Source organism: Syzygium oleosum, unplaced genomic scaffold (assembly GCF_021117445.2).
Source record: "Syzygium oleosum isolate NSW1041296 unplaced genomic scaffold, Sole_v2.1 Sole_v2.02, whole genome shotgun sequence".
NCBI lineage: Eukaryota > Viridiplantae > Streptophyta > Magnoliopsida > Myrtales > Myrtaceae > Syzygium > Syzygium oleosum.
The window spans coordinates 3,552,710-3,696,888 of record NW_026607486.1 but is presented as its reverse complement, the minus strand read 5'-3'; the positions used below and the strand labels follow the sequence as shown (position 1 = coordinate 3,696,888).

At 40.7% G+C, this 144,179-nt stretch overlaps 7 protein-coding genes and 2 pseudogenes across 7 annotated transcripts; 3 read left to right on the top strand and 6 right to left on the bottom strand.

Annotated features, from left to right (window-relative positions):
- The first annotated feature begins 980 nt into the window (after window positions 1-980).
- On the top strand, window positions 981-8,192 carry LOC115668144 (SWI/SNF complex subunit SWI3C). The gene is made up of 9 exons (XM_030589646.2): window positions 981-1,232; window positions 1,350-1,925; window positions 3,217-3,755; window positions 3,933-4,296; window positions 4,376-4,449; window positions 4,847-4,986; window positions 5,824-5,870; window positions 5,986-6,143; window positions 7,582-8,192. The coding sequence occupies exons 1-9, from the start codon at window positions 1,205-1,207 to the stop codon at window positions 8,050-8,052; spliced, it is 2,397 nt and encodes a 798-aa protein (XP_030445506.1). The 5' UTR covers window positions 981-1,204; the 3' UTR covers window positions 8,053-8,192.
- Window positions 8,193-9,001: 809 nt separating this feature from the next.
- On the bottom strand, window positions 9,002-11,921 carry LOC115667564 (metal transporter Nramp6.1-like). Its single transcript, XM_030589131.2, has 7 exons — window positions 10,945-11,921; window positions 10,756-10,825; window positions 10,429-10,602; window positions 10,233-10,337; window positions 10,007-10,138; window positions 9,811-9,906; window positions 9,002-9,640 (listed from the first exon to the last, which is right to left on the bottom strand). The coding sequence occupies exons 1-7, from the start codon at window positions 11,109-11,111 to the stop codon at window positions 9,302-9,304; spliced, it is 1,083 nt and encodes a 360-aa protein (XP_030444991.2). The 5' UTR covers window positions 11,112-11,921; the 3' UTR covers window positions 9,002-9,301.
- Window positions 11,922-59,667: 47,746 nt separating this feature from the next.
- On the bottom strand, window positions 59,668-64,217 carry LOC115667256 (metal transporter Nramp7.2-like). Its single transcript, XM_030588864.2, has 13 exons — window positions 64,011-64,217; window positions 63,793-63,880; window positions 62,945-62,985; window positions 62,737-62,815; window positions 62,535-62,639; window positions 62,323-62,432; window positions 61,308-61,489; window positions 61,119-61,188; window positions 60,792-60,965; window positions 60,597-60,701; window positions 60,371-60,502; window positions 60,175-60,270; window positions 59,668-60,006 (listed from the first exon to the last, which is right to left on the bottom strand). The coding sequence occupies exons 1-13, from the start codon at window positions 64,215-64,217 to the stop codon at window positions 59,668-59,670; spliced, it is 1,728 nt and encodes a 575-aa protein (XP_030444724.1).
- A 7,920-nt stretch (window positions 64,218-72,137) lies between these two features.
- On the bottom strand, window positions 72,138-77,769 carry LOC115667246 (metal transporter Nramp7.2-like; annotated as a pseudogene).
- A 9,901-nt stretch (window positions 77,770-87,670) lies between these two features.
- On the top strand, window positions 87,671-92,417 carry LOC115666814 (cyclin-A1-1). Its single transcript, XM_056305100.1, has 11 exons — window positions 87,671-88,100; window positions 89,016-89,379; window positions 89,491-89,630; window positions 90,402-90,494; window positions 90,583-90,716; window positions 90,821-90,896; window positions 90,997-91,073; window positions 91,163-91,196; window positions 91,464-91,613; window positions 91,758-91,892; window positions 92,013-92,417. The coding sequence occupies exons 1-11, from the start codon at window positions 87,876-87,878 to the stop codon at window positions 92,082-92,084; spliced, it is 1,500 nt and encodes a 499-aa protein (XP_056161075.1). The 5' UTR covers window positions 87,671-87,875; the 3' UTR covers window positions 92,085-92,417.
- A 3,966-nt stretch (window positions 92,418-96,383) lies between these two features.
- Window positions 96,384-99,635, bottom strand: LOC115667057 (chalcone--flavanone isomerase-like). The gene is made up of 4 exons (XM_030588694.2): window positions 99,390-99,635; window positions 99,109-99,267; window positions 97,046-97,269; window positions 96,384-96,881 (listed from the first exon to the last, which is right to left on the bottom strand). The coding sequence occupies exons 1-4, from the start codon at window positions 99,502-99,504 to the stop codon at window positions 96,651-96,653; spliced, it is 729 nt and encodes a 242-aa protein (XP_030444554.1). The 5' UTR covers window positions 99,505-99,635; the 3' UTR covers window positions 96,384-96,650.
- A 3,188-nt stretch (window positions 99,636-102,823) lies between these two features.
- On the bottom strand, window positions 102,824-106,119 carry LOC115667073 (chalcone--flavanone isomerase-like; annotated as a pseudogene).
- Window positions 106,120-118,016: 11,897 nt separating this feature from the next.
- On the bottom strand, window positions 118,017-120,787 carry LOC115664483 (chalcone--flavanone isomerase-like). The gene is made up of 4 exons (XM_030586414.2): window positions 120,676-120,787; window positions 120,383-120,541; window positions 118,443-118,669; window positions 118,017-118,246 (listed from the first exon to the last, which is right to left on the bottom strand). The coding sequence occupies exons 1-4, from the start codon at window positions 120,785-120,787 to the stop codon at window positions 118,055-118,057; spliced, it is 690 nt and encodes a 229-aa protein (XP_030442274.1). The 3' UTR covers window positions 118,017-118,054.
- Window positions 120,788-138,327: 17,540 nt separating this feature from the next.
- On the top strand, window positions 138,328-138,753 carry LOC115668587 (E3 ubiquitin-protein ligase SGR9, amyloplastic-like). Its single transcript, XM_030590023.1, has one exon. It carries the CDS (start codon window positions 138,328-138,330, stop codon window positions 138,751-138,753), a length of 426 nt encoding a protein of 141 aa, XP_030445883.1.
- The last annotated feature ends 5,426 nt before the right edge of the window (window positions 138,754-144,179 follow it).

Genomic DNA, 144,179 nt, shown 5'->3' with positions numbered 1-144,179 from the left:
AGTCGAGGGCCGCCCACGCCGGCGTCGGGCAAGGGTGAGGGTTGCCTTCGCTGGATCCGGCGCTGCCCTTGCCCGACGCCGGCGAGGGTGGCCCTCGACTGGGCTGGGTGACCCTCGCCCTCAATTGACGCTGGCGAGGGTCGCCCTCGCCCGCCCAGCCCAGTTGAGGGTGACCCTCGCCCACCCAGCTCAAGCGAGGGTGGCCTCCGCTTGAGGCCGGTGACCTCTGCCGGCCCCGGCTATGGCTGGCGAAGGGAAGAGAAGAAAAAAAAAACAGGAAAAGGAAAAAAGAAGAAGAAAAAGACGAAACTGCCCTTGTTTCGGTCGCCGGAACAGTAACGTGCTCGTCGGCCGGTGAGCATTTGACCGGCCGGCGAATCCAGGCGCTTACTTGAGACTAATTGAGCACTTTGAGTCCTTATTTGAGACTAATTGAGTATTTTGAGTCCTTATTTGAGACTAATTAAAATTTTTGAAATTTTAAGGCTCTGTTCGTTTGGCGGAAAATATTCTTCTTTTGGAAAATATTTTTCCGGAAGTCATTTTCCTGGAAAATATTTTCCCGGAACATAATTTTTCGGTGTTCGGCGACCAATATGAAAAAGTTTCAGAAAATATTTTTCGCCGGCGGCCGGCGACCAGCGGCCAACGTCCGGCCACCGGCGGCGGCGGCGTCCGGCGGCGGCGGCCGGCAGCGGCGGGCGGGCGGCGGGCGGGCGGCGACCTTAGTGAAGAAGAAGAAGAAGAAGAAGAAGGCTCCGGAAAGGCTATTTTGTGAGGGGGGAAGGAAAATATTTTTCCACGGAAAACGTTTTCCGCCCCCTGAACACCGGAAAACCCGGAAAATATTTTCCGAGAGAATATTTTTCTCCAAACGAACGGAGCATTATTTGAACACTTCAAGCTCTTATTCGATACTACGTCCCTTTAAGATCCTTTTTTTTAAGAAAAAGATCTTAGTTAAGGTACTTAATTGGAATTTTTCCCAATAACTATCGTGCTCCCGAGAGCGACGAAAATTCCCCCCCACACGGCAAGCCGTGCGCGCACTGCACTTCCCTCACCAGCTCGTCGGAGCCCAATTTGTCCGGAAGAAGCAGCAGCAGCAGCAGCAGAAGAAGAAGAAGAGGAAGAAGAAGAAGAAGGAGGAGGAAGCTCGAATCCTGCCGAGAAGCAGAGATCCCCCAAAAATCTCTATCCAGCAATGCCTGCTTCTCCCTCTTTACCTTCAGGTGCGAAACTCTCTCTCCCCATTCGAACTGCCCTGGATTCATCGACTTCCGGTTCTCCTTTCGCCCGATTTCCGCGGCCGCTCTCACGAAAAGCCCTCTCCCCTCCCATCTCCGCAGGAACGCGCGGCAACCGGTGGAAGCGGCGGAAGCGGGAGGCGACGCAGCTCTCCCGCCGGCACAAGGACGCCGCCGAGGACGACGACGACGACGAGGACCCCAACGACCTCGACGACGACCTCGACCGCCCCGACGACGCCGACGCCGACGACGCCAACCCTAGCGCGAGCAACCACGGACACGCCCAGGCGGCGGGGGCGGCGGCCGATCCCAGCCCTAGGGAGACCGAGGTGCTGTCGGACGGCGGGGTTCGCATCTGCGACTTCCCTCCCGTGGTCAAGCGCGCCGTGAACCGCCCCCACTCCTCGGTGCTCGGCCTCGTGGCCCTTGAGAGGGCGAATTCGGCCGGGGAGAGCAGGGATCAGGTGCAGGGCGGGGCGGTTTGCTTGGAGAATGTCTCGTACGGGCAGCTCCAGGCGCTCTCCGCCGTGCCGGCGGATAGTCCCGGTCTGGCGGATTCGGAGAAGGGTGACGGGGATGCTCCGTCCTTCGTCGCCACACCACCCTCGATTATGGAAGGGATGGGCGTGGTGAAGCGGTTTGGGAGTAGGGTTCATGTGGTGCCTATGCATTCAGGTTCTCTCTCTCTCTAATTACCGATGTGTGTATGAGTTTGCCATCCATAGCAACCTGTATCGTGTAGTTTGATTTTATTCTTTTGCTTTCCCTGCTTTGCCGGCTGCTGAAGTGGTAGCGAAACACGTTCTCTAAATATGAAAGTGTTGCCTTGATTGATAGCTGATATTCCATTAAGGACATTAAGTCGAAGAACTGACGATGAGGTATCCCTAGCATAGAAAGCTTTTGCCAATTGTTGCCCCTAGTTAAAGTGGTTTTGTGTGTTGATGCGAAATGCTTCAGCTTTGCCATTAAAAATGACTGTTGCGATTATTATAGAGGTGCATTTTATCTAAGCCTACGTAGCTTTGAGAACGCACGCTTGATTTTTGAGAAGTGAATTTTTCGGAAACCATAGAGCAAAGTTTGGAGAAATATGAGACAACTTCAGCTCAATAGAATACTCATTAATTTAGTCGGGCGGAGAAAGTTATGCCAGTATCAATAATTTACAATTTAAGACCAAGCTCTACAGGATAGGAAGATGTGGTTGATGTACTTTCATTCAAGTTTCACAGTTTAAGATCGTGCTCTATAGGATAGGATCATATGAAGATGTGGAAGATGTACTTCGGTTCGTACTTGAAGTACTTTCTGGCTCCCGCAAGTCTCGATTCTGTATAAATTTGTCACATGTTTACATTTGAATAACTTCTCATTTCGTACTAGAAACTGTGGTAACCTGCAGATACAAGCAGTTTCTTTTTACTGTTTTTGAGAAGCTTGACTTGATTCTTTGTCAATAAGTTTGTGATGCTTTGTGCTAGATGATCATTCTCATCTTACAATCTATTGGAACTGTTCTAAAAAGTAAACATGCTAAAAGAGTCTTGTTTATACTTCTAGAACATAGACATGTTTCCCACTAGAAGGTTCTTTTGGTATTGGCACGCTTGTGTTATGTCCTAGATTCACTGGCACTTCCACTCAATTCTGCTACAAGTCTGGTATTGTGTAGACAAGTCATAACCACATCACCAATCACCATGTATGTATCTATGATGTTCTGTTAATGGAAATTTTTCCTTTTTTGCAATATACTCGCCCTTGATCGATAAGGAAGTTTAGTGACTGGTTAATGGTTTTTGGTAGACAATAATGTAAGTGAACTTTTATGGTCATCTTGAGCCCCCAGCACCTGTCTATTCCCTGTTATGAGAAGGGGCTGGTAACTGTCCTCACTTTCGTCTTTCTTGAATATGTGTCATGACATAGTATAATAGTTTGGCTTTGGTTTCCCTATGTTCAGACTGGTTTTCACCTTCTACTGTGCATCGATTGGAGAGACAAGTGGTGCCGCATTTTTTTTCTGGAAAATCAGCAGACCATACACCGGAGAAGTACATGGAGTGTAGGAACTATATAGTTGCCAAATATATGGACAATCCATACAAGAGACTCAGAGTTTCTGATTGCCAGGGATTGTTAGCCAGTATCCAAGATGATGATTTAAACCGGATTGTCCGCTTTCTGGATCACTGGGGTATCATTAATTATTGTGCTGCTTCAGCACCTCCTCGTGAATCTTGGAATGATGGTTCTTATTTAAAGGAGGATCAAAATGGGGAGGTTCATGTGCCATCAACTGCATTGAAGTCCATTGATAGTTTAATCAAGTTTGAGAAGCCCAAATGTAGGCGAAAAGCAGCTGATCTATATTCATCCTCATCGCATAAGGACGACAGGGTTTCTGACTTGGATAATAGAATCCGAGAGCTCCTATCTGGAAATTATTGTGGTCATTGTTCTCGGCCTCTTTTAGTTGTGTATTATCAGTCGCATAAGGAGGTAACTTCAGATTTTCTTTGTCATATCAGGTTCTTAACATGTATTCTTCTCCCTATGATTCATGGTTATATTGTTGTCCACATATTGGGAAAATAGAGACTCATTCTATCTTTTGAATTGTGGATGTACATCTCCTGATCCCAGTGTTCTGGTTGACCAACACTTCTATTTTATTAGGTGGATGTATATCTTTGCTCTGATTGCTACCATGAAGGAAGATTTGTTATTGGTCATTCAAGTATAGATTTTACAAGGGCAGATTCCACAAAAATCTATGATGATCTAGATGGAGAAAATTGGACAAATCAAGAAACATTGCTGCTGCTAGAGGGGGTGGAACAATACAATGAGAACTGGAATGAAATTGCGGAGTATGTAGGCACCAAGTCTAAAGCGCAATGTATCCTTCATTTTCTTCGGTTGCCCATGGAAAATGGTATACTGGAGAATATTGAAGTTCCAGGTGCATCAATGTCATCCAGTTTATCAAATGGAGATGATCAGTCTCGTCAAAATTCAAATGTCAATGGGGATATAAGAGGTACTGGCTGATATTTGAAGTTCCGTCTAGTTGTTCGCTTGCAGTATTGTTTGGCTGCAACCCTTCTTTTTTTCTTCAGGTTCCTGTCATCAAGATACAAACTCTGAAGACAGGCTTCCTTTTGCCAATTCCGGTAATCCAGTGATGGCTCTGGTGAGTCTCAGCATTGATTTTGTGCCAAATTTGTTTCCCATTAGATGATATGGCTAAACAGTGGAAAACCATTGGAGGGTGATTATGATAGAACTTCTCCTAGTGTGAGGTTAAAATACATCTTAACACTTCTATCGATGCTTCACTGCCCATGTCTTAGTACAAAGAATGCTCGCTGTTGAGTCAAAGTTTTAGATTTTTCTTTCTTAGGTGGCATATGATCCATCTTCATTGCTTGACTGGGGTGCAGTCATTTGTATATTATCTTTCTATCACAAACATGGTGCTGCATGAGTATTGGCCTTTAGGTGTCTTCTTTTTTTGGGTGGAGAGGTACCTTTTCTGCCTACTCCCCACTACTTGGTTTTCCATGGATCTAATACTAATTAAACTCTAGGTCTCCTTTCTGGCATCTGCTGTAGCACCAAGAGTTGCCGCAGCTTGTGCCCATGCATCCTTGGCAGTGTTGTCTGCTGAAAATGGTGTGGCAGAATCAGGTAACATCATACAGGTGGAGGGATCGGCGCAGGGACATAGGTGAGCAGCTTTCTTTGTTCCGACTCTCATTGTGACCTCAATGTCATTGTTTCCTCAATTGAATTGATTTTCTGAGCTGTTGCAGAGTATTATGATGATTTTAATTAGTTCCTTTTCAGGTTTTGCTTCCTGTTCTTAGTAGGATTTATGTTTCTCATATGTATTTCCTATTTGAATGCGGTGTAGGGTCTTTATTTATCATGCACTCCTTCTGGTTTATTATGACTGATTGAGTTAGTGAAAGTTCAGTCTTGGCAATTATTTCTACCGATTTGTGTGATGCAATTATCAGTGTGATGCTTAAGAAGTTTTTGGATTGATGCCTAAAGATATTTAGCATTTTCTTCAGAAATCCATTTATTCATTCCCAATGTTTTCAGTAGACCTTTTCCCTCGGATCCTCGTCAATTTTTACCCTAACTGTTGTCAAAATTCAGCCTAAGCCTTTAAGTTACCGCTTGCAGTACTGTTACAGCCACTAAATGTACCCCCAGACCTGAATAGCTTCTCACCTGGTCATCCTACATTGATTCCTACAACTTGCATCCCTCGGATAACATCTCCATCACGTTCTCACTTTTTTTGTAAAATGGATCCAAGTAATTGGAATTGCTCATTGTGGATCTAAGTAGGTAGGATGCTCGTTGTTTGGTTATGTTGTGGCCAGGAAAGATCTTGCTTATGTTGGTAGAACTTTCAAAACACAATATCAACTGATCTCCATTAGAAGAATTCCAAAGCTTTCTATTCAGTAATTTGACTTGTTGACCTTGAGCCCATAGTATTTGTCAAGTTTTTCCTGGAATGTAAAGTTAATTATATTTTGCTTACGTGAAGGATGAATTTGGAGACATCACGAGCTGGAGATTCAGTCCAACAAGAAGGTTGGTTGGAAATTTTCCAAATTCTGTACATTTTTTATTCTATGCTGATCTCTAACATTTCATTATGGTTCTAATGTTTGCACTTTATAAGAGGCTTGGCTGTAAATTGATATAGGTAATCAAGATGAGGCAGATGGTTCTTTGCTGTCCCCAGAAAAAGTCCAAGCTGCTGCAAAAGCTGGTCTTGCTGCTGCTGCAACCAAGGCGAAGTTATTTGCAGATCATGAAGAACGGGAAATTCAAAGGTTGTCAGCTAATATCATAAATCATCAGGTGAGGCTATCATTAGTATTATTGTTTGATTTCTTAAATTCAACTTCCTTTAGTGAAACTATTGTGCCATTTCTAACTGTAAAAGTAATAGACAATCTTTTGTTAGAGATTTATCTTTTCAAAATTTTCTTATTGCTAAAATCTTATCAAGTTTTTGACAATTTAGTTTTCGGAATGAATATCTTTTTTTTTTCTCATATCAGTAAGAATTTACTTTCATGGCGAGTCCAATTTAGTTTTATATGGCATGTGAGGAGAACCCCTTCGAAGGATTTTATTTAAAGGAGAGGGGAAAAGTTGAATGCTGCAGAACCTTTATGAAGTTTGAAGTTGGAAGGACAGGTCCCACGATGCAATTAAGGTTTCCTCTGTGTTTGGCAGAGGTCACAATTATTTCTGTTGGAGTTTTTAACTTGTACATAGTGATGCTTATGGATGATTCTTCCACATGCCTTCGACCGTAACTTGCACCAATTGAGATAACTCTACAAAATTTTTGTGTTTTACTCTGGCATCACTTGTTCTACTTCATAGAAGTTTAACTAGAGGTTATGACCCTGTATAAAGCTTTATGCTTGTCTGTGTTTGACTAATCAATATTTGCTTTGTTATCTGGGATACTTACAAGCTTTCTTAATTATTTTGGACCAGATGATTTGTCAATAGAGTGATGCTAGGTATACGAAGACTGATTTACAAATTTATATACTAGTGGAGTTAGACTGTAAATGATCATTTAACCAAGTTAATAATTGATAAGAATCTATGACATTACTCAGTATACTAATTTTGTAAACCAATCTTCGTGTTCACAGCATTATTCTTATCAAAATTTGCTTTGATTAAACAAGTTTTTAAGTTTACTCTGATGTATATTGGACTGCAAGTGCAACAGCTTTCTGTTAATTGTGACATTGATATCTTCAATTATTCTTTGTTTGGGTGAAGACTTGTTTAACTAATTTGTGAGAACTCAGCCTCTGGTGAACTGAAATATTTGGTATCTTGATTTTTACTTGCCCAGTCATCATTGTGGTTACAGTTATTGCCCTTGAGTGCTGTGAATCTTTTGGATGGCAAAACTTTAGCTAGCAAATTTGTTGAAGGGTACCTTTTTGTTAGTGCTGTAGCATTGGTTTGTTTCGATGTTATCATGACGCAGTGTTTATGTCCGCAATAGACCTGTCTCGGCACTTTTGCTCATAAGAGCCTGAGATAAGTACAAATTTCAAGCAAGTTTTACTAGTAGGTTATGTAAAGGAGGATCAATTACTTTTTGGCTGGATGATTGGACAATGGATATTTTTGTCTGCATTGCCGAGAGTATCTCATTTAGATAAAACTTAATAAGCTAATCATCCACCTTTTAAAAGAGGATAAAAATAATTTTGGTTTATCTTGGACCTTGGTTTCTCATAAGCTCTATCTACATGTGCAGTTAAAGAGATTGGAGCTGAAACTGAAGCAGTTTGCAGAAGTTGAGACCTTGTTGATGAAAGAATGCGAGCAGGTTGAGAAGACAAGGCAGAGATTGGCTGCTGACCGAATGCGAATTATATCAACCCGCTTCGGAGCCACAGGAGTCACTTCACATGCAGGCATAACAGGAGTTGCTTCTCCAATGGCTAACAGCAGCTCTGGCAACCCTAGACAAGCAGGCATCTCAGCATCACCTTCGCAACTGAGTGCACCGGGATATGCCACCAATCAACAGATTCCTTCTCACATGCCATTCATTCAACAACGGCAGGCGGTGTTCCCACTTGGGCCAAGGCTTCCACTTTCAGCAATAAACTCATCATCAGCACCTTCTTCAAGCACAGCTTTTAATGCTCCCGGCAATTCCCAACCTAGTCTCAATCATCAAATGCTGAGGTCAGTACCAGGGACTAACTCTAGTTTAGGTTGAAAAGGATAGCGAATGTATCTTAGAGTAGGTGTTCCATTAATTTAACAAATTGGACGTGATTATTATGCTGGGAATTTCCAAGAACCAACGGAAGTTGTCACTAAGGTATAATGAGAATTGTTCACACATCCTTCTTTGTATGTTGGTGTATTACTTTTTTTTCTTTTTTTCCTTTTTGGCTTGGCAATTTTGTCCCTTTCCCCAAACCCCCAAGAGATGAGAGTTGAACCTCCAACGTGTTGAGATAGATGTGTGGCTTCGTATTTCATGTGCCACATTACTGATAGGGGCCTTGCCAGGAGTTTCAGTGTATTTCTGAACATAGAGAGAGATGACTATGTGCAGCAGGACTTTGAAGATTACAATTCTCGTTAGGCTAAGCACACAAAAGATTGGCCATCTCTGATCCCAAAGGCAGATTGCAAATATGGGAAAAAAACTTTGCACCGAATCGTTTTTCTGTAGCCAACCTTTAATTGGACTTGACCGGTTACCTGATCTTGACCAACTCTTGCCATGTTTAGCCAAACTGTAATGCCTGCCCCGCGGTGCTTTGTTGGCACCGCATAGCATCTTCATGGGTGCCAGTGAGCACTTATTATGGCCATTTGGAAAGATATTGGAACAGGGACGATATGTTGGCCGTGATCTTGTTGCTGGCGAATCCTTCGAAGAATTGATTGTTTGTGTGGCTTATGGCTCTGTCACGATCCATAGAGGGCTCGGCCATCAATCAGAGGCCCAGACTCTACTGTCAAACCTGGGGTTGGACCACGATCTCGATCCCGTGGTGTGGATAAGTCCACATCCATCCAATTTTTCTCGGGGAGACTGTGAAATGGGGAGAGATGGCTAGAGCGAGTAGAAAGATGGATGAGGACACTATATAAGACGTGCACAGCAATAGGGGGAAAGAAGTCGATGGTGTTGGAACTACATGGTTCAAGGGAATCGCATGATTCTAGGTCAAACTTTCCGCCGCTGGGCCGAGCGGGGTAGTGAGATGGAAGACATGGCTCGTCGAGCTCACTTAAGGGATGCTGCCTAGGAACGTGGATAGAATATTTGTACGACTTTAATCAAGCAAAAACTACTACATTCCAATATTGCCTAATCACTTCACTACCATTAACAAGCGACAGGGAAAGCATAAAGACCCACTTAGATTACAGCAACTTATGACCTCATAGGTCATGACACGAGTCACTAACCAACATGGTCAATGCTGATGCTCCTCAATCACAACTTCCTATTCGGGCAGAGCGATATCGGCCAAATCTTCTCTGTATGGGATTTCATCTTCCTCCTCTCCTCCATCGGCACCCTTCAACCCGCTCTCTATGTGGCTCGATTCTGTTGGGTCGTGCTTGGTTGGCTCTATGAAAGTTACGACAGTGTCCCTCCGGCAGGTCAGATAGATTACCGCAAAGATATAGACTGCCATTAAGGGAAAAACAATGATCCCGACAAACATGTTCGCCACTCTTGGTACACTGTTGTGAATCAGCCAATTTACAAAACCAGTGCTCAGGTAATATATGTTGATGCCAATTATACCGAAGCCAAGCATCCACGAGATGACAATTATCTGCATGAAAATTTCTCATCAGTATCAGCGTTGTTTATGCTTTAAAGGTCGGCATTTCGGTCTTACAGTTCTTATTCATGAGGATGTGTTCACTAGGTGCACTTGCACACAATGCTACTGGACGTGCAAAACGAGTGGCAATCGCATTAAACTGGAAAATATCAACTTACAATGACGGAGTTCTTGTGTGGTCCCATCTTGGTCTTACTGCTACTAAACTTGAGGAGAGGGATGAGAGCGAATGGAAGTTCAAAAGAAAGAATCATCTGCTCAGTTCCAAATAAAAAGTTTCTGCGATCAGTGAAAATTGGAAGAAAAACATGGAGAGAGGCAGATTTCAGGGGTTAAGGTCGACTAGTTACGAACCGATGCAATGATAATGAGTTGCCCTGCACCAGAAGATCCGCCTATAATTGAGACAATAAGACTAGGCGTGATGGCGATGCACCTTGTCAACAAGTTCCTTGTCCACTTCTTCATCTTTAGGTCCAGAAATCCCTGAATGTGATGCATACCCCGTTGAATTAGCAAGCTTAGTTTGAAGTAAATAAAGATGAATGCAATATCGAGCATTTTTTTCCCCTGAAGAGACCTGCATTATGAATTGCCCTGCATAGGTGCCTGTGACGGCAGAACTCTGGCCGGACGCCAGCAGCGCGATGGCGTATATGGTCGAGCTTGATCTTCCCAACACATTCTGCATAGAATGACTTAAAGAATTTAAAGGGGAGAGTTTTGGCGATAGCAGCGAATCCTGTATTACAATAAATCACCAAATGATCATGCACCTTTAAGAGAAACGATGCAGAGTTAAGTGTGAGATCATTGCACATGTCGTTATTGCTATTGGACAGATTCTTGGCCGAGCAAACGGCGCCCGACACCGAGACAACTGCAACATTTATCAGAAAGGCTACTAGCAATGCGAAACCGCTTTCTATAAGGAAATATCTGCAGGCATCCTGCAAAGTCAACAGAGCATCGGTCATTGATTTTCATTTCCCGAAAATAACAACAAAAGACAAAAAGGAGCTCACATACATTGGCACTGTGGTACTTATATAAACAAGCATATGCAGATTCATGCAAATTGTTCCAGTGGATATCATGCTTACATTGATGCCACAGACAGATTTGGGTACTTTCCTGGACAACACCAATGCAGAATGGAGAAATAGGTTGTGCCTGGCAGGGACAAAGAAGAGGACCGGTCAGAAGAACTGATCCAAAGACACTACGAGAGCATGTCAAAGGTCTCTTAACGGTGAGAGTAGATATTTCTTATGAACAGGAAGAGAGCTCACGGCATGATGAGGGCACCCAGCAGAGCGATCGCATCGCCAGTGGCTCCTTGACCACTAAGCTTAGGGACAAACATGCCCATCAGGACATCAGATGCGGGAGGCTTCACATAACTCATTTCCCCCAAAAAACATGCTGCCATTATGAACACCAGCGCTGTTATCAGCATTTCCAGCTTCCTTACCTGCAACAATTTCACAAGAAACCAGAAAATTTTGAGCAACACTAGTCGTGCATTTCAGAGTTGAAGGCCAACTTAATCTTAAATAAGGCCCCCGACTCACCGTCAACCAAATCTTCGTGACCGATGTGGCAGTGCATCACACGAAAGATGCACTTGAGATGCATGGGCTCACTGGCCGGCAAAGATTTGGCCGACTAGTTAACTCAGAGCCTTATTTGAGACTAAGTTGGCAACTTCAGGGCTTTAATTGAGACAAAATCCCTTATGAGTCCTTTTTTGAGAAAACAGCCTCACTTTAGATCATCTAAAATTTCTATGGTACAGAACCATACCATAAAGAACCGAGGATATCAGTTTCTCACTCTTTACTTTGCTTGCACCAGAAAAAAAGACACTTCTCTGGACTTTGCCATGTAGTTTTATGACTCCCAGTCCCCACCAGATCAATATCAAGCAAAATTACGTATCAAGTGCTGGTTTCAGACAAGGAATTTCATCTTATACATAGCTTGTGTAAGAATTAGTTTAGACAATGTTAGTTAGATGCATGACTCGTCTCCTTTGAAAGTTTAGCCCTAGAATCAAGAATCAACTTTTTCAAATTCAAGAGGGTATCGTCACACATGGAATACGGCCCATGCAAACTAACAGTCACACAGATTTGAAGAACCAAATATACAAGAACGAATGACAGAATCAGGCAAGGAAGTGGCTCGGCAAACAAAAGGCAAGCAACAGCAATCTATAAAATAAAGAACATTCAGATGAACACAAACAAAAAAAATTACAAGCCTACCCCATATCTTTGTAGCCCAAGAAGCAGGAGGGTACTACTACCAGTGAGAAGAACCCCGACCCACAGAGGTATGTGGAACAGAATATTCAATGCAAAGGCTGTCCCAATAACTGCATATTGATGAAACTCACAAGATATCACTTGCTCTATCATTAGAGGAAATAAACAAGATTATAAATGATTAAAAAAACTGATGTCCTGATAAAGCATGCCTTCAGGTATATCTGCAGCAATCACAGCAACTTCAGCTAGCAGCCAGAGGCAATACTTCACCACGTCCGGATACTCAGCCTTACATAGTTCTGATAAGTGTTTCCCTGAAAAGATACAATTTAAATAACAAAACTGAAAAAAGCCATGTAACCTATGTCATCTTTATCTATGTGAAACTTGTGTTGTGTTTTTCTCTTTTACCAGTGCTCACACCCAGATTTGCAGCGAGTGACTGAATGATTAGAGCAAACACCAACCCAATTAGTATCACCCACAGAAGCTGCAATCAGAAAACGCAAGGATCAGTGCGAGACTTAATTCTCTCTCCCTCTGCTCCTCTTGCAATTTATATCAATTCTTCATTATAAATTGAGGAGTATAGTAGACCTACTAGAACTATTTTATCTACCTCATATCTATGGTTAGCCCCAGCTTGAAGATCTGTTTCCACTGTAGCACAAAAAACCATAGTTACATCTTTGTGAATTAAGAGGAAAAAAAGAACCAGTACTACATTATATTCAAACTTGATATTGACTCAAATAGTCGAAGCTCAATATGCGACTGGTGCTTGGTTAATAGGCTTCATTTTACAAGCTCGACTTAACTCGATGAAATATTCCACAATCTTGAGCTTGGTTCGAGCTGAAGTTCTGAAAGTATGATGAAATCCAAAAAGTATGTGCTTATATGGACACAAACGAAGATGTTCGACAACCCAATTAGTATCTCGAGCAGTCCGGTCAAGTATTTCGAATTCTCAACCTCGACCAATTCAACTTTTATCTCGTCGAACTAGAAAGGAATCGAGCCAAACCTGAGTAATTTGCAAGTCGAGCTCAAGTAATTTACGAGATACTTGACGGGAATTGCACCCTGAGCACTAACTTACTAACTTAATGGCTAATGTTGCCGAGCACATGCCAAGTCCTTACTAGCTAGACCAGTCAAAATGGGTATTAAAGTCATATATGGGTTACTTGAATTTTGAAAAGCCTACCTTAAATGGGTTTTAAAATATAAAGTTTAAAATAAATGGTCTAAATGGGTTGAGTTTAGAATCCATTTCCAACCCCTAGGCTCACAAACTCTCTCCCTCTTCAGCTTTATAAAAATATTTTAAAAAAATTGAAATAATAATTATCTTTTATTTTTATTTTTTTTTATTTTTTCCTTCTTCCTTGATCGATGGCCGGCCACGACGAGGGACAATTTCGCCGATCTGGCGAGGCTCGACTCATCGAAATCGGGAGAGCTTGAGCCTCGCCTGTGGCCGGTCGTCAGGCATGGCCGTGGTCGGCCATTGGCCGAAAATGAAGGAAAAGGAAAAAGAAAAAGAAAAAGAAAAAGAAAATAAAAATAATTAAGAAATCGATTTTTAAAAAAATAAAAAATATAAAAATGAGTGTACAAGGGAAAATAAAATCAGCTTTTTTATACCAAACGGAAGAAAATATTTTCTAGTTCATTTTCAGGTTTCCGCTAAACACCGGAAAATATTGTCATTTTCTTGGAAAATAACTTCATGGAAAATATTTTCTAGAAATGTCACATTTTCCACAAAACAAACGGAGCCTCAATTTTATTTTTTTTTTTATGAAAATTGTCCACTAGATTTGTATTGCACGGAAATAATTTAGCAATATAATTTTTTTAAAAAAAGCATAAGAAACAAGTTTTCCAAGATTGGATTAAATTTGTAAATGTTTTAGCAATATAGATCGGGTCGGCTATGGTTTGGATATGAGTAGGGTCAGGTATAGGTCGAGAAATTTACATTACGAATAAATGGGTGAATTTGGATCAAACCATTTATGATCCGACCTGACCCGATCCACCCGTTTAATAAGTCTGTTACTAGCTTTAATCAGCCTGTGTCCACAGCAAGCAAATGGAAAAATGGTTTTGTCTCCGTCCAATCAACAGCCAGTTTCACCGTTCAAAATTTGACACTTGATCTTAAGAAGCAGAGCTGGTGTTTTGAAATATATACTTTTTGCGGTTACATGCAAGTAGGGATAGAGATTTACAGTTTCCGGGGTCAAGGTAAGCAAGTGAGACGAGGAAGCCGGGGCCCACAAATGACATGAATTTTCTCCACCCGGGTTTCTGGTATTCACGACAAACAATAGAAACTCGCAGTCACTTTCTCAAAATTTTTCTTTCGACGTTTGTTAATGAGCACCTAAGTAGGACACTACAGCTCTTTGTATGGACAGCAAGAGAGCTATTAGAGAACGGCACCTGATGATGATGGTCAAGCTCCTCGTCATGATGATAATCCACGCTTTTGCTGTCGTCGGTTGCACGAGGCGGTGGCAGCGGCAAGGTGCTGCTCCCCTCCAAGTTGATAGCCACTATGCGGTTGCTGCCACCGCCGCTGCCGCCGCCGCCACAGCCGCCGCCGCTGCCGCTGCCGCCATGACCCCGCGACGACGGAACCGCATCACTGATCACTTGCTGGTCCCTCATCACTTGCATGCTCCTCTCTCTCTCTCTCTCTCTCTCTCTCTCTCTCTCTCTCTCTCTCTCTCTCTCTCTCTCTCTCTCTGGGTACGTCGTGCATATAAGAAAATTTACAATTAGGTGGAGTCTTCAATGAAGTTTATGGTGGCCGGAAGTGGTATTTATAGTGCATGGGAGCGTGAGAGTTCAAGCATTTAATACAAATTTGTCTGGACTCCCCAATTAGGACAGCTTAGGAGTCTCTCTGTTTTACGCACAAATGGTTTTAGTTCCCTTCTCTAACCTCTTCACACATACACCATGCCATGGAAAGTGAGAGGTCACGTCTTCCTGCTACAAAATGATTTTACAAAACACAAAACCCCTTTTCTTTCTTTATTCCCAAAATTCTATTGTGTTCACCCTTAAATTTTCATCACGAGTAAGCTTTTTCATTGTTTATTTTAAATTACAACGACAGCAAACCCGCAAAAAGAAAACCTAACGCTCCTCTTGTTTGCTCGTGTGTATCCGCCCAGTAGAATTCCATATCATATATATATATCGAAAATAGGAAACTCTTTCTCTAACTAGGAAATCACTTAAATTAAAAGATCTACTTAAACAAAGAAATTATTTGGATCAGATATTTTTTTTATTGACTTAAATTTGAAACATATTTTCAACTGTAATTAGTACCCTTCAGAAATGATTTTTAACCTAATGATGAGCCTGAACTCCCCCTATGAGAGCCATCATTTCAACCAGGGTGCCGAATGTAAATTAAACCCAAAAAAAGTTGGAAAGAAAGAGAACTCCTTTCCACTTTCACTATACAACGTCGAAAAGTAGAACAATTGGCATTCACAATGACAACTCATGAACAAACAGATTATAGTGAGCCACGTGCTTGACATTTACATGTTGGTCCGCTTGGAGAAAAGAACATTTATTCACATATTGTGCAAAACCTTTCGCTCCATGTAACCCTATACCCCTCTACCAGCTTTTTAAGTTGAGTTTCATCTTTCACTTAATTTTTATTTTAATTCTCTCTGCTCGGTTCCACAATCAATCCCATGAAACAACCACAATATGCACCACTTCCAATTGCTCCTTTTATTTATCACAAGGAGCAATTGTGATGTAGCGAAACCATGGCAATTAAAATTGGAAATGGCACAATATCCTAAAGTAGCCGTCTTTACTCAAGAGAGAATTGGGTATTTTTTTAATAGGATATCTCTTGCTGTGACCTTTTGAATTCTCAAAACTTCTGTCGCTCTATCCACACATGGGCAGAGAACCCATCCTCGTCTCGATTGTGCTAACGGAGGCTTCGAGAAAGTCAAAATAGGAGAGCACTAGTAAATTTTGATTTTATAATTGATGCATTCGAAAATTCGGTCAACTTTGCGTTGAATGTTATTCTCCGAGATACATGAACAGAGTTTTGCTCACGCGACACTTGGTTATCACGTTAGTGCATAAAGTACCAAAAAATTGAATTTTTGATGCGTGAGTTGACTGAAATTGAACTTCAAAGAAAAATTCAATAGAGATTATGGATCACTCAGACATCCTTGATAAGTTTTGCAGGAATTATAGGATCCTATTCAGTCAAATGCCTAGTGACAAACTCGGATGCTTCTCAACATCCTTTGCTTTTGTTTTTGTATATGATTGGAAAATAGTATACCCAACTTAGATGTTTAAATTCATTGTTTATGTAGAACATTACTTGAAGAATAGATCACTAATACCCAATTTTTGTTTTTGACTATTGGTAATTCATATCCTGATACGTAGATCAACACCGCGACGAGTATAAAATTAATTACATAAAAATTTGTTCATAAATTTAGCAACTGCATTTTTGGACTATTTTTGTAGGATTTTCAGCATTTATCGGTGAGATGAGATTCAATTTGACCTTTAGCCGCAGATTGCAATTTGGAGAATGTTACCTTGTTCTTATGCAGAGTCTTTCATTTTTATTTTGACCAAATTTTCCATGGCGTTGCCACGTCACTTGTCGCACATAGGGGAGGCGACACGTGTGACCCTAACCTTAAACTGGTGAAATCGCACAAGATGTCTCAAAATCTCAGAGGATGCGTCCAAAATTATGCAATGCGAGTTTCAAGATTTTTTGTATGGATGTATTGTTACTGTTTAAGCTTTGCCTTTGTGAGATTTTATGGGACAACTGTCAACTGTTCTAAAAGTTTAAGCTGTTAGATGAAGGCGTGATTTAATATTTAATTACTCTAATACTCCCCCTCACGCTTAGTCTGGTCTTTTTGCCTAGTACTAAGCGTGGACATATTTAATTAGGGAGGCAAATGGGGCTTGGAAAGACAAAAATCCTTAGAACTTCGTGAAGAGGTGGACCTAGAAATTGCGGAAGTTGAACGACTTCTCAGAGAATACAAAAGATAAAAAGACAGAGACAGTTTGGACAATTCCGATGATGACAACACAAAAGAATCAATCCACAAGTGTGACACGTGAAACGCATATGAAGAAATTGATCATTGTCGGAAAATACTGTAGCAAAAAGACTATAGCAATACACTATTTACTACTGTTCACTGCACTATAGCAGTCACTGTTCACTATTATTCACCACTGTTCATCATTGTTCATTACTGTAGAAAAAATGGAAGAATGTTCGGCCAGAAGCATTTTATGAATATGTAAGTCGTCTGTTAGTTAGAAAGGTCCATAAAGTAAATATTAGTGGCCATAAAAGTCCATGTATAATTACGGGAGTCGTAAAATTATTGGTGACCTCTGCTTCACCAATAATTAGCGTCGCTTGTTTTCCTTTAGGCCTATATAAGGCCATACTTGTAATGCTGAAAGGCAAGAGCCGCTCCCCAGAAAAGCCTTGAGAAATAAAACTTGTGTACATTATAAATCCGTAAATCTCCACTTCTGCCTTTCTGCCTTGTATGCTTCTTTGAACAAACGTATGAGTACTGATTAGTCATGGTAGTATGCTCTGCACTTGCCATGATATGAATCTTGTGCATCAGAATTCTGCTACTATAAAGCAATTTTAAGGTGCGAATCAAAATTCGAAGGGGGCTTAGTAGCTAAAAGGCAGTCCCTTTAATATAGGCCTGGAGAGCCATTTGCGTGTGGATAGCATGTTTGCCACGAGCCTTATCTTCGTTTTCCCTGATTTGCATTTTAGTACCCCTTTACTTGGTAATGAAACCTCATAAAGAAATTCAATTTTAGAAACATTTGAAGTACGAAGATCTAAAAGGGCAGTAATCGCAACTGGTGGACTGGAATTAGTAGAATCACTAATGATGGAACAAGTCTACCTTTTCTACCTGGTAATTCATCTAAAAACAAACAGGTATGTTGAATAGAGCGCTGGCTCTGATACCAAGTAAAGGGGTACTAAAATGCAAATCAGAGAAAACGAAGATAAGGCTCGTGGCAGGTATGCTATCCTACACACAAATAGCTCTCCAAGCCTCTATAAAAGAGACTGCCTTTTAACCACCAAGCCCCCCCTCGGATTTTGATTCACACCTTAGAAATGCTTTATAGTAGCATAATTCTGATCCACAAGTTCCATATCATTGCAATAGTAGACCATACTACCAGGACTAGTCAACACTCATACGTTTGTTTAAAGGATCATACCAGGCAGAAAGGCAGAAGTGGAGATTTAGAGATTCATAATGCACACAAGTTTTATTTCTGCTCTGATACTAGGTAAAGGGGTACTAAGATGCAAATCAGGGAAAACGAAGACAATGCTCGTGGTAAATATACTATCCCACACACAAACAGCTCTTCAGGCCTCTATAAAAGGGACTGCCTTTTAGCCACCAAGCCCCCTTTTGAATTTTGATGCACACTTTAGAACCGCTTTATAGCATAGGTTCCATATCATGGCAAGTGCAGAGCATACTACCAGGACTAATCAGCACTCATACGTTTATTTAAAGAATTATACCAGGCAGAAAGGCAGAAGTGGAGATTTAGGGATTCATAATGCACATAAGTTTTATTTCTCAAGACTTTTCTAGGGAGCGGCTCTTGCCTTTTAGCATTACAAGCATGGTCTTATATAGGCCTAAAGGAAAACAAGCGATAAACGGCTAATTATTGGTGAAGTAGAGGTCACCAATAATTTTACAACGACTCCCATAATTATACATGGATTTTTATGGCCACTAATCTTTACTTTGTGAACCTTTCTAACTGACAAACGACTTACATATTCATAAGTGCTTTTAGCCGAACATTCTTCCATTTTTCTATGGTAATGAACAAGGTGAATAGTAGTGAATAGTGACTTTTACAGTGCAGTGAAGTGCAGTGAATAGTAGTGAACAATGTATTGCTACAGTGTTTTCCGATAATGATCAATTTCTTCAGACGCGTTTCACGTGTCATACTTACGGATTGGTTCTTCTGTGTTGTCATTATTGGAACCGTCCGAACTATCTCTGTCTTGTTATCTTCTGTATTCTCTAAAGAGTTGTTAAACTTCCGTAATTTCTAGTGCCACCTCTTCACGAAGTTCTAAGGATTTTTTTTCTTTTCTGTGGAGACTCATAGGAAGTAGATGGAATGTCCGCAAAACTCGAGGCAACATCAGCGGACCATGATGGAACTTCTGGCTGGGATAGGTTCCCTAATTGCAGTGACGAACTGTTTTTGTCAAGACCTAGACTGAGGGCAAGTTGTAGCTCGCTGTAATCATATAGGTCTTGAGATAATGGTCCTCCCTATGGATCCTGTGGTTAAGGGGCTTCGGATGAGGATGAGGATGTAGCAGCGTCCATATCAGCTTGTATATCTATGTCATAATATTGCCCAAGCACTACATCAATCAATGTTTGATACTTATGATTAGCGGGATGATCCTAAGATGCGCTGCTAGAACCTGTTGGCCATACCTCTAGTGGTATCACTTGGTTGTATTGGCATAGAAGTCTCTGGAGCTCTCTATATTCTTGAGGGACGTTGACACCTATTTTAATTTGCCCAAAAATTAATTGCACAAAATTTAGGAGTTAATTTTCTTTAATTCCTAAAACAACAAATATTTCTATTTAAATGCATTGCATATAGAAATTAGGCATTTGTATTAATAAGGTCTATTATAATATTTTTTTAAAAAAAAATTCAAAATTTAAAAAAAAAACCGAGTTGGGCCAGGTCGGGGCCGGATCGACCCGGCCCTTTTCCTTTTTTCTTTTTTCCCCCGCGCGGGCCCAGCCCGCCTTTCTTTTTTCTTTTTCCCTCGCGCGGGCTCAGCTTTGCCTTTCTTTTTTTCTTTTTCCCCGCGGGGGCTGGGCCTGGCCCGGCCCAGCTCCCTTCTCTTCCTCTCTGCCCCCACGCCGACCTGTCTCTTTCTCTCCCCTGTTCGCCCCTGTTTCTGACCGTCCAGAGCGATGAACGGCCGAGCGCCCCCACGCCATCTCCATCAGGTCAGAAGTTCGCCAAGGAAGCATGCCAATGGGACTGGCCATTAAGGCCAGTCCTGTCCTCCCCATTTCCCGGCCATCTCTCTCTCCTTCTCCCCCCTGTTTTTCGAATGTCAGAGCAGCCCCTGCACCGGCCTAAATGGCCACAAAAGTCTTGGATAAGCATAGGCCGGTGCAGGCCATTAATGAAGGAGATGAGATCAGAGATAGTGAGCTGGTCGTCGCCTATAAAAATCGGCGAGAGAGACAGAGAGAGGGTCGGCCATTAGAGAGAGAAACACAGAGAGAGAAAAAACAGAGAAACAAAGAGAGTTCGAGAGAAAAGAGAGAGAAAAAAGTCAGTTGGGAGTGTTTATAGGTAACCAAGGACCGCTAGAAGCTTCGCCGTCGCCTGCAGAGCAGCCGGAAAGCCACCCCGAAGCAGCCTCGATCAGTGAGCCTTCCCCCCGGTCCCGAAGCCCTTTTTTTGCCCTGTTTTTGGCGTCCGGTTTGGCCGGGACTCGCGCCGGCCGTTTCGCGCGAATCCCGGCCCATACCATCGTTCCTCACATCCCGTGTGTCGTCACCAAAGGTAAGCTAGGCCGCCGGAGCCCACCAGGTCGTCGGAACAGGTCGAAATCTCCCGTTTTTGTCTCTGCACGCTAGGTGTTCGACGAAATGTCTCAATGAGGCCAGTTTTGATTCGGTCGCCGGCCGGCGAGTAGGCGATTGGACGGCGACCTAGGCGGGTGGCGAAGCCAGGTGGTGATCGCATGGGGCCGGATTTAGGACGGCGCCAGTCTGGGTCGACTGGCGGAATGCCAATTTTGGCTCCGCCGGCGCCCCCACGTGTTTGTACACGCGGAATTGACCCAACTCGGATCAGCAAATCCGACCCGGGTCAATGCCTCGGGTCGGATCCATTGACCTAGGTCGGATTCGACCGACCTGGATCAACTAACCCTACCCGGGTAAACGCCCTGGGTCGGATCCGTCGACCCGACCCAACCCGATTTTTATATTATATTATTTTTTATATTATATTATTTTTTATATATTTTTAAAAAAAAAATATATTTTTTTCCTTATTTACTTCTTATTATTTTTTTAAATTTTTTTTAAAAAAAATTTTTAAATTTTTTTTCTTCTCTAAATTATGTGATATATCTGAATGTTTTAATTTATTGTTGTATTATTATGCATGTTGTTATAATTGCATAAATTGCCATATTTAAATTAGATAAACCTATAGGGTTATACGGTAGTACTTTGCTTGTTTTCTTACTACCGTTTTAGTATTATCATTATGCATATTTTTAATTAGACTGTAATTGCATGATTTGTTTTGTTTTGGTTGTTGTCCGTATTAGTTAGGGCTAGAACCTTAGGCTGCATATCTATTTTGACTTCTAATCGTTTATGATTATGCACTCGCTTGATCACCTCACATGTTAGGAGAAAGGTCCTAAAATCAATTCAAATTGCCTGACAAATGTTTTCAAAAAAAATGAATAGGGTAAAAAGGTACCGAAAGGGCATTAGTTATCAAACTAGTGTAACCAAGTCCCCGAACTCATTTAATCTATGGTTCATAGGAATAGGGTGATTCTCCCATCACCTTATTTGGGTTTCTAATCGACCCACCCCAAATCGATTAGTGGCGACTCCTTGATATAAACCACTTGCAGGTTAAAAACCTAAACCCTAAGTCGCGATATGGTATGGGCTTGGGAGAGCCCGAGTTAAGTCCCGAACCTAGACTTAGCATGTACCAGGCGAGACCCCCTTTTTTGCATGTTGATAAAAAACGGAGGTCAGTCGCGACAGACTGGCGACTCCGCTGGGGACATCATTTTTTTTAAAGTGGACTTAAGCCAAAATTTTTTTTATCCTGTTCAAAATAATTTTTGTTTGGCAGCGAGGACTCCAGGTATGATCCTGACATTAAGGTGTTATTTGTTCTTGCAGGTTCAAATTGATTGTTTATGAATTGTTGTGCATGCTTTAATGATTTAGCACTACACTGTTGCACACACAACCACGCTGTCGGACCTAGGCTGCGATAGGGCATTTTAGGATGGTGTTAAGAAAGATACGACCTCGAACGCGAGCCCGCGATGTAGAGGTTGCCTTTCTTTTCCCCGAAATTTATTTCAAAAAAATCGTAAAGAAATATCTTTAGCCGCTATTCGCGTGACTATAAGATATTCCTTTCGATTTGGCCGAGGTTAAAAAGACTTGACACCAACGAGAGACTGCGACGGTCAGGCACCCTTTTAACTTCATTTTACTGAGCCAGTCTAGATAGAAATTGAACCTCACTCCTCATGTACATGTTGTTGTGATTGCCATGATTCAAGGAAAGGTATATATTCTATCCGTTCTCATTTTATTATGCAGTCTACTTATTCATTTGATTTGTTACTGATCGGCCACCCGTTGATTGCATTCTATATACGATGGGAAGAGCTGATGTCCAATTCGTCCCCACTCCTAAGAAAGAGCTTCTGGCATGATGGGACCGACTCGATCAGAATGGCCAACAGTTTGTCAAAGCAAGAATTGATCGCCTACTTCCACCGCTCAAAATCAATATCCATTCTGGCATGATGCAGGCATTAGCATATTTCTGGTGCTCACAGACGTCCACTTTCATATTTGGTAAGTTTGAAATGACCCCGGCTCTGGAAGAATATAGTGTTGTCATTGAAAAGCCTTTGGGATCTGAGCTCATCAAACCACTTTTGGGTGTGTCCCCTCTACCCGAATTATCCCAGTTTTTGCAAACCGAGAGCAATACCGTGAAAAGAGTCGTTAAAGCTCATTGTAATGCATGCCCCTGGTTTTTCTTAAATGAATGCTTTGAAAGTCAACCCATGAGCCAAAAATCTAAGATTTTTATCCTTGCTTTTATCGGGTGTGTCATTTTTCCTCATCGCAAAAATTCGATAAACCCTTCGATTGCGTATGTGGCCAAACAAATTTGCATCGGCTTGAGTTATGTTAATTCAGTTCTGGCAGAAACATTTTTGTCTCTTAACCGTTTTAAACAAAATGATGAGAAAATCATGCGGGCCGCCCCAGAAATTTTGCAAATCTGGTTTTTATCCCATTTGAGAGGATTTGGACACCTCATGCAGCTTTTTGAAATCGATAACCTTATACATCCAATACAAAGATTTGAGGTCTTAAAAAGTAATTTCCCTGATAAGGATTACTCTACCTGGATAAACTTTTTGAAAGACCCCGATCCCAAAGCATTCTTATGGCACGCTAAATGGTTCCATGAGGGTCAGGCTTGGTATGCTCACAGGTTTCACAACCCTGTTCCACTGCTTTGTTTATCTGGCACCACTTCGTACTACCTTTACCTGGTAGCCCGCCAGTACAGGGCCCTTCAGGAGATCCCGCCGCCTCTCAAGACAGACTTGTTTCGAGTTTGATTCACTCGTTGGAACTACAATTATGTTGGCGAAATTCGTGCCATCCAGGGGGTGTGGACTGAATGTCAGCTTGAGAACATTCTTGTGCCTAGACTATTGAAAGGGCAAGAAAAGGTCCACCATGCCTCTCTATTCTACATTTTACATCACCAAATCCCGGCAGCTCTACAGCTAAAGGTCCAAGATGTAACCAACAAGCCTAGTCGCCAAACACGGATTGACCATCTCGAAAGGACTGTGGGGACGAGGGATACGCTTATTGCGGAGCTTGTCTGTGAAAATAAGCGACTCCGAGAGACTGTGGCTTCCCCATCATTTATAGAATGAGTATCCAGGAAGGGCACCATTTTGTTAAAAGCCTCAGTCTTTTATATTTCCTAGTATTTATGTTTAGGGGTTTTGGTTTTCTTCTTTAAAAGTGTTTATGGGTTGTACTAATGTTAATAAAACTCAGACCACTTTTTGTTATATAAATATTATGTTTTGCGCTTTAATGACACCACCGTGGCCTTCGGCCCAGTGGTATCCGAGGATGAGCGGAAAATGGTCTAAGGCGACCGGGGTTCGAACCTCGGGGACGCCGTTTGTAATGTTAATATTAATAAAAACCTTTTTTTCTTTTTTTCTTTGCAAATAAAGAAAATATGTAATAATATTATGACCTGGTCATGAAATGATTCTTTATTAGGCATTATACTCATTCATTTCAACGTTTTCACAGGTAGTTACAAAAATGGTCGAAGAAAACGTCCGCCTCAATAACATAGAAAACGAAATGAAGATGGTTTTCAATGCACTTGAAAACCTCACTAAGCAAATAGAATCCATCAATGGCAAGCTCACGCCCATGCCTGCAGCAATCGAGGTGGTGTTACCACCACCGTCTACTGAAAAAGACAAAGCCTCCGCCAGCGACAATAGAATGCCCCTACTAGAGGACGATCCGCTTCCACTTGCCGTCAGGAAGACTGAACTTGAAGCTACACCGATGACAGAACATGACAAACGCCTTGCAAAGGTCGAGGAAATGCTGAAACAGCTACAAGGCCTGCAACATGCTGTTCCACTTGACCTGTCTATATACAAACGGGTCAAAGTACCAGAAAAGTTCAAGATGCCAGAATTCGAGAAATATGATGGCACCTCATGTCCCAGACACCATTTGCACATGTATCATGTGCGGATGACCCAGTACGTTGATAATAAACCCCTCATGATTCAGACCTTTTAAGCAAGTTTGACGGGGCCAGCTTTGACATAGTATATGTCAAAAGATATGGATGCTTTTAAATTTTGGGATGATGTTGCTGATGCATTCCTCAAGCAGTATCAATTCAACCTCGACGTCACCTTTTCTCATGACGACCTTGAACGCACTGAGAAGAAGAAGAGTGAGTCCTTCAAAGAGTATGCCACTAGATGGAGGAATTTGGCCTCCCAGGTTACTCCAGAACTTACTGATCATGAACAAATGAAGTTGTTCATTAAGTCTCTTTCGTATGAATATAGACACTGCCTGGTTGGTGCCATTGCTGAATCCCTTAATCGCCTTGTTCCTGTGGGCGAACGAATTGAAATGGGATTGCGTGACGGGTGGTTCACAGACTCCACTTCCACAAGCAAGAGACTCAACACGAGAAAGGAGAAGGAGTCCCTGACGGATGGGAACATTGCATACACCATCCTCCCCGGACAGTCCAGGTGAGCAGTGAGCAACAACCGACCTTAAGTCGCCAGCCTCTGAAGCGATATAAGAAAAGGCAATTCACTCCGCTGCCTGGATCCCTTTCTCAAGTCCTAGCCATACTCCGAAAGAAAAACCTGCTTTCTACCGAGCCGAAACGGCCCAACTCAGAAAACTTTTCGAATTACGATCCATCAAAGAAATGTGACTATCACATGGGCGAGGTAGGATATTCGACGGACGACTGCTATACCCTCAAATACCGAGTCCAAAACTTGCTCAATACCAAAGCTTTTTCGTTTCAGACATCCAAGCCAAATGTCCAAAACAACCCGCTACCCGAACATGAAAGCAGAATTAATTCCATATTCACTTTCGACGCTGGTCGAATCAAGAGTGAGAGGGTATACACTGTTGACATTTATAACGCTCTAGTGAAAGCAGGGTACTATCCAACTGGTGAAGTACTGCGTTTGTCCCTAATGAAAGAAAGGGTTGCCAGCATGGCGAAAGCAGGTTTGATTGTGTATGCCGACCACACCGGCATAGTGGCCACCCTTTCTGAGGTTATCATCGACTGGGACGAAAAACTCTCAGCATTGAATGCCGAAACAAGTGAATCCATCCCCACACTTATGAACGAACCTTTGTCTGATAACCCAGACGAGGAGGAGGAACTGACAATTGAGGTACCCCTAACCGAGGAGCACATAGTGATCGAGATACCTCAGCCTTACTAGTACAAGAATGACAAAGCAGTCCCATGATCCTACAAACTGGATGTTGACCTAATCACCAGATCAGGACGAACGTATGCCCAAGCTGACGCGCAGCCTCCAAAGCCTGTTACTGACGAAGAAGCCAAAGAATTCATGGCCATCGTCAAAGCCAGTGAATACAATATGGTGGATCAGCTACGCAAGTTGCCCGCCCAGATTTCTTTGTTAGAGCTACTTCAAACGTCCGTGAAGCATCAGAAATCTCTGATGAAAGTACTCAGTGAAGTAAACGTCCCGGAGACAATTGAGCATGACAAGTTAGAAGCATTTGTGGGGTCCATTCTTTTGAAGGACTAGATAACATTCTCGGAAGATGATTTTCCCACCGAAGGTAGGGGGCATACCAAGGGTCTCTACATCTCCGTTAAATGTAGAAACTCCCACGTGGCTCGAGTTCTGATAGACAATGGGTCTGCATTGAATATCTGCCCGTTGGCAACATTGCGCTGTCTCAATGTAGACACGTCTAAGCTCCGTGACTCCAAAACATCCGTTCGAGCATTTGACGGGATGAAGAAAGACACTGTGGGTGAGATCGACCTTGATGTCCAGATTGGCCCAACCGTGTTCAGCATTCTGTTTCAAGTAATGGACATCCTCACTGCGTTTAGCTTTCTGCTGGGCCGTCCCTGGATTCACTCTGCTAGAGCAGTACCTTCAAGCCTTCACCAAAGCGTGAAGTTTGTAGCCCAAGGGAAACTGATCACAGTCCTTGGAGAAGAAGACCATCGAATCTATCAAGAAACTGCCATCCCGTATGTCGAACCAAGTGGCAAGGTGGAATCTAGTTATCAATCCATCGAGCTCGTGTCAACCGTGCACGGATATCGAGGAACTTCTCCCTTCGTCCTTGATATGTCAAAAGCCTCAATCATGGTATGGAAGGTTATGGTTGGGAATGGCTTCACCCCAGGTCAAGGACTCGACAGAGGAGGCCGGGGCATCCGAGAGCCTATCCAGGACGCCAGGAATCACCGTACCGCTAGTCTAGGGTATCGCGGAGGAAACCCACAGGCCAACAAGGGGCACGAGAGGGGTCGAGCTGGCTTGCTACTCCCCCATATCCGGGAGACTTTCTCGTCACCTGCTAAATTGTTGCAGGAAAAAAATTTATCTTAACCTCTCAAGACAATCTGATGATGGGTTCAAGCATCTTGCCGAATGTTCAAGTCACCCGAGCTCCTCAATGCTTCCTGTAAATGTTGCTGACGATCGACAGGAAAACTTAGACAAGCTACCGATTGAGAAAGATTGTGGACGAGAAGAAACGTTGGATAGTGTGGTCACCCTATTTGACGACATCTTCATAGGAGCCATACACGAAGACTCGACCTCAGAAATGAGTGCAAACCCGCCTGATTTGTTTACACGTTTGCAGTATCAGTTAGGTGAGCTACGAGATTTGCTTACATCCTTAATGGATACCATTGGCCAAATCTCGGACGTGTCACTGCCATTTCCCGATCAAGAGCAGGTGACCCAAGTAAATCGTCCCGAAGAAAACCTGCCGTCGGGAGTCCTTCTCGACATGACTTGGCGAGATGTCCAACTCTTACAGTGGCATGGCAATGTACGACGATACTCGCCGGTTCCTAAACCCATGGATGTGATATTCCCTATCCTTTTGCAGAAGGGGCTGATCACAAGGAGGCCAAAACACCCTACTCTTGAGTACTTCATTAACTATGTTCCCTCCAGATCTTGTGACTATCATTCGGGAGAGGTCGGGCACTCGCTGGATGATTGCGATGCTCTGAAGAATAGAATTCAAGACCTACTGGACGCCAGGGCATTCACTTTTCGTGTCCCATGGCTGTGTCATGGTAAAGATGACCTCTTGGTGGTACCTAGCATTCGTGCCGCTGCCCCTAAGCTTTCTGATAAAGCACGTAAGGGGAAAGCAATTATGGATACCCTGGGCGAGCCTAGTGGTAAGTTCGACTATTACGTCGATTACCAGATGCCATCAAGTTTTTATGAAGACCAGCAGAATAGCATTCCTAGTGGATGGGACGACATGGAAAAGCTGACACCAGTAAAGAGAGGAGCCGATGAGCTGGATTCCTGGAACGATAATTTTGAAGGTTTCTTCGTCGGTACAATAGACGAAGGATCGGTGGAGGGAATGGGCGCAAGCCCGCTTGAGTGGAATTCCTCTCCTCTCTTCTGCATGAATCCTTGGAAAATGGGCTATCCTTGTATTTTGCTTTTTATCGTCATTTCTATTGGAAAAAATGTCTTTTTGAACTCTCCCTCTTTTGAGGTTGTAAATCCATGTATTGTAAATAAATAATGTTTTGAGGGCATGAGGTAGTATACCAAACCGGCCCATTGATGATATCCAGCCACGAAAAGGAAAGTATTATGAAGCCCGGGCTATCTCATGCTTCCTCGTTTCTAAAAATTTTCGAAAATCAAAGACATTTTACTATTTCTTCAAAAAAAATGTTTTAAGAGGAAAAGAACAATGAAAAAAGTCCATATCCCCATTTATTTTTCTGATCAATTTACCCTGTGTTCCAGGCATAATCTTGCGACTTGCGAGGGAGTTAGTACGGTCCAGCCTGATGATGTAGATACTGACAGCAGCGATTTTGACGATTCAAGTGATGACCCCGCTGAAATCCTAAGAAATTAGGAGCAATATGAACAAATCAAGCCCCTTACAACCGAAGATACTGTTACCATCAATTTGGGTGGTACTCAAGATCCAAAAGAAGTAAGATTGGGGCTAACCTTCCCGAAGAGAAAGCCATACGTTTGATCGCTCTCCTAAAAGATTATCAAGACATCTTCGCATGGTCTTATTCTGATATGCCAGGACTAGACCCTCGGATTGTCGAGCACAGTTTGCCTACCAATCCCGACATGCCTCCCAAAAAGCAAAGGTTATGAAGGACCAAACCTGAGCTGTTGAAAAAAATCGAAGAAGAGGTGATGAAGCATTTGAAAGTAGGGTTCATCGAGGTTCCGCAATACCCTGATTGGGTAGCAAACATCGTGCCAGTGAAGAAGACGGATGGTCGAATTCGAGTTTGTGTTGATTACCGCGACTTGAACAAGGCCAGTCTAAAGGACGACTTTCCGCTCCCCCACATAGATGTCCTTGTGGATAGCACTGCTGGATTCGAATTATTTTCTTTCATGGATGGATTCTCCGGGTACAATCAGATAAGGATGAACGATGAAGACAAGGAGAAGACGGCATTCATCACTCCATGGGGGACCTTTCACTACAAGGTTATGCCTTTCAGTTTGAAGAATGCCGGGGCAACATACCAACGTGATTTGGTCACTCTCTTTCATGACCTGATGCACAAAGAAATTGAAGTTTATGTCGATGACATGATTGCCAAGACCAGATACAGAGAGGATCACATTGAAGCCTTGAAGAAGCTATTCAGCAGGTTGCGCAAGTTCAAATTACGCTTGAACCCTGCGAAGTGCGTGTTCGGGGCGACCTCTGGTAAGTTACTCGGATTCATCGTGAGTAGCAAGGGGATTGAGGTCGACCCCTCGAAAGTCAAAGCAATATGTGAATTGCAACCCCCGTCCACAGTGAGGGAGGTCAGAAGCCTTTTGGGAAGGTTGAACTACATTGCTCGGTTCATCTCCCAACTCTCTGAGACTGCACGGCCTTTCTTCAAACTTCTCAGGAAAGACGCTCAGATCAACTGGGATGAAGATTGTCGAGAAGCATTTGAAAAGCTGAAGCAATATTTGATGAGTCCCCCGGTACTAGTTCCACCAGTCCCAGGGCACCCTCTAACTCTCTATTTAACGATTCACAGTGAATCGTTAGGAGCCCTATTGGCCTAGAGCCACCCCGACGATGGAAAAGAACGAGCCATCTATTATCTGAGTAAGAAATTCACCATCTCGGAACATAATTATTCCGAATCAGAAAAAACATATGTCGCATTGGTGTGGGTGTTGCATAGGCTCCGATAATATACTTTGCACCACCAAATGTTCCTCGTAACTAAAAACCCTATCCGGTATTTGCTTAACCGACCGGCATTAGTGAGAAAATTAGCTAAATGGCAAATTCTAATTTCAGAATTTGACATCCAAACATCATCACAGAAATCAGTGAAAAGTCGAGTGATCGCTGATATGCTAGCTGAATACCCTGGGGAAACACATGAGGATGATCTTCCAGATGATTGCATTTTATCAACGGAGGAACACACATGGGCTATGTTCTTCGATGGAGCAGTAAACCTGTCTGGCTCTGGCACCGGGGCAGTCTTGATATCCTTAGATGGGCAGCATTATCCTGTGGCCGCGAAATTGGTGTTTCCTTGCACCAATAATATAGCCGAGTATGAAGCATGTATTCTCGGTCTACAAGCAGCAATTGATATGAAAATAGCCAAACCGAAAGTGTTCGGTGATTCTGCCTTAATCATACTCTAGACTGTGGGTGAATGGAAGACTAGGGATACTAAACTAGTACCTTATCATGACTATCTGAAAGAATTGGTAACAGAATTCAACGAGATCTCGTTTGACTACCTATCTAGATCTCATAACCAATTTGCCGATGCATTGGCTACACTATCATCCATGTTGCAGGTTACCAATGGTTTGGAAATAGAGCCTCTGAAGATTGAAGTTCTGACCAGACCGGCCCATTACATGACTGTGACTGCGGAACTCGATGATAAACCATGGTATTACGATATCATGAACTACATCAAGGAGCAGCAGTTCCCTGAAGGGATTAGCTCTGCAGACAGAAGGTACATAATGAAGATGGCAACGAAGTTCTTCGTCAATGGTGAGAACTTGTACAAGAGGTCCTATGACTCTATTTTGCTAAGATGCGTGGATGCAACCGAAGTAACGCGAATTATGCAGGAATTGCATGAAGGAGCATGTGGTCCACACATGAATGGACACATATTGGCTAGGAAAATAACAAGATTAGGTTATTACTGGTTTTCCTTAGAAAGTGATTGCATCCGACACGTTCGAAATTGTTACCGTTGTCAGATCCATGGAAACAAGATAAATGCCCCACCGACTGAATTACACCAGTTGTCAGAGTTATGGCCATTTTCAATGTGGGGCATGGATGTGATCGGCCCAATTAATCCGAAAGCATCAAATGGACATCACTTCATCTTAGTTGCAATTGATTATTTTTCCAAGTGGATCGAGGTCATGTCATATACCAATGTCACTGCTCGGAATGTGATGAAATTCATCAGGCGAGATATAATCGCCCGTTATGGCGTCCCTGAAGCCATCATTACAGATAACAAGACAAATCTGAATAACAAGTTTGTTGATGATTTATTCAGTGAATTCAAAATCCGTCATTTGAATTCGTCTCCTTACCGTCCCCAAATGAACGGAGTTGTTGAGGTTGCCAAAAAAAACATCAAGAAGATCTTAGCCAAAACTGCTGAGAACTACCGAAATTGGCATGAAAGATTACCTTTTGCATTAATGGCATACCGAACATCAATTCGGACATCTACCGGGGCAATCCCTTTTTCCTTGGTGTATGGCATGGAAGCAGTCCTGCCTGTTGAGGTAGAAATCCCCTCGCTGCGGGTATTGTCCCAAGTGAAATTGTCTGATGCAGAGTGGAAGCAGCAAAGACTAGAGCAGCTTAATATGATTGATGAAAAGCGGCTAAAGGCTCTTTGTCATGGGCAATGCTATCAACAGAGGGTAGCTAGATCATTCAACCGAAAGGTGCGCCCAAGACACTTCGATGCAGGCGATCTTGTCCTGAGAAAGGTGCTACCACTACCCCTGAGCTTGGAGGTAAGTTCACTCCAAACTATAAGGGTCCCTATGTCGTGAAAAAGACATTCCCTGGAGTGGCTTTGATTCTGGCCGAGATGGATGGACGTCAATTCTCCAACCCAGTCAACTCTGATGCTGTGGAGAAATACTATCCTTGAAATGACTTCTATGTTCCAATTGATAACAAAGGAATTGGCAGAAAAGTTATTGATAAGGACACTCCCGGTGGCAAGTCTAACCGGAAAGGATTTCGCACATGACAAAATGGCGTCAAGGCCGATCCTGACAACCACGGAAGTCTCAATGGTAGTCATGCCCATATCCGTCAAAGACCTTTAAAGCAGAAATTAGCTTTGTTGTGAAGATCCCCATGCAAGCAATTGCACATGCCTGTGCATGTCAGGAATCATATGATTCCCGAGAAACTCCCCGACGTACCGGAGCCGTATTGACATAACATGTGTCAAGAATAGGACTTTCTAATTGGGAGTACCCTTAGCTATAGAGGATTTCATTTGAGCTTCAAGACCAATCATGAAAGGAGTTTTGAAAGAAAAAACTATGCTAACTTCGAAGGCAAAATGGAAGAAGGGTAAATTGTATCGTTCTCAATTTACCCTCAATCATCTCATTTCTAACATAAGCTCATGTTATTGTCAGAAGGGAATTATCAACATCCGAGAAAACTCAAGGAGTTGTCAATTTAATCTCGAATGAAGGGAATCACGAAGGGTAATGTTGTATCGTTCCCAATTCCTGTCCCTCAAAGAGCCGTTCATTAACACGGTCTTTCTTATTACCTTGCAGGTTTGCCTTACTATTACAGCATAGGTAAGTATCTCTTTCCCTAAAAACTTTTCTCATAAGAGTACAAAGAAACAAAGAAAAAGGAAACATTTAAAGCAAATGGATACTCTTTTCTTCCTCAAGTGCATCACGTGGAAAGGAATTTTGCATGGTAATTTTACCTGTTTAATTCACCAATTCCCTGTGAAAATTTTGACAATTCGACGAATGGTGTCGAACTGCTCCGATGTATTGAACGAGATGTGTCAGGATGATGAGAGGCAATCCTTAGTCTATACACATTCTCACGTACCAAACCCTAGCAAGATGAGCGAAAAGGTTCCATTTCTGCAAGGTAAAGGGATTTCTCACATAAGGTACGGTAGCCAAAATGATGAGAGGCAGTTCATTTCTCTGCCCCATACACTACCATTAATCCTTTGCTTGACCATTTTTGAGCCCATATACTCGGAGGTTCCTTTTAAATTACCCTTGTCAAGAACCACCCCACACTGGGGTAACTTGAGGTAAATCGGCATTACAGGGAGAATTCAAATTCAGAGGGAGCAAGAAGAGCGTCCTTCCCTTTCGATCACCGCCCCCGTGGCTTCGGCCTCGTCGTCTTCACAAATCCGGAGGTCCTCGACAGGGTCCTCCAAGACAAGCACACCATCGACGGCCGGACGGTTGAGGCTAAGAGAGCTTTGTCAAGAAAAGAGCAGCAAACTAACTAGAGCCTGTCCAAAATACCAACATATCATTGATAACAGTGATGTTCTTATCTAGGAGCTGAACAAGATAAGAAGGATGATGAGTTTGTAATATCTAAAATTTTCTATGATCATCAGCCGCAACAGCTCGCACAAGGTGAAAAAGATGAATAGAAATTTTCTTGCTCTCACTTGCATTAATCTTTGAGTGTTATTATTACAGATGAACTCTCACGATAATTTAAGTGTCCTAGGATGACGAAGAGCAGTTTTTCTTTTATCCCATACACTTATATCCCTTGCTAGCCCAATTGAGCAGGCGACTTCATTTCGTACGAACCCAGTTGGTGATCATCCCCCACGCCAGGGCAAGGCAAAAGTCACCACAGTTTGAGCATCATGGTCCAAAATACTGAATGAAGATGAAGACTCCAAGAGCCTAATAATATTGTTCTGTTCAAACTTGTTTAGGCTAGTCCTGACAACACCAAAAGAACAGCAAAAAAAAAAAAGCTAGGGGCATAAAAAATAGTGTGCCTGGTAAAAACAAGGCCGATGCCCATGAAGGAGAAGAAGAAAAATGATGAAAAAGAGAAAGAGAAAGGAGTCCCTAATTTCTGGGTAACTGCTATGAAAAATAATGAAGTTTTAGCTGAGGAGATCTCTGAGCGTGATGAAGGCGCTCTCAAATACCTCAAAGATATTAAGCGGTGTAGAATAGACGACCCCAAAGGGTTTAAACTTGAGTTCTTCTTCGATACAAATTCCTACTTTAAGAACTCTGTCTTGACAAAGATCTATCACATGTTAGATGAAGACGAACCTATTCTGGAAAAAGCAATGGGGACAGAGATCGAATGGTATTCAAGAAAATGCCTGACGCGGAAGCTCCTCAAGAAAAAGCCGTCCGAGAAGCCAAAGCACGAGATTACCCAGGGAGTTTTCCAAAAGGATCCTGACGGTGGAGAAGAAGACTGGTGACAATGCCAAGATGATCACCAATTCTCACCCTTACACACATTTTTGAGCCCAACGATCATTTCGTTCATCAACCTGTGAACCAAGCCTACGTTACATCCCTCATGAAGTCTCTTCTGACTAGGGCACTTGAATTAACGTGGAATTTCAAATGTTTATAAACAACGCTCGAGGAAGTGCAAGCAAGACTACTTCTATCTCGTTTTGCAGGGTTCTTGACTTGTAAACCTGGAGATGATTGCAGAATATTTTCTTTCATGGCCTTGACTCGGACAGTCTCCTTTGTTAAGCCATTGACCAAGCCTACATTACGACCCTGAAGAAGACCTCTTAGATTGGCAGCGTCGTACCGTTTGCAAGAAAACTCAGACCCTTGTTGATGTGACGATGGTTAGGATGAGTATTTTCAATATTCCCGCATTAATGGTCGGGACAAAACAATCCTTTTCAATGAGAGTGAGTGGAAAGTCCTTTCTGACTGAAGGTCCCTCGTTCAGCATCTCAAGAAGTCCACCTTGCGAGCGAAAATTGTCTTGATTGATAATTACCCTTGATGGATGTTTGGTGATGCAAACATGGCAAAATCATCTTGCATAAACTTTCTAATACACATTCTGGAATAGCCTAGCTTGTCTATCCTTGATGAATGCACGCATGTTTGCGCTAATCGTTTTTTACAGCTCAGAGTTTTAACCCCCAGTAATAAGACATGAAAATTCGGGCGCTGGAGAAGCCCTCATTATCATCCCAAGAGAGATGCCCCGAAAAAGGTCGGATATTCAGCAGATGATGCATCAAACCTCCGGGTAAGAAACCCTAGGTATTTCATCAGAATTCTTTTTAAACCACCCAGAAGATAAACCAGGTGTTTTTTTGAAAAAGAAAAGTATCTTGACTTGCAGTCAAGATATTTCATATGATATTCTAGAATAGCCTTAGTTGTCTATTTCTCCGATGAATGTATATGTCTTTGCACAAAAAAAACTTGTCTGACAGGAGACATGCCCTTAAGAGGTAGGAACGTGCCCAGGTAAGTATATTCTACCCATGCCCGGTTCCAAAATTATAATTTCTTTTCAAACTACCAAGAAGATAAACCAAGTGTTTCTTTGAAAAAGAAAAGCATCTTGACTTGCAGTCAAGATATTTCATACGATATTCTAGAATAGCCTTAGTTGTCTATTTCTCCGATGAATGCGTATGTCTTTGCACAAAAAAAACTTGTTTGACAGGATACATGCCTTTAAGAGGCATGAACGTGCCCAGGTAAGTATATTCTACCCATGCCTGGTTTCAAAAATCCATGTACCTACGATTGTTATGGTACCCTTCGAACATTGGACTGACCCCTCGTTCACCAACTGAATATTGGACTGACCCCTCTGTTCACCATGTACCTAAGATTGTTATGGTACCCCTCCTGAGCATAGGATTAACCCCCTCTGTTCAGATCAAGTCTTTTCAGGTACCCCTTATAAGATGCAGGTACTTTGGCAAAGCAAAATCCAGTCAAGGCGATCGAAAAAAGGTTTGGGCCCTAGACAAACGAAATCCAGTCAAGGCGACCGAAGATAAGTTCGGGTCCTAGGCAAGCGATTTCCCCAGTTAAGGTGACCGAAGAAAGGTTCGGGTCCTGGACAAACGAAATCCAGTTGAGGCGACCGAAGAGAGGTTCGGGTCCTAGACAAACAATTTCTCTCGTCAAGGCGATCGAAGATAGGTTCGAGTCCTAGAAGAATGAAATTCAGTCGAGGCGATCGAAGATAGGTTCGAGTTCTCGACACATGATACCAACTATCTGGAATTACTCTACCCTTCGGCAAGGTAAGTAGCCCCAGGTATGTTTTTATTTGCTTTAGCACGCATCATCTTATCGCATCATAAAAAATGGGACTCACAGTCTCGCCAAAAATAGCATTCATTGAGCATGCACGGGCCAAATTTAGGTGTCATTTTATCTTTGAATGTAATCTCTGCGAGCTCAACCTTTGCGAGCTCACCTTCAAAGATGGGCATTTATTGACACCTATTTTAATTTGCCCAAAAATTAATTGCACAAAATTTAGGAGTTAATTTTCTTTAATTCCTAAAACAAAAAATATTTCTATTTAAATACATTGCATATAGAAATTAGGCATTTGTATTAATAAGGTCTATTAGAATAATTTTTTTAAAAAAAAAACCGAGTTGCCCTTTTCCTTTTTTCTTTTTTCCCCCGCGCGGGCCCAGCCCCCCTTTCTTTTTTCTTTTTTCCCCCGCGCGGGCCCAGCTCGCCTTTCTTTTTTTCTTTTTCCCCGCGCGGGCTGGGCTTGGCTCGGCCCAACTCCCTTCTCTTCCTTTCTCCCCCCACGCCGACCTGTCTCTTTCTCTCCCCTGTTCGCCCCTGTTTCTGACCGTCCAGAGCGACAAACGGCCGAGCGCCCCCGCGCCGTCTCTATTAGGTCAGAAGTTCGCCAAGGAAGCACGCCAATGGGATTGGCCATTAAAGCCAGTCCCGTCCTCCCCATTTCCCGGCCATCTCTCTCTCCTTCTCCCCCCTGTTTTCCGGATGTCAGAGCAGCCCCTGCACTGGCCTAAATGGCCACAAAAGTCTTGGATAAGCATAGGCCGGTGCAGGCCATTAATGAAGGAGATGAGATCAGAGATAGTGAGTTGGTCGTCACCTATAAAAACCGGCGAGAGAGACAGAGAGAGGGTCGCCATTAGAGAGAGAAACACAAAGAGAGAAAAAACAGAGAAACAGAGAGAGTTCGAGAGAAAAGAGAGAGAAAAAAGTCAGTCGGGAGTGTTTACAGGTAACCAAGGACCGCTAGAAGCTTCGCCGTCGCCCGCAGAGTAGCCGGAAAGCTACCCCGAAGCAGCCTTGATCGGTGAGCCTTCCCCCTGATCCCGAAGCCTATGTTTTGCCCTGTTTTTGGTGTCCGGTTTGGCCGGGACTCGCGCCGGCCGTTTCGCGCGAATCCCGGCCCATACTGTCGTTCTTCACATCCCGTGTGTCGTCACCAAAGGTAAGCTAGGCCACCGGAGCCCACCAGGTCGCCGGAACAGGTCGAAATCTCCCGTTTTTGTCTCTGCACGCCAGGTGTTCGATGAAATGCCTCAATGAGGCCGGTTTTGATTCGGTCGCCGGCCGGCGAGCAGGCGGTCGGACAGCGACCTAGGCGGGTGGCGAAGCTTGGTGGTGATCCCATGGGGCCGAATTTAGGATGGCGCCGGTCTGGGTCGGCCGGCGGAAGGCCAATTTTGGCTCCGCCGGCACCCCCGCGTGTTTGTACACGCGGGATTGACCCGACCCGGATCAGCTGATCCGATCCGGGTCAACGATCTGGGTCGGATCCGTTGACCCGGGTCGGATCCGACCGACCCGGATCCGCCGACCCGACCCGATTTTTATATTATATTATATTATATTTTTTATTATTTTTTTTTCCGTATTTACTTCTTATTACTTTTAAAAAAAAATTTTCTTCTCTAAATTATGTGATATATCTGAATGTTTTAATTTATTGTTGCATTATTATGCATGTTGTTATAATTGCATAAATTGCCATATTTAAATTAGATAAACCTATAGGGTTATACGGTAGTACTTTGCTTGTTTTCTTACTACTGTTTTATTATTATCATTATGCATGTTTTTAATTAGACTGTAATTGCATGATTTGTTTTGTTTTGGTTGTTGTCCATCTTAGTTAGGGCTATAACCTTAGGCTGCATATCTATTTTAACTGCTAATTGTTTATGATTATGTACTCGCTTGATCACCTCACATGTTAGGAGAAATGTCCTAAAATCAATCCAAATTGCCTGACAAATGTTTTAAAAAAAAATGAACAGGATAAAAAGGTACCGAAAGGGCATTAGTTATCCAACTAGTGTAACCAAGTCGCCGAACTCATTTAATCTCTGGTTTGTAGGAATAGGGTGATTCTCCCATCACCTTATTTGGGTTTCTAATCGACCCATCCCAAATCGATTAGTGGCGACTCCTTGATATAAACCACTTGCAGGTTAAAAACCCAAACTCTAAGTCGCGATATGGTATGGGCTTGGGAGAGTCCGAGTTAAGTCCCGAACCTAGACTTAGCACGTACCAGGCGAGATCCCCTTTTTTGTATGTTGATAAAAAACGGAGGTCGGTCGCGACAAGGGAGTGTCGAAATTTTGCAGGGGAGAGTTTTGAAGAACTTTTCCGGAATTGATTAAGACTTGTGTTGTTACCCCTACCTCAGCTGGAGTTTTGCTCACATCTCCATTTGGACGAAAAACAATCATGGCCTGTGAAACGGGATTGTTGTATGCAACTCTGGGTTGGGTCGACAGGCTCTAAGTTGTTCCTTGAACATATATTTCTACGCTCCTAATGGTTTGAATCAATTAAGCATGTTATGTAAATGCTTAAAATTTTTCTCACCCTGGAGAATTCTGCTAATAATGGAAATGATTTTGGTTGTTCGAAATTCAATGGCTATGGTATAAAGATTGAACAAATATCAATAAAACCACTTGAATTCTTATGGGAACTTGTCTTCAGGATTGAGGGAGATGGGATGGATGAAAAGATATTCTGGATATGATCTATTGGGTCTGATACTTAATCCTCCATACCCGTTGAAGATCGGCAGTTGATATTTCCATATCTGTGATGGCAGATTTTCAAAAAGGGTGTTGTTTTGGATATATATATAGGAACTTCTGGCGGGTATTGCCCGCTGGGTCAATGAGGTTTCATCTTGATGGGTTTGAATCCATCAAATGGATTTCGCGACACATACATGTTTATGGACATAATTGGTGCAACAAATTCTTTTGGCTGTGATAAGAAATCAACAAGCACATTCTTCTTTCCTGCTATATGTCTGGTTTCAAATGAATACTTTGAAAACCATTCCGCTCATCTGAGGAGTTGAAGATGAGGAATTTGCTTTTGTCTGAACTTCAGCATCTGGGAGAAGGAGGACTTATCCAGTTCTACTAGAAAATGATGTCCAAGAAGATAAAATTCAAACTTTTTGATGCCATACTTTACCGCCAAGATTTCCTTGAAAGTAGAATGATAATGCATCTCACTTTGCGTAAATCTTTCACTTTTGTGTCAACAGATTTGACGCTTACAATTAATTTCTTTGAAAAGAGCAACAACCCAATATTTATCGCTAGCATCTGTCTATAGAACTCTCTTCCCAGTAGAAGGAATTTGTAAGGGAGGAACATGTTGCAAAATTTCTTTAAGGCATCTGACTGATTTAGTCTGTTGGGGTCCCCAGGGGGAATCATCTTTTTTGAGCATCTGCTTTGGTGGACTTACCAATTAGGTGATTTTAGGCACAAAGTCTCTGAGATAATTGACTATCCTAAGAAACGGCAAAAGTACACTATAAGTGCCATAACTTGTGTACGGCGATCACTTTGGTGCTATAACTTTTTTTCGGATCACTTTGGTGTCAAGTCGGAGGAAAATAGATCACTTTAGTGGCTCTGGCCAAAAAGCTGACCTGGCATTTATATTAAAAAAAAATAGTCTGACTTGTACACGTGGAAATTATGTGGCTTTTTTTCAAATTTTTTAATTTTTAGAAAAATAATAATAATTAAAAAAAAAGTTGCAGCAGCGGCGAGGGAGCTCTCGCCGCTGCTGCCGCCAACCCACCACCGCAGGGAAGGGCCGGCGGTGGTGGGCGCAGCGCCCAGTGAGGGCCCAATCCGGCGAGGCGAGACCTCGTTGTCACCTGGGTCGCGACGGCGAGGTCTCGCCTCGCCCAGCAAAGGCGAGGTCAGACCTTGCTGTTGCCTGGGTAGCGACGGCGAGGTCGGCCTCGCCCTATCCAGGCGACGGCGAGGTCTCGCCTCGCCGACCACTGCGCGCACCATCGCCGGCCCTTCCCGGCGGTGGTGGGTTGGCGGCAGCAGCGGCGAGGGCTCCCTCGCCGCTGCTGCAGCCTTTTTTTTTTAAAAATTATTTTTTAATATAATATAATTTTTTTAAAAAAGTACACGTCAGCGGGCTAAACGGCGTCGTTTTTGATTTTTAATGCTGACTGGACCTCTCCGACGAGCCGTGGACCTCTCCGGCAAGCCGTGTCAGCGCCACATCGGATTTCCGGCGAGCCACGTCAGCATTGGCACTAAAATGATCGTTTTTCAAAAAAGTTGGCACCAAAGTGATCTGAAAAAAAGTTATGGCACCAAAGTGATCGCCGTACACAAGTTATGGCACTTATAGTGTACTTTTGCCCCTAAGAAACTGTTGGACTTGTCTGAGAGAGAGATTCTCATTAGGAAATTTCTACAATTCTTCGGCAATATAGGGGCCAGGATAATATGACCCATCTTTAAGATGCATTTCGAGAAATTCAATTTCTCACTGGGCAATAATCATCTTTTCCCGGGACAGCATATTGCCATATTTCTGGATCAATTCAACAAATTGGCCTAATAGTTTACAATGAAAATCCTCATCAGGGCTGTAGAGAAGGATATCATCAATGTAAATTTGGGCATTAGTCAAAATAGGATGGAAAATTCTGTACATAGCTTTCTGGAATAATGAAGGAGCTATTTTAAGACCAAATGTGAGCACCGTCCACTGAAAATGTTGATTGGGGATGCAAAATCCAGTTTTGTGCCTGTCATCAGGATAAATTCCCAATTGCCAAAATCCGACTTTAAGATCAAACTTGGAATAGACCTTAGCTTGAGTCACACTGGAGAATAACGAATTCCAATGAGGCAATGGAAACTTATCATCTTGGAGGAACTGATTGAAAGATTGGTAATTGATGACTAGCCTCATTTTTCCTCTATTTTGTCCAGAACGCTTATTCACGTAGAATGCTTCACTAGACCACTGAGAATCAGATGACTTAATTAGTCCTTAATAAAGTAAGTCTGAGCATTCTTTTTGTGCTAGGATCAAATGATCTGGATTCATCCCTGAATGGCTTGCTTTGGTGAGATTGATATCCTCATTTTCCTTAAAAGGCAAATGGATGAAAAATTTTGGATTTTTCCGCGAAGGGTTTGGACATTTAAGGATAAATTCTGAATGAGAATCCGCACATGTATCTAGAAGGGTTTGCATGATAGGATCAAGTATGTTCATTTGGATGGCAAAGAACCTTTGAATATCCACAAATTCCTTGAATTGTCCCTTCAACTGAATTCCATTAGACAGAATTCTGAGTTAGGGAATTTGGATAAGAATGTCCCATCCAATGATGATATCTTTGTCGGGAGAACTAGAGCCAAGGATTTTAGTGGTAACGGAGCACTGTGGAAAAAAACTGAAGGATAATGGATTTGCTTTGGACTTTTGTGGCAAAAGTATCCCCGGAAGCAGAATTTAAAACCGGGTATATGAAGTCCAGTATTCTTCTGGAAGAATTTTGGTATGAAGGATCGAAGCATTGGCTCTAGTATCGATGAGAGCTATGATAGAAATAGGTTTAGCATATTTTGAAAGATAGATACTAATAGGAGAATACGGAATGGTAACATGATTATATGCACAAAGGTCTTGGATTGTGGGAGGTTTTGGATTTTCGGAGGAGAATGAGTAAACAACTATTTCGAATTCGTCATATGAATCTTTAGTATTGTTGGATTAAGACCATGTTTGGATAGCACATATGGTATGCTTGGATGGTTCTAAGGAGAAGACTGATTGAACATCATCATTTTAGAGAGAAATTTCAGTCTCCTTTTCAATCTTCTGGACTAAGTGGGAATTTCTTCTCTGGGCCTTTGGACAATTTTTTACAAAATGGCCTCTTTTATTGCAAATGTAACATCTGTTAGATTTTTTGCGCCTCCCAGACTAATCGTGTCTGGAGCGTCTCCTTCTGAAGAAACGCCATTTGCGTTTTCTTCTTAGACCTAGGGAGAAACGTCTGAAGTGTTTTTTCTTTTTACAACTATCTTCGCAGGAAGGATCATCACAAGAATCTTTCTTCGAGCACTTGATTCTTAGCTCAAGCTTTTGACAAGCTCTATCAAGCTCTTTATTGCTCTTAAGATAACTTCTGAATGCCTTTCGGCGGATGCAGAGGTCATCAAGAGCCAAATCTTTCTCCTGTTGTTGCTCACCGATTGGGACATCGGCAATCCTTCACTGCTTATTCTGAAGAAATCTTTTCACAACTTGTCCAATCTCTTTTGGAAGAGAGGATAGAGATACCCGCTTCAAGTTTGGATCAGCTCCAAAGGCGTAAAACAATTTAAGCACCTCATGGAAGTGCTTATTCAGATGTTTTTGGCGCAAAGAGCAGCATTTTTTGTCAAAAAACTTTCTCCTTTTCAGCTCAAGGAGATCTTCTGGTTTTCCAATAAAAAACTGATGAATAACCCGGATCACATAATGGAAATCCGTCTAGAGTAAAACTGTCATTTGATCTTGATCAGAGACAGTTTTCCACCAATCTTTAAGGCTACCAGTAAATTTGCTTATGAACTCAGTCAGTATTTCATACTGACTTTCAACAGTGAGCATTTTGGTGCTAAGCCAAGCATGAAATTCTTGTAATCTTTCTGGCCATTTGGTGTATGGAATATCATCAAGTGTGAAATAGTATTTGGAAGTTGAAGATCCAGAACGAGAGTTCTGATCATGAAGATTCACTATTTCTAGCTCAGATGAGTTTGATTCCATATTATCTTCAGGAGGATCGGCCATAAGAATAACAGGTAAAGTTTCTGGTTTAGAAAGTAAAGTTTCTTTTGAAGAAAAAGTGGCTGACTCTGAAGCTATCTCAGAGCTAAAACAATCATTTTGCTTGGTAGAGTTAATGGCAGCAATAACTAGTAACTTTTGTTGACTTTGGTCTCATAGAGAAGCTTCTAATGGATTCGAGACCATATGACAAGAAGGATGTTCTTGGGAAGGCTCTAGGATGTCTGGTTTCTTTTCTGGCTTTAATTTCTTTTGGTTTTTCCATCTCATGGATACGATTTCGAAGTGTAACAATAGCACTTCGATCTGTTTTTGGTGCTTCTGCAATGATTGAGGCAGTTGAAGTAGCCTTTGGAGTAGAAATCTCTATCCGAGATGGGTGCCAGGATTGAGAAAATGGATTGGGCATAGCAACAAATTTTCCTTCTTCGAGGAGCTTAATTTGCAGATGTAATTTTTCCATTTCAGCAGTCTGGTCTTCCAAATAATGATGGGAAATATATTTGCCCGATTCCATCTGCTGTAACTTCTTCTGGAACGTCTCAAGCAATTTGTTTGTTACTAGAACCATTTGATCAACCTTTTGGTCAACATGATCAAGACGAGCTTGGACAGTTGAGAATTTTGCATCAATTATCTTGAGAATATTATTTTGTGCTAGAGTATTTTCTGACTGCCAATTCAAAACAGCTTCGGCAGCAGTAACTTCCTTTTGTCTCCCATGATCATCAATGTCCATAGGATTTGGGATTTTCGGCATATGACGGAATTGATGGTGAGCATCGGTAAACTCTTCTAATGCTGAAAAATGAGTACTATAATTGGATCTTTCTAAAGGTGGAAAGTATGAAGGATGAAACATACAGATAATTGGGAGTACTGGTGGTGGTTTTGGTTTAGGAATACATGGAAGCTGAGGTGTTTTGGGTAATTCCAAAGGACATGAATTTTTCATAACCCATTTTTAGATGGGTTTATAAAAGGGTGAAATAACTGACTTTGTGGTGGAGTTTTTCTGGGTGGTAATTGTGGTGGTGAAGGAGGTTCGCAAGGTTCACGAACTAGAGGAGAAGTTTGTGGCCAAGGTGGTCCATATGAAACCATGAATTGGTATCTTCCTCCATCCTCTCCAAGTGGTCCTATGGTAGGATCTCCACCAAGATATTTCTGGTAGGACTATCTTTGGACCGCTTCTTTTTCCTTTTGGATGGTTTGTCATCTTCAACATCATCTGAAAACTTTGTACAAAGGGACCATTGACAATCAAGATCCCAAAAGCAGTGTCCTGTTCGAGGATCCCTGTAAAAATGAATTGGTCATCCTTCTTGATCAAAATACTCGATAATAGATTTTGGATTTGAGTCGCTTTCTTCAATAGGAATATCAGCATGACAGGGTTGCATCATAAAAATAGTAAGGAAAATAGAAGAAGAGATTTCTTCCATTTCCTTTCTAAATTTAATAACAACCGTATCATCTTTCTTTTTTGTGAACTGGGATTCCATGGACTGGAAATGCCTGGAATTTTGATGGAGCTTTTCATAGTTAGTTACCCAAGTATTAGGGACTAATTTAACTAATTGATTCCGAGAAATTTATCTAGGTACATGGACAAAGGAAGTTTGGTAATTATCCACTGAGATAAAAAGAGCATCCTCAATGCTAGGAAAATTAAGATCAATAACATGATTTTGGATTCGGTATACCATTTGGTAGTGTAAAGCGGCAATTATAGAATCAGGAGTTTGAGGAGCTCCGATAAGTTGTAGTTAAACTTTAAGAGTAGAAAGGAGTCTTGGGTCCATAATGGCCATGTTAAAATTTGGAAATAGCGTAACAAACACTGTTCCAGCATTAAGAGTGGTTTGGATTGTACCAATACAAGCATATTGGTAATCCAAAAAACGAGTATCTAGAAGAGCCATGCGAGCAACGACAGATAATCCTTTTCTACCATGGAAGGATAAAGCAAGATGGATAGTACCAAAGTGAAGATGCGTATACCTTTGCTTTGCCCATTGACGAGGAAAATCAGAAGGTATTTGTAGGGTAACAAAATGTTCTTGCTAAGTAACAAGAATAGGATGCTGATCGAATCGGGATGACTAGACATACTCCTTAACTTTTCGGGGTGTATGTTTAATGTGCTGTTTGACAGAACGCAGAGAAGAGAAAGAGGGGGGTTTGGCGAAAGTAAAATATGGATTGATAAGGGGAAGACGAGTTTCCGAAATTTTGTTATCTTCATTAAGGTATGAAACCTCATAAAGAAAGTTAATTTTAGAAACATTTGAAGCACGAAAATCTAAAGGGGCAGTAACTGCAACTGGGGGACTGGAATCAGTAGAATTACTCATGATGGAACAAGTCTACCTTTTTGACCTGATAATTCATCTAAAAACAAACAGTTTTGTTGAATAGACCGCTGGCTCTTATGCTAGGTAATGGCTTACTAAGATGCAAATAAGGGAAAACGAAGAGAAGGCTCGTGGCAGATATACTATCCTACACACAAACAGCTCTCCACGCCTCTATAAAAGGGACTGTCTTTTAACAACCAAGCTCCCCTTCGAATTTTGATTTGTACCTTAGAACTCCTTTATAGTAACATAATTTTGATGCACAAGTTCCATATCATGGCAAGTGCAGACCATACTACCATAACTAATCAGCACTCATACATTTGTTTAAAGGATTATACCAGGCAAAAGGCAAAAGTGGAGATTTAGGGATTCATAATGCACACAAGTTTTATTTTTGCTCTGATACCAGGTAAAGGGGTACTAAGATGCAAATCAGGGAAAACGAAGATAAGGCTCCTGGCAGATATACTATCCCATACACAAACGGCTCTTAAGGCCTCTATAAAAGGAATTGCCTTTTAGCCACCAAGCCCCACTTCGGATTTTGATTCGCACCTTAGAACTGCTTTATAGTAGTAGAATTCTGATGCACAGGTTCCATATCATGGCAAGTGCAGAGCATACTACCAGGACTAATCAATATTCATATGTTTGTTTAAAGAATCATACCAGGCACAAATGCTTAATTAGGACCGCTTAGAAGTCTCTCAATCACCCAATTGGCTCTTCTTCGCTCCTTTTCCCTCTTCACACACACCATGTCATTTTGAAGTGAGGTCACATCTTCCTGCTACAAAAGCATTTTACTCAATATCACATCCCTTTTTCATTTTTTATTCCCAATTTCTATTGTTTTCACCCTTATCAAAGAAACAATTTTCATTATGAGTCCACTTTTTAATAGTTTATTCTCAAAGGATTTCTTTTATCGGGATATTTTAAAAGGATCGAGATGCTCTACATTTACCGCTAAAATAACCATTGAATCATCTCCTAGAATCTAATGGAAGTTTGAATCAATTCTCAAACCGTAAACTAACTTGTCAATTTATTCTTAAATTGAGAGGATAATATGTATCTATATACTTTTGCGAGAAACAACCGATCGAAAAATAAAATAAGCTAAAAAAGGATATAAGTCGGATACTTAATTTACGTGGTTCTGTCGGTGGAACCGACTTTACGAGAACAGAAACATGAGATTACACTATAAGTCAAGCGATAAAATGGAAACTACAATCACACTCGAGCCAATTGGGTGATAGAGTTAATGGCAGCAATAACTGGTAACTTTTGTTGACTTTGATCTCGTAGAAAAGCTTCTAATGGATTCAAGACCATATGAGAAGAAGGAGGTTCTTGGGAAGGCTCTGGGATGTTTGGTTTCTTTCTGGCTTTAATTTCTTTTGTTTTTTCCATCTCACGGATACGATTTCGAAGTGTAACATTATCACTTCGATTTGTTTTTTGTGCTTATGCAATGATTGAGGCAATCGAAGTAGCCCTTGGGGGAGAAATCTCTATCCGAGATGGATGCCAGGATTGAGAAAATGGATTGGGCGTAGAAACAAATTTTCCTTTTTGGAGGAGCTTAATTTGCCGACGTAATTTTTCTATTTCAGCAGTCTGGTCTTCCAAATAATGATGGGAAATATATTTGCCCGATTCCATCTGCCATAACTTCTTTTGGAACATCTTAAGCAATTTGTTTGTGACAAGAGCCATTTGATCAACCATCTGGTCAACATGATCAAGACAAGCTTGGACAGTTGAGAGTTTGTATCAATTGTGTTGAGAACATTATTTTGTGCCCGAGCATTTTCTGACTGCCAATTCAAAACAACTTCGGGAGCAATAACATTCTTTTGTCTCCCATGATCATCAACATCCGTAGGATTTGGGATTTTTGGCATACAACGGAATCGATGGTGAGCATCGGTAAACTCTTCTAATGCTAGAAAAGGAGCACTAGAATTGGATCTTTCCAAAGTTGGAAAGTCCGAAGGATGAAACATATAGACAACTGGGAGTCCTAGTGGTGGTTCTGGTTTTGGAATTCATGGAAGCTGAGGTGCTTTGGATAATTCCAAAGGACATGAATTTTTCTTAACCCATTTTATGGATGGGTTTATAAAAGGGTGAGATAACTTACTTATATGGTGTAGTTTTTCTGGATTGTAATGGAGGTTCACAAGGTTCAGGAACTAGAGGAGGAGCTTGTGGTCGAGGTGGTCCATATGAAACCATGAATTTGTATCTTCCTCCATCCTCTCCAAGTGGTCCTATGGTAGGATCTCAACCAAGATATTTCTGGTAGAGACTATCTTTGGACCGCTTCTTTTTCCTTTTGGATGGTTTTTCATCTTCAATATCATCTGGAAGGTTTGTACAAAGGGAACGTTGACAATCAAGATCCCAAAAGCAGTGTCCTATTCGAGCATCCATTTAAAAATGAATAGGTCGTCCTTCTTGATCAAAAGACTCGATCATAGTCTTCGGATCTGAGTCGCCTTCTTCAATAGGAACATCATCATGACAGGGTTGCATCATAAAAATAGTAGGAAAAATAGAAGAAGAGATTTCTTCTTTTTCCTTACTAAATTTAATAACAACCGTACCATCTTTCTTTCTTGTGAACTAGGATTCCATGGACTAGATAGGCCTGAAATTTTGATGGAGCTTTTCATAGTTAGTTACTCAAGTATCAAGGAGCAACTTAACTAATTGATCCCGAGGAATTTGTCTAAGTACATGGACACATGAAGTTTAACCATTATTCATTGAGATGAAAAGAGCATCTTCAGTGCCAAGAAAATTAAGATCAATAGCATGATTTTGGATCCGGTATACCATTTAGTAGTGTAAAGTGGCAGCTATAGATTTAGGAGTCTGAGGAGCTACGGTGAGCTATAGCTGAACTTTAAGAGCAGAAAGGAGTCTTGGGTCCGTAATGGCCATGTTAAAATTTGAAAATAGTGTAACAAAAACTGTTCTAGCATTAAGAGTGGTTTAGATTGTATTAATACAAGCATGTTGGTAATCCAAAAAATGAGTATCCATAAGGGTCATGTGGGCAACAACAGGTAATCATTTTCTACCATGGAAGGATAGAGCAAGATGGATAGCACTAAAGTGAAGACGCGTATACCTTTGCTGTACCCATTGACGAGGAAAATCAGAAGATATATGGAGAGTAACAAAATGTTCTTGCTGAGTAGCAGAAATATGATGCTGATCGAATCGGGATGACTTGACATACTCCTTAATTTCTTGGGGTGTATGTTTAATGAGCTGTTTGATAGAACAAATATGAGAGAAAGAGGGGCATTTGGCGAAAGCAGAATATGGATTGATAAGGGGAAGATGAGTTTCCGAAATTTTGCTATCTTCATTAAGGTATGAAATCTCATAAAGATAGTCAATTTTAGAAACATTTGAAGTACGAAGATCTAAAGGGGCAGTAACTATAACTGGTGGATTGGAATCAATAGAATTACTCATGATGGAACAAGTCTACCTTTTCTACTTAGTATCAGAGCCAATGCTCTATTCAGCATACCTGTTTGTTTTTAGACTTTGATATCATGTGTGATTTTGTGGGATTACTGCCAATTGTTCTAAAAGTTTAAGCTATTAGATAAAGGTGTGTTTTAATATTTAATTACTCTAATAGTCTCTGCAAAGATAAATCCAAATACTTCGATAAATATACCCGAATAATAATTAATACTCTTTCATTGGACATGCCCTCCTCTTCCTTCCGCAATGTGCGTCCAAAGAGATGTCAATCTTTGACCGAATGATTAATCAAACCAGATTGATTCAAATCAAGCTGAACTAGCTGCCCTTAAACAAGAGTTATAATATGATGTTCCAACCAGTAAAATTCGACCGCTATCCCATCCACTTAGCAGAAAATTGCTTCTAATGCTTTTAAAGACCCTCCACTGTGGCTCCTTTGACCTTTGGAAAGCCCTTTTTCAGTTGAATCTGACAATTTGGAATTTAATGGAGTTATGACAGTGTGAAGCATTGATAGAGTAGGACAGGAAAAGAGTTAATATGTTAAATTAATGAACCCATCAACATCATAGCTTCTCTTTTTCATAAAAAAAAAACGTCATAGCTTCTCTAATATAATATTGTCTGACGTCTTTAAAAGGTGGCAAAATTGATTCTCTTATAAGGTAAGGTCCATGCCTCTCTTCAATCAATTTGTGCTTTCCATATAGTAGGAATGGTCCATGCCTTTCTCTCTGTTGTCCACTTTTATTACACATTATGCTCTATAGAAAAATAATGGGGATTGTACTTTGAGATACATTGGTGAACACTTTCTTTCTTCTTTTTTTTTTTTTTAAATTTGAGAGAATTTTGGATATGCTTTGATGAATTTGACTGACCTATATCGACTCATTTTTTGTCGAGAGTAGACACCTTATCAAAAGGGGTCGATTCCCTGTTTTGAGGGTTCCAACTCTTGTTAAAAGATCGAAACTTCTATGTTTAGCCACAATTTGCTCATCAAAATATAAAGGGTTCAATAGCCGCTTGGGCATGGAGGGTCAGGCAGGCCCTAGTCGTGTTTTACTAAACATATCACCAATATTTACTAAACTATAGAAAATCTTTTAGTCGTTTTTTCGACTTTGAGTATAGAAGATGTCATTGGTTTATTTTTTTTTAAACTATTAGATATAATTATCAATAGAGGGTGTTTACCACAAAACATGTACATGGTCTTCCAAAGTAAAGAAGGAAGGGACGACGCCTTTCTCTTGCACAAATGGTGAAGTAACAATACAAAAACTAAGGATCAGTGTTTTGATAAATCATATTGGACATAATTTTTTTTGGTGAGAAAGCATTCCTCGTGAATCCCTAGTAGGAACTCATGCTCTGCCAACATCCGAGCCTCCCATTTACCTCCAAGTTCCAAAATGAATCTCCATGCTCTGCTATTTGAGTTATAAAAAATTAATTAATGGTGGCTATACCTATTGTATCACAACTGTCACTCAATTTAAGCATCTTATCCTATATATTTGATATTCCAATGAGCTAAACTCGATGACATTTATGGCATGAATAATCGCATTCCCACTATTAAATTCTGGCAGAACAAGTGTTAATTCTTATACATATAAAACATTACTACTCTTCTTGCTATGTCTTTGTCAATGCAGTGAGTAGTGGGGCGGGCTGATAAAGTCAAATATTACTACTTTGTGCAGACATTTCCGCATCGAGCGATATATTTTTTTAGCTGATTTTTGACATATGGTCTATATGGAGGGTAACCTGTACACATCAAATTAATGTGCGAACAAACTTTGTTGATACTGGCACGCTCATGGTGTGTTTATTTAAAAATTATATATCTTACTATTGTATTAAAAGCCCCACGGAAATAGGAATGATTGCCACGATGCTTGCATTAGTCATTTTTTAGATAACAAAAACAGAAGTTGCATACCATTTAAGTGTTGTCATTACATCTGTCTATCCAATGTTAGTTTAATCCTAACAAAGGGCTTGGTGGTTCACTTGAAGATTTTAATCATTGTTCTATATTTAATTTGAATATTCTAATTTACTATGGAATCGAGTTTTTTTTTTTGCCATTGTCACTGTTAATATATTTATGCAATGTTTTTGGCGCGGTAAGCTTTTATTATTAAAAAAGGAAAAACAATGAATTCTAACAACCAGAAGACTTGATTGCACAAAAAATGTCAAGAGGATAAAATTCAGAAAACTAGTTAAGTTGTAGGGGTTGAAAGTGAATTAAATCCTAAATCCTCAAATGACATACATTCACGAATGATGTAGTAAAGACCGTTCATTCTACAGAATGAAAAGAAGAGGATCTTCACAAGTACAGGAAGAGAAGCGATATATGTCATCGTCCAAGTGAAAGGATGTGCTGTGCAATAATTGTACTAACAAAGTTACAGATATATATATATATATATAAGACTCGAAAAAGGTGGTATCTCGAAAAATTGTATATTTTAGTGCTCTAATAAACCTCCCCATGAGGATATATTGTGTATTAGTTATATTGTGTTCACATCATCTATAGAGCAAGAAGCTAAAAATGTGAGACTTTCCAACATCCAAATCCAAAGTTGATTGGTTTAGACATTCGGTCAACTCGTTATATCAAGTTAGCCATATGATCAATTAATAGTTTTTCTTCTCCTAATGATAACATTAGCATACATAAATTTTCTCCCTTGTTATTTTACTTCAATCGAAGCAAACACTAGAATCACTAAATGTACACTCACCTGCTTGTAAGTGGATTACCCATGACATAAGTTTGACATAGCAAACTCTGAACTACCTCGTGTAAAAATTTAATATTGAGATCGGGGCAATTTGCTTGTCATATTAAAAACGAATATTTGGACGAAACTCGTATCATCAAATATGAAAAGTTTTAAGTATATACTGCCAATGTAAAGCGATCTTTATCGACCCTTGATTCTATAAGGGTTTTAATTATACACCGCTTTCAAATAACTCAAACTTGGGAAAAGTGCCAAAAAAGTCCTAAACCTTTTGCATTGGTGCCAATTTAGTCCTAAACCTTTTTTTGGTGCCAATTGAGTCCTAAACCTTTTGCATTGATGCCAATTTAGTCCTAAACCTTTTTTTTGGTGCCAAATGAGTCCGAAACCTTTTGCATTTGTGCCAATTCAGTCCTAAACCTTTTGTCTCTGTGCCAATTCAGTCCTACCGGTCAATTTTGGCCGGATTTTGCTGACGTGGACGCCAACCAGTCGGCGGCCGGTCACCGGCGCTGATGTGGACAACTTTAATAAAATATTTTAATATTTTTTTGAATTTTTTTTCTTTTTCTCTCCCCTCCCTCCAGCCGGTCGTCGAACCGGCGATCGGCCGGTGGCCAAAGGCCGGCGTCGGCGAGGCTCGCCCTCGCCGGCCACTGGCGAGGGCGGCCTCGCGCTAGGCGAGGCTCGACCTCGCCGGATCCGGCGAGGTTGGGCCTCGCCCGGCCGCCGGCGAGGCTCGCCCTCGCCGCGACGGCGAAGGCGAGCCTCGCCATGGCCGGGCGAGGCCCGACCTCGCCAAATTCGGGCGAGGTCGTGCCTCGCCTAGCCGCGGCGAGGCTCGACCTCGCCGGATCCGGTGAGGTCGGGCCTCGCCCAACCATGGCGAGGCTCGAGCCCTCGCCGCCGGCCTCCGGCGAGGGCTCGAGCCTCGCCATGGCCGGGCAAGGCCCGACCTCGTCGGATCTGGCGAGGTCGAGCCTTGCCGACGCCGGCCTCTGGCCTCTGGCCACCGGCCGGTCGCCGGTCTGGTGACCGACTGGAGGGAGGGGAGAGAAAAAAAAAGAAAAGAAAAAAATTCAAAAAAATATTAAAATATTATTAAAATTGTCTACGTCAGCGCCGATGACCGGCCACCGCCCGGTCGGCGTCCACGTCAGCAAAATCCTGCCAATATTGATCGAAAGGACTGAATTGGCATAAAGACAAAAGGTTTAGGACTGAATTGGCACCAATACAAAAGTTTTAGGACTCAATTGGCATCAAAAAAAGGTTTAGGACTTTACCCAAAAAAAAAATGTTTAGGACTAAATTGGCACAAATGCAAAAGGTTTAGGACTCAATTGGCACCAAAAAAAGGTTTATGATTAAATTGGCACCAATGCAAAAGGTTTAGGACTTTTTTGGCACTTTTCCCCTCAAACTTCTATTATACTTTTCTACTAGCGATGTTTCCTGCAATTACTCATCAAATGATAGTGAAATTCAAACCGCGGTGACCATCTTTACCTCTAACTCAACATCCAAAGTTTCTGAAAGGAAAAAGAAATTCCAGATCTGAGATATTTAAAGTGAGACTAGAGTCAAACCATGCCTTCTTGCATCCCCACTATTCTTATACATATACATTGCCAGGGCCATGCTCGAGGACGACATTCGATATAATTCCAGAGCTGCGAAAGCAAAATCACATAAAATCTAATTAATTTCTAGGATTTGCAAAAAAAAAAATTAAAAAAAGTAATTTTCAAGATTCTTATCTTGTGTTCCGATTTTGATGATGTATAATAACCAAAAAATTGAGGCCGGGTCACTTGAACTCGGAAGACAATGGTTGACTTTACCAATTTCTTCCAGCCTTTATTATATCTTCTGTCTTTCCTTTTTCCCTCGTGAAAAATTGCCCTCTTGCTTTTCATTCTCTCTTTTCCTCTCTCGTGAATCATATTTATTTTTTTATATTTTTTAATTTTCCATTTCAAGCGACTTCTGAAATGGAATGGGAAATTCCATAAAATTAAATGTTTACGTAAATTTTTATCATAGACATTTGGATTGCATCTTTTGATATCAGCCCCTTCTGTCATTTTCTATTAGGTACAAAGCACAGACATTAACTTGTTATTTGCTCTTGTCATACACCAAGGTCGGAATGGATTCGAGTATTATGATATATATATATATATATATATATATATATATATTGTTGGGAAAACATATTCACTGATCGACATATTCAAAACACATTCGAAGAACGTGGAAAACGTGCCCAATAATCAACAAATTGTATCACCGATCGTACAGGCATATCGAACATACCCGGTATTTCCACAAATTAAATGCCACTTTGCACACTTGAGAGCGATCCTCGATTGTCTTTAGTGCCCACTTGTGTATCGAATGAAAACCAGAGAACACTTACTCACAAAGAGGTGTCTTATTGCGTATATGAAAAATCACGTTCGTTTTTTTTTTTTGGAGACAACTATTTATAGTAAAAGGCAAATAACCACCTTGTGGGCCTTGTGATTCATGTGCCGGGTTTGGCCCATCTTGGGCGGCCCACCCATTATGCCTTTCATCTCCCACTCACTCACGATGGGCTAAATACAACTCTCTTCTTTGCAAAGTTCATATTGGCAAATAATCTATGCAATAAAATACTTCGAGAGCTCATTGTCATATATCTATTAGGAATATATAACAGCTCAAATTGGGCATATTTATCCAGAGTAGAATCAGTATACAGTTCCCTAGATCAATCAGTCACGTTTATATCTCTCTTGATCTCTTTTAGTATCTCGTATATTGTATTTACAATTATGATTTACTCAAAATCATAATTGGTCGACCTGTGAATACAAAAATAGAATGTGACATCATAAACAAATTGATCTTCCTCTTTCCTTAAACCTCTCCATTTCAGTCCAACTCGCTTTTCTAGAAATGCCCCGTTAGATCGAATTATCATGATCATTGGCAACACCCTAAGATAGCAAATACTGAATAGAAATTTTGAGAATAAGTAAGAGTTGTGAGGGCACTTAGTTGAGGAACTGTTTTCCTCAAGAGTCTCGCATGGCTTAAAAGTTGAGATTATAACTTTTGCCAACTCTTATCGGTCATTTCATGCATACGTAATATGAAATACGTATTACGGTATTCTCTCATTTCCCGTAGAGCGTATGTCTTTACCCTCAATACCGTACAGATGATAGTTCAGATATACCCAATGTCTAACTTGAGTTCACAAATCTACTCTATTTATAAGCATATATCAGAACTCACATCTGGCATTAAAGACAGGTAAAGTGAAATATATGGGTTTATTTCACTTTTGAACATAATAAACAATATGTCCTCATCTTAACATTCTGTTAAGGCGACATCCATGCTTCAAGCTTGAGCTCTCAATTATCACCTAGATAATAAGCTTAAAACTGTCTCATATCTATTCATCACACAGTGAGTAGAGGCGATTACCCTTGTGAGTGGGTTAATCTCTTATCTGTCCGACATACCTTTTCAATATAATGCACTTACCATCGACATTCATAAATGTCATGTAAACTCATAGGCATTAATAATGACAAACTTCATTAATAGTGAACATCCAAGAAAAATTATAATATTTAGTACATCATATTCTACACAGTCCTAGAGATCTCACATGACCATGGAAAACTTCTCTAGAAATCGGCTTCGTCATAGGATCTGCTATCATCCTTTGTATAGATATGTACTTCACGTTCACTTTTTTTCGTACAACCATGTCCTTAACATAATTATACTTGATATCTATATGTTTAGTCTTTTCATGATGCTTGAGATTCGTAGTGTATACTATTGCTGCTTGGCTATTACAATAGACCAATACTGGGTTTGCAGTATTCTTAGTAACATCTAAGTGATCAAAAAATCTTCCAAGCCAAACAGCTTCTTGTGCCGCTGTTGATAGAGCCACGAACTTGGCTTCCATTGTGGATAAAGCTACACACTGTTGCTTCTTATTGCTCCAAAATATGACGCCATTATTCCGTAAGAACACATATCCAAAGGTAGATTTCCTTTCCTTTAAATCTCCTTCCGAGTCAGCATCAATATAGCCTTTAAGGTGCAGATCACTTCCTTGATAAGTCAACACATAGTCAACACATAGTCTCCTTCCTTGAGCGACATAAGTCAACACATAGTCGGCACTTCCTTTTAGATATCTCAAGATTCTTTTGATGGCGATCCAATGTGTTTGACCTGGATTGGATTGGTATCTACTTACCATTCTAATCGCATAACAAATATCAAGTCTTGTACACATCATAGGGTACATCAAGCTTCCAACAGCACTAGCATATGGAACATGTTCTATTTGCTCCTTTTTTTTGGAGTCTCAGGACACATTATGTCGCTCAATGCTTCGCCTTTTGCAATAGGAGTATCTATTGGTTTACAGTCTTGCATACGAAATCACTTAAGGATTTTATTCACATACGTCTCTTGTGAAAGGGATAAAGATTTCTTTGAACGATCTCTTAAAATCCTAACTCCAAGAATGTATGCAGCTTCACCCATATCTTTCATCTCAAAATTGAAAGATAACCAATTCTTGACTGTATTAACAAACTCTATACTGCTTCTGGCAATTAGTATATCATCAACATATAATGACAAGATCACAAATTGATCTTTGGATCTTTTGATATATACACAGTTATCTTCACTAATCATTACAAAATCATATGCCATTATAGCATTGTGAAAGCGTATATACCGTTGTCTCGAATACTGCTTAAGGCCATATATCGACCTCAATAGTTAGCACACATTTTGCTCTTGGCCCTTTTTAATGAAATCAACAAGTTGTTCCATATAAATTTCTTCCTCTAATTCTCTATTGAGGAATGCAGTCTTTACATCCATTTGATGTAATTCAAGATCCATACTAGCTACTATTACCAGAATAAGGCGAATAGAGATAAATCTAACCATAGGAGAAAAAGCTTCTTCAATTCAACTCCTTCCTATTGATTATATCCTTTCACCACAAGGCGAGCCTTATACCTCTCAACTGAGCCATCAGCCTTACGCTTTATTTTGAGAACCCACTTGTTCCCAATAACTTTGCGTCCTTTTGGAAAATCAACCAATTTCCAAACTTGGTTTGATCTTAACGACTCCATTTCCTCTTCCATTGCATTCATCCATTTTTCCTTATCAGGACATATTAGAGCCTCATTGACATTATTTGGGTCATCTTCATCCTGTGGGGCGATCATAAAAGTTAGAGCCTCATTTACATTCGTGGACTCATCTTTATCATGTTGATTGATCATAAAAACTTATCCTTCGATGTCAAACGTCGACAAGGAATGCAATTACAACTTGATTGTCGTATGGGAGGCTGAACTCCAGATGATTCACCACGCTCCATTGCACCCCCACTCGGATTAGATAATGGCGATGTCGTCTCATCAAGTGGTTGCAATTAAGATTGGTTTGCACTCAACTCCCCACTTGTCACAATACTCCCACTAACTTCACTATCACGATCCATAAATTCGTATAGTGAGTAATCTCCACCTTTTTCGCGCTTTTTAGGAAATTCATTCACTAAGAATGTGACATCCCGTGATTCGAATTTAGTTATACTTCCGCTTTCTTGCCACCTATGAATATATACCCTTTTGAGTGCTCTGAGTATCTTATGAAAATACTCTTTTTGTCTCTTGGGTCCAATTTTCCATACTTGTGAGAGGATTCACGAGTATAGGTAGCACAACCCCAGTGTTTTAGAAAGCTTAAATCAGGCTTTCTGCTTGTCCATAACTCATATGGAATTAAAGTAACTGATTTAGAAGGCACACGGTTAAGTACATAGACAACAATTAACAAAGCATCACCCCAAAATGTGATATGTAAATTAGCTTGTGCCATCATTGACCTAACAATTTCTATTAAGGTTCTGTTTCTCCTCTTCGCAACACCATTTTATTGAGGAGTTTGTGGAATAAACAGTTGCCTTTCTATTTCCTTTTCATCACATAAATTTTTGAACTAATCAGACAGATATTCTCGACCCCGATCGGATCTTAATGTTTTTATTTTTCTGTCTAATTGATTTTTCACTAATCTCATAAATCTTTTAAAGCAACTTAATGCCTCGAACTTATGAAAAATCAAATCAATATGTCCGAATCGAGTATAATCATCAATAAATGTGATGAAATAAACAACCCCGTGCCTTGTTCTTACGTTCATTGGACCACAAATGTCTGTATGGATTAATTGCAAAGAAAACTCAGCTCTTGTTCCTTTTCCAAATGGTTTTCATGTTGTTTTTCCTTCTAGGCAATGCTCACATATAGGCAAATCAACCTTTTCAATATTCCCCAATAAGCCCTCTTTGGCCAATCTATCCATTCTTTGTTGGCCAATATGGCCAAGTCTAACATGCCACACATTCACATCATTCTCATAAGAATCAAAGGATATAAATAAGGAATAACTAACGTTTACTTCACAGTAGTTAATATCCAATATAATGAAACCATCCAGAAAATATCCGGAACCATAATAACTTATTTCTAAAGACAAGTCTACATCATTGTTATGGAAGTTAACATTGAAATCAAGTCTTACTAAAACCAACACCGAAACTAAGTTCCGACGAATTTTTGGAGCAAATAACACATCATGTAAGAATAATGTGCGTCCACCGTACATATGCAATTGATAGGTGCCAATGCCTTTGACTTCCACTCTGGAATTGTTCTCCACATATATCTACTTCGTTCTTTGTGGAACTCGTCGGAACTCCTCAAAGGCTTCTCTGTCCTTCGCTATATGGTCTGTGGCTCTCGAGTCTACAGTCCACAAAGTGACCCTTCTTGCTACAATTGTAACATTTCACCCTTGAAATGTTCTTCTTGAAAGGATGTTTTCCTTTCTCCCGTTGGTTGAACCTCGGTTTCTTGATTGAGGGATTTGCTCCTTTGCCTTTCCACTTCTTTAACCCACTTGGATGCTTCCACTTGGAGCCCGAAACTCCATGTGAGCTAGAACCAACAAAGTAAATGTCGGTTTCTAGCTCAGCCACAAAGAGGCGGTCCTCTTCTAGCTCAAGATGCCGCATAGCATTCTCAAAGGTTTTGATACCCTCATTGTGGATCAAGTGGATTTTCATGTTCTCCTAGCTTTGAGGTAAAGAACGGATTACTGCATGCACTTGTTCATCAGTGAGTATGTGGTCAGCATCCTTCAGCTCACTTATCATATTTGATATCCACCTCAAATGCTGTTTCATGGACTTTCTATGAGGCATTTTGTACGTGTCAAAATGAATAGTGAGTTGTCTCAATTTGGTCACAGAAGTTCGACTAAATCTTGCTGCCAGTGCGGCCCACATGTCTTTTGCCTTTTCGAAACATCCGAACTCTCGCATGATATCATTGTCCATGTTGCCTAGCAACGTAATATGAGGGAGAGAGTTCTTCCTTTTCCACGTAGCAAAGGCATCTTTATCCCTTTTGTGCTGGCTAGTAGTCCCATTCTTAGGTTCTTTCATTACTTGGTTAAGAGCTTCGAGTGCCTCTTGCTCTTCCAACACATACTGAATTTTGAGATTCCAAATCTCATAATTGTCGCCATTCAATTTCTCTCCCTTATTAAGTTCAACCACTATGTTATTAGTTGTTGAAGCCATTGTATCTGAACATTTCAGATATATACGTAGGAATTATTAATGCCTATCTTAATGCTTCAACAGCATCACAATTACATAAATCAATCATATTAATGAATAGTTTCACAAAAGATCTTAGAGTCGACAGGTCACTATGTTCCCAATTATCATCTAAGAATCTTAATTTGAAATTATCATTAACATAATCATTTATGTAAAAAGAATTTAGTTCTTCAAAAGTTATACAAAACTTTTAAGAACTTCCCACACATATAAAATGGCAATATCAACTAAGAAAGCCACTAATTTCCATAACCATACATTTCATAACACATTTACAAAAATTCGATAATATGAAATATCAACTTGAAATATGTACACAAGTGACTCCATATCATAAAGAAATAACATCAAGTGTACCTATGAAACATATAGATAGGAAAAGACTCATAGAATTCCCGATCATCGTTAGTAATGATGCTCTTCAATCACAACTTCCTATTCGGGCAGAGGGATATCGGCCAAATCTTCTCTGTATGGGATTTCATCTTCCCCCTCTTCTCCATCGGCATCCTTCAACCCGCTCTCTATGTGGCCCGATTTCGTCGGGTCGCGCTTGGTTGGCTCTATGAAAGTTATGACCGCGTCCTTCCGGATGGTCAGATAGATTACCGCCAAGATATAGACTGCCATTATGGGAAAAACAATGATCCCGAGAAATACGTTCGCCACTCTTGGTAGGCTGTTGTGAATTAGCCAACCCACAAAACCCGTGCTCAGGTAATATATGTTGATGCCGATTATTCCGAAGCCAAGAATCCACGAGATGACGATTATCTGCATGAAATTTTCATCAATATCAGGGTTGTTTATGCTTTAAAGATCGGCATTTTGGTCTAACGGTTCTTATTCATAAGGATGATTTCACTAGGTGCACTTGCGCACAGTGCCAGTGGACGAGCGAAGCAAGTAGCGATTGCTTTAAACTGGAAAATATCAACTTACAATGACGGAGTTCTTGTGTGGTCCCATCTTGGTCGTAGCGCTACTAAACTTGAGGAGAGGGATGAGAGAGAATGGAAGTTCAAAAGAAAGAATCATCTGCTCAGTTCCAAATAAAAAGTTTCTGCGATCAGTCAAAATTGGAAGAAAAACATGGAGAGAGGCAGATTTCAGAGGTTAGGGTCGACTAGTTACGAACCGATGCAATGATAATGAGTTGCCCTGCACCAGAAGATCCGCCTATAATTGAGACAATAAGACTCGGTATCATGGCGATGCTCCTTGTCAACAAGTTCCTTTTCCACTTCTTCATCTTTAGGTCCAGAAATCCCTGAATGTGATGCATACCGCGTTGAATTAGCAAGCTTAGTTTAAAGTAAATAAAGATGAATTCAATATCTAGCAATTTTTTCCCCTGAAGAGACCTGCATTATGAATTGCCCTGCATAGGAGCATGTGATGGTGGAACTCTGGCCGGATGCCAGCAGCGCGATGGCGTATACGGTCGAGCTTGATCTTCCCAACACATTCTGCATAGAATGACTTAGAGAATTTAAAGGGGAGAATTTTGGGGATAGCGGCGAATCCTGTATTACAAGAAATCACAAATGTTCATGCACCTTTAAAAGAAACGATGCAGAGTTAAGTGTGAGATTATTGCACGTGTTGTTATTGCTATTGGAGAGATTCTTGGCCGAGCAAACTGCGGCCGACACCGAGATCATTGCAACATTTATCAGACAGGCTACTAGCAATGCGAAACCGCTTTCTATAAGGAAATATCTGCAGGCATCCTGCGAAGTCAACAGAGCATCGGTCATTGATTGTCATTTCCCGAAAATAACAACAAAAGATAAAAAGGTGCTCACATACATTGGCACTGTGGTACTTATATAAACAAGCATATGCAGATTCATGTAAATTGTTCCAGTGGATATCATGCTTACATTGATGCCACGGACAGATTTCGGTACTTTCCTGGACAGCACCAATGCAGAATGGAGAAATAGGTTGTGCCTGTCAGAGAAAAAGAAGAGGATCAGTCAGAAGAACTGATCCAAAGACAATACGAGAGCGTGTCGAAGGTTACTTCACGGTGAGAGTAGATGTTTCTTATGTACAGGAAGAGAGCTTACGGCATGATGAGGGCACCCAGCAGAGCGATCGCATCGCCAGTGGCTCCATGACCGCTAAGCTTAGGGACAAACATGCCCCTCAGGACATCAGATGCAGGAGGCTTCACAAAACCCATTTCCCCCAAAAAACATGCTGCCATTATGAACACCAGCACTGCTATCAGCATCTCCAGCTTCCTTACCTGCAACAATTTCACAAGAAACCAGAAAATTTTGAGCAACACTAGTCGTGCATTGCAGAGTTGAAGGCCAACTTAATCTTAAAAAAGGCCCCCGACTCACCGGTTGACCAAATCTTCACAACTGACAATGCTATGCATCGCACGAAAGATGCACTTGAGATGCACAGACTATCCGGCCAGCAAAGATTTGGTCGACTAGTGAACTCAAAGCCTTAATTGAGACTAAGTTAGCAATTTCAGGACTTTAATTGAGACAAGATCCCCTCCGGGTCCTTTTTTGAGAAAACAGTCCCACTTCAGATCCTTATTTAAAATTTCCCAAATACAGAAACATACCATAAAGAACCAAGGATATCAGTTTCTCTTCTTCTTTTTTTTTGCTAAAAAGGATATCAGTTTCTCACTCTTTACTTTTGCTTGCACCAGAAAAAAAGACACTTCTCTAGACTTTGCCATGTAGTTTAATGACTCCCCACCAGATCAATATCAAGCAAAATTACTTATCAAGTGCTGGTTTCAGACAAGGAATTTCATCTTATACATAGCTTGTATAAGAATTAGTTTAATCAATGTTAGTTAGATGCATGACTCGTATCCTTTGAAGGTTTAGCTCCGGAATAAAGAATCAACTTTTTCAAATTCAAGAGGGTATCGTCACACATGGAATACGGCCCGTGCAAACTAACAGGCACACAGATTTGAAGTACCAAATATACGAGTACGAATGACAGAATCAGGCAAGGAAGGGGCTCGGCATACAAAAGGCAAGCAACAGCAATCTATAAAATAAAGAACATTCAGATGAACACAAACAAAAAAAATTACGAGCCTACCCCATATCTTTGTAGCCCAAGAAGCAGGAGTGTACTACAACCAGTGAGAAGAACCCCAACCCACAGTGGTATGTGGAACAGAATATTCAATGCAAAGGCTGTCCCAATAACTGCATATTAATGAAACTCACAAGATATCACTTACTCTATCATTAGAGGAAATAAACAAGATTATAAATGATAAAAAAAATTGATGTCCTGATAAAACATGCCTTCAGGTACATCTGCAGCAATCACAGCAACTTCAGCTAGCAGCCAGAGGCAATACTTCACCAGGACCGGATACTCAGCCTTGCATAGTTCTGCTAAGTGTTTCCCTGAAAAGATTCAATTCGAATAATAAAACCGAAAAAAGCCATGTAACCTATGTCATCTTTATGTATATGAAACTGGTATGGTGTTTTTCTCTTTTACCAGTGCTCACACCCAGATTTGCAGCAAGTGACTGGATGATTAGAGCAAACACCAAACCAATTAGTATCACCCACAGAAGCTGGAATCAGAAAACGCAAGGGTCAGTGCGAGACTTAATTCTCTCTCCCTCTGCTCCTCTTTCAGTTTATGTCAATTCTTCATTATAAAATGAGGAGTATAGTAGACCTACTAGAACTAATTTATTTACCTCATATTGATCACTGGCCCCAGCTTGAAGATCTGTTTCCACTGTAGCACAAAAAACCATAATTATATCTTTGTGAATTAAGAGGAAAAAAGAACCAGTACTACATTATATTCAGACTTAATTTTGATTCGAATGGTTGAAGGTCGATATGCAGCTGGTGCTCTATTAATAGTTTTCATTTTACAAGCTCGAGTTAACTCGATGAGATATTCTACAATCTTGAGCTTGGTTCGAGTCGCTTCACTAGCAAAACTACATTCGTTTTAAGCTTGAGCTCGAGCTGAAGTTCTGAAAGTATGATGAAATCCAAAAAGGATGTGCTTACATGAACACAAACGAAGATGTTCGACAATCCAATTACGATATCGAGCCGTTCGGTAAAGTATTTCGAATGCTCAAGCTCTATCAGTTCGACTTTTGATATCCTTTATCTAGAAAGGAATCGAGCCAAACTTGGGGAATTTGCAAGTCGAGCTCGAGTAATTCACGAGATACTTGACGGGAGTTGCACCCCGAGTGCTAACTTACTACCTTAATCGCTAATGTTACCGAGCGCATGTCAAGTTCTTACTAGCTTTAATCAGCCATGTGTCCATGGTTCGCAAGCAAATGGCAAAATGGTTTTGTTTCCATCCAATCTACATCAAGTTTTTCCATTCCAAATTTGACACTTGATCTTCAGAAGAAGAACTGGTGTTTTAAAAATATGTACTTTTTTCTGGTTAAAGTAACCAGTTGATTGGCATTCAATTTTGTATGAAGGGTCTCGTCAGAGTCAAGCAGACTCAAGACCATCACAACCTTTTTTTTCCCAATCGCGTTACATGCAGGTAGGGATAGAGATTTACTGTTTCCGGGGTCAAGGTAGGCGATTGAGACGAGGAAGCCGGGGCCCACATGAGACAGGAATTTTCTCCACCCGGGTGTCTGGTGATCATGAAGGACAATGAAATTAAGTCGTCAGTCACTTCTCAAAAATTTTTCTTTCGACATCCTTCACGTTATAGAAGCAGTACACCACAGCTCTTTGTATGGACAGCAAGAGAGCTATTAGAGAGAAAGGCACCTGATGATGATCGCCAGGCTCCTCATCAGGATGATGATCCACGCTTTTGTTGTCGTCGGTCGTACGAGGCGGTGCCGGCGGCAGGGTGCTCCTCCCCTCCAAGTTGATAGCCACTATGCGGTTGCTGCTACCGCCACCGCTGCCACCACGACCCCGAGACGACAGAACTGCATCATTGATCACTTGCTGGTCCTGCATCACTTGCATGCTCTCTCTCTCTCTTTTGTGAATTCTTCAATGAAGTTTATTGTGGCCGGAAGTGGTATTTATAGTGCATGGGAGAGAGGGTTAAAGAAGCATTTAATATGTCTGGACTTTCAATTTGGACAGCTTAGGAGTTTCTCTGTTTTACACCCAAAATGGATTTTGTTCCCTCCCCTACTCTCTTCACGCACACCATGCCATGGGAAGTGAGAGGTCACATCTTCTTACTACAAAATGATTTTACACAACACAACACCGCTTCTCTTTCTTTATTCCCAAAATTCTATTGTGTTCATTCTTATTAAAGAATCAATTTTCATCATGAGACAGCTTTTTAATAGTTTATTTTAAACAATTAGGATGCTCTCCATTTACCGCTTAAAAGGCTGCCGAATCTTCGTCTTGTTTAAGAACCCGCTGGGACAATGACACGGAAATTAACGGATTTTGCGATTAAAACCAATGCGGGAAGAAGAAATTACCAGAAAAATCAACAATGAACGATAAGAAATTCCAGATATTTACGTGGTTCGGTCATAGTATTGAATCTAACCAAGCTCTAAGTTACGTTCATAGCAACCTGCAAGTGTTATCTCATAAATTTTCACAGAAATTTCACTCTGGAAAACTCGCAAATGATATGTTGATTTTATCCTAATGATGAGCCCGAACTCTCTATGGAAGCCATCATTTCAACTATTGTGTCGAATGAAAACTAAACGTAAAGAAAAAAAACTCTCCACTTTCACTATCTGAGAAGTAAATTTTTGGTATTCACCAATCAAATGACAACTCATCAACAAACATATTAGTGTGAGTAATGTGCTTGACATCTATATGTTGGTCCGCTTGGAGTTAAAGAAATTATCTTATATTGTGCGAACCCTTTCGCTCCATTTAACCCAATTCCTGTCGAGTTTTTTAAGTTAAAGTTTCATATGTTCCTTAATCTTCATTTCAATTTTCTCTGCTCGGTTCCACACCTAATTCCACGAAACAACAACAATATGCACCACTTTGAATTGCTCTTTGTAAGGTATTCCTCATTTGTTGGGTATTCCTCACAAGGAGCTATTGTGATGCAACGGAACCATATAACAATTAAAATTGGAATTGGCACAATATCGCAAAGTAGTCACCTTTGCTCAAGGGAGAATTGAGATTCCTTTAATAAGAGGTTTCTTTCCGTGATCTTCTCTTGAATTTTGAAAACTTTTGTCGCTCCATCCTTGCATGGGCAAAGAAACCATGCTTGTCTTGATTATGCTACCGAAGGCTCCGGGAAAGTCAGAATAGAAGAGCACTAGTAAATTTTTATTTTATGATTAATGCATTCAGAAATTTGGTCTGACTTTTCGACGAATGTTGTCATCCGAAATACATGGATTGTGTAGTAAAAATGTCACCTCATGCCACACAAGGTTATCATGTTAGTTTCGGTGAAATATTAATCGATACTGATTAAGGGCATAAAGTACCACAAAATTAAAATTTTGATGCGTGGGTGGCTGAATTTGAACTTCAAAGAAAAATTCATTAATGATTATGGATCACTCGAGCATTTTCGACAAGTTTTACGGGAATTAGAGGATCCTATTCAATCAAATGCCTAGTGACAAACTTGGATGCTTCTCAACAACCTTTGCTTTTGTTTTTGTATATGATTCGAAAATAATAGAATCGACTTAGATGTTAAAATTCATTGTGTATATAGAACATAACTTTAAGAATAGATCACTAATACCCAATTTTGTTTTTGACTATTGATCATTCACATCCCGATACACCCGATCGACGTGGCAACGAGTATAAAATTAATTACATAAAATTTGTTCATGAAATTTAGCAACTGCATTTTTGGAGTATTTTTGTAGGATTTTCAGTCATTATCAGTGAGATGAGATTCAATTTGACCTTTAGCCGCATATTGCAATTTGCAGAATGTAACCTTGTTCTTACGCAGAGTCTTACGATTCTGTTTGACCAGATTTTCTGTGGGTTGCCACATCACTTGTCGCACACATAGGGGAGGCGACACATGTGACCTTAACCTTAAACCGGTGGAGTTGCACAAGATGTCTCAAAATTTCTGAGGATGGATCCAAAATTATGCGGTGCGAGTTTCGAGATTTTCTGTCTGGATTTATTTGCTAGTGTTTAAGCTTTGCCTATGCCAAGATAAATCCAAATACTTCACAAAATTCACTTGAAAAATAATTAATACTCTTTCATTTGGACATACCCTCCTCTTCCTTCTGCAATATGCATCCAAAGAGATCTCACTCTTTGACTCGATGATTAATCAAACCAGATTGATTCAAATCAAGCTAAACGAGCCGCCCCTAGTATTGTCGAGCAAGAGTTGTAATATGATATTCCAACCAGTAAAATTCGACCTCTATCCTATCGACTTAGCAGAAAATTGCTTCTGATGCTTTTAAGGCTCCTTTGACCTTTCGAAAGTCCTTTAAGTTGATTCTGACAATCTGGAATTCAATGGAGTGAGGACAGCATGAAGCATTGATAGAATAGAACCGGAAACTAATTGATATGTTACATTAATGAACCCATCAAGATGATAGCTTCTCCTTATTATAATACTGTCTGATGTCTAATAGGTGGCAAAATTGACTCTTATATGGCAAGGTCCATGCCTCTCCTCAATCAACTTGTGCTGTCCGTAGAGTAGGAACGGTCCATGCCTTTCTCGCTCCAGCCCTCTTTTATTACAAATTCTGCTATATAGAAAAAGAATTGGGATTATACATTGAGATACATTGGTGAACACGTTTTCTTTTTCTTTTCTTTTTTTAATTTGTGTGAATTTTGGATGTAAGAAATTTGGCGGACCTATATCGCCCCCTTTTATGGCGAGAGTGAAATCCTTAGCAAAAAGGGGTAGATTCCCTGTCTTGGGGGCTCAAACTCTTGATAAAAGATCGAAACTTCTATGTTGAGCCACAATTTGCTCATCAAAATAGAGGATCGATTTTGGTTGGGTCTTAGATATCGGTTGCAGAGAAGATTTTGTATAACATATATCACCAATATTTACTAAACTATAGAAAATCTCTTAGTTGTGTTTTCGAGTGTAGAAAAAGATTTTGTAACACATATATCACCAAATTTTACTAAACTATAAAAGATGTCATTGGTTTTTTTTTTTTTTTGGAAAAATGACACAAACAGTCCTTGAACTTTGGTTTAATGTGCAATGTGGTCCCTAAATTTGTAATTTATTCAATGTAATCCCTTAACTTTAATCCATGTGCAATGCAGTCCCTGAACTTTTAATTTGATCAATGTCATTCTTGAACTTTTAGTACATATTCAATTTAGTCCTTGAGTTATATGAAAAACTTTAATGTAGTCATTCCATTAATTCAAGTTCAGGGACTACATTGAACATTTTCATATAGTTCAAGGACTATATTGAACATGTACCAAAAATCCAGGAACCACATTGAACAAATTAAAAGTTCAGGGATCACATTGAATATTAGACTAAAGTTCAGGGACTACATTGAACAAATTAAAAGTTCAGGGATCAAATTGAATATTAGACTAAAGTTCAGGGACTACATTGAACAAATTAAAAGTTCATGGCCCAAATTGCACATTGGGCCAAAGTTCATGGACTATTTGTGTCATTATCCCTTTTTCTTTTTTTCTTTTTCTAAACCATCAGATATAATTATCAATAAAGAGTATTTATCACAAAACATGTACATGGTCTTCCAAAGTAAAGAAGGAATTGCTAAATCGAACAAAAAAAAAAAGAAAGAAAGAAGGAATTGCTATACGTATTGTATCACACGTATCACTCTATTTAGGAATCTTATCCTATATATCCGATATTCCAATAAGTTAAACTCGACGACATTTATGGCATGGATCATCCCACTCCCACTATCAAATTCTGGCACAAGTATTAATTCTTATACAATATAAAACATCACTACTCTTCTTGCCATATCTTTGTCAATGCAGTGACTAATGGGGCAGGCTAATTAAGTCAATTATTACTCTATTGTGCAGATATTTCTGCAATGAGTAATATACCTTTTAGCTGATTTTTGTATGGGCAAGAAAGCAATTATCTTATTTTTGCGTAGCTTTCAATTTGAGAAACTTATCCCTATCACTTTATATTTATTCGAACTTGGGCTTATAACTTCCTAAGATGGTGCCTATCATTTAGTCTAAGATATTTATTTCAACTACCCTCCGCGAATATGATCGGATCCTCCTGGACCTACAATTATTCTCCAATTGTTTTTTTCTTTTTTGGGTAAATAAGGAAGAGAAAGATGGACTGCATTTATGTTTGAATTCATATAAAAAAAATATTAGAGATATCACAATAAGATACTGCGGAACCTCTGGCTCTCCGATGATGGGTAAGGACAAAAGTTATTTTTTTAATCGTATCAATTTGTGTATACATGTGTGCGAGGTGGCAAGCTCGTCAATAAATTTTGAAACCATGTATAACTGAATCTGCTATGACAGAATTTGATTATAAAAATATATTCGGCAATATGTTCGTTTAATGAATTTTGACATATGGTCTATATGGAGGAGGGTAGGTAGCCTGTACACATCAAATTAATGTGCGAACAAACTTTGTTTATACTGACACGCTCATGGTGTGTTTATTTAAAAAGTATATATATATTGTATTAAAAGCCACTTGGAAATGGGAATGATTGCCATGATACTTCACTAGTCATTTTTTAGATAACGAAAAGGGAAGATTCGTACCATTTATTGTCATTATATATGTCTATCCAATATTAGTTTAATCCCAACAAAGGGCTTGGTGGTCCACTTGGAGATTTTAATCAACGTTCTATATTGAGTTTGATATTCTAATTTTCTTTGTAATTGGACAACTTGTACATTTTAGTGCTCTAATAAACCGCCCCAAAAGGGTATTTTGTGTATTATTTATATCCTGTACACATCATAAATAAAGCAATAAACTTTTAGATGAAGACGTTATTTAATATTTAATTATTCTAACACCAACGTCCAAATCCAAAATTGATTAGTTTAGACATTTGGTCAACTTGTAGTATCAAGTTAGCCATATGATCAATTAATAGTTTTTCTTCTCATAGGATAGCATTAGCATACAAAATTTTTCTCCCTTCTTATTTTACTTCAATTGAAGCAAACATTAGAATCAATAAATGTACACTGTCCTGTTTGTAAGTGGATTACCCATGACATAAGTTCGACATAGCACATTCTGAACTACCATGTGTAAAAAATTTAATATTGAAATCACCCATGACTTTTTTACTCGTGTTTTATCGGGTCCATAGGATTATTGGATTGCTTTGCGAGCATAGGATTTATTTTGTGGCCAATTTGCTTGTCATATTAAAAAAAAATATTTGGATGAAATTCGTGTAACTAAATATGAAAAGTTAAAGTATACGCTGCTGGTGTAAAGCGGTCTTTATCAACCCTTGATTCTATGATACCATGTGTAAACTGCTCTCTTTCTTTTCATTTTCCTTTTTTCCCTCTTGTGAATCATATCTGTTTTTTTATATATTTTTCTAATTTTCCATTTCAAGCGACTTCTGAAATGGAATGGGAAATTCGATAAAATTAAATATTCACGTAAATTTTTATCATAGACATTTGGATTGTATGTTTTGATAATATTAAATTGTTATATGCTCTTGGCATATACCAAGGTCGGAATGGATTCTAGTATTATGATATCTGTCCTAGAAAACCACTGTCCACTCTCCATAACAAGTTCTAAATTATTTTAATAAGCATACATCAGCCGCAAAAACAAAATGGAACTTCATAGTTTTGGCATACAAAAAACTAAGGTGATGGCAGATTATCTTAGTTTAAACAAATGTTTGTGCTTCCTGAAATTTTGGGGTACAATTACTCAGGAGCAATCTTATGTATTTTTTTAACTTCGGCTGACCAGTTCTTAGTTCAACTCTTGTTGAATAGGACTGTCAATTTTTTAATTGTATAGGTGAAATATAATTAAATGGAGCTCAACTCTGATAATACTGTGTAATGACATGATCATAGATCAATGTAAGGATCTTAATTCGGCACGACAGGATACTGATAGATCCCTCTCGACGAATCGTCCGATGCTCGCTTTATGTGTGTTGGCAAGCTACAATTTGTTGAAATCTTGCCCGAGTGCAGCTATAATTAACTGAGGAAGACAATCATATCGAACGAACTATGTTTGGTTTGCACATGAATCATCTCTCACGCGTAATTGGCAAGACCCATGCTACTTTTTCCCAAAACTTTAAGGATTGACCAGTTGATAATTATTCAAACCCTTTATTGCTGTGACCCGTCATCTATATCGATTTCGCTTTCGTGAACTAGGACCCAACCCCACATACCAGTTACAAGCTACGTATATATTCCCATAAATCCAGGAATATTTTAATTTATGGATTACGGAAAAGAATAATAATCTAATTCTAGGAGTCTCGCCAGAGAAAAAAACATAAATCCTGGGGGGAAAATTGAATTATTAATTAGTCCAACCACCATTTAAATAATGAAATCCAAACTTCTTATTTCAAGACAGATTACGTGGTCTGCTAATGTTTTTTCATTTTTCTATTTTTATTTTATTTTTTTATACGTCATCAATTCTTGTGAGCTGTATTAAACACGCGACAGCTGCTTATGATAGTTGTTTTTTTTTTGTGCTTTGATAATTGCCTTTGCCGAGCACTTTTACAAAATAAGCGGAAATATCATAAGATTCAAAACAGTCATTATTGCATACGCAAAATTAGTAATCATCGATCGACTCCTTGAGTTGTTTGTGAAACCATAGAGAAATCCAAAACTAAATTAAGAATTTTCAGAGCGATTGGATCGGTAGAACTCAAAAGTACTCTTGCAAAGTTTATTTATGAGTTATTTAACATGCGCACAAGGTTTATCTATGTGAGCAGTTTGGTTTTGGGACCTCACGATCTAAGTTCCAATTTAGTCCCATCATTTTTTTCTAGATCAATCAACGTGCACTAGTAGCAATCAGGTTTCCCGTCCCTGCGTTATTTGTTTGGACAATATTCGAACAATCTATCGACTATCCAAATCTTACACCACAAAATGAGGGTTGAGTGCCTAATCACTCAACCGAACCCCTTGACATTTTGTCCTGTAATCTTTAATATCACCCATATATTTTCCTAACACGAGTTATTAGTTTGATCATGTTGAGCCATTGTGATTGCCATCTTTTTGGTGAATTTATTAAGTCAGAGTACATGTGCTGCATTACTAACAGGGGCCTTGCCAGGAGTAATCGATCGAGGATTCGCTGTATTTCTGAACATAGAGAGAGAGATTACAGTTTTTGTCTGGTTAAGCACACAAGAGATTGGCCATTTCTGATCCCAAAGGCAGATTGCAAATATGGTAAGTTGACTTTGCACTGAATCCTTTTTCGGTAGCTAGCCCTCAATTGGACTCAACCAGTCACCAGATCTTGACCAACTGCTGCCATGTTTAGCCAAACTGTAATGCCTGCCACGCGGTGCTTTGTTGGCACCACATAGCGTCTACATGGGTGCCTAAGAGCACCTATGTGGCCATGTTAACTATTGGAACAGGAAAGATATGGTGGCCGTGAACTGCTCGTCGGCTGACTAGATCAACGGTGATCTCGTTGCTGGCGATGGTGAACTGGCGAGAGATGGTAGAGTGAGTAGAAAGATTGATGAGGACAGCAGAGAAGACGTGCACAGCAGCACAGGGAAAGAAGTTGATGGTGTGGAACTGCACGGTTCCAGGAAGACATAACTCGTCGAGCTCGCATCAAGGGATGCTGCCTAGGAACGTGGATAGAATATTTGTACGACTTTGGTCAAGCAAAAACTATTGCATTCCAATATTGCCTAATCACTTCACGACCATTAATAAGCGACAGGGAAAGCATAAAGGCCCACTTAGATTACAGTAGCAAGGCTTGGTCCTTAGAAGTTGAGCCTCTGCTAAGGAAGTGGGCCTTGGCGATGCATACACATCAGGATACCAGCCACTTATGACCTGACAAGTCGTGACACGGCTCACTCAACAACGCACTCGAGCTTTTGAGATCCATGGCCATTTTCCCTTAAGCACACATGGTCAGTGATGATGCTCTTCAATCACAAGTTCCCATTCAGGTAGAGGGATATCGGCCAAATCTTCTGTGTATGGGATTTCATCCTCCTCTTCTTCTCCATCAGCATCCTTCAACCTGCTCTCTGTGTGGCCCAATTTCGTCGGGTTGTGCTTGGTCGGCTCTATGAAAGTAACGACGGTGTCCCTCCGGAAGGTTAGATACATTACTGCAAAGATATACACTGCCATTAAGGGAAAAACAATGATCCCGACAAACACGTTTGCCACTCTCGGTAGGCTTTGCCACTCTCGGTAGGCTGTTGTTGTTAAATATGTCTTGAATTTTATGTACTCGGTCCGGTTCATCACCCGACCCGACATATTTTTTGTGCGACCCAAAAGTGGAGAAAAAATTGAGATTTAGTTCGTGATGCGGAAGGTTGGGCCGATAGGCCCAACCCGGAGTCCGCCCAAGCTGGAGCAAGCGAACAAATGTCTCGGGGGTGTAGCCCCCGAGAAAATTTTTTGGGGAGCCCTATTTATACTGCGGCTAGGTTTTTTTATTGATTAAGAGAGATTTTCGTTTTGGGAGAGATTTGTGAGCCGTGAGGTTTTGTTAAGTCATTTTTTCGACTTCTGAAAACTGTACTCTCTTTGATTATAGTGGAATCTTGTTTTACCTCGCCCGTGGACGTAGATCACCTTGTGATCGAATCACGTAAATCCTTGTGTTCTGTATTTGTTTTTCCGCGTTTGTTTCGAACAGTTGTGAATCAGCCAATCCACAAAACCCGTGCTCAGGTAATATATGTTGACGCCGATTATTCTGAAGCCGAGCATCCACGAGATGACAATTACCTGCATGAAAGTTTTTCGTCGGTATCAGTGTTGTTTATGCTTTAAAGGTCAGCATTTCGGTGTAACAGTTCTTTTTCCTAAGGATGAGTTCGCGAGGTGCACTTGCACACTGTGCTGGTGGACGCACGAAGCAAGTGGTAATTGCTTTAAACCGGAAAATACCTACTTACAGTGACGGAGTTCTTGTGTGGTCCCATCTTGGTCGCACTACTACTAAACTTGAGGAGAGGGATGAGAGAGAATGGAAGTTCAAAAGAAAGAATCACCTGCTCAGTTCCAAATACAAAGTTTCACGATCAGTAAAAATTGGAAGAAAAACACGGAGATGGGAAGATTTCAGAGGTTAAGATCAATCAGTAACGAACCGATGCAATGATAATGAGTCGCCCTGCACCAGAAGATTCACCTATAATAGAGACAATAAGACTAGGCATGATGGCGATGCACCTTGTCAATAAGTTCCTTATCCACTTCTTCATCTTTAGGTCCAGAAATCCCTAAATGTGATTCATACCCCGTTGAATTAGCAAGCTTAGTTTAAAGTATGTAAAGATGAATTCAATATCTAGAAGCCTTTTTTCCCCTGAAGAGACCTGCATTATGTATTGCCCTGCATAGGTGCCTGTGATGGTAGAACTCTGGCCGGACACCAGCAGCGCGATGGCATATATGGTTGAGCTTGACCTTCCCAGCAAATTCTGCATAGAATGACTTAAAGAATTTCAAAAGGAGAATTTTGGGGATTGCAGCGAATCCTGCATTACAAGAAATCACATATAATCATGCACCTTTAGGAGAAACGATGCAGAGTTAAGTGTGAGATCACTGCACATGTCCTCATTGCCATTGGAGAGACTCTTGGCCGAGCAAACGGTGCCCGACACCAAGACAACTGCAACATTTATCAGAAATGCTACTAGCAATGCGAACCCGCTTTCTATAAGGAAATATCTGCAGGCAGCCTGCAAAGTCAACAGAGTATCGATCATTGAGTGTCATTCCCCGAAAATAACAACAACAGATAAAGACAAGCTCCAACACATTGGCATTATGGTATTTATATAAACATGCACATGCAGATTCACGTAAATTGTTCCAGTGGAGATCATGCTTACATTAATGCCACGGACAGATTTCGGTATTTTTCTGGACAACACCAATGCAGAGTGGAGAAATAGGTTGTGCCTGTCAGAGAGAGAATATGACGAGTCAGAAGTACTTATCAAAACAAACAAGACCATGTCGAAGGTCACTTCACAGCAAGAGGATATGTTTCTTATGCACAGGAAGAGGGCTTACGGCATGATGAGGGCGCCTAGAAGAGCGATTGCATCGCCAATGGCTCCTTGACCGCTAAGCTTAGGGACAAACATACCCATCAGGACATCAGATGCGGGAGGCTTCACATAACTCATTTCCCCAAAGAAACATGCTGCCATTATGAACAATAGCATTGATATCAGCAGTTCCAGCTTCCTTACCTGCAACAAATTCACAAGAAACCAGAAAATTTTGAGCAACACTAGTTCGAATTCTCAGTCAAGCCAGTACTGCAAAGAGCTGTTAAAGTATCCTTGTATGGGGCTGAGTCGGAGGGGAATTGATGTGGTAGTCGTTGTTCTCTTTCTCATGTGGCTATCGATAGGCCTTACATGATTCTTGTAAAATGTTCGGTCCAGTCTACCACATCAGCAATCCATCAAGATCATGTGAGGTCACATTAATTTGTACGAGAATCTTTGCTTGTGACCGGGCTCTTTGAGATGTACGACTTGATTAATAGATTTAGATCGTTGTATGACCCTAATTTCACCTTAACAATGCCGAGCTGCGTCCAGACTAAGGCAATGATAGTTGGCTGGCTAGAATGACTAACAGGGCAATCCTTCATCTGCCCGCCACCGATGAAAGCAAGCTAGCCGGCGCGATCTGAAGAATTCATGGGCCGGCAGGCTGGCGACATTTTGTTAAATATAGAACCATACCACAAAGAATTAAGAATATCAGTTTCTCATTCTTCTTCACTTTGCTTGCACCGGAATAAAATTACACTTCTGTGGCCTTTGCCATTTAGTTTTATGACTCCCTGCCAGATCAGTATCGAGCAAAGTCACGTATCAAGTGCAGGTTTCAGACAAGGACTTTCATCTTACACATAGCTTGTGTAAGAATTAGTTTATAAAATGTTAGATGCATGACTCGTGTTCTTTGTTAAACCTAGCATAAAGAATCAACTCCTTCGAATTCAGGAGGGTATCATCAGGCATGGAATACAGCCCGTGCAAACTAATTATCACACGGACCGCGTACCAGATATACGATTATGAATGATAGGCAAGGAAGTGGATTGTGCATACAAAAAAATTGCAAGCGTACCCCATATCTTTGTAGGCCAAGAAGTAGGAGTGTGCTACAACCAGCGGACAGAACCCCAGCCCACACTGGTATGTGGAACAGGATATTCAATGCAAATGCTGTCCCGATAACTGCATATTAATGAAATTCAGAAGACATCCTTTACTCTATTATTAGAGAAAATAAACAAGTGTATAAATGATTAAAAAACTGATGTCCTGACAAAAAATACCTTCAGGTATATCTGCAGCAATCACAGCAACTTCAGCTAGCAGCCAGAGGCATTACTTCACCTGTATGGGATACTCAGCCTTACATAGCTCTGATAAGTGTCTCCCTGAAAACAGTGAAAAGATTCAATTTGAATAAAAAAATTGAAAGAAGCCATGTAATCTATGTCATCTTTCTATGTGTAAAATTTGTATCGTGTTTTTCTCTTTTACCAGTGCTCACCCAGATTTGCAGCGAGTGACTGAATGATTAGAGCAAACACCAACCCAATTAGTATCACCCACAGCAGCTGGAATCAGAAAACGCAAGGGTCAATGCGAGACTTAATTTTCTCTCCCTATGCTCCTTTTGCAATTCATGTCAATTCTTCATTCTAAAGTGAAGAGTATAGTAGACCTACTAGAACTAACTAATTTACCTCATATCTATTGTTAGCCCCAGCTTGAAGATCTGTTTCCACTGTAGCACACATAAACCATAGTAACATCTTTGTGAATTAAGAGGAAAAAAAGAACCCATACTACATTCTATTCAAAACTTGATTTGACTCGAATAGTCAGAGCTCGATTTGGGACTTGTGCTTGGTTAATAGTTCATTTTACAAGCTCGAGTTAAGTCGGTGAAATATTCCGCAATCTTGAGCTTGATTTGAGTCACTCCATTAGCAAAACTACATTCGTTTTCAGCTCGAGCTCGAGCTGAAGTTCTGAAAGTATGATGAATTTCGCAAAATTTGTGCTTATATGAAGATAAACAAAGATGCTCAACAATAGTCGAGGTGCGCGCAAGCTGGTCCGGACACCTCGGTTATCAAAAAAAAAAAAAAACAAAGATGCTCAACAACCCAATCAAGGATATCGAGCAGTCTGGTCAAGTATGTTGAATGCTCAACCTTGATCAGTTCAACTTTTGATCGAACTAGAAAGGAATCGAGGCAAACTTGAGTAATTTGCATGTCGAGCTCAAGTAATTCACGATATACATGACGGGAATTGCACCCTAAGCACTTGATCTTAAAGAGAATTGTTGGTGTTTTAAAAGTATGTACTTTTTTTGGGGATAATTACTTAAAAAGTCATAAATCTACTGTATGAATATCAATTAAGTCATAAATCTATTGTACGGAGATTAATTCAGTCTTAAATCTTTCAATTATGCCAATTTAGTCATAAACCTTTTGACGATTTGCCAATATAGTCCTAAACATTACAATTGTGTCAATTTAGTCATAAATATTTTGACGATTTACCAATGTAGTCCTTCTGGCCAAATATCCAAACAATAAGTTTAGGACTATATTGGTAAATTTTCAAAATGCACTGATTATGTCACGTAGGACAGTTAGCGTCCAAGTCAGCGATTTCCAGTCAAAATTGGCTCGATGAATTATATTGTCAAATAGTTAAAAGGCTCATGACTAAATTATCTAAATTGAAATGTTTAGGATTTAACTTTTGAATGCAGGGTTTTGTAGAGTCAAGCAGTCTTAAGACTATGAAACCTTTTCTTTTTAATCATGTTACATGCAGGTAGAGAGAGATTTACGGTTTCCGGGGTCAAGGTAAGCAAGTGTGACAAGGAAGCCGGGGCCTATAGATGACATGAATTTTCTCCACCCGGGTTTCTGATCATCTTGAAAAGCAATGAAACTCGTCAGTTACTTCTCAAAAAAAATTTCTGGCCTTGTAAACGGGCACCTACATGTGATAAAACTAGTACTCTGACAGCTCTTTGTATAGACAGCAAGAGAGGAAATATAGAGAGCCACCTGATGATGATCATGAAGCTCATCATCATGGGGATGATCAGCACTTTTATCGTTGTCAGTGGTTAGCGGTAGAGGCGGCGGAGGCGGAGGCGGCAGCAGGGTCCTCATCCCCTCCAAGTTTATAGCCACTATGCAGTTGCTGCCACAGCTGCTACCGCCACCCCGCGACAACGGAGCTGCATCATCGATCACCCGCTGGTCCTGCATCACTTGCATGCTCCTCTCTCTCTCTCTGGGTATGTCTTGCATATGAAAAAATTTACTATTAAGTGAAGTCTTCAACGAAGTTCATTGTGGCCTTAAGTGGCATATATAGTGCACGGGAGAGAGTGTTAAAAGTATTTGATACAAATCTGTCTGGACTGCCAATTAGGACCGCTTAGAAGTCTCTCCATCACCCAATTGGCTCTTCTTGGCTCCTTTTCCCACTTCACACATATCATGTCATTTGGAAGTGAGGTCACATCTTCCTGCTACAAAAGCATTTTACTCAATACCACATCCCTTTTTCATTTTTTATTCCTAATTTCTATTGTTTTCATCCTTATCAAAGAAACAGTCTTCATTATGAGTCCGCTTTTTAATAGTTTATTCCAAAAGGATTTCTTTTATCCGGATATTTTAAAAGGATCGGGATGCTCTACATTTACCGCTAAAATAGCCATCAAATCATCTCCTAGAATCTAATGGAAGTTTGAATCGATTCTCAAACCATAAACTAAATTGAGAGGACATATATGCATATATACTTTTGCGAAAAACAACTTATGTGATCGAAAAATAAAAATAAGCTAAATAAGGATATAAGCCGGATACTTAATTTGCGTGGTTTAGTCGGTGGAACCAACTTTATGGGGAGAGAAACATAGGATTACACTAAAAGTCAAGTGATAAAATAGAGACTGCATTCACACTCGAGTCACTCAAACACTTTCGGTGTTTCCTAGCCTCAATTAACTCCAATAAATCACGCAATGTTGAGTCGTCACAATTTCTCACGAAATAATCTTTTAATCTCACAAAAAAATTATACAAAAATCTCACCACATGCTCCTCTTCTAAGCCAGTCAAATATGAAACCTACTTCTAACCCAAAAAAAAGAAGAGGAAATTTACTCCAACCAGAAAACATAATCAGCTTAGAAACGTGCTTAGATTGATTTCTTTCAAGATCTCAAATTCGAGAGACATTTTCAACATATACAATGTTGAGATGTGTGTGGTATAATTACTACTGGGGAAATTTTTAATTAAGGACCCAAAGTGGGTCTCTTTTTTTCAAAAAAGGATCTCAAGTGGACAATATTTCTATTAAGGACCCAAAGTGTCCAAACTAATCTCAAATAAGGACCCAGCTCACCGGCCGGCCAAATGTTCACCGGCCAGCGACCGTGAGACATTTTCCGGCGCTGGAAAATTTGTCTTTTTCTTTCTTTTTTTACTTTTTCCTTTTTTCTTTTCTCTCTTCCTTTTTTCTTTCTTTTTTTTCTTTTCCGGCGCCTGGGCTGGCGAGGATTGCGGCGAGGGCCACCCTCGCCGGCGTCGGGCCACGGCCACCCTCACCGGCGTCGGGGGAGGGTCGCCGTCGCCTGGGCGGGCAAGACCCACCCTCGCCTTCGCCAGATCCGGCGAGGGCAAGGGCAGCCCTCGCCAGATCCAGCGAGGGTGAGGGCGACCCTCGCCCACCCAGATCTGGCGAGGGCTGCCCTTGGCCTCGCCATCCCAAGCGAGGGTTGCCCTCCCCGGTGTCGGTCGAGGTCGCTCAGGTGCTGGAAAAGAAAAAAAAGAAAGGAAAAAGGAAAAAGAAAAAAAAAAGAAAGAAGAAGACAAATTTTCCGGTGTCGGAAAATGTCTCACGGTCGCCGGCCGGCGAACATTTGGCCGACCGGCGAGCTGGGTCCTTATTTGAGACTAGTTTGGGCATTTTGGGTCCTTAATTGAAACATTGTCCACTTGGAGTCCTTTTTTGAAAAAAAGAGATTCACTTTGGGTCCTTAATTGAAAATTTCTCTTACTACCGTGGGGAAATGATTTTTATATTAATGATGAGCTCGAACCCCCAAGCCACCATGTGTCTGAATGAAAATTAAACTAAAAAGAATTAGAAAAAAGAGAACTCCTTTTCACTTTCATTATATAACATTATAAAGTGAAATCATTGGCATTCACTAACCAAGTGACAACTCATAAACATTAGATTAGAGTGTGAATATGTGCTTGATATATATAATATATGCATGTATGTTGGTCCATTTTGTAAACAATTACAAATCTCGGGTGGAGTTAAAAAAAAAAAATTTCACATATTGTGGAAAACCGTTCTCTTCTAGTGGCCTTATTCCCCTTTACGAGTTTTCTTTTTTAAGTTAAGTTTCATCCTTCACTTAACTTAATTCCAACAATCCAATATGCTAAAATTTACTTTGGTGATTGATGCAATAAAAAATTCAGTCAACTTTTCTACGAATGTTGTCGTTTGTAGATACATTTTGAGTTTTATAAATATGTCACCTCATACCACACGTGGCTGTTGCGTTAGTTTCGTTGAATTAGATTATGGGTGAGTGTATAAAATACCAAAAAATTGAATTGCTTTTGTGTGTGTGTGACTAAAATTGAAGTTCGATGAAAGTTTTATTGAAGATCAGTGACTGACTCTTCGATACGATCCTAGTTGATATGCCTAGTGACGTACGTCGATGCTGTTCAACAGCCTCTGCTTTTGATTTTGTGATTATGTTGGTATGTTAAATTGGAATATGTTCCACTCGACTTAGATGTTAAAATTCACTGTGGATATGGTCGTCCATATCCTGATATGCCGATGGACGGGGGGACGAGTATAAAATTAAATAAAGGAAAAGGTTGGTCGTGAATTGAGCAACTGCGTTGACTGATTTGCGTAGGATTTTCAGCAATTATCAGTGAGATAAGATTGATTTTGACCTTTAGTCGTAGATTGCAATGTGGAGAATGTAACATTGTTCTTATGCAGAGAGTTTTGTTTGACCATATTTTCTAGTGAAAATTTCAAATAATGACCTGAAATATTTTCATTTTCTCAAAAAATGGCTTAAAGTGGATAATTATTTCTAGGGTTAATACCACGAAAATCCTTAAACTGGTACACTTGTGACACATTTACCCCAAACTATTTTTTTGACCATAAAAAATCCCAAACTGGTACACTTGTGACAATTTTACCCCAAACATACCACAAAAAACCCTAAACTGGTACACATGTGACAATTTTACCCCGAACAAATTTTTATTATTATTTTTTTTGAATTTTTTTGAATTTTTTCTTTTTTCTTTTCTTTTCTTTTCTTTTTTTTTCCTTCACCTTCAACCTCTGGCCGGTCGCCGGTCCGGTGACCGGCCAGAGGCGGAAGCCGGCGAGGGCCGCCCTCGCCAGATCCGGCGAGGGCAACCCTCGCCGGTATCGGGCGAGCGCCGCCCTCGCCGGATCCGGCGAGGGCTGCCCTCGCCCGATACCGGCGAGGGCGACCCTCACTGCGTCGGGCGAAGGCCGCCCTCGCCGGCGCCGGCGAGGACGGCCCTCGCCCGACACCGGCGAGGCCGCCCTCGCCGGCTTCCGCTCTAGCCGGTCGCCGGACCGGCAACCGGCCAGGGTTTGAAGATGAAAAAAAAAAAAGAAAAAGAAAAGAATAAAAAATAAATAAAAATTCGAAAAAAATAAAATTTTAATTTTAATTCAGGGTAAAATTATCACATATGTACCAGTTTGGGGTTTTTTGTGGTAAGTTCAGGGTGAAATTGTCACAGGTGTACCAGTTTGGAGTTTTTGGTGGTCAAAAAAATAGTTCAGGGTAAAATTATCACAGGTGTACCAGTTTGGGATTTTTTATGATCAAAAAAATAGTTTGGGGTAAATATGTCATAAGTGTACCAGTTTAGGGTTTTTGGTGGTATTAACCCTTATTTCTAATAATGGCCTGAAGTGGCCATGACAGTTTCAGATAAAGGCCAACTATTCCACGTAGAATGGCTAGCGTCCATGTTAGCGATTTCCAGCCAGAATTGGCCAGTTGGACCGAACTGGCACAAATACAAAAAGTTTATGACTCAATTCGTAACAAAAAAAAAGGTTTATGACGAATCGGCACAATTACAATAGATAAAGGAAAAGGTTGGTCGTGAATTGAGCAACTGCGTTGACTGATTTGCGTAGGATTTTCAGCAATTATCAGTGAGATAAGATTGATTTTGACCTTTAGGGTCCGTTCGTTTGGCGGAAAATATTCTTCTTTTGGAAAATATGTTCTCGGAAGTCATTTTCCTGGAAAATGTTTTTCCGGAACATAATTTTCCGGTGTTCGGCGACCAATATGAAAAAGTTTCGGAAAATATTTTTCGCCGGCGGCGGCGGCCGGCGTCCGGTGGCGTGGCCGCCGGCCGCCGGCGGCGACTAACGTCCGAGTCCGGCGGCCCGGTAGCGGCCCAAGCCGAGCGGCGTCAAAGACGGCGACCGGGCGGCCGGCGTCCGGCGGCCCGGCGGACGGCGCGATCGGCGTCCGGTGGCGGTGGCGGCGGCGACCGGCGGCGACCGGCGGCGACCTTAGTGAAGAAGAAGAAGAAAAAGCTCCGGAAAATGATTTCCGCTTTTGAAGAAGCGGAAGTCATTTTCCATAGACTTAAGCTATTTTGTGAGGGGGGAAAGGAAAATATTTTCCCACGGAAAACGTTTTCCGCCCCCAGAACACCGGAAAATCCGGAAAATATTTTCCGGGAGAATATTTTCCGCCAAACGAACGGAGCCTTAGTCGTAGATTGCAATGTGGAGAATGTAACACTGTTCTTATGCAGAGAGTTTTGTTTGACCATATTTTCTAGTGAAAATTTCAAATAATGATCTGAAATGTTCTCATTTTCTCAAAAAATGACTTAAAGTGGATAATTATTTCTAATAATGGCCTGAAGTGGCCATGACAGTTTCAGATAAAGGCCAATTATTCCACGTAGAATGGCTAGCGTCCATGTTAGCGATTTCCAGCCAGAATTGGCCAGTTGGACCGAACTGGCACAAATACAAAAAGTTTATGACTCAATTAGTAACAAAAAAAAAGGTTTATGACGAATCGGCACAATTACAATAGATTTAGGATTTTGTTGGTAATTCTCCCATTTATTTTGACATATAGTCTTTATGGATACTGACAAGCTCATCATGTATTTTTTCAAACATATATGTCTTAATTATTGCATTACAAGTCCCTTGGAAAATGGAATGATTGCGAGGATACTTGCATAAGTCATTTCTTAGATCACAATATCAAAAGTTTCATACCATTTTTGTATTGTCATTGGTTCTGCTTATCCGATATTGTTGTAATCCTAACAAACGGTTTGGTGGTCCAATTCAAACTTTCAATCGACGGCCTGTGTTTAATTTGACATTCTAATTTTCTATGTACTTAGACAAATTGTCTTGCCGGTGAGATTAATGCAATCGAGTTCTTTTTAACAAGGGTTAATACCACGAAAAACCCTAAACTGGTACACTTGTGACACATTTACCCCAAACTATTTTTTTGACCATAAAAAACCCCAAACTGGTACACTTGTGACAATTTTACCCCAAACATACCACAAAAAACCCTAAACTGGTACACATGTGACAATTTTACCCCGAACAAATTTTTAATATTATTTTTTTGAATTTTTTTGAATTTTTTCTTTTTTCTTTTCTTTTCTTTTCTTTTTTTTTCCTTCACCTTCAACCTCTGGCCGGTCGCCGGTCCGGCGACCGGCCAGAGGCGGAAGCCGGCGAGGGCCGCCCTCGCCCGATACCGGCGAGGGCGACCCTCGCCTGCGTCGGGCGAGGGCCGCCCTCGCTCGGAAGTCGGCGAGGGTCGCCCTTGCCTCAGGTGGGCGAGGACGGCCCTCGCCCGACGCCGGCGAGGACGGCCCTCGCCCGACACCGCGAGGCCGCCCTCGCCGGCTTCGCTTCTAGCCGGTCGCCGGACCGGCAACCAGCCGTAGTTTGAAGATGAAAAAAAAAAAGAAAAGAAAAGAATAAAAAATAAATAAAAATTCGAAAAAAATAAAAATAAAATTTTAATTTAGGGTAAAATTGTCACATATGTACCAGTTTGGGGTTTTTTGTGGTAAGTTCAGGGTAAAATTGTCACAGGTGTACCAGTTTGGAGTTTTTGGTGGTCAAAAAAATAGTTCAGGATAAAATTGTCACAGGTGTACCAGTTTGGAGTTTTTTATGGTCAAAAAAATAGTTTGGGGTAAATGTGTCACAAGTGTACCAGTTTAGGGTTTTTGGTGGTATTAACCCTTTTAACAATGATACTGTTAAAATATATTTATGCAATCTATTGGCGCTGTCACTATTGAGAAGATAAGATAAAAATGAATACTTAAAGAAGACTTAATTGCACAAAGTATGTCGAGAGAATAAAATTTAGAAACTAGATAATTGGCAGGGCTAAAATTGAATTAATCCTAAATCCTCAAATGATGATCTTCTTGGATCATTTTAGCAAACACTGTTTATTCTAAAGATTGAAAGAAATGGATCTTCACAAGTACATGAAGAAAAATTACCCACAAGCGATATATCCAAGCGAAAGGATGTATCGTGCAACGAGTGTACCAACAAAGTTACAAATATCTATATAAAGAAATTGTAAGGGTCGAAATAGGTAGTATCTCGAAAAATTGTACATTTTATCATTATGATAAAAACCCCCTGAAAAGGGTAATTTTGTATTAGTTATATCTTGTTCAAATCACATATAGAGCAATAAGCCAAAAATATGAGACTTTCCAACATTCCAATCCAAATTGATTGGTTTAGACATTCGGCGGGAAAATTACCAAAAAGTCATAAACCTATTGCAATCGTTTTAATTCAGTACTCAACATTTTTTTTGGCCAATTGAGTCCTAAACCTTTTGCAGTTGTGCCAATTCAACCCATCCGGTCAATTTTGATCAGAAATCACTAACATGGATGTCGGCTGTCCTATGTGGCACGGCTAACGCTAACGTAAACAATTTTTAATAATATTTTAATATTTGTTCAAAAAAAATTATTTCGTTTATTTCCTTTTTTTCTTTTCTCTCTTTCTTATTTTTTTCACTTCTTCCTCTAGCCGGCGAGGTCGATCTCATCAGCCTCGCTAGTGGTCGGCGTGGTTAAGGCTCGTCTAGCCATAGCCTTGTCGTTGCTGGGTGAGGCTTGCCCTTGCTGGCCAAAGGAACAAGGAAAGAAAAAAAAGAGAAAGAAAAGAAAAAAATTAATAAAAATTCAAAAAATATAAAAAAAAAATTGTTCACATTAACACCGGCCGCGCCACGTAGGACCCCCAGCGTCCATGTTAGCGATTTCCGCCCAAAATTGGGCGGATGGACTGAATTGGCACAAATACAAAACGTTAAGGACTCAATTGTAAAAAAAAGATTAGAACTGAAATGACACAATTACAATAAATTTAAGGCTTTTTTGGTAATTCTCGCGACATTTGGTCGACTAGTTATATCAAGCCAACCATACAATCAATTAATAGTTTTTCCTCTCCTTTTTATGAAGGGCCTAAAACCCATCCCATGTTCCTAAGACCCAAGCCCCAGCCCATTTTCCATTCTCCTTCAACAGTTTTAGAATGGTCAAGAAAAAAAATACGAAAAAAATAAATATATTTCGATGAGCAATTGTTGGGAGACTTACATCCCTTAAGAGGCCGAACCATGGGAGCGACGTTTGGGCTTTTAGCTTGGCCCATGTTATCTAAGAGGCCCACTACGCGTTTCGAAATAACTATCCTGCGCAACCGAGCTCGGTATTCTAGGAACTATCATGCAATGCTAAGCAATAAAATGAGTTACATTTAATGCAAAACACATTATTTTATGAGGAAGTCACTGTAATGAGATGACAAATTAAACATTATAAAATGGCTGTGACATTAGTTTTCAAAATTAATATGTGATTATAGTATCATAAACATATAAATACGGTTACCATTAGATCTTTATGGAAAATGTAATGATTTTATAACTCTCTTTTTGTTGACTATAAATCCTTATTCCATAAATTATATTAGAATAGGGTTATGTCTATATTATACTAAGTAGAAGCATACGCTAGATAATTGGAAGGGAACTATAGAGCATAAATCGAACTTATGATTAAGAAAATTCTATTACAAGTTATAGATTATGAAATTATACTTTGCCATCCCTAAATTATGATAATCCTTTAATTTATGTAGTTTCCAGAAACAAATTTAAATACAACATAAAAAGAGCTTCGGTTTTATTAGTCATTTAAAAAGATTGTTCAAAAAATCTCAAACCTATTGTACGGCGACCAATTTAGTCATAAACCTTTCAATTGTGCCAATTTAGTTGTAAATCTTTTAATGACTTACCAATTTAGTCCTAAATCTTTTAATGATTTGCCAATATAGTCCTCCAATAATTTTTTGCCAAAATTACTCGGAATGACTACATTGGCAAATGGTTAAAAGATTTAGGCTTAAATTGGCAAATTTTTAAAAGATTGAAGACTAAATTGACATAGTTGAAAGGTTTAAAGGACTAAATTGGTTCTTCTACAATAGATTGATGACTAAATTGGCAAAATTGAATTGGCTGATATACAATAGGTTTAAATTTTTTGGACAATCATCCCCTTGTCATTTGAAATCGGCAAAGGGGTATACTTGGGTATTCTACTATTTTTCATAACTTACTTCCCATGAAATTCTAGCGAACCAATAAAGACATGCCTTGGTGTGAAACAAAGACATTTTTGACATTTTCGGAATGGTGGTTTACGCATCGGCAAATCTAGGGACCAATGGCGGCCTTGCCCCTCCCCGGTCCCCAAAATTTCCCCTAGTTATGTACATATTAGTTAAAATTTATGGTCTCTCTCCCACACGTGAAATTCTCCATGCGCTGTTAAGTTTAAGGTCGTGGATTTGCCCATGCATCACTCCTTATTGGGCAAGCCTGTCACCCATGCTCCATGATGATGTGAGCGGAAGCCTTAGACTAGGATATGTCTAAATCCATATCATCCTTTACAAACCAATTAAGGTTTCCTGAGATTGAGCATAAATCAAGAAATCAAACCTATGGTGTCAAACTTTCAAACTGGCCCTTGGACCACTTTACCAGCCATCTTAGTGATACATACTATTTTTTTTTAAAATTTTTGAAGTTGAGATGTGTCGTTAACCAATGAAACTACATTTACCGTAACACTATTCTTAAAAAATATTGCCAAGTAGACCATTAGCTTTTTCACTTGATGTGAGCACCATAGTGAACAAACTTATTTTCTTCCATAGCTTATGCTAGAAACGGTTTACCTTTCTCTAAATCTACGCTTCTCATTTAGAGTGATTTCCTCAGCCCAATTACCTACTCAAGGTGAGCATAAAAACATTGTCCGAAAAGCATTTCCGCGACAATATGAACTGCACTTAGTACGCATCCATAAATGTTTTAACTCTATATTTGCGATGCTGTGTGAACTATTGCACATAAAAAAAAGGATCCCGAATCTTTTTAACTTGTCAATGTCCAATACAAGAGGCCTTTGGAGCTTATCCTTGTGACTTACCAAAAGGGTGCCCAAAGTTTAAGGGAAAATTGCAATCTTGGGACAGTGAATTTGTTCTGTCAGCGCCTTGGGGGAAATTTGTCTCCTCGTGCCTGTGCTAGCTTAAACATTTCGTGGCAGAAAAAGACAAAGCAGCAGATCCTTCAGTGACCGTTTCAAATTCGAATTCAAAAGCAGCCCCAGGCTCCGGGCGACAGGGCTGTGACCTTTTTTGCTCCGCTCACCCACGAATCGCGATCGGGAGGGCCCCCTCGACCACCCGCAGCGGGCCCTTCCCATTCGTCCGTGACGCGAGCGTGGCTCAACGCCGCGTGGGGGGGGGGGGGGGGGGGGGGAGGAAAACAGAGCACCCGCCGTGGGCCCCCGCCCTCCCCGACGCTCCTCCCCCAACGATAACCGAGCCGGATCGGACGGCCAGGACGCCCCCCGCAATTCAAAATCTCCCCGCCTAAGGCGCACGATGAGATCAATTATTAAATCGCAAGTTCAAAACCACACCCTCTCTCTCTCTATATCTCTGCGTGCGCGACGAATAAAAACCTCAAAAACCTCCTTTACAAAATTTGCCGAAAAAACAGAAAAAAAAATCAGAATCGAGAAAAGTTTCTCTCTCTGTTTCTCTCTCTCTCTCTCTCTCTCTCTCTCCTGGTTTGTCGAAGAAACAGAGGGTTACTGCAGAGGAGGGGCGGGACGGAGGGGAGCGATACTCCCTCGAGATGTCGACCCAGCACCGGCGCTCGTCGTTCTCGTCGTCCACGACGTCGTCCCTCGCCAAGCGGCACGCCTCCTCCTCCTCGTCGGAGAACCCCGGGAAGGCCGCCGCCGCCGCCGCCGCCCCGTCCCACCTGGCCAAGAAGCGGGCGCCCCTCGCCAACCTGACGAACCTCAAGGGCGGGGCAGGCGATGGCAATTCGCGAAGCTCATCGGCACCGTCCGCTTTGGTGGGTGTTTTATCTTTTTCTTTCTTCTTCTTCTTCTTCTTTTTTTTCGCTTTTGCTTTTGCCTTTTTCGGTTTGATTGTTCTGCTCGTTGCGTTCTGTTTGGTGGTTTGAGAAACGTGGGGGGGGGGCGCGGAGGAAGATGGTGGTGCGGAATTGGGATCTCTTGTTCTTTCTGCTTCCTCTGGTTGACGAGCAACGTTTCTTGCGTTTATGCTCTCCGCAGTGCATTTTGGCAAGTTTTTTTTCTTGTTTGGGCGCATGAGGGTCTCTTTTCGACGTATCTTTTTCTCGTTCGATCTTCTTGGGTGATCGGTGATCGGGGTGTCTAGGGTTGGTGTATCATGCAGCTAAGAGCAATGTTCGGATAATGTGTGGAAAACCTTGCGGCATTGTGTTTCTTGAAGCTTTGGGTTCCTCCTCAAGAATTTGGATGGATGATCCGGAGAGCAGCGCTTCTCTGCCGTTTGAGCTTGTTATGTGACGAATCATATTTTTCCAATTTCTGAGAACCAAAGATTTTGCACTATATGGTCCGGTTGATTCTCTGATAGATAGACCGGTTTGCAGTAGCCATTTCAGTCATGCTCATAAGAAGTCATGCTTAACATTGTAACTTAATAGATCTCTAAAGTGGTTTGGTGCTTTCGAGTAGTTGCATATACTGCTCCTGTGTTAGCCCATTGCAGATATTGATTAATGTTCAAGAGGTTGGCACAATTTACAGGGATTCCTTTTTACGTGTTTTCGAGAAAATTCCTAGTCCCGGAATGCCTAGGAACTATAGGAACTCTTATGCAATTTCAGGCTCACATGATTGTATTCAGTATATGACCATTTGTATGTATGTGGAATCTGGTCTAACATCCTATTTAAAATCCCTGATGGAAAAGATGAGCTGAATTTTGATTTTTGAAGGTGGCTAATGCAACGAAACTGGCAAAGGCGAGGAAGGGATCTTCTACTTCCGGCTCAAACATGGGCCTCTCAGGAAGTACTTTACCGAGATATGCTAGCACGAAACCATGTGGAGTGCTTCCTACTGTTCATCCTTCCATTCCAAGAATAGAGATAGCTGTCGATCCCGTACCGTGCAGCATGGTTGTTTCCCCCAGTAGATCAGACGTACATTCGGTTTCGCTGGATGAGAGCATGTCCACCTGCGAGTCTTTCAAGAGTCCTGATGTTGAGTACATCGACAATGATGATGTTTCAGTGGTTGATTCTATTGACAGGAAGACATTTAGCAATCTTTATATCTCAGATAGCGCAGCAAAAGCAGGTAATTATTCAAAACCTAAAATTTAGTGTGCTTTTCATGTGTTGTTCTATGATTCATACCGTCTTACAAGTCAATTTGACATCAATTCCTTGGCTATTCATGATTGGCCAGCGGTTAACATTTGCGAGAGAGATGCACTCATGGAGATGGAAACGGATGAGAAGATTGTCAATGTTGATAACAAGTACTCAGATCCACAACTCTGTGCAACCATTGCTTGTGACATTTACCAGCACTTACGTGCATCTGAGGTCCAGCCTTTTTTCTATATTATTCTATTTGCCTTATATGAGTTTTACTTCCGAATGTTTGAACTATGGTTTGATTAATAGGGTTTTCTTTGCATAATCAGAGGGAAAGCCTGCGCTATTAGTTCAGCTCAAGTCAAGTTGGTATAGGGTCCAATTTAGAGAGACTGCAGAGTGGCCTAGGGCATTATTACTTTTTTTCACCGCTCATCCCTCAAGAACAAATTCTTCGCAAGGCTTAAAGATCATGCTTACTAAGTCAGAGTTATGCTACCTTGTAAAGCTAGATGATCTCGTCGTACAGTTTGCACTAAATTGGAGTGTCAAGGTTTTGGGCAATCCTGATGTTGCTGACGACTAATGGAACAAATTTAACGGGATGGGGCATCTATCAAATAAAAGACAGCGATTCGGCGCCATATAATACGTAATCATAGAGTGGAAGCTAGATCATTCTTGTTAGAAACAATGGAATCTGATTCTACTTCTTGCCTTTCCGTACATTTTAAATGTTTCCAATGTAAACGGATGGTTTGTGATGACTATTTGACACATCATTTCATTAACATAGAAATCCAGAAACAGACATTTGTTTCCACAGGCTATATAACACACATACTAAATCAATGTTTGGAAATGAATAGGTGACTGATTGATACCAAACATCACTATGCACGGGCCTATGGCTAGACAGAATCCTGTTGACTTTGGATTCCGTTTTACTTCAAGTTGGCTGCACATACAAAAAGTTTGTTCATCTTGCCAATTTTGCAGGCAAAGAAGAGACCTTCCACTGATTTTATGGATAGAGTACAAAAGGATATAACTGCCAGCATGCGTGCCATACTAATTGATTGGCTTGTGGAGGTAATTGTGGCATTTAATTTGTCCTGGCTGAGAGTAAGATCCTAGATGTGACGTTGTTTGGAGGCTCAAGTTCCAGGTTGTATTGCAGGTGGCTGAAGAATACAGGCTTGTTCCCGATACACTGTACCTGACTATTAATTACATAGATCGGTATCTTTCAGGAAATGTGATGAATAGACAACGTCTACAGTTGCTTGGTGTTGCTTGCATGATGATTGCTGCGTAAGAAACAGATTTTTGCATTCCAAGCATTTGTCTTTTCCAAGTGTTGCCGAGGATCTTTTTGTAGAGACAAAATATTAAGTACACATTCTTATCATGGACAGAAAGTACGAGGAGATCTGTGCACCTCAGGTAGAAGAGTTCTGTTACATTACCGACAATACGTACTTCAAGGAGGAGGTTTGCATCTAACATTTTCGCGCAGTGGCCACTAAGTAGGATTTCCCTGTTTCTTTTCTTATGACTTTTATTAATGCAGTGGAGCATAATGTTTGTGTAGGTATTGCAAATGGAATCTTCTGTGTTGAATTACTTGAAGTTTGAATTGACCGCTCCCACTGTCAAATGCTTTTTAAGGTATGTTCGCGCTAATCATTACGTGCCATAATTTTCTTTTTTGCATTGCTTCATGAGGTGGTGACTGTTTATTCGGCAATGCGATGTAGACGATTTGTTCGTGCTGCTCAAGGGGTGAATGAGGTATCCATCTTCAGCTTTGCAACCAGCTTTCTGCATCAACTTATTCTCATGTCATTTAACTGTCTTCACTGTTGTGCAATGCATCTGCTTCTGCAACCATGCTTACAAAATTTGTTAGTTTTTACTTCTGAAAGTTTTCAAGAACAAAACTCATCTTATGAACTAAAAAATCGACAGTATAGGGGTCTTGCTGGTTAGTATTATGAATGTGTGATCTTAATGCTAATGAGACTCAGTATTTCTGGCTCTGCTATCTTCCATTTCCAGGTTCCATCTTTGCAGTTGGAGTGCATGGCCAACTATATTGCAGAACTCTCTCTACTAGAGTACAATATGCTTTGTTATGCTCCATCCCTTGTGGCTGCATCAGCAATATTTCTGGCCAAATTCGTCATCACCCCTTCTAAGAGACCCTGGGTATGGCCCTAACTGTTTGACTATCTTCTCTTCATTCATCCGGAGTGAACTAACAATCAGCAGGAAATATGTCCAACATTATCTTTTCGTTGCTTATGAACTGTGTATGAAGTTAGCTCAGGTTGCTTATGCAATACTGTGCAGGACCCAACGTTGCAGCATTACACTCTCTACCAGCCTTCCGATCTGGGAAACTGTGTCAGGGAACTGCATCGGCTGTGTTTTAACAGCCATGGTTCGACCTTACCGGCAATCAGGGAGAAGTACAGCCAACATAAGGTAGCGAGAAGACTATCTTGTTATCTCTTTGTTCGGAAAATGTGGATTTTTAAGGTTGTCATGTTAATTGAAAGCATTAGTATGATTTTTTTATACTTATATGTTGGTTTCTGTTTTCAGTACAAATACGTGGCGAAGAAGTATTGCCCTCCCTCAATACCTCCGGAGTTTTTCCACAATCATGTCTATTAGCCGGTGATGACACTCTGCTCCAATGCTCTGTTGGAAACCTATCCCCTCCCCGTTGCTCACTGGCAACTCTTAAGCGCGTTCACCCTATAACTGTTGATCGTCGAAGAGAGTGGATCCCAATTCACTTCCTAAGATTTTAGGATTTCTGTCTCTTTCCCCACTCTTCTTTGCAGAAATGTAAATCCCCTCCTCTCTTTCAAGTTCCGTCATTTTATTTTTCGCCGCTGATGATGTTGTACTCTGGTGCACGCAGTTGATTTTTCCCCGGCTGCACGGGTCGTATGGAGGATTAGTAGCTTCTTAATGATGAAATATCGTGGCAGATTTATTTTCTTTTCGTTCTGTTTTGGTGCTCTTTTCTCCACCGTATAATGAGCTCACTTCTGCGCAGAAGTCGGTGATGATGCCGGTAAGTTGACTGCTAATGTGAGATTCAAGCTCCCAATTTCTGTGACACAAAAATATTGCCCGTCCCACAGAACGTGTTTTTTAAGTAAAATTATATGCTTGGTAACCGTGAATTGCTTAATCGTCTTGATTTGATCTGTTCATGCACAAAGAGGGAACATGACTATATCAGAACATCTCTCTCAATTCGCATTTGTAGCAGAGTACTCTCTCTTCTAGCAGAGAAAGCTCTTGGTTATCATTATCAAGCAATATTTCTCTCTTGACAAGTAAAATTAGAGTACCCGAACCGGTCTACAAATTTGAATTCTATGCGGTGTGATAAACTGCAAATTAACATTTAAATAATACTTTCAGTGAGATTATTTGTAGCTAATTTTTATCATATCTCACCGATGACTCCGCATAAGGACCAGTAAATGCTTCCCGTCTCTTTAATTTTTGGAACTATAAGATATTCTTAATTAAACATTACGACCCATATTATGACTTGAATTTATTCGTCGAGTAAAAATATATGGTTTAGCAGGATGAGACCCCGAAATGATGTTATTGCATCTCATTGTTTTGTGCCGTTACGAATGTCTTTAATTTCACCCGTCATAAGAAAAAGTTAAGACATTACTTCTTCTTCTTTGCGAAAATTAACACTGTGATTAGCATAGATGAACTAGCTTTTAATGCACCGACCGCAAGTGAACGCAATACATTTTTTCGAGTCATAATAACATCAGATAGGTCACGTGTGAGCAGAGGCATTGAGCCACCAACAAATTGTAAGTAACGAATCAATCTCTTGGATGGTTCAATTTTTACATCAATTTTTACATCATTTCAGAGTTTTCACTGCTCCACCAGCATAGCCACCGATCCTTTGATTCAAATATGTAATCTCACGTACACCAATTACATGCAAGACTCGCTCCGGATCGATACTTCCACCTAATAAGATCCACATAAGTAGATGGAAATTGATCCATTTAGTCAAAGGAGTAGGGAAACTTTTTCTGTGTTCCGGTCAGAACGATACAAAACACTCTTCACATAATACACAAAAGAGGTTCAGACAAATAAACATAGCTTGTGTAAAGCCTCCTATATCTGGACAACCTTGGCAGATTCTTTTAGGGATGTAACATGTTTGAGCACGGACGTTCAGCCGTTACAGCATCACCAGGAGAAGTCACCTTATACAGCGCCTTAACACACTCTGCTTTTATTTCTAGGAAAAATGACTTCAGTAGTCTCTAAACTTTGACCCAATATTTGATGTCATCCTTGGAACTTTAATTCGCTCTATGTGATTGTTCAATGTCATCTTTTTGCTTGATCAAACAAGTGGAGGGGTTACCACAAAACCCCATCCATAAAACTATTATCAAAAGTGCAATTTAGTCCCTAAACTTTAGATAACAAAGTCACATCGGTCTTTTGGTACTATTTGTTGGAAAACATGTATTTTGATGATCACAAAACTATCCTTGTATAATATGTAATATAGTATATGCAGATATTCGTGGTGATATTTGAAAGGCTATGATGATATCCATGATAGCTTAAAGAGCTCAATGAAGACTAGATACGATGATGCAGATTTCCACACGAGGAGAATAAATTAGACACGATGAGATGTTCATAAGGACTTGCAATGACTATGATTGATTTGTGAAGTCTTTGGAAGCTGATAGGCTCAGAACTATAATGGGAAGTAGAATCCCAAGTCATTCTTACAATTTATTCGTGGGCAGCATCATGCACGTGCTAATTATGAGCATGGATGTGTGCTGATACGAAGTCACTAGTGATGTTGTTGATAATTTCATCCAAACAAATTATTGTTACCGACAAAGATTGGGAAAATTACCAAAAAAGTCCTAAACCTTTTGCAATTGTGCCAATTCAGTCCTAAACCCTTTTTTTTTTGCCATTTCAGTCCTAAACCTTTTACAATTGTGCCAATTCAGTCCATCCGGCCACTTTTGGCCGGCCGGCGTTGACGTGGACGCCGGCCGGCCAAAAGTGGCCGGATGGACTGAATTGGCACAATTGTAAAAGGTTTAGGACTGAAATGGCAAAAAAAAAAGGGTTTAGGACTGAATTGGCACAATTGCAAAAGGTTTAGGACTTTTTTGGTAATTTCCCTGACAAAGATTATAGCCACTAGTAGTTAGAAACACCACGACAGAAGAACTGAAAATCGTTAAAGATGAATGGGAAAATTCCAAAAAGGGGTGTGAAGTGGAATCATTTTCTCAAATAAGGATCTGAAGTGGATATTGTTTCAAATAAGGGCCTGAAGTGGCCAAATCGCCTCGTATAAGGGCCTTGTTTTAAATAAGGACCTTTGGTCGATGTGACTATTTCGTCGTCGAAGAAAGGGTATTTTAGTAAAAAAAATAAATTATAAATATATATTTTTTACTTTTTTTTTCTTTTTTCTTTTTCCTTTTTTCTTCTTCCCTCCCAGCCGTCATTGTGCCTGTCGCCGGCCTCAAGTAAGGGCCGCCCTCGCTCACCCGGCCCAAGCGAGGGTGACCTTGGCAAGGGTCACCTAGCTTGGCCTGGCCTCGCCCTCACTTGCCCAGGTGAGGGTGGCCTCTGCCGGCCATCGCTGGGCCGGCGAAGGGAAGAGAGGGATAAAAAAAAGAAAAGGAAAAGAAAAAGAAAAAAAATAAAAAATGAAAAAACCATTTGGCCGGTGAGGTCAGGTCCTTATTTGAGATTGATATGGCCACTTCAAGCCATTATTTGAGACAAGATTCACTTCAGGTTTTTATTTGAGAAAATGAGGGCACTTCATGTCTTTATTTGAGACAAAGTCCACTTCAGGCCCTTATTTGAAAAAAAAATGACTCTGCTTCGGGTCCCTTTTTGGAATTTTCCCAAGATGAATTGACACAATCATAATGCAACCTATTCACCCCCTCTAAGTTCTATTATTAGCCCCAACACTATTCACAAAATTTCATAACTACACAATTCCACAAATTTTAGAGTATCTTTTCATTCGAGAACGTTTTCTAAATTTATAGAAATATGCTATCTTTTAGTATGTTTTACCTTTTATGGTTTTATAAATATTATGACAATTCCATTTAACTATATTTAGCTTAAAATCTCTAAATGTGGAACTTAATTTAGAGTTGTATCGAGTTGATATATCTTGATATTATAAGTCAAGGTGTTTTAAGGATATCTAGAAATGATATTAATTCATCTATAGATTCTGGTATTTACATCAATCTAAATCTTGTTCCTAATTTTTTTGTTAATAAAATTTTCAAACTTTTTATTTCATGTTTTCATAATTGAATTTAGTTAAGTCTTGTGTTTAAAAGTTCTACAATTAATGATCCAAAAAAAATATTTTTATGAAAATTAAACTCACCGATTTACCTTAAATAAAAAAAATGAAGCACAAACAAGATATAGTTAATACAAGCAGGAGTTTTTATCAATGAATTAATATTGTTTATAGATAACCTTATGGAAATAGTTAGACTTAAAATAGTAGAAAAAATTAACCCAGTACAACTTTGAATGGGCTTCCGCTTTTGCTATTATGGAGATCATATTCTAAAATATAATTAAATAGAATTGTCATAATATTTAAAAAGACCGAAACGACAAAAAAAAAAAACCTAACAAAAACTTCATATTCTTTATGTAGGAAAAGGTTTGGAATGAAGGTATTCTAAAATTTGACCAATAACGTATCTGCGAAAATTTGTAAATAATACATAATGATTAATTTAACATTGTTATATAATATTAATGGATTAGATTGAGTAATTGAAATTTTAGGGGTTAGATTGCACGCTTCGCAATAATTTAGACACTAAATTGCACATTTAACACATACTTTAGGAGCTTGTGACTTTTATTTCGTCGTTTGATCAAACAAAAAGACTGCATTAAACTTTCAGAAATAGTTCAAAGACCACGTTAAGCGAGCTAAGAATCCAAAGATGAAATTTCACACCACGTCGAACGAGTCAAAGATGGAAAGATGAGATTTCACATTGCACTGAAACATATAGATTATTAGCATCATTTTTCGCTTCTTTCTGCCGCCGCTTTATCTCCTCCTTATACAACAGCAGGTGCCACTGTTCTGCCATTTGGTTCCACCTTCTTGTCTTCCTCTGCTCCACCAATCTACGCCACACTGACTATGTCAACCTTCGCGGCCACATTCTTGTCGACTTCATCCGCCTTCTTCTCGCAGCCCTTCAGGAGTTCACGAATCCTCGAGGCCAGGCTCGTCTTAGCTTGAGGAGATACGCCGTGCTTACCGATCATCGACTCCAATACCGCCTCAGTGAGTTGTCTGTTCTCGATCACCGTGTTCAAGGCTTCGGGTACGGATCCGTCTTCAGAGAAGGCAATCTGTAACCCAGAGGAGGAAAAACAATTGATGAATAAGTTACATTAAGCCTCAAAGAGCTACCTTGCTTTAGATTTGGCAACAATCAAGAGAAGACAGCTGAGTAACTATTTAGCTAACCGTCGATGCACTCAGACTTTCGTATTCGTAAAACTTGATCACTAACCGTCAATGACCCGTTTGGCGATTGTGTGAATAGGATCGAGGAACCGGGCGGGAAGGTTTTGTCCTTGAAAGCCTTGCAGAATTTCTCAACTGCAGCAGCCTCGGCATCAGTGTAAGTACCAACAGATTGCCAGTATTTGACGCAGTTCTCGGTGACCTTCTCTGCATATTGAGCTCCCGTCAATGGCAATATCATTGTCACCCGAGAGAACTTCTCGAACGGACCTGCGTGAATTTGCCACACCAGATGATCATCCCAATCCAAACTTAAAAATAATTAACCACGAGAACAGAACTAAAACTGTTTCCCAAGTGAAATCTGTGCAAAGAGGGAAGACAGAGTCGTGGTCTCCTCCATAATCGATCAGTTTTGAGTCTGAGAGTGAACTCATTTCTAAACGTCAACTTCTCTAGCTTTATTGAACGATGCAACTAGAACTTAATTTTAATCTGCAACATATAGTATAGCATGCACAGCTCCCCTCTGTTTCCGACACGAACAGTTTGTTCATTCTTAGCCTCTTGTTGGGGAACTAGGGAACTATCATCAACGTAAAAACACTAAAAACAAAGTAAGCATGATGAAACCAAAGTGAACATTGAAGAACAAAGGGCAACCAAAGAGTTTGATATTCATCTTGCAATTGGTTGGAGGACTAGGTTGAAATGTCCCCTACACGACACAAGCATGACAGATGAAAGAAGAGAAGCTCCTCCTCCTACACCTCGTATCGTCAGTAAGGTTTACATGACGATAATAAGGCTGACAAATCCTTGCTTGCACGGAATCTTGGACAATTAACCATCTATCAGTGCATGCCGGCAAAAACGATAACCCGTACGTGCATCAATCACATACAGATGGTCTAGTTTAGTCTAGACCAGCATCTTGCAAAGGGGATAAGACGGACAACCAACCGACGGGACCAAGATCCGGTTTATGGTCTAGTTCAGTCTAGACCAAGAACCAGATCGACTCGATATTGACTGGGCGAGTCCGGTCGTGCACCCGCTTAAACAACCAGGCATCTTCCGATTCGAAGAGGTCCGGCTTGTTAGGGCTACAATAATCTTACACGTCAATTCATTCGATTAAGTTTCTTCACTACTGGTTTTAATTTAATAGATCAAGGATAAAAGAAAAATAGATCGTGTGTTCATATGTTGTTTTCAAAGTTTCATACATGGTAGACATCTCAACATTAACTATATATATTGTTCTAATAATCTCTATCTTAATTGACATATTGTCATTGGGGATTAATTATTTTTTGGAAATTCACAAAGAAGAAAAAGAAAAAGAAAAGAGTTGACGTCATGTGAGGGGGAACCAAAGGCGACGAGTCAACTCGCCATTTGGTCTTCACGAGGATCAGCCTGGACCAATAATAACTTTTAGGGTTAATAACATAAAAATTCTCAAACTGGTACATTTATGACAAATTTATCCAAAACTAACTCCAAATTTGTACATTGGTGAGAAATTTACTCTCCATTAGTTTTTGTTAAATTTTACTGTCAAATTACTGATTTGGACGACACGTGACAGTTGACGGGATACCGATTTGGGGTTTCACCCTTTGTTTATCACAAGTGTACTAATTTGTGGCTTTTTGTGAAATTAATCTAAAATGAAAATTAATGAATGGTAAATTTATCACGAATATATCGATTTTTCGTAGTCCTAATCCTAACTTTCGTAACTTAAAAAGACCCCACTTGTGGGACCCACGAGTATGGTGGACGGACGGATCAGAATTCGCTCCGACAACGCGAGAGAATCCAGCGCGACCGACGGCGCGTGTCCGCCGTTCCGAAGTCGTCCACGGAACGGAAAGTCGTCGGGAACCAAAAGAACAGACGCAAAAGTCTCCTAATTTACCCCCTCAAGCCCAAAAACAGAGGAAGACACAAAGAATGGAAAAACCGCCTCGGACTTGGTCTCTCGCGAGTTACCACCATCCGGCGAGTCGCATCATCATCGGATCGCTCGATGAAACAAAGGGACTCAGACCATCATCGTTGGCAATTTCAAAAGTCAAGAAATTTGCAGATGACACGTACCCGTGACGATGTCCCTGAAGAACTCGACGCAGTCGGCCAGCTCCTCCGCGCTCTTGCCGCTCCACTTGGCGGCGAGGGACGGCAGCGCCGCATCCTCCAGGTAGACGCCGATCGCCGTGAACTTGATGAACTTCCCCTGGATCTCCAGACCTCTCACTCCTGCCCCCATCCCCCCAAAACCAAACGAAAATATGATTTTCTTTTCCTTTTTCAAAAAAGACGAAGTGTAGAAACAATAACTAAGGACGGGCGAAGCCAGAAAAAGTCTCACGGGGCACCACCTGCGCCGCCGAGGAAGTGGGTCTTGGCGGAGCCAGGCGGCTTGACGGACGGCGGGAACTTGACGGACTCCACCTGGACCTCGCTGACGGCGGCGGAAGGTGGCGGCGGCGCCATCGTTTGCCTAGCTGCTGATCCGGCGAGGCCCTGCGACGTCGTCGACGGAGTGAGCCGGAGGTCGTGAGCTTCGAGCGACGCCGGGAGCGAGAGGAGGAGGAGGAGGAGGAGGATGGCCGTGTAGAGTTCGCAGTGAGTTCGGGGGGCGCTATAATTGGAGGGAGAGCGAGAGGGGATGGAGGGTAGATACGGGTCCACGTGCGTCGGTTCGGGTCTTGCCGTCTACCACCCGCCGCTCCCACGCTCCACGTGTACGGTCAGATCTCCCCTAGCCCCTTTGACCCCGATGCACGCACGCGCGGCGTCGGATTCAGAAGATTATGATCATCGGGGGATCGATGATCCGACGGCCCGCGTTTGCCGACCCCATCTGGATCGCGTGTGCACCCCCCCGGCCTCGCACGACTTGCTCTGATGAACGGATTGAGCTCGCGCGCGGGTTCGGAACGGGCGGTGAATGGTGCGATTGCGACCCAATGTCTGTGGGCCGTTGATTTCAACGAATCTCGGCGAGTCCCACGTCATCTAACGGTTCATGTAAATTTTGGCTTGCGCGAGGGCTTCAGAAAGATCAACGGCGACTTTCGACGGGCTTTACGTGTTTATCTCTATATGTTTTTTTGAAAGGGTTTGGATAATTTCATTTAACTAGATATTAAATTCCAAATCCAATTTACCCAAAAAAAAAAATCTCAAATCCGAAAAGGGTAAAAATTTTGCACTTTTAATTTGGGTGATTTGAGCGATCCTTGCATTTCACGGAAATAATTAGAGATGGTCTCGAATTGTGACGGTAATAAAGATAGGATAACGACATTGATAGTCCTTAAATTTTGCGAAAATTTCAAATAAGGGCACGAAGTAACTTCATTTTCTCAACTAAGTACCTAGAAGTTCTATTATTTTTTCAAAAAAGAGTTTGACCTAACTAACTAATCAAGGGCATTTTCTTCCATTTTACATTTTTTAAATTATTTTTTCCCTTTTTCATTTTCTTCTTTCCCATCTCTTTTTTGCCATTTCTTTTTTTTTTCTCCCGCCAGCCATCAATGGTGGGCCGGCCCGGCAACCCTCGCTAGCCACCGGACAAAGGCTCTGTTGGCCATTGGCAAGGGCCCTCGTCGGCCAGCAATGGCTTTCGATGGTGGAAAAAAAAGAAATGGGAAAGAAGAAAAGAAAAAAAAGGGAAAAAAAATAAAAGGACGAAAATGCCCTTGATTATTGGTGAGGTTATACCATTATTTGAGAAAATAATGGCACTTGCTTTTCTTTGAGAAAATGTAGCCTTTATTTATTCCTTATTTGGAATTTTTCCTTAAATTTTTGCCCATCCTTTAATGCTATCTTTGGACTTTTTAATATCTACTCAATGTGGTCCTACCGCTAAAGATTTGATGAATTTTTGCTTAGTTGCCAAAGTTACTTACTCGTCAATTTTTATTCTATTTCGTCCTCAAATTTATTTATTCAGTTCCGTCCTTAAACTTCTATATTAGCTAATAGCTTTCGCTTGAACATGGCGAGGCTCATCCGATAGTCTTCAAGATAACCCTAATCTAAGGACTTTATATTTTCGACACATCGCCATCCCCTTGACAAGATATACACACTACACTCAGCTTCGATGCTGTTATCAGATGTGCCGACCTACTCCCACGAGAGCATTACTCACCGTCTATGAAAAAAGAACGCATAAAAGAGGACGCGCAGTTCGCTCTTTCGTTTCGACCCAATAAGAAAAAAACGCATGGAAGAACGGAAGAGGAGATGAGTTAGGTGGCGGTGGTGCGTGATGGGAAGTGGTAGGTGGAAACGTGGATGCAGAAGCACCATGGCATGGCCTTCGCCTTCACCGGTCACTCTTCTCTGTCCGTCTCTGGCCTCGTTCGCTTCCCATCTACCTAATCCAACAATGCAATCATCCCCCTTTCATAGATTGGTCCGCCTATCTATTCCGTACGGATGACCAAATGCCCCAAGAAACTTCTTCAACTTATGTTCGGAGGATACAGGATACTTCTACCCTTCAAAAAACAGAAGAAGAAAAAAACAGTTTTATTCGTGGGATCATAATACCCACCCATTAATCTTTGGATAAAAACCACAAAAGAATCTTAAACTATGCCCGGCGTGATACAATTACCTTAAACGTTTTTCCGTGATACCAAAAAATCCAAAATTGTACATATGTGACAATTTACCCTCCGTCAAATTTCTGTCAATGAGAACTGTTAAAAATTTACCTATATAGATGCCAGAAATGCAAACGATGTTGATAAGGCGCCCACGTGGCTTAAGTGAAATAAATACGACGTTGTTTTGGCTGAAAAATCATTTAACAGAATTTTAATGGAGGGTAAATATATCATATATTTATAAGTTTGGAGTTTTTAAAAGTTTATGATAGTTATGTCAGTGGGCATAATTTGAGATTTTATGTGACTTTTTCCTTTGCTCTTTTCGTCCAAATAAGCTTATGTGGCTGTTGACGCGGCAAACGATGAATACGTATACATGTTTAAGAACATGCTTAGTCCTAATTGTCAAAACAGCTTATCTCGATGGAAAAGTTAAGTTGCGGATATTTTTTTCTCACGAGCAAAAGTTGGCTTTTTTTTTTCGTTCATTTGAAAAGTGGAGGCCTCTTGTCTCTAGGTATAAGTTCATGCTTTTTTTTTTTGGTAGCATTTGTGGCATTTAGTTCCTATGGGTTCCATTTCTTAAATTGAACGAAATTTAAGGTTTTTTTAAGGGCAAAAAAGAATGGAGAGGATGGATCAGCACTAGCAATTCCCTCTAGATGTTATCATTAAAGTCTTAGATTGGTCATGGTTGTTCGGTTTGAGTCATAGCAATTTCGTACTACCCGCAACCCAAAAGATCTCAAATAGGTAAGCCCCTCTCTAGCACTGTAGTCTTTCCAAACATGTTATTAGCCGGAAAGTCTCTCGACATAAGATATGCCGTAATTAGACAACGGAACATGAACCGTTTAGAAGTTTGTTAAACACTTAAATCGAACTCTTGACCTCGTGGAACATATATGGCCCCTTTAGCGCTTGGCCAACTAACTTGGTGATTAACAATTACTCAGAATCCACAATTACCCTGATGGAGCATACAAGTCAATATCATGAAGTGGACGCTCAATCTGTTTCTTTTAAAACAGTGGAAAACGATTACTGTACCAATTCTAGGAAAGTTAATAGGCAAATAGTCAATACCTAACATCATCATCATTCATGCGACAGTGGCAAGACAGAATAGTGTCGACTTTCGATTTCGATTTTTCTCCAAGTTGGCTGTACATGCAAAGGTTTACGTTGCCGTATCAGAAATTAATGGCGGCTTTCTGATTCTGTATCCTGATATTTGTTCATCTCTTTCCCTTTTTGCTGGCAAAGAAGTGTCGGAATATATACCAAAAAAGTAGGTGGACATGAACATTTTTCGCTCCCAAGGCACAAAAGAGGTCCAAGCATAAACATATCCATTAGGTGTAATCGAAATTAGCTATGTCTGGCCAAGTTGGGCAGATTATTTGAAGTTATGCATCATGTCAGGGCACCTTAAAGGCACTCTCGCTTTTATTTCTGCTGCTGCTGTATCCACACCTGATACAGCACCACACCTGATGCAGCACCAGATCCCTCCTTGTTCTCCACTTCTTTCTCTTCAATTGCTCCACCAATTTGGAGCCACTTTCTAGTCGGCTTGGCGCGTCTTAGTCTTGCCGTCCTTGAGGAGTGCGCAAATCCTCACTGCTACGCTCATCCTAGCTTGAGGACATATGCCTTGCTTGCCATTCATCGTCCCCAGTAACACCCCCAGGAGTCGTCTGTTCTCAATTACTGCGTTCGGGGCTTCCGGTATGGATCCATCTTCAGATAAGGTAATATGTAACCCAGAGGAGTAAATGGCAGCTTTAGAGAAGATTGATCATGCAAGTGAATTTAGCCTTGAAAGAGCTACTTGCGTTAGTGGGCAGCAATCGAGCGAGACTAGCTGAGCAATTACTTAGCTAACAATGGATGCACTCAAGACTTTCCGTATTCATGAAACTGAGTCAGAGTTCAAAAGCCTCACTGACCATCAACGGCCCCTTTGGCGTCTGTGCGAATAGGATCGAGGTGCCGGGTCAGAAGGATTGATCCTTGAAAGCCTCTCGAAATTTCTTAATCTCAGTGGCATCGGCATCAGTGTGAGTTCCACCATAAAAATGCCAGTCTTCGACACACTTTCCAGCGACCTTCTCTGCGTATTGAGGAACCGTCAATGGCAATATCAGGGACACCCGCCAGAACTTCTCGAACGGACCTGCGGGAAACAGTCGCACTATTTTATCGATCCAACTGAACCCGAACAAAAAACATACGTGGACACCGCTCCATAATAAATTGGTTTTGAGTCTGATAGTGAATTTCTTATTCAATGTCAAATTCTCTAGCTTGATCGGATGAGACAACTGCAGCTAATTTTCCTCTGCAATTCATACAATAGTCTGCCCGTCCCCTATGTGACAATCTATTCATCCTCACTCTCACATTAGGGAACTACCGAACTGAAGCTCTTCTATGCAAATTCAATTTACGAATTACTGATGCAAAATATGAATGAGCAAATTAGTATAAAAAAAGAGCAGTAAGCTTAGACTAAGCCAGGGTGAATAATGAAGATGAAGACCAAGGGCAACCAAAAAGCGACTGATATCAGCATCTCAATATTCATCTTGCGAGTTGCAATAGGTTGGAGAACGTGGATTGTAATGACTCATCTGACATCTGTATCTTCTAATCGTTAGGTCTACTCTGTCCGGCCGGCGTTGCCCTCAAGCCCGGTGAAGACATTTCCTTCGCATTCAAAGTAGCATTAGCGCTACCTAGAGAAATCAACTTCATGAGAAGGCTACAGACGATACAAGCAATCAAAGTACGATCGCTGAAAGAACACAAGCTCATCCGATGCCTCAAATCATCAGCAAGTTCTTCGCAACATTTATGAGGGCAACAACGCTTGCTTGCCCGGAATGTTGGACGGCTAACTGTCCATCAGTGCGTGCCAACAAAACCAAAAGCAGCAAACCTATGCGCAACGAATCGCTCAACAACAGCAAGATTGCTCCTCTAGAAGAAGTTGATGACATCCTATAACGTGAGAGATCACTAGTTCGAACCAGCACTTTGAAACCAGGGCTCCAAGGACCACCCAACCAATGGGACCAAGAACCGGCTCATGGTTTTGTTCAGTCTAGACCTAGAACTGCATTGAACCGACGGCCATGGGAACCCGCGTCGACACAAAGTGTCGATGGTTGGTGTGGGCAAAACGCTACGGATCGAGAATCCGACGGGGCATCTTTTGATTCAAACAGGTCTAGCTAATCATCTCAGTCACACTTTTTCTCTCACCGAATATCTTCTTCTCAAGAAAAGTTAGGCAAGTAGCAGTAGTACGTATCTTCCTCTGAAATCAGCATACAAGTGAAAACAACAACAGAAGAAAAAATTTACTTGTAGAGAAAAACAGTAGAAGGGAAAAATGCATATTCTTAAAACGAAATCGAAAGGTTACGTTCGGGAGTTTTGGATTACAAAAAAACATCAAAATTTGTGAGTTGCAAGATTTAATGGGCGAAAAGCAAACTTAACGAGTCAATCCAACAGGTCAAATCTATTGAAATTGCGAGATCAATTATTATCTAACCTGATTTACCGTACTGCCCCTCAAGCAAAAAAAATTTAAAGTAAAAATAAAATAAAAGGGAGTACCACATTCCGCAACAGCCAACAAAAAATTGCTTCGGATCGGGTCACTCGAGTAATTATTTCGGTAACAAAACGTGTCATGCATTCATAAAACCCTCTATACCAACCACAAAGTTGCATCATCGGACCGCTTAAATTTTTTCAAGAACTTATATTTTTAAAAAGGTCTTATTATAATTAAAGAGTGTCTTCAAACACTTATTAAAATATAAATTTTTTGAAAATATTGATAGTGCATATCATGAAAAGAGCTAATGCATTGAAAATTGTAAATCTTTTTTATTTAGTTATTTCTCAAGTGTGGATAGGAAGACAGAGCAACTCAGACTATCGGTCGGAAGTTCGAAATTCAACAAAATTAGAGCATCACATGCCTGGTTAGCTCGATGCACACCGATGAGTGAAAGAATTTCTGAGTGGAACACGGACCTGTGATGACGTCTCTAAAAAACTCGACGGACTCTGCAAGCACCGCCGCGCTCTTGCCGCTCCACTTGGCGGCGAACAGCGGCAGCGCTGCATCCTCCAGGTAGACGCCGATCGCCGTGACCTTGATCGACTTTCCCTCGATCTCCAGATCTCTCAATCCTATGTCCCAACCACAAAAAAGAAAAGGAATGATTAACTTCCCTTCTAAAGAATGAATAAACAATATAACAATGACAGCGCCAACGAAAACCGGAAACTCATGGAGGGTTGAGGTTCTAGCGACGAGAGAGGAACCTGCGCCTCCAAGGAAGAGGGTTTTGGCGGAGCCCGGCGGTTTCACGTACGGCGGGAACTTGATGGACTAGACCTGGACCTCGCTCACAGCGACAGAAGGCGACCGCGTCATTGTTGCCAGCTCTTCGCTTTGGTGCGTCTTGCAACGTCTGTAGGTGAGAACGCGTACTCTCGGCTACAACGCAATGGTGTCTTGGAGCGGGTTTGGGCCGTTTTAAACGGGAGGGAGTGAGAGGCGGAGAGGGATGCACCGGCGACAAAGTTCATAGCTTGGTCCTATAATCTCAATTCAGCACCTACGTAGAAATCCTAAACATTAATAATAGATACTAAAGCTGGATGTCGATGTCTTCGTAGACAAACGAGTTTTCATAACTTTCACTTGGACCATCTGTGTCACGCCCCGAACCCCTCGAAGTGCGATCAACCCACGTACCGGTCGATTTTGATGCGACGTCCCAGGACGCATCGCCGACCCATCTCGCAAACCAGAGCATAAGGCACATGCGGAAGCAATAATTAAAACACCCGTACAAAACAATACATGACCAAGGGTAGCAGGAACATCGAACAATTCAAAGCCTAATAATCAAGATTTGCATTGAACTTCAAAACATATACAATGTTCACTATACACCAATACAAATCGCCAAACAAAAGCGGATCGACGGCCACTACTAACAAAATCCCTAGGTGGCCAAGGGGCCAGTCTAAGGTGGGGCTATAATCAAAAGGGTTACTGGCCCAACCTAAGGGAGGCTAAGGCTGATCTTAGGAAACTTAATCGGGATCAGATCCTGATGACTCGGACTCAGCCTCGATTATTTTATCCTCCGAATCCATTTGCTCGACCTCGCCAACCTGTTCGGGTTCCTGCTTTATGGGCTCCGGATTCTCATATGGATCGGGTACACCAGGCAACCTCTATCAGGAGTCTGAAAAACGAGGTTTAAACAACTATGAGACGAATCTCAGTGAGTAGGCGTCCTAAACCGAAACTAGGCTAACATGCACCTCCCGACAAGCAAATCAACACAACAACGGACAATAATGTCAATCAAACGACCTAGGCCCTTGAGCCCGGTTCGCTTACCTTGCTGACCCTGCAGGTTAAACAGTTCGACATAAAAATCACGGCACATACGTGGCACACATTTTCACACGTACGCCATACGCATGCTCATACTCAAAGTGTTCATCTCGGATGCCATTCACCGAGTCTTGCACACTCGCACACTGGCCCATGCATTCTTATGCATGCAAATGTCATCATCATGCCATGTTTCATTCTGGTTCACACTGCACACCGGCATACAGCTCATTTTTAATTAGAAATCGACCCGAAGGCCACGGCCCGAAGGCTCACAACACTCCACGGCCAGCGTAAAAACGCCCCAGGCCCAGTGTCTCTAGCCTGCTACAAAGTGCATGAGGCGCAATACCGATCTCCTTACGAACCAGAGCCTGCTACAAAGTGCATGAGGTTGGTCGTCTTCCGGACATAGCGGGCATCGTCCTGCTACAAAGTGCATGAGGACGGCACGACCCGAAGGCCAATAAGTGATCACACGGCACACTGCCAATTTTTATCTGAACCCCGCGTAAAACACATCAGGGTATAATTAGGTGATCACATGCTCATGGCAGACACGCATTCTCGCACAATTTCGTCACATGCCTCACACTAGGCATACACAATGCGTGGCCATGCAATGTTGTATAATGCAACATGAGCATTCAATTTCAGCATGGTATTTCAACAAACATGCAAAATCAACGTGCTCAAATAGCCAATCAATTACCCATACTTATTCGCATAACATGCGCACTTGGCCAACTAGTACCATGTGGCCCAAAACATAATTTACGCACTTGGGCAATAAACATTCACACCAATGATTGGCCAAACACACACCGTATTGCTCGAACACGAAATCAGGCGGCATGGCATTAAACAACTGAGCACGACAAAGTATCATTCAACCACCGAATCGCTCAAACGAGGCACTACAAAATTTAACACAATCAAGCACGATTTGTACCCAAATCAACCACTAATCAGTCCGAGAGAGAGAAAAACCGGAAATATGCAAAATCGGGTCCAAACTGGGCAGTTGCACAATGACAGAAATCCATTTGAAATAAATGGTAAATCAATTCCAAAAATTATGAAATTTGGATATGTTGTACAAAACATCTCGATGAACATTTTCTGTGAAGAACTAGAAACCGAGTTCTAACCGTAAATACCGCATTTTGACACTCCAAGTCGGACAAAATCCGATTCGCTCGGACAGCCCCTCAGGCCATCAAAATACAACTCATTCAGTACCCAAATCATTTTGGAAAGTCTTGAAATTTTTATATGTTATAGCCACAAATGTCCCCAACAATTTTTGAGAAGGAAGTATTTTGAAAATAGGCCTGGAAAAATTTATAAAAATTCGAACAGATCAGAAGGTCGGGTGAACAGTAAATCGGGCAGTTTTGTTTCGGTCCAAATATGGACTTCCGAATGGCCTCAACTGATTTTCAAAAATTCCCAAATTAAAGTATGTTATACTTAAAGATGTTGGGAACAACTTTCATGAAGAATACTTCTTCAGATTCGGCCCACAATGACCACAATAAAAATAACAATGCGCAGAGGTACAGTAAAATCAGTAATCCGAGAATCAGTAACTTGCACCATTAAGCAAATCCAACTCATACAACCTCTAAACCAAGTCTCCACAGCCTTAAAACCATCCCTAAACCATCACCTTAGGTCCTTAAAATCACCACAACATCAGCCCAAATCAGCCCCCACCAATTACCCCTAAAACTTGTCCAAAGTGCACATAATCCTAATTAAGGGTTATGATTTCCACTCACTTATTTACACTTCCCAAAATTCTAATCGACGGGAACGGGCGGCCGATTGCCGGTAAACGGCGAAATCGGCGGCGGCGTTCCGGCGGCTCACGGCAAAGGTTCTGGTCGGTGAGGGTGGTGGCGTCGAACAGCGCTCCTCTCGCGCTTGACGGCACTCCGACGAGCGGCTCCTCCGGCGAGGGCCTCTCACGGCCAAACCAAGAGGAAAATGAAAGAGAAGAAGTGGCGTGGGAGGGAAGATGATCGGCTGATGGGGGAAGAAATGGGAGGAGAGAGAGAGAGTCAAAGGGGTCTTATGGGTCAAAAAGTGGCACCACGTGTCGCAATCCGGTGCGTTGGACCATTTTGCCCTTTGATCCAATGGCCATTAATCACTCTCATCCAATAATTGAGGGCCCTTTTGGTCATTCAAAAATTCTGAATTTTTTACTCATAATTATCCACAATAAATTCCAAAAAATTGCCAAAATTCGGAACCCAAAAATAGGCCATAAGGGCAAAACGGTAATTTTTCGATCCCGGGTCGAAATTCCATTTTTCGACCGTACCGACCCCAAATGTGTGTGGCCAACATAATATGACGTCGGATTCGCAAAAATAACCTTTTAAGCCCTCGAAAATCAACTGCAAAGTTTGGAGGGGCAAAATAGTAATTTTTTTCACTTATGGGCCGAAATTCCAGTTTTCGACCGTAATTACTCTAGATATGCGTGGCCACCGTAAAACGGCATCGACCTCGAAAAATAATCTCATACGGCCTCGAAAATCGACGTCTGAGTCCAAATGGGTAAAATCGTAATTTTTTCAATTTCGGCTGAAATTCCAATTTTCAGCTGGACTAACCCCAAATGTATGTGGCCACACCAAAACGACATTGGCCTTGCAAAATAGTCGCAAATACCTATAGAATTTCGACATCGAAGTTCGGGTCCAATTTGGCGATCAAAATTGCTCAATTCAGAATTTTAGAGTCTCTTACTGACGGGTGGATGTTTAGAAGTTACGCATATCGACCTAGGGTCACTCGAGTCGTGACGGTCTCGATTACCGGGATAGCGTAAGGAATTATTGATTATTCCAAGGGTCACGACCGTTCGGTTCAGGTTCGGGATTTATTTGCCACGCGCACTCTCGGTCGAGCGGAATCACCCGCGATCCGATCGTACGTCGTTGGCCAAACCAGATCCGTCACCTTCCTAGAATCGGTCCACACTGGCCCAAAATACTTCCCTGCCGTTTCTCAGAATCGGCGCCCGATTCGCAATCGGGTCCCCGGTCCACATACCGTTTTCCTAGTTAGCCTTTCCCATTAGTCAGTATCCTGTGAGGGGCCAGCTCCGGGCGAGACGTACTAAAATCAAATGAGAAATAATATCCACTTTGTTGGATCCCGGAAATGGGTCGAAATTCAGGATGTTACAATCTGGACATGCTTAAGTCTAATCTCATGTTGTGCGGCACGAAAGAAGTCCTACCATGAATCTCAGTGAAATTGTTTTGAGAGAAGAAGAGAACTGCTTTTCTGCCGACTCCCCATGTATATGAGTTAGGGGTGTAAATGGTTCAGTTCGGTTCGGTTTTCTTGAAAAACCGAACCGAATCGAACCGTTAGTGGTGAACCATTGAACCGAACCAAATCTCGCTTAAACAAAATATGAACCGAACCGAAAAATCAATTTGATTCGGTTTGGTTCGGTTCGGTTCAGCTCAATTTTCGATTTTCGGTGTTCGATTTTAGTCATTTCCTTTTTACTTTATTCTACTGCTTCCCCCTCTCTTTCCTCAAAAGAAGACGTCTCTTGGATCGAAGCCAGAACTCGCTCTCTCTCTCTCTCTCTCTCTCTCTCTCTCTCTCTCTCTCTCATTGTGCCATCTCTCTTCTTCAATTTCTTGTTTTGTATTGGTTTCAACTTTCAAGAAGAGGAAGGAAAGCTGACAAATTTAGCAGCTCCGGAGCTCTGACAATAATTACCAAGGGACCATGGGTTGCGTCTCCTCTAACCTGCGGAGTCACGACGACGAGTTCTCTCCCCTCGGGACCACCTCCGCCCTCGGCCACCACATCGTCTCCCTCACCTCCAGCACCTACGGCCTCCTCACCCTCAACCCACCCCTGCCCTCCGCCGTCGCCCCCACGACGCCATCGACTCCTCCACTGCGGTTCACCCTCGGATCCATCTTCCCCTCCCCTCTCTCCGACCCCAAGTCCTTCCTGTCCGAATCCTGGCCTCTATGGTCTGACCCAACCCGCCCCGAGATCATAAACTCCTGGGAGCTCATGGCCGGCCTAGACGCCGAAACCTCTCCTTGCTTTTTTCTGTTTCTGATTTTTCCTCGGAATCGAGCGGCTTCTTTCTTCCTTCTTCTTCCCCTGCTTCTTGACGAGAAAGTAAATGGAACTAGGGTTCCGACAAAATTGGCCGAGATGCGACTGGCAAGAGGGACCAAGGAGCCGCCAGAGAAGAGAGCGAGAGGGTTCTCGGTTCAGAGCCAGTTAGGGTTTGAGAAGGGTGAGAAAGAAGAGAGATTTTAATTTAAGTTGGCTTTCGGTTCGGTTCGGTTTACCGAACTGAAATAACCCAAACCGCAAAAAAGATACGACTAATTTTCCATGATCCGAACCGAAATCGAAACCGAACCAAAATGCATCAAATTTTCGGTTCGGTTTGGTTCGGTTCGGTTCGGTTCGTATCTCGGTTCGATTTTTCGATTCGGTTTTGACACCCCTAATATGAGTGATCCTTCTACTTTCGTGAAATATATGTTTTGCATCTTGGTGCTACATTAATCTTGATAGAGAAAAACGATACCCAAGATCTTCATAGCTAGAATCTAGAACACATTAATCGAGTAAAAGAGATTCGCGCACCTAATTTAGAAGGGTTAATACAATGAAAAACTCAAAACTGGTACATCTGTGATAATTTTACCATAAACTATTTTTTTTACCACAAAAAATCCCAAACTGGTATATCTGTGATAATTTTATCCCGAATTAATTTTTTGACCACCAAAAATTCCAAACTGGTACACCCGTGACAAATTTACCCTTCGTTAGTTTTCGTTAAATTTTACTGTCAAATTGCTAAGTTTGATGACATGTGGTAGTTGACGGGTATACCAGTTTGGGGTTTTACCCACTGTTTGTCACAATTTTACCAATTTGTGATTTTTCGTGATATTAATCCAATTTAACAGATACTAACGGAGGATAAATTTGTCACAAATGTACCAGTTTGGAGTTTTTAGTGGTAAAAATATTAGTTTGGGATAAAATTATCACAGGTGTACCGGTTTAGGGTTTTTGGTGGTCAAAAAATTAGCTCGAGGTAAAATTATCATAAGTGTACCAGTGTGGGGTTTTTTGTGGTCAAAAAAATAGTTCGAGATAAATTTGTCACAGGTGTACTAGTTTGGGGTTTTTGGTAGTAAAAAAATTAGTTCGGAGTAAAATTGTCACAGTTGAACCAGTTTGGGGTTTTTCGTGGTATTAACCCAATTTATGATTTATCGTTCTTGAAGCGGAATAGTAATTATTCTCAGCGCAAGTCCTTCTTCTTTGTTACCTTCTGTATCTTGAGCGCAAGTCCTTCTTTATTACCTTATGTATCACTAGCTCAAAGATACAGCCCCTTATAGTTAGGGTTTGCTCCTTAACTAGGTTATTTGTGTATCAGGTTAGAAGAGAAATTTGAGCACTATTTATAGAGTTTCCCTCTCATCATTGGCCGGACTTTACTTGACCCATACTAGCCAGTCCCATATTAAACTAATTAAGAATATTTACATCTTACCTTATTATATCAATCCCGTAAAATGGTAAATTACAATATCAATTAATTTAGCCCACGTGAGAAAAACTATTACAATTAAATCTATGAATTTGTGATGAAAGTTAGATTGAAAAGGGTTATTTCACTTATACACAAAGAATAAAGTGCAACGATCACTTACCCAAAGTCATAATTAGTTCTAAAAGAATTTATAGGCATTGCACGCGCGGTATGTTTGTAACAAATTGGTCACATAGTTGAATGTCCCTGTATCTATTGATAAAACAACGACTATCATGTTAAAGAATTTCTACAGCCGACGAATCCTTAAAAGCCATACATATATACGCATGTATTTTCTAAAACTTTTCCTGGACTTAGTGGATATTGATCGTTAAATTTATTATTTATCGATTATTTCCCTAATCCTTGTTAATTTTTATTCAATTCATTCCATATGAATACTTATGTCTATATGAAATCAATTAGTTAGATCAATTGGTTGGTTATGGAAATTTTTTACATACTTGATTTCTATTTCTTTCTTTGGCCGAGTGGCCTGCTACCTTCTACACTCGCTTTCCCTAATTATAAGGTAGTTTTTTTTTTGCCAGAGTGATTATAAGGCAATTAAATCAGTTTTATTGCACGTTGCTTTGTCAACAGTATCTCTCCTCATTATTTCTGCTCACGACATTCTAATAATGTTTACCCTTTTGCTCTTCCTTTAAACATTTCAACACTATAAGTAGGTCTTCAACTTCTACCGTTCTCTTATTTTGTTGATGAAAGAGGTAGAAAGTAAAGAATGACTCTTGGAGGGTGCACTCTTGAAAAGGGTAAGAATAGATTCCGTGGGATAAATGATTTTCTAGTTGCTTTTCCTGCTAGATAATGTTTATATATGGATAGTTCAATTTTAGCGAGTGACCCCAAAAAGCCTTTTCTAGCTAATCTTTTCATTCTTTTGTAATCCAATGTGACCTAATTTAGCATGCCAAATACTTGCATCAATTTTCACATTACAAGAAGATGCAATCAAGGAAAAACAACCATCAAGATTAACATTAAACACATCATAGTCAATGTCTAAAACCATAAAACCATTAGTATATGACCAGAACAATAATAAACTGTTCCATACTTAATATCAACACAATCACCGTGGAAATTCAAAACATAACCTAAGCTTAGATGTTTTATTTTCCAGCGATCACATCAGCCCTAGCCGTCCACGTAGGACAGCCGACGCTGATTAGGTATCCCACGTTAGACTCTTCTGGGCAATAGGACTGAATTAGATAATATGCAAAATGTTTAGGATTGAATTGGCCAAATTGATTTGTTTATGATTGAATTGGTGCAAATGCAATAGGTTTAGAACTTTTTTGGTAATTTTCCCGCAAAGTTGAACAGCATGTTGAACCTTGTATCCATGACAAAATGATGGCATTTCGTATACCTTGCCACCCGAATTTTCGCTCAGACGACGTGTTACTTGTACTCGGCATCACCATTTGCCATGCTAATTATCAAAACAGCTTAACTGTATAGAAGAGTTAAGTTGCGGATAATTTTGTTTTAAGGTAAAAGCCACTAAAATCCTAAATTATGCCAACCGTAACCCATTTACCTTATACTGTTTTCTGTGACATCAAAAATCCAAAATTTGTACTTGTGAGACATATTTACCCTCCGTCAAAGATCTGTCAATGAAAACTTTTAAAAATCTATGTACATGGACGTTAGAAAGCAAATAGTGTTAACATAACATCCACATGGATTAATTGAAATAAAAACGAGGTTGTTTTGATTAAAAATCATCCAAAGAAACCTTGACGAAGGGTAAATGCGTCACATAGGTATAAGTTTGGGGTTTTTTATGTCACAAAAAAATTTAGGTTAAATGTGTCACAATGGGCATTGTTTGAGATTTTTCTTACGGAGGGAAATAGGAAAATGAAAAAAAGGAAAGAAAAAAATAAAAAAATCGAGAAAATTATCAACGTCAGCGTTGGTTGTGTCACGTAATTGTCGGCTAAAGTTGACTGGAAGGATTACATTGACAAATTGAGAAAATGTTTTTAGGACTAAATTGAGTAAAGTGAAAAGTTGAAGACTGAATTGGTATCCATAATAGGTTTATGACTTTTTTTTTTTTGGTAATTCTCTCAAGAAGTATGCTTCACAATTGGCACCATCTGATTTGTTCACGATTGCTAGTTGTTAAGACTGGAGGGAGAAGCTCGAAGGTGCTACCGAGAAAATTGATCTTGTTCAACCCTTAGTATTCCTCAACATTGCTTCATTGCATGGTTGGTTGTGCATAATCGACTGGCCACCGGAGATGGATTGTTGATTGTTGAAGTGCCTAGAACATTCAGGTTTTACCTCTTTGTTGGCTGTGTAACTTTGACACTGAAGACAGGAACCATTTGTTTCTCGATTGCCCTCTTTCTCTTCAAGCTTGAAAGGACATTTAGCTGCTTCATCGTATATTGACAGAGTTCCTGGAGATTGCGTAAGTCAAGTCACTTGGGCTTGTTTTGTTTTCAAGGGCAGAGCATTCCCTCATCTGTCGTTCAAGCTCTCTTACTGTACTGCCAGTCTTCGTTGTCTTCACAATTCCTCTGATGCTAGTAGCTCCAGTTTAATCCTTCATCAAATTAAGAGGCTGATCAGAGATAAGCTTGGTACTTGCTTGAATGTGCACACGAAAGTGTGTGTGTAAAGGCGTAGAACTCCGTGTTGTAACCGGGGCCTCGATGACTGGGCCTCTTAGGTTGATTTTGCACTGAGCTTAAGGCAGGTTTGCTCATCCTGCTTTGTGATTCTTGGGAAAAAAACAAAAGAATTGATCTTTGTCGCGGCCCTCATGAGGCAGGCCCAAGGGGTTTAATGGATTATTAGATGGGAGGAGGCTCTTATGCTTCGCACGGGTTCCACGAAACCTTACCAATCACAACTTGAATAGTAACAATTTAATTCTAAATATTTTGACGATTTTTCAATGTAGTCATTTCTGCCAATTTTGACTTGAAATCGGTGGTGGACGCTTTGCAATTTTTTTCTTCAGTTTTAGAATTTTTAGAATTTTTTTCCTTTTATTTTGTTTTTTTCGTTCTTTTCATTTTTCCCTGTGGCTGGCGAGGGCTGCAACGCTCTTGCCCAAGCTCACTTGTGGCCGGTGAGGGCGACCCTCGCCTACTGCTAGTAGTGTGGCCCTCACCTGTGGATGGCCCACATGGAAAAAGAAAAAGAAAAAGAAAAGGAAAAAAAGAAAAAAAAATTACAAATCCACATTAGCGTTGGCCACGTCATGTAGGACAATCAGCGTCTGCATCAGCGATTTCTGGCCAAAATTTGCCAGAATGAGTGAATTGGCACGACTGAAAAGTTTAGGACTAAATTGACATATTGTCAAAAGGTTTTAGACTGAATTGACACAATTCAAAGATTTTATGACTGAATTGGTCGCTTTAGGATTTTTTGGATAATTTTTCCATTATTTATAAATCCCGATTCTATATGACTGCCTAAATAAGTGCATGCAAAATGGGTAATTATGCTATACATGATTTCTAACCACGTGAGGTATGACATAGATATGGAATGCAATGACATGCCATTTTAAGATTTTTAAGATCTTACATATGGTTTTTTATGACTAAAAATGCATGGAAATAATCAAGATTCTGTCCTAAGCATGTTGCAAAACTCAAATAAAAATTCAGATATATCGCTAATGCCCGTCTCTATCCTAAGCATGCTTTCCTTTTCTCCTTTTTCTCCCACGAATTTTTTTTGCACGAATTTTTTTTTTTTGTGTTTTCTTTCTGCATCTCCTATATCAAGACCCTTAAAAAAAATCTTTTACATCCTTCTTAGAAAATCTAAAAGTCCCTTTAAATGCAATAATCACTTCCCTTTTTCATAAATTCCTAAAATAATGGAGATCGAATGTGCACTATACAGGAAGGAGTAGATGTGCAAAATTTGCTCCTCATTCAGCATGTGATTTTGCCAAAAAAAGGAAGAGTAGAGAAAGAGATGGCCTGAACTGGCCAAGGCCTTGTCGCAATTGGGCCATGGGCCGGCGGTGGCTGGGCCATTGCAGAGTGGTTTGTCCGGCGCCAAGGTCTGGACAGCCTTACGGAAAAGTGCCAAAAAAATTCTAAACCTTTTGCATTGGTGCCAATTTAGTCCTAAACCTTTTTATGGTGCCAATTCAGTCCTAAAATTTTTGTTTTTGTGCCAATTCAGTCATTCCAGCCAATTTTGGCTAGATTTTGCTAACGTGGACGTCGGCCGGCTGGCGGCCGGTCACCGGCGCTAACGTTGACAACTTTAATAATATTTTAATATTTTTTTGAACTTTTATTATTATTTTTTCCCCCTCCCCTCCCTCCTTCCTCCAGTCGGTCGCCGGACCGGCAACCGGCCAAAGGCCAGAGGTCAACGCCGGCGAGACTCGCCCTTGCTAGCGACGACGAAGGCAAGCCTCGCCATGGCTGGGCGAGGCCCGACCTCGCAGGTGCTGGCGAGGTCGTGCCTCGCGCAGCCGTCGACGAGGCTTGACCTCGCCAGATCGGGCGAGGTCAGGCCAGGTCGAGCCTCGTCCAGCCATGGCGAGGCTCGAGCCCTCGTCGGATCTGGCGAGGTTGGGCCTCACCGAGCGCGAGGCCGCCCTCGCCAGTGGCTGGTCGCCGGTTCGGCGACTGGCTGGAGGAAGGAGAGAGGGGAGAGGAAAAAAAGAAAAGAAAAAAAAGAAAAAAATTCAAAAAAATATTAAAAATATTATTAAAGTTGTCCACGTCAGCATCGGTGACAGGCCGCCGGCCAGCCGGCATCTAAGTCAGCAAAATCTGGCCAAAATTGACCGAAATGACTGAATTGGCACAAATATAAAAAGTTTAGGATTGAATTGACACCATAAAAAGGTTTAAGACTGAATTGGCACCAATGCAAAAGGTTTAAGACTAAATTGGCACAAATGTAAAAGGTTTAAGACTTTTTTGGTACTTTTCCCGACAGCCTTGGAAGATTCACACGTATTAAACTCACATGCACCGCATACATGCAAGATTCGCTCCCCCTTTGATACTTTCACCTAATGCACGGAGAACTTGTTCCCATTTGGTAACAGTTGTAGGTGTATATGAACATTATTCGCTCCCAAGGCACAAACGAGGCCCAAGCATAAACATATCCATTAGTTGTAATCGAAATTAGCTATGTCTGGCCAAGGTGGGCAGATTATTTGAAGTATTATGCATCATGTTTGAGCACCTTAAGCCACCCTTGCTTTTTATTTCTGCTGCTATTGTATGTGCACCTTATATAACACCAGGTCCCAGTCCCACCTTGTCTTCCACTTCTTTCTCTTCAATTGCTCCGCCGATTTGGAGACACTTTCTAGTCGGCTTGGCGCGCCTTCATCTTGCCATCCTCGAGGAGTGCACAAATCCTCGCTGCTACGCTCATCCTAGCTTGAGGACATACGCCTTGCTCGCCAATCAGCGTCCCCAGAACCACCCCCCCGAGTTGTCTGTTCTCAATTACTGCATTCGGTGCTTCGGGTATGGATCCATCTTCAGAGAAGGTAGTCTGTAACCCAGAGGATTAAATGGCAGCATTAGAGAAGATTGATCATATATATAAGTGAATTATGCCTCAAAAGAGCTAGTTGCATTAATTGGCAGCAATCAAGAGAGACTAGCTGAGCAACTACTTAGCTAACAATGGATGCTCTCAAGACTTCCGTATTCATAAAACTGAGTCGGATTTCAACAGCCTCGCTGACCGTCAATGGCCCGTTTGGCGTCTGTGCATATAGGATCGAGGCGCCGGGTCGGAAGGATTGATCCTTGAAAGCCTCTCGAAATTTCTCAACCGCAGTGGCGTCGGCATCAGTGTATGTTCCACCATAAAAATGCCAGTCTTGGACACAATTCCCAGCGCCCTTCTCCGTGTATTGAGGACCCGTCAATGGCAATATCATGGATACCCACCAGAACTTCTCGAACGGAGCTGCGGCGGGAAACAGTCGTGCCAATCTATCAATCCAACTGAACCTGAACAACAAAATATGAGGACACTACTCCACAATCAATCTATTTTGAGTCTCTGCGTGAATTTCTTATTCAATGTCAAATTCTCTAGCTTTATCGGATGAGGCAACTGCAGCAAATTTTCCTCTGCAATTCATATAGTAGTCTGCCCGTCCCCTTTTTACAATCTATTAATCCTCACTCTCACATTAGGGAACTACCGAACTCAAGCTCTTCTGTGCAAATTCGATATACCAATTACTAACGCAAAATATGAAGAGCAAATTAGTTTAACAAAGAGTAGTAAGCTTCAACTAAGCCAGGGTGAATAATGAAGATGAAGACCAAGGGCAACCAAAAAGCGACTGATATCAGTATTTCATATTCATCTTGCGAGTTGCAATAGGTTGGAGAACGAGGATTGTAATGCCCCATCTGTATCTTCTAATCATTAGGCCTACTCCATCCGGCCGGCGTTGCCCTCAAGCCTGGTAAAGCCGTTTCCTTCACATTCAAAGTAGCACTGGCGCTCTGACCAAAAAAAAAAAAAAAGCCAGCATTGGCGCTACCTAGAGAAATCATCTTCGCGAGAAGGCTACAGACTGATACAAGCATGATCGCTGAAAGAACACAAGCTCATCCGATGCCTCAAATCATCGGCAAGTTCTTCGTGACATTTATGAGGGCGACAACGCTTGCTTGCACGGAATGTTGGACATCTAACTGTGCATCAGTGCATGCCAACAAAACCAAAAGCAGTAAACCTATGCGTAAAGAGTTCGCTCAACAACAGCAAGATTGCTCCTCTAGAAAAAGTTGATGTCATCCTAAAACGTGAGAGATCACTAGTTCGAACCAGCACTTTGAAACGAGGGCTCCAAGGACCACCGCACCAATGGGACCAAGAACCGGTTCATGGTCTAGTTCAGTCTAGACCAAGAGCCGCATTGAACCGACGGCCACGGGAACCTGCGTGGACACTAGTGTCGATGGCTGGCGTGGGCAAAACGCAATGGATCGAGAATGTGACCGCACATCTTTTGATTCAAACAGGTCTAGCTAATTATCTCAGTCACACTTCTCACGAAAATTAGGCAAGTAGCAGTAGTACGTATCTTCCTCTGAAATCAGCACATAAGTGAAAACAACAACAGAAGAAAAAATTTTATCATAGAGGAAAACAGTAGAAGGAAAAAAATGCATATGCTTAAAACGAAAACGAAAAGTTACAATCGGGAGTTTTGGATTAATAAACAAATCAAAATTTGTGAGTTGCATCAGCCAACAAAAAATTGCTTCGTATCGGGTCACGCGAGTAATTATTTTGGGTAACGAAACGTATCATGTATACTTAATACCCTCTATGCCAAACACACAGTCGCATCATTGGACCGCTTAAATTTTTTCAGAAACTTGTATTTTTGATAATGTCGTATTAATATAAACGAGTGTCTTAAAACACTAAATAAAATATAAATTTTTTGAAAAATATTGATTCTACATGTCATAAAAACAGCTAATGCATTGAAAGTTGTAAAAAAAAAATTTAGTTATTTATCTAGTGTGGATAAGAAGACATTTTTCAAGAAACTCCATTTAAAAAACAACTCAAATTATCATTCGGAAGTTCGAAATTCAACAAAATTAGAGGATCACCCCGATGCGTGAAAGCATTTCTCAGCGGGACACAGACCCGTGATGATGTCTCTAAAAAACTCGACGGACTCCGCCAGTGTCTCCGTACTCTTGCCGCTCCACTTGGCAGCGAGCAGTGGCAGCGCTGCATCCTTCAGGTAGATGCCGATCGCCGTGACCTTGATCAACTTCCCCTCGATCTCCACATCTCTCAATGCTATGCCCCAACCAGAAAAAAGAAAAAGAGCGATGAACTTTCCTTCTGAAAAATGAATAAACAAAATAACAATGACAGCGCCAACGAAAACCGGAAACTCATGGAGGGTTGAAGATCTAGCGACGAGAGAGGACCTGCGCCTGCGAGGAAGAGGGCTTTGGCGGAGCCCGGCGGTTTCACGTACGGAGGTAACTTGACGGACTCGACCTGGACCACACTGACGGCAATAGAAGGCGACCGCGTCATTGTTGCCGGTTCTTTGCTTTGGTGCAGTCTTGCAACGTCCGTAGGCGAGAACGTGTACTCTCGGCGACAATGCGGTGGTGTCTTGGAGCGGGTTCGGGCCGTTTTAAACGGGAGGGAGTGAGAGCCGGAGAGGGATGCACCGGCGACAAAGATTCATAGCTTGGCCCTATAATCTCGATACAGCACCTACGTAGAAGCTATAACCACGAACACCAAGCCGTCCTAATCAGTAATAATTGATACTAAAGCTGGATGTCTTCGTTGACAGAAGACGAGTTTTCATAACTTTCGCTTGTACCATCTAGACATTCTTAAGTCTAATCTCATGTTGTGCGGTACGAAAGAAGTCCTACCATGAATCTAAGTGAGATTGTTCTGAGAGAAGAAGAGAACAGCTTTTCTGCCGACTCCCCGTGTGAACTGAGTGATCCCTTCTACTTTTGTGAAAGATCAATGTTTTGCATCTTGGTGCCACATTAAATCTATGAAATCGTGATGAAAGTTGAGACTGAAAAGGATTATTTCACTGATACACAAAGAATAAAGTACAAGGATCACTTACTCAAAGTTTAATTAGTTCCAAAAGAATTTCTAGGCATTGCACGCTCGGTATGTTTGTAATAAATTTGTCACAAAGTTGAATATCCCCGTATCTATTGATAAAACGGTGACTATCATGGATAAGAATTTCTACGGCTGACGAATCCGTAAAAGCCATACATATATACAAATGTATTTTCTATATCTTTCCATGGACTTAGTGGAAATTGATCGTCACATTTGTTACTTAACGATTATTTCCTTATCCTTGTTAATTTTTATTCAATTTATTCCATATGAATACTTATTTTTATATGAAATCAATTAGTTAGATCAATTGGTTGGTTATGGAAAATTTTACATACATGCGCTCCGTTCGTTTCACGAAAAATGTGAAATTTCTAGAAAATATTTTCCAGAAAGTTATTTTCTAGGAAAATGACAATGTTTTCCGGTATTTGGCCGAGACATGAAAATGAACTAGAAAATGCTTTCCACCGTTCAGTATCCGATTTGATTTTCTAGGGAAAATTACCAAATAATCCAAAAATTTTAATTAATTTTATTTTTCTTTTCTTTCTCTCTTTTTTTCTTCTTCCTTGGTCGCTGGAATGGCTTGCGACTAGCCATAGGTGACCTTGAGCTTCGCCACAGGCTAGCGGGGCTCGAGCTCACCAAAGGTCGGCGAGGATCTAGCGACCTTGGGCGAGGGTCGAGCCTCGCCACAGGCCGGTGAAGCTCAAGGTTGACTGTGGCAGGCGACCAGCTGAGGAAGAAGCAAAAAAAAAGAAAGAAAAGGAAAAAAATTAAAAATTAAAAACTCGTTTTTTTAAATAAAAAATAAAAAAGGAAAATGTATTTGAAAGAAAATGAGGTGAAAGAAGATATGGAAAATTTTTTTGGCTTTCTAAAAAGCAAAAAATAGTTTCCTCACTTTTGAAAGTGTTTTTTTCCCATTGGTGGATAATATTTCGGTTAATACAACAAAAAACCCAAAACTGTTACGCCTGTGGCAAATTTATCCAAAACTAATTTTTTGACTATCAAAAACTCCAAATTAATACATCTATGACAAATTTACACCACATTTAGCGAGGGTCGGGCAAGGGTCAAGCCCTCACCAAATGCTGTGACGGTGGTCGTCGCCACATTTGGCGAGAGCGACTCTTGCCTAGGCCGCGAGGGTCGAGCCCTTACCAGATTCGGCGAGGGCGAACTTGGCCAATCGCCGGCCATGGTCGAGCATCGACCGCAAGCCAAAGAAAAAGAAAAGGAAAAAAAGGGATATTTTTAAAAAATAAATATAAAATTCGAAAATTTATTAAAAAATTGTTCATGTTAGCGTCAGCCGTGCCACGTAGGACGGTCGGCATCCACGTAACTAATTTCCGGCCTAAATTGGTCAGATGGATTGAATTGGTACCAATGTGAAAATGTTTATGATTGAATTGGCCTAATTGAAAGGTTTATGACTGAATTTGTATCAATACAATATGTTTAGGACTTTTTTGGTACTTTTCTCGAAAAATCTTGGCATAAAGAAGTAGCCAAGGCAGTTTTTACAAAGATTACTTTCACCCCTTGCAAATGCCTCTTCTTTTGCTAGGGATTCATATGCATCGTATTGGTTGTGATCCTAGGATCAGCTCTTGAGAAAAAATAAGCTGTGTCTCAACCATGCACGTAGTTGGTGCCTACCTATACTAGTTGAGTGGCCAAGAGAAAGAAAAATAAATATGTAGACTGGTTGGTTTGTCCGTATGTATCATATAGAGCTGTCAAAATGGGTCAAAAATCCATATTCAAACCCGACCCGACTCACTCATTTGATAGGCCTAATATCATGGGATAAGAGAAATATAGTTTAACAAATCATGTCTCTAAAACCCTTAACATCAAATTTTTCCAAAAAGTCTTTAATTAAAATCATGCCTTTTATAAGTCAAATAACGACCGTATATTACCAAATAACATGGGTGAAAGACTAATTAGAAGAGTCTAACATAAATCTCATATTATTTCATGAGTCCTACTTTCCACTCTTAGTTTGGCTAAAACACTATTCAACAGATTGTTTTGACCATTTCACCCATTGTGGGTCCCACCTTTCAAAATCTTAAACTTTCCCTCGGTACCTTTTTAATTTTTTTTTTGTAAGTCCCACTCTCCTTTCTCTTAATCCCACGTTTCAACATCTTTCTCTCTTTCTCTCTCTCGTAGAGAAGATGCCACCATAATCACCTTCGCAAAAGCACAGAACTCAGTCGAATAATGTTTTCCCAGTCTAATTGAAGGCTGAACAACATATGTAAGCCCTTCTCTATTAAAAACCAACCCAATATAATACAAATGGGGGATTCAACCAGACTTTGCACTGCCACCAATAGACTTTACCAGTTAATATACAAAAATGCATTTGGCGTGCCCACTGATTTTCTACTTTATTAAGAACTGGAAACAAAATGGTAAAATATTTCAATAAACCTATTGAAATGAGAATAAAATTGAAATTTATTAGATAAAAATCCTTCATGCTTTATTGAGTCCAAACCATAACTAGACCAATATGTACATCTTAAAATCATTCTGCCAAACAGATTGCAGAAAAGAAAGAGGTCAATGGAAACCAGTCCAGGAAAATTTTCAATGAAAAGAATACTCAAAATTCACTCAAAAAATCAAATGCATGCTCTATCCCAATAGGGTCAAAGAAATCAATAAGTTTAATCGTTAGAAGTTAATGGGATTATAAACCTTTTTTCACTCGATGAAAGCAAAACTTTTTAGGATCGGACGAGACCCGCTTTTCTCTTTCTACTCTTCCCCACAAAATTTCAAAAACTTCAACTGACGAAATCCAGAAGGAGAGAAACTTAGCAATGCCAAAGGCCTCACTAAAGATTATCCTCAAAAGCATAAACTTTAATCAAATACAACAATATACAAAGAATGAATGAATTAATACCTACTTTTCCCAGACACAAAAAAAGAGATGAAAGAAGAAAAAGAATAAAAAACATCTTCAGACTTCATTGACCTAAACCCATCACAAGGAAAATTACCACATTACTTAACATTAACCAGCACTTCAAATTTAATCAATTTAGCCAGCACCCACCTTTAAAAACGATGCAAAAATCATATCAAACATCAAAGAAGAAAGTAAAAAGAGAGAGAAAGAGAGAATGTGAAGATAAAGGAAAGTGGGGTCAGCAAAATAAGATTTAAAAAAATGACATTAAGAAAATGCGAATGATGCTAAAAGGTGGGACCCATAATAGATAAAATGGTCACAACATTTTGTTGAGAGTGTTTTAGCCAAATTAGGAGTGAAAAAAACGTGATCCTATTTTATTAATCTTTTATAAAGTCTTTATTTAATTAGTTATATCATGCTCATCCATAACAATCTGAATTATTTACTAAAATGACTCAAATCTCACTTTTCGTACCTCTTTTTGTCAACTTTTTTTTTTTTTCCATTTGTGTACAAATAAGAGGGTGTGCGTTTTTAGGCGCTATCAGATAATAGTATCTCGCATTGGCAAAGTCTGTCCGATGTAACGAAGCAAACTGGTGTTCGGCCAATAGCTAATTTTGGGTAGTCACGTCAATCAAGTGAATCGATAAGGTTAAGCAGGTAATTTAAAGGCCTATATATATACACTAGGGTATATAGGCGTGCGTGGAAAGGTTGTCCTAATCCTGAATGAGACGGTCCAAATCCAACAATTGAAAATTGTACGTACTTGGGGTTACAAGTCATCCTTCCGATAACATTCCAATTCCCAGATCTCATGGTATCATCGTCCCAATCGACAATTAACATATTCTTATTCACAGGAGTCCATACTTAAAACTTCTTTCTATTCAAGCACGACACATCAATTATATAAGAGCAATTTAATTTCTGTCTTGCGTTCAAGTTTAGTTTAGTGAAGTTAATTAAGTCCTCCTAATTCAGGCTCGTCAAGTCGCAATCTTTTCCATGTCTACAACACAAGTGATGACTTTATGCGCGGATGTCTATTCGTCGCCAGACGAGACCCCTACGGTGCTGCCAGATGATCGAGAAAACATGCAAAGAGGCGACCCTTTCAACAAATTCACTAGGGTTTGTTTCTTGACGCTCGAGCGGGAAAACGTCCAGCATTGCGTCGACGCGATCATGTCGTTGAAGCGAAGATTGTTCCGCGGAGGTCGTTTTTTTGAAGATTCCGGGACGGGTTGTCTTGTCACGATGCATACGAGCTATGTCGATAATGTCTTGATGGAACTAACGATGTACATACGAGGGGTGCTGGGGGACGACCGCTATTCTCACCTCCGGAAGATACCAATTTTTGTGAGCTGCGAGCTTGTTCTGGTGCGGGGAGAGCAATTGGAATCGGATATGTGGACCTCGGACCCCAAGCAAGTTCCAGCTGCAAGAGCCGCCATCGATGCTCTCCAGAGGGTGCTCGTCGGTGATGGCGACGAGGTATCCTGTAGGATTTGCCTAGATCAAATTGAACGTGACATGCAAGTTGCGCGCATGCCGTGCAACCACGTGTACCACCTTGTTTGTATTGTCAGATGGTTGGAGACAAGCCACCTGTGTCCATTGTGCCGTTTCGCTTTGCCCACGTGTTAATTCAATAGATCGAATGCATGTCTATTTATAACTAGAAGGTCAATGAAAAGTAGGATGATTCCGAGACTACTTTAAGATGACTGTTTTATGTGCTTATGGACACTTTTGAACTTGACTTATGTGTGAATGATCCCGGATCTACTTTGTACTTCGTATATTGCGTTATGATTTTGTTCGCTCATATTTGTTCCTAAAAGTTTCTTCTTCTTTATTAGATTAATTACAAAAATGTTATATGCCTAGATAATTATTACTGACACAAATGGAAACCGTAATTAATCACATTGATCTCTCTCAAATTGTAAAATTGCCACCTCCACCTATGCCTCTTAACACCCCTCTGTCTCCGGTCTTCCTCACTCCTGCGCATTGTCGCTAACATCTTCAAGCCGCCCAGATCTAGGCAGAGTTGAACTCGAGATCGGTACCGTTAACTTTTGTGTGATACAAGGTTTAAGATGGACGACTCTTGTGATAAGCACAGTGCAGTGCACGACAATAGGACTTGACTTTTGTGATGGCAAGAGCCGCCATCGATGCTCTCCAGAAGGTGCTCGGTGGCGATGGCAACGAGGAATCACGTGAGATATGCTTAGAACAAATTGCATGTTACATGGGATAGTGTGCATTGCGTGCAACCACGTGTAGCACCTTGTAATGTCAAGTGGTTGGAGACAAGTGTTCATTGTGCCCATTCGCTTTATCCACGTGTTAATTCAGTGGTTATGTACTCAATTGTATATTGAATGCACGTCTATTTTTAAAAAGGATGTTGACGAAAAGTTGGTTGCTTATTGACACTTTTGAACTTAACTTATATTTCGACCAAAAAAAAATTGACTTATATACTGACATTAATAACAAGATTGTAGACTATTGAGGGGATTTGATGGTCTCCTGGTCATGATGATGAAGGTGATACTATGATAGCCGAGGTCATAAACCCTTAAGTCGGATGGTGGTTTGAATAATGTATAGGTAGGCTTTGGGTTAAGTATGGGTGTGGCGACGCTAGTTAACCCGACCTTCTTCTTAGGATTAATGCGCTCTCTATTTTATTTTGGATGCTTGTATTAATACTTGGAAGATGATTAATGCACTCTCTATTTTATTTTGGATGCTTGTATTAATACTTGGAAGATGGACGTAAAAGAAAGATCCATATGTATGTTATTTAAACCTGTTAAATTTCTGTTACCGCGATTGTTTTACTATGCTTCCGTGTGTTTAAAAGAATAATAAATAAATTAAGGAAAGATCTTGCATCGAACGTGACGTTCTAGGGTGTTACACAAGTGGTTTCGGCTCGACCGTGGAGGAACAAGGCCTAATCGTTGGTGACTTGGGCACAAAACTCGGGTACTTGGGCATGGTCGTCGGGGACCCAGGCATACGGACTTGGGTCTTGAGACCAGTCTTTGTGGACTCAAGCCCAGCCACTATTGACTTGGACGTGGGAGTCGGGTACTTGGGTATGGCCACTAGGGACCCTAGCACGGTCATTAAGGTCCCGAGGTTGGCCTCTATGGATCTCGGCCCGACGCTAATGGATTGGAGCTTGGCCTCCATAGACTTAGGCTCGGTTTATGTGGACCTAAGCTTAGCCTCTATAGACTTAGGTCTGGCCTTTGAGAACCAAGGCCTGGGCGTCAATGACTTGGGTGCACGAGCCGGTACCGAGCCATGGCGAGGACCCGAGTCCCGGGCATGGCCATCAAGGACTTAGGCACGAGCAACAGAGTCTCTTGCATTGCTTTTGAGGACCTCAACACGAGTACCAGGGTCTCAAGCTAGGCCTCTATCGACTCGGGCACCGATCACTTGGATACAGGAGTCGATACTCAGGCACGATTGTCAGGGACCTAGGCATGAGCACCAAGGTCTTGGGCCTATCCTTGTGGGACCTTGGCCCAACCTTTGTGGACTCGGGCTCGACCATCGAGGAACTAGTCTTGGCCTCAATGGACCTGGTCTGGCAGTTAGGTACCGCGGGCATGGTTGCCTAGGACCCAGGCACGGACACTAAAAATCTCGACATGGGCATTGGGCTTTGAGGCCCAGCCGCTAAGGACCCAAGTATGGGTGTCAGGGTGCCTGTACCCAAGCACTGATGTCTCGTCGTACTTTAATGATTTCAAATTTTTTAAAAAATAAAATAATTTTTCTGAATTTAAGCATAGTTTTTCTATTTACTAGGAAAATATTTTCCATTGACTCATTTTCCTAAATAATCTAAAAGTCGGAAAATGATGACAATGTTTTTTGATAAAATATTTACCGCGAAACAAATAGAGCCTAAATTCAATTAGATAATGGTCTCTCGCATACAAAATATTGATAGCCTCAAAAGTGAGTACTTATATTTTTCTATAAGGCCCATTCCTAGAATATGTGACATACCTTACCTAAACTTTATTTTTGTCGCAAAAGGCCTACTTTAGATATATAGATAAATTTCGGGCACATCAATATCTTGCTAACTTTATAGACCATATTCTGACCATAAAAAAAACCTTCATTGACCAAATGTAAGTCTAAATTTGAGTATTTGCCCAAACGTGAAATTATTTGCATTCGATAATGTACGGAATTGGATTGCCTAATCCACACACATATCTCTTGTTCTTTACTACTAAGCCCATCTCATAAGGCTTTATATTACGTAGAGATTATCAATTCAGATGATACGCGCAAGTTGATCTCTCCTGAGCTCATGCCCTAGTATATATTTATTGAGGAATTTCCTAGGATACAGCCACGTTAACGATCCAATCATCGTCGATTGTCTTACGTGGCATACCGCCACGTCAGCAATTTTCGGCGAAAAGTGGCTGGAAGGACTACGATGGAATTTGGTAGAAAGGTTTAGGACTAAAATGGTAAAATTGAAAAATTAAGAATTGAATTGGTATCCGTACCATAGATTTAGAACTGATTGGACAATTTTACCAAAAAGTTTACTCCAACTCCTAGATATTTATTGAAAATCCATCGTTTTTGTTTATGTGATATCAAGCTATATGAGATTGATTCTTTTCCCCGTTCAAAGCGTTGAACATGATTAGATGGTTGTAAGCAGCCGATTTGTAGGCCATATTTGTGGTTAGGGAGATTAGGGCACAGTTGAGTATGTCTCTAATAACTTACATAGTAATGACCCTTCGAGCAATACAATAGAAAGGAAAGATAAGAATATCTTCCTGTGAAGGTCTGAATTATTTAAGAAATTTCATCAACTATATATTGGTTTAACCAATAATTTCATGTATGCAGTCCTGCAAAGTACTAGTATGTTTGGTTAAAATCTATATATTCTGATTTTCCTTTCTTTGAAGTGCAAAATAAATCTTTCATATGGAAGCAACATTTGGATGACCATAGATTCAGAAACAAAAACCAACTTAGCACAATGATAATTATTTTTGCTTTTCATCATAAAACTGTCCATTTATCTTTAATTTCAGCAGTTGGAAGAAGAAACTTGGTGCCAAATGAATATATGTATCATCTACTTACATTTTTCATTTTGAATTTAAAAGTTAAAATCTGCTTGTGTTTAGTCAACAATATGTCATTGTCCTGTAATTAAAAAATAAGTAAGAAATCAGTGTGCTGCTTTTAAATGTTTTGGTCGGGTGCAGCATTTGTTGCCTTTGTTAGTTCAAACTTCTAACTAGTTGATTTTATTTTGGCTGCATTGAAAGATATGCCTAGTGCAATGAAAAAAAAAATTGTTAGAATTTTCGCTTTCATGTTATTGTTTGTAATAGCGATATTTAAATATAGCTATAATTTGGTGTGATTGAGCATTAATTTTCTGAAGAAACATTTACCTAGGTAGATAACAAATTGATTGTTTTTGCTGATTAAAAGAAAAAGAGAAAGACGTAAATTCAAACGGCACCTTAAATATCATAACTATGACTGAAAAGTAGTATGGAGCAATATATAAAAACAAAAGTCATAACTAACATTTACACTTAATAAATGTTGTTTATTGAAATGATCTTGAATAAGCAATTTTCCTTTAGTGTAATCGAACACCATTTTTAATTTGTTTAAGCAAGCTAAAGCAAATCAATTCATTTTTTTCTGTATTTAAGATGAAATCAAGAAAAAAAAATCTGAAGGACACCCCACTTACAAAACAACCAGTCACAAAAAGTTTTAAAAAAAATGCACACATGTCACCATATTATAAATTTCTCTATGGTAGGAGGAAGAAAATAAAAGTCCTTCGTTTAAAGCCAAAGAAACCAACAGGGTGTCCTTATTTATAGGGGGCTAAAGATAATCTCGACTGATTCGAAATGCAGGATATAATTCTACAATTGCTCGGACTCCTAGTACTAGTAGGATGGGGGCACGTTTAGAAGTTGAAAAAGGAAAGTAGTTAGAAGCAATCGAAATGTGATCATCAACTCTTAAATTTTCTTAAAAAAAGAATTATTGAGAATCCTACTCGTCCTCGGACAAAAACAAATAATCGATCGATATAAGACTAAGTAATGTATAAGTTTGTGCACATAAGACTCAAGTCCATCCTTGCAAAAACCCTCCAAAATTCAACATAACCCACGCGCTGGAACTCCTCTAGTTCCCCTAACCCTTCCTTCCATCAACAAGAACCAAGAAAATCTCTTAAGTTTCCACTCCATTCGCCAATGGCCACAGATATTCGCGTCCATGCCCAGATATGTCGCCGGAGGGCGAACGGGGACGCATTACTTGAAGAGCACGAACTCATGCAAAGGGGCGACACTGTCGATAAGTTCACCCGAGTCTGTTACGTCACTCTCGATCGATTCAACTTTCGAAGCAACCTCGAACGTCAAATGAAACAAAGATTGCTCCGCCAACGTTATCACGTTATCTTCAGTGATGGCGAAACCCGTCATCATGTCACCATGGAACGGCATGCGGCAGACCGCGTCATACTAGGAGTGGCCACAGAAGCCGAGAGGTTGCTGAGGACCAAGCTCTACTCACACTTGAGGAAGATACTGATCCGTATGGTCTTGGAGGTTTCTGTCCATCGGAGAGAGGAAAGGGAGACGGAGGTGGCCCTCAGGGAATCGATGGAAGTTTCCGACACCTTCAGAGCAGTCCCGGCGAGTCGAGTGGCCATTGACTCACTTGAGAAAACAAAGCTCCACGAGGTTTTGGATTCTGGCGATGATGAGTGCGTGATTTGCAAGGATGAGATTTCGCACAACGAAGAAGTCGCGCGCATGCCATGCAAGCATATGTTTCACCATGAGTGTATCGTTCGGTGGCTGAGCGAGAGCAACTTGTGTCCGCTGTGCCGTTTTCAGATGCCCCAAGATCAGGAGAATTGTGATTGAATTATACATGACTTTACTAGGTTCCCTGTCAATGATTTACTTTTCCCCCTACAATGGATGACAGTTTCAGTCAATCAATGGCCGTAAATTGGATTCATCCCGTTGACTTCGATGTCAAAGTGTGTGATTATTCTTTCCCTGTTCGACTTTCATATCTTAACATGATTAATTGGTCCTTGATCGTCAGCTACCAATTTATAATTAGCCATATATATATATATATATATATATATATATATGTTTTTCGAAATTAGGGCAAAGTTAGCAATATGAAAATTGAAGAAAATCTCTTTCATGGTAATCACCCTTCCAGAAAAATATTAAAAAGGAAAGATACGAATTTATACGTGACAAAAAGCTAAATTATATAAGAATTTCTTCATATTATTGGTGACTTAACAAATTTTTTATATACATAATACTGAAAACGACGAATAAACTTGGGGCTATTCATCCAGAAAGCCTATTGCTCAGATGTCAATTCAATCATAAATTTTTTAATTTAACCAATTTAGTTATAAATTGTTTGATGATTTGCTAACGATAAACTTCATGGATTTAAGTTTGTTGGGCTACAACTTTCTCCTTCAATTTAACATTTAAAAAAATTAAATAATTAGCCAAAGATAAAGAGTAATGGTTTTGTGCATTACCTTAGCCAAAGATACTTTGATTTAACCTAATTTAGAACCAAAAAATGGAACAGACTGTTCTGTATGCTATATTACTGTATACATTCAAGTAGTTCAATTCGTTGAATAAAAGAGCATACAACATTTTAGCATCAATTTGATATTATATTATAAATAGTACACATATAATTAAATTATCAAAATACAAAACAAATGATTGGTATAAAAAAAATTCACGGACACTACATAAGTAATTTGTATCGCAAATATTGCACCATCTAAAACAATAAATGCTTTTGTCTACTAACTATTATGGGGAAAACTTAAAATTTTGTTATCATGCTAAAATAAAACGTACTTTATACATACAAATGAGTTACAAATTGTGAAAAAAAAAAAGAGTTACAATTGAACAGTAAAACATTTTCAATGAGGACAGTCCAGTCCAATTCCAGGAATTTATAATCTTAGGTGGCGCACTTAGAGATAACACATGGACAAGACTTTGTTATAACCTTTTATATTGGTTTTTATTAGATTAGATGTTGGGGAATACTTTTTTCCCGAAAGAAGTAGGAATTATTCTACAAATGATTAATTATCTTTTGATAGTCTTGATTGCGATCAACAGTGACAAATCAGCCTGAGCGGGTGGGTTACCCTATCGGTTAGTTCTGGTTCTTCAATGTTTTGATCATGATAGAAAAATAATATTCCTTCGAGAAACTTCATGATTAAAATTCCGGCGGACCGACACATATGAAGTCCAATCGTACCTTGTTTAGATTCATCCTCTTGAATTCATTTAGAATCCCTTCAATTTAAGTAGAAATTTTTTTTATCACATTGCCTGCAGTGAGTTTCCCTTCTTTGAAATACTAGAAAGTTGCGCTTTTTGAGTAGGCAAACTAGGTATTCCACTCTTTAAGCTGGCTTCGAAAGTGTCTTGGTTGAAGACACGAAGATTCAGATAATCGTGCTCTTTTTCTCTCTTGGTTTTTTGGGATAATGGTACAAATTGTCCCTAATGTGGTTTTTGAACTTTGCCCAATGTGCAATGTCGTCCCTAGACTTTTAATATGTTTACTGTAATTCCTAAACTATTGTTCAATGTAGTCCCTAGATGTTGACACCTATTTTAATTTTGCCCGAAATTAATTATGCAAAATTTTAGGGGTTAATGTTCTTAATTCCTAAAACAAAAAAAAATTAGGGTTTAATATTTAATGGCATTGTATATAGACATTAGGTATTTTTGTGCATTATTAGGGTTTATTATAATTTTTTTTAAAATTAATTATTAAAAAAATTAAAAAAAATTAAAAATAATATTAAAAAATCAGAATGGGCCGGGCCAAGGCCGGCCCAACCTGACCTTCTTTTCTTCCTCCTTTCCGCGCGGGACTAGGCTCGGCCCAACCTAGCCCAGCCCCTCCTCCCCCTCCTTCTCCTTCCTTTCTCCTTCCTTCCCCGCTTGTTCCTTCCCTCCTTATTGTCACCGTCGGACCGACGGATGGTGGAACGGGAAAGCCGTTCCACCAAGGAAAATGAACGCAGGGGAAGTGTCAGTGAAGGGCATTGAATGCCCTTCAATGCTCTGCCTTCTTCCTCTCTCCCCGAGCGCTCCTCCACCGCCCAAAAAGAAGCCCCGAAAGTCAAGGGGACAAGCAGAGGTTAGCGGAGCAGAATGAAGCAGAGAATGAGTGGAGGAGAGGCGGGCGAGCAGGTGGCCGCCGACCGGCTATAAAAGCCGGGGAGAGGAGAGAGAAAAAAGGGGGACTTGGTTGGGCAAAAACAGAGGAGAGAGAGAGAAAGAGATTTGCAAAAAGTTTGAGCGAGACTGAGAGCAAACGTGAGAGCTGAGCATTTGTAGGGACTGAGAGGAATCCAGTCGGCCCCGTCGTTGCCCTCGGACCGACCGGCGACCCCCCCGGAAGCAGCTCGACCGGTGAGCCTTCCCCGGTCTCTGTTTTGCCCTGTTTTCCTATGCAGGTTGGCCGGGACTCGCGCCAGCCATTTCGCGCGAATCCCGGACCATACCGACACCACCCGCGATCCTAAATAGCCGTCTGAGGTGAGTCGTGGCCGCCTGAATTGGCGGGGGCCCTGAAATAGGTCAAAATTCCCCGGTTTTATGTATGCATGCCAACTGTTTGTTAAAATGTCTCAATAGGGCCGATTTGTTTTTGATCTTCGCGGGAGAATAGATGGTCGGACGGTGACTGAGCTAGCTTGGGTTGGTTTTGTGGCGGTTATTAAGGACCAAAAGAAGCCTAAGTTTGGCCTGGGTCTGCCGGCCAAGCTCCGACCGGCGTTTGGGTTAACAAACCCCGGTTGGGGCTTGGCCGGTGACCATTTTGGTCTGCCCTCCGGCGACCAGATGCTGGGCTCTCTTCAGCTTGGTGTGCTGAAGAGAGTGGAGCCACTGGCAGGACGAAACAGCCAGCAAGGGCCCGTTTGGTAACGTGCCAAATAGTGAAAATTTCTGTTCTTTTGTTCCCAGAAATAGTTTGGGAACAGAAATGCGTTTGGTAAACTTTTTGTTCCTCGGCACATTTTTGCAAAAATTTGTGCCGAGAAACAGTTTTGGAAGAGAAACAAGAAGTAAAAAAAAGTTGCTTCTTGTTTCTAAGCAATTTTGAGAATCAGTTTTTTTTTTTTTTTCATTTCTTATTTTGTGTGTTGTTCTTCTGGCCGAGCCGGCCGCCGTGCGGCCGGCGACCGGCCACGCCCGGGCCGGCGAGGCGTCACGGCCCTCGCCGGCGAGGCGTCACGGCCCTCGCCGGCGAGGGCGAGGCGGACCCTCGCCGCCGGGCGAGGCGGCCTCGCCCGGATCGAGCGAGGCCGAGCCTCGCCGTCCGTCGCGACGGCGAGGGTCCAGCCCTCGCCCTCGCCGCGAGGCGACCTCGCCGGCGAGGGCGACCCTCGCCTCCGCCGGCCGCCGCGAGGTCCGTGATGCCCTCGCCGGCCCTGGGCTGTGGCCGGTCGCCGGCGACCGGCGACCGGCCATGGCCAAAGAAGAAAGTAGAAAAAAAAAATTAAACAATTCAAAATATTATTAAAATATTATTTGGGAACAGAAATTTTGTGTAGTTACCAAACGCATTTCTGTTCTTTTCTACTCTAGGAATAGAAATTTTGGACATTTATCAAACGCCTTTAAATACTCAGAAATTGTTTCCGGGCACAGAATAAAAAAAAATCATTTCTGTTCAGAAATAGCGCCCGGGCACAGAATGGTATTCATACACACCCCAAATTGCCGGAATTTCATCCGGTCAGCAGCCTCCCCACGCTTGAGGCACGATACCCGGCCGAACCGGCCCGGTCCGGTTCAAAACCCGGTTCATCGGCCCGCGTCAGTCTTGGCCCGATCCGGATCCGAAAGTCCGACCCGAATCAGCAAATTCCGATCGGGTTCACGGATCCGGGTCAGTTCTGACTCGGCCCGGGTCCGCCAACCCAACCCGATCGAATATTATTAATATTATATTATTTTTAATTAAAAAATATTTTTTTAAAAAAGTATTTAAAAAATAAATAAAAAATGAAAAAAGTATTTTAATTTTTTAAATCGTAATTTTTATTATTTAAAAAAAAATAAAAAAATTTCTTTTAAAATTAGGAAATAGTTTAGAAATTAGTATTTTTGAATATTTTTCTAAATTATGTGAATTATTTTATTAATAATCATGTTTAAATCGGATAAACCTGTAGGGCTATGCAATAGAATTTTGGATGTTACTTTTATACTGTTGTATTATTATTATGCATGTTGTTTATAATTAGAATATAATTGCATAAATTGTCATGTTTTGAATGTTGTTGCCTTAATTAGGATTATAACCTTAGGCTACATATTTATCTTGACTGCTAATTTTCAATGATTGCGTACTCGTTTGATTACCTCACATGTTAGGAAATAGGTTCTAAAATCATTCCAAATTGCCTGATAAATATTTTATAAAATGAACTGGGTAAAAAGGTACCAAAATGGCACTAGTCACCCAACTAGTGTAACAAAGTCCCCGAACTCATTTAATCTCTGGTTTGTAGGAGTAGGGTGATTCTTCCGTCACCTTACTTGGGTTTCTAATCAAATCCACCTTAAATTGATTCGTGGCGACTCCTAGATAAAAATCATTTGCAAGTTAAAACCTAAACCACAAGTTACGATACGGTATGGGCTTGGAAGAGCCCGAGTTAAGTCCTGAACTTAGACTTAGCGCGTACCAGGCGAGACCTCTTTTTTAAAACTGGAGGTCGGTTGAGACACTAGACTATATAGATTATATGAAAAAGTTTAAAAGTTTAGGGATTACATTAAAAAATTTAAAAGTTGACGGACAACTATGCAAATTGGACCAAAGTTTGGGGACTAAATTAAACAAATTAAAAATTCAGGGACGACATTGCTCGTTAGATCAAAATTTAAGGACCATTTATATCATTTTCCTTAGTTTTTTTAGTTATTGGTGAGCGCCACGTGTCTTAAGAAAGAATTGAAAAGGGACAAGTTAGCATTTTCAGTAAGTCAAATTGGACAAAAATAACGGATGGATTAATTGCACTAATTCGATAATTTTTAGGGCTTGATTGTACTTTTTTAAAGTTTTAGAAATCAATTCTATTTTTTGAAGCAAGTTTTAAGATTTCTGATGCACTTATCCTTTAGTTTTATTTTAATTGCAATTAATGCTATGCCTAGTTCAAATAAATATATATATAGTTATCATTGATTGTAATGGTGATATTTAAAAATATTTATAATTTGGAGTAATCAAATATTATTTTCTAACGAAAATATTATTTACATAAATATATTGATCATTTTTCTTCATTATGAACAAAACTACAAATAAATTAATTCAAACGGTACCATGTATATCATAACTTACGAGTGCGAATGTATTAAATGAAAACAAAAGGTATAACCAACATTTTCAATTAAGAAATGTTTAAGTAAGCTAAAACAAATCAATTCATTTTTTTTTAATTTAAGATGAAATCAAGAAAAGAAGACCCGAAGGACGTTCTACTTAAAAAACAACGGAAAATTATCCAAAAATTCATAAATCTATTGCACTTTTGCCAATTGAGTCATAAACCTTTTAAGTTTGCCAATTGAATCCTAAACAATTACACTTCTTGCCAATTGAGTCCATCCGGCCAATTTTGGCCGGAAATTGATGATGTGGACACCGGTTGGCCACGTGTTGCTGACGTGAATATTTTTAAATAATATTTTGATTTTTTTATGGTTATTTTCTTCTTCTTTTTTCCTTCTCTATTTTTTTTGGGGGTTTTGGAATTGGCCGGCGAGGGTGGCTGGCCCCCTCGCCGGCCAATTCCAAAACCCAAACAAACAAAAAAAAATAGAGAAAAAGAAAAAAAGAAGAAGAAAAAAACCATAAAAATTTTAGAAAATTATTAAAATATTATTTAAAAATGTTCAAGTCAGCAACACGTGGCCGGCCGGCGTCCACATCATCAATTTCCGGCCAAAATTGACCAGATGGACTTAATTGGCAAGAAGTGTAATTGTTTAGGACTCAATTGGCGAGAAGTGTAAAGGTTTATGACTCAATTGACAAACTTAAAAGGTTCATGACCAAATTGACAAAAGTGCAATAGATTTATGACTTTTTGGATAATTTTCCCCAAAACAACCATAGTCACAAAAAAAACTTCAAAAAAAGAAAAAAGAAAAACTCACACATATCGCCATATAGTAATTTTTTCAACGGTAGGCGGATGAAAATAAAAGTCTTTTATTTCGGGTCAAAGACAATCTGGACTGATTCGAAACGCAGGATATGATTGTTCAAGTCCTAGGAATAGGATAGTGGGGCATTACGAAGTTTGAAAATGGAAAGTAGTTAGATAGTGTGGTCATCAAGTCTTAAATTATTCTTCTTTAATTAGGGAAATAGAAAATTTAGTGAGAATTCTGCTCGGCCTCGGACAGGAAAGATATAACACTGTAAGTAATACAAGTTTGTGCACATAAGACTCAAATCCATCCTCGTAAAACCCTCAAAAAATTCAACAGAACCCAGACACTGGAACTCCTCCGAGTAATCCCCTAACCCTTCCCTCCATCATCAAGAACCAAGAACATCTCTGAAGTTTCCACTCCATTCACCAATGGCCGCAGATATTCGTGTCCATGCCCAGATATGTCGCCGGAGGGCGAACGGCGACGCATTCCTTGAAGAGCACGAACTCATGCAAAGAGGCGACACCATCGATAAGTTCACCCGAGTTTGTTATGTCACTCTCGATCGATTCAACTTCCGTAGCAACCTCGAACGTCAAATGAAACAAAGATTGCTCCGCCGACACTATCACATTATCTTTGGCGACGGCGAAACCAGTCATCACGTCACCATGGAACGGCACGAGGCGGATTGCCTCGTGCTAAGAGCGGCTGCAGAAGCCGAGAGATTGCGGAGGACCAAGCTCTACTCGCACTTGAGGCAGATACTGATCCGTATGGTCTTGGAGGTTTCTGTCCATCGGAGAGAGCAAAGGGAGATGGAGGCGGCCCTCAGGGAATCGATGGAAGTTTCCGATGCCTTTGGAGCGGTCCCGGCGAGTCGAGCGGCCATTGACGCTCTCGAGAAAACAAAGCTCCGCGAGGTTTCGGATTATGGCGATGACGGGTGCGTGATTTGCAAGGATGAGATTTCGCGCGAGGAAGAAGCGGCGCGCATGCCATGCAAGCATATATTTCACCACGAGTGTATCGTCCGGTGGCTGAACGCGAGCAACTTGTGCCCGCTGTGCCGTTTTCCGATGCCTAGGAGATTGTGATTGAAACTAAACCGGTTCACTGTACTAAAAGTTTGAACGATTGATTTTGATACAAAAGTGTATGATGATTCTTTCCCTGTTCGACTTTCCTATCTTAACCTGATTGATAGGTACTTGACCGTTTGCAACCAATTTCTAATTAGCCATATACAAAAATGTTTTTCGACATTAGGGCACAGTTAGTGAGATATGATAATTGAAGAAAGTCTCTTTTACGTTTATTGGGAGTTTAAAACAATAATTGAAATAATCTAATTTGTAAATTCCTTTAGGTTGAATTCAGAGTTTTTCAAAGGTGTGGATAATGAAAAGCTTCATGAGGTTCTCCTTCAATCTAATATTTAAAAGAGAAAGAAAGAATAATTGACAAAGATTTATGGTTTTGTGCATTAGTTTGGCCAAAAATACTTCGACTTAACCTAAATTAGCTCCAAACAAAAAAGAAGCAGACTTTTTTTTTTTGTATTTTAGTGATATATATCTAAACAAGTAGTTCAATTCGTCGAAGCTAAAACTAGAAAATTCTTGCAGATCGCTATTTAATAAATGTTGTCTACCATATGAAAATAAGAGTCCTTTATTTAAAGCCAATAATAATCAATAAGGTACTTTTTCAAAGACAATACGGAATGATTCAATAAATTAATATGGGAGTTCAAGTCCTAACACATTGAGATTCAAAAAGGAAAGTAGTTTCTGGCATTTGGCTATGTTTTAAATTACTCAAATTTCTCTATTCGAAGAGTTTTCTGTATTTAAAGAAGGGAAAATGACACAAATAGTTCCTGAACTTTGACCCAATGTGCAATTTGGTCCCTGAACTTTTAATTTGTTCAATGTAGTCCCTGAATTTTAACCTAATGTTCAATTTAGTCCCTGAACTTTTGATTTGTTCAATGTGGTCCCTGAATTTTTAATATGTGTTCAATTTAGTCCTTGAACTATTTGAAAATGTTCAATATAGTCCTTCCATTAATTCAAGTGCAGGGACTATATTGAACATTTTCATATAGTTCAGGGACTAAATTAAACACATATTAAAAGTTCAGGGACCACATTGAACAAATTAAAAGTTCAGGGACCAAATTGAACATTATGTTAAAGTTCAGGGACTACATTGAACAAATTAAAAGTTTAGGGACTAAATTGCACATTAAGTCAAAGTTCAGGGACTATTTGTGTCATTATCCCTTTAAAGAATTTTATGGATTTTTTGACACTTAAACTAATAAACTATAGAAGTTTGGGAATGTCAATTGGCAAATAAACTATATCTTTGAGTACAAATTCAAAAATAGGATTGTATTTTACTTAAAAATGAGATGTGAAAATGAGGGGAGAGACTCCTTCATATACAAGTATAGGACTGACCGTATTTGTACATCTCTTATCGATCTAACGGTGAAGATCGTACCTCCCAATTACCATCTACCTCCATTTATTACAAGAGGGTAGAATTACAATATCGTCCGTCCTCAGGAGTATTCTAGAATATTCGAGAAAACCCTAGGATATAATATCTTTGAGATCCGCCCACTTGTTCATGGATTAGTCACAGTTCTCCGTTCAACATCCTCGTGAATGATCCAATTCTCTGTGCCACTTTGCTATGTGTTTCCTTCGTTCTTGTACTAGTCTCAGTTTTTCCCCTGAACTGATACGAAACGACGGACTCGGGCTATTGGGTCAATATTGGGCCTGCTGACTCTTGGGTTTGTGAGGGTTATTTGGGCTGAATTTTCTGGGCTTGTATTCGCTGGGTTTTGCGCAATTAAATTACTTTTTTAAATAAAAAAGATTAATTAGAACCCTAGTGGGCCCAGGAAAAGAGAATTTCGAGACGACGTAGGATTAAAATCAATATAAATTTGTACACGCAAGACTTAAATTCATTATCAAGCAATCCACAGGAAATTCCTCCTTTTCCACACGAATACTTGTTCTCAATTCACCATGGATATCGTTCGTAAAGTGGCTATAACCCTTCGTGTGCTTTGTCCACCAGAGGACGCGAGCACATTGCCAGAGGACCGCGAGAACAGGCAAAGCGGTATTTTCTCGGACAGGTTCACGCGCACCCGCTTCTTCATGCTCCGGCGAGGGAATTTCCGGCGCAGCCTGGACGACCTCCTCTCGGTGAAGCAGCGATTGCTCCATGAGGCCTCTCATGTGATCGCAGATTGCACGGCTGGCCCCTGCATTACGCTACAAGGGCAATCGGTAGACTGCATCTTCATGCACTCGGCCTTGCACTTGCAAAACGTGTTGAGGAGCGAGCGGTACTCGCACCTCGATAATGCTGGTCGAGATGGCCTGCAAAATCATCATGTGGAGGAGAGCTGGCTTGGAATTGTTATTGGAGGCGGCAATACAAGAATCAATAGAATATCCCGGCGATTCCAGGGCGGTCGCCACAAGTCAAGAGGCCATCGACGTGCTAGAGAAGACGAACCTCGACAAATGGTTCACAAGAGGAGGACGGCAGCGCCGGAGAGCCGTGTGCAATATGCTTGGAAGACATGAATCTATGTGAAGTGGAAGTTGCATGCATGCCATGCAAGTGCGAGTTTCATCACGATTGTCTCGCTCGCTGGCGAACGATGAGCAATGTGCCCATTGTGCCGTTTCGCCATGCCCTCGAGCTTGAGTGATGTTGACTAAATTAATCATGGTCCACATAATATATTGAAGATAGGTTTTGCAGATTCTTTTTTTCAATAGGCTCGTGAATTATTTCATGGTATTCACAACTCAACTTTGAATTCTCATTTTATAGCATGCTTATAAGTTTGGATTCCGAAGATGCCGTCTCTTCTCCTTATCGGAGGTGGCAACACAAGAATCGATGGATTATCCCGGTGGTTCCAGGGCAGTCCCCGCGACTCAAGAGGCCATCGACGCGCTAGAGAAGACGAAGCTTGACTGGTTCGCATGAGGACGGCAGTCCTGGAGAGCCGGGCACGACATGCTTGGAAGACATGAATCTTCGTGAAGCGGAAGTTGCATGCATGCCATGCATGCACAAGTTCCATCACCATTGTCTCGCTCGATGGCTAAAGACGAGCAATCTGTGCCCATTGTGCCATTTCACCATGCCCTCGGGCCTGAGCGATGTCGAAACTCTTCATCAGTCAGCGTCTTCGTTTGCTTATCCGAAAAAGCAGTCCTGCCTTTCGCTCTCCAAATCTCGATTCGCCTTGAGACTGGGAGTACCAAATATAATCATGTATGCTCACTGGCCACGAGACGACGCGGATGCGGTACCGGACGACTTCGACAGAATAAAAAGACGTTATTTCTTCTACCGGTTCACAAGAGCCCGTTCCTTCATGCTCGAGCGAGACAACACGCGGCGTGTTGCCAACAGTCTCGCCTTGATGAGGCAAAGGTTGTTCGGCTAGGGTTCTTGTGTACCGGCATACGAGACTGGCAAATCCATCGCGATGGCGGGGTCGGACATAGACATCGTCATGGCATGCCCGGCTCGGCATCTAGACCAAGTGTTGAGGAGCGACAGATATTCTCACCTCACGAAAATACCAATCTGTATGGGTTTCCAAATCAACATATGGTGGAGCGAGCAGTTGGAATTTGGCTGCGGCATTTCAAGAGGCTATTTTAGCGCTTGACAAGATGAAACCGAACGAGGTCTAAGAGATCTTTTAGAATTATTTTTTAGCTGTATTTCAACGACTAATGAAACATAACATCATGACGTCTTTTCTTCCTCGTATCGATCTTTGGATTCCTAGATTATGGTATTGTACTGATCCATAAATATTATAATTCAATAATCCTCAGCTCCCATCTTGTACCAGATGTCCTTGGGAAAATTGCCAAAAGTATCATAAATTTATTAATTTGTGACAATTCAATTATAAACATTTTCACGTTTTTTCAATTGAGCCCACCAGGCCAAAATTGGCTGGAGTTTACCGACGTGGACGCCGGATGGACTCACTTGGTAAAACGTGAAAATGTTTAGGATTCAATTGGCACAATTGAAAGGTTTATGATAAAATTGGCACAAATACAATATGTTTATGACTTTTTTGATAATTATTCCAATGTCCTTTGAATGACATTATAAGTGAACGAAGCACGAGTGAAGAAACTAGTATAAATGGATTTCAAATGGTCCCCAACTTGTTAAACAACCACAATCACAAAAAATAAAGAATGCTCACATGTCGCTATTTAATAATTTTTGGGATAAGTTTACTAGAAATCCTAAAAATTGTCATCAAAGTGTATTTGAGTCCTAAAACTTGTAAAAAGTACAATCAAATCCTAAAACTTATCAAATTAGTTCACTCGAGTCCTAAAGTTAACACTGCTAACTTATTAACGGAAAATGTTGACGTGACGCTGACGTGAATTTTTTTATTATTTTTTCTATCTTACGTGGTGACGACGTGACTTTTTATATTATTTTTTCCAGTGGCAACCCTCACCTGATCTGGGGGAGGGCCGCGACCCCTCGCCCAGATCTGGGCGATCCCTGCCGGCTATCCCCCGCCCTCACTGGCCCCTCCCGGCGATGGTGGGGTGGCGGCGACAAAGGCTTTAGCCCTCCTCACCTGACTTCTCCTTCTCCCCTTTTTTAATTTTTAGCTTATTTTTAAAATTTCATTTAAATAAAATTAGCATTAAAAATTCATGGTGCTTCAAAATCAAAGAAAACTTTTTCTACGTAGGATTTACTTCATACGTCATGACTCACGAGTACATCGCTAAATTTCAAACACTTTCGTCATATTATTAAGGGAAAAATCCACCAAAAGCCTCAAATTATATCCTCTATGACATATTTATCCTAAACTTTTTTTGGTAACATCAAAAGTCCCAAACTTGTACCTGTATGACATATTTACCCTTCGTTAAAGTTTCGTCAATGAGAACTGTTAAAAATCTGTCTAAATCGATGCCAAAAAGCAAACATTGTTGACATGGTATTCACATGGCTTAAGTGAAATAAAAACGACGTTATTTCGACTGAAAAATCATCTTTCGAAACATTGATGGAAGGTAAATATGTCACATAGGTATAAATTTGGAGCTTTTTATGTCACGAGAAAAAGTTAGGGTAAATGTATCACGGTATGGATAGTTTAGGATTTTTAATGTCATAAAAAGAGTTCAGTGTAAATATGTCATGGTGGGCATAGTTTGGAATTTTTTGTGGCTTTCTTCCTAATATTTAATTAAGGTTCTAAGACATACCATCACAAATCGATGGGAGGACATTTTTTATTTGCAATTGCTCGCACATTCCTTTGATAGAAGATGCAACACCCTTATTACTTAGATAAAAGATGCGAAATTTCAATATCCTAATTACTCGCTGCCCGAAGGAAAATTTTCCAAAAAGTCCTAGACCTATTGCATTTTTACCAAATTAGTTTTAAACTTTTTAATTGTACCAA

What these genes read in the sequence shown, in the direction of transcription:
- LOC115667256 (XM_030588864.2), bottom strand. Translation starts at nt 64,217, where the DNA reads ATGCAAGTGATGCAGGACCAGCAAGTGATCAATGATGCAGTTCTGTCG. An exon ending in AAATCTGGGTGTGAGCACTG is followed by an intron (nt 62,640 to 62,736) that starts GTAAAAGAGAAA and finishes GAATCTTTTCAG; the next exon opens with GGAAACACTTAGCAGAACTA. An exon ending in AATCTGTCCGTGGCATCAAT is followed by an intron (nt 60,966 to 61,118) that starts GTAAGCATGATA and finishes TTGACTTCGCAG; the next exon opens with GATGCCTGCAGATATTTCCT.
- LOC115666814 (XM_056305100.1), top strand. Translation starts at nt 87,876, where the DNA reads ATGTCGACCCAGCACCGGCGCTCGTCGTTCTCGTCGTCCACGACGTCG. An exon ending in CATCGGCACCGTCCGCTTTG is followed by an intron (nt 88,101 to 89,015) that starts GTGGGTGTTTTA and finishes TGATTTTTGAAG; the next exon opens with GTGGCTAATGCAACGAAACT. An exon ending in AGATAGCGCAGCAAAAGCAG is followed by an intron (nt 89,380 to 89,490) that starts GTAATTATTCAA and finishes ATGATTGGCCAG; the next exon opens with CGGTTAACATTTGCGAGAGA.
- LOC115667564 (XM_030589131.2), bottom strand. Translation starts at nt 11,111, where the DNA reads ATGCTGATAACAGCGCTGGTGTTCATAATGGCAGCATGTTTTTTGGGG. An exon ending in CTGCATCGTTTCTCTTAAAG is followed by an intron (nt 10,338 to 10,428) that starts GTGCATGATCAT and finishes CATTCTATGCAG; the next exon opens with AATGTGTTGGGAAGATCAAG. An exon ending in CACACAAGAACTCCGTCATT is followed by an intron (nt 9,641 to 9,810) that starts GTAAGTTGATAT and finishes ATTTTCATGCAG; the next exon opens with ATAATTGTCATCTCGTGGAT.
- LOC115668144 (XM_030589646.2), top strand. Translation starts at nt 1,205, where the DNA reads ATGCCTGCTTCTCCCTCTTTACCTTCAG. An exon ending in ATTATCAGTCGCATAAGGAG is followed by an intron (nt 3,756 to 3,932) that starts GTAACTTCAGAT and finishes CTATTTTATTAG; the next exon opens with GTGGATGTATATCTTTGCTC. An exon ending in TGTCAATGGGGATATAAGAG is followed by an intron (nt 4,297 to 4,375) that starts GTACTGGCTGAT and finishes TTTTTTCTTCAG; the next exon opens with GTTCCTGTCATCAAGATACA.
- LOC115667057 (XM_030588694.2), bottom strand. Translation starts at nt 99,504, where the DNA reads ATGGCGCCGCCGCCACCTTCCGCCGCCGTCAGCGAGGTCCAGGTGGAG. An exon ending in CCACTTCCTCGGCGGCGCAG is followed by an intron (nt 99,268 to 99,389) that starts GTGGTGCCCCGT and finishes GGATGGGGGCAG; the next exon opens with GAGTGAGAGGTCTGGAGATC. An exon ending in CGCCAAACGGGTCATTGACG is followed by an intron (nt 96,882 to 97,045) that starts GTTAGTGATCAA and finishes TCTGGGTTACAG; the next exon opens with ATTGCCTTCTCTGAAGACGG.
- LOC115664483 (XM_030586414.2), bottom strand. Translation starts at nt 120,787, where the DNA reads ATGACGCGGTCGCCTTCTATTGCCGTCAGTGTGGTCCAGGTCGAGTCC. An exon ending in CCTCTTCCTCGCAGGCGCAG is followed by an intron (nt 120,542 to 120,675) that starts GTCCTCTCTCGT and finishes GTTGGGGCATAG; the next exon opens with CATTGAGAGATGTGGAGATC. An exon ending in TTTTAGAGACATCATCACGG is followed by an intron (nt 118,670 to 120,382) that starts GTCTGTGTCCCG and finishes TTCCCGCCGCAG; the next exon opens with CTCCGTTCGAGAAGTTCTGG.
- LOC115668587 (XM_030590023.1), top strand. Translation starts at nt 138,328, where the DNA reads ATGGAACGGCACGAGGCGGATTGCCTCGTGCTAAGAGCGGCTGCAGAA.